The sequence below is a fragment of the Juglans microcarpa x Juglans regia genome, chromosome 5S (genome assembly GCF_004785595.1).
Source record: "Juglans microcarpa x Juglans regia isolate MS1-56 chromosome 5S, Jm3101_v1.0, whole genome shotgun sequence".
NCBI classification, from domain to species: Eukaryota; Viridiplantae; Streptophyta; class Magnoliopsida; order Fagales; family Juglandaceae; genus Juglans; species Juglans microcarpa x Juglans regia.
Window position 1 is genome coordinate 985,935 of NC_054603.1, and position 117,422 is coordinate 1,103,356.

Genomic DNA, 117,422 nt, shown 5'->3' on the forward strand with positions numbered 1-117,422 from the left:
ACTGAATGACAACATAAGGAAAAATGAACCAAACTCCCATTAATGCTTTTTGCAATTTTCACCAGCACCATAGAATCAAATATATTATATATAGCATAAAAAGTGCTATTCAGATCACTGTTTTTAATTTTGTATTGTACCAGCCGTTAGGCCGGTATAGGTACCATATACGTTTCGTACCGGCCTAAATACTAGCCGTTCCGGCCTCAATTTCGGCCTGTACCGGCCTATATTTCGATTGATACTGCCTATATTTCGATTGGTACCGGCCGATATTTCGGCCTTCAATTTTATTTTTTTTTCAAACTACAAACTTATGTTTTGACCTACAATTCAGACTAGACTATTTATAATTTATATTTATATATAATTTATTCATATATAGATTATTATTTTAGAATATAATTTTTATATATTTATATATATAATTTATTCATATAACGACTATTCCAAAACGGTACACGAAACGGTACCGGTACTGAAATATTTCGTTCCAGTGCTTGACTGGTACGACTTTCGGTACGGTATTCAAAACATTGATTCAGATCGCACTGAAACATATGCGATAACCAGTTTCCTTAATAACTACTAGAATCATATTGGAAATATTAAATATGTATGGGTGTAAATTGGTCCGGACCATCATCTTTTCTAGACCAGACCGAACATTCATAGGGATCGGACCGGACTGGACCGGTATATATTGGTCTTGTTCGTTCGGTCTGGCCTAATTATTTTTTTTCGAATAAATTAATACAAAAATTATTTAAATTACTAAATTAAAATTAAGTGAATTATTTAATGTGGATTATGTAACTAACTCATTAAAAAAATATTTTATATGATCAATGATAATAAATTAAATGAAAATTACATCATTAACTTATATAATTATTATATAAAAATAATATGTTAAATTATTAAAAATATTTTAAAAAAATATATAAGAGTTCGGTCTGGTCCAATCCAAAATTTATTGATCTCAGCACCGGATCGAATTTTTTTAATCTACAATTTATGAGATTGAGACCGATCGATTCGGAGTTCGGTCCGATCCAATAAAAACCGACCGGACCGGACTCCTTACATACACAATCTCAAGTTAATTTAAGCTGTGTTTGGATGTTGAATTGAGTTGATATGATAAAATATTATTAAAATATTATTTTTTAATATTATTATTATTTTAGAATTTGAAAAAGTTAAATAGTTTATTATATTTTGTGTTGAAATTTGAAAAAATTATAGTAATGAGTTGAGATAGGTTTATGAACCAAACAAAGCCTGAGTTCTTAATTTTATCGTACCACCAATTTTCCCACTTCGGCCTTTCTGTCTTCAAAACCCACCTCAACTCATATCATCTCATCATTACAATTTTATCAAATTTCTACACAAAAATATAATAAAAATTCAATTTTTTTCAAATCTCAAAATAATTTTTTCAAATTTCCACACAAAATATAATAAACAATTCAACTTTTATTCTACTATTCATAAACCATCTCAACTCATCTCTGAATCCAAACCACTCCTTAGACAGCTGGCATTGAATGGTGATTGGCCACTGCAAGAGGAGAGCCACAATGGGGGTTTATGAGAGAGAGAGTAGATCGGTATCCTTTTCGATAGGGTTGAAAAACCGACCTATCGGTTCGGTTTAGAGTCGAAACCGAGACCGCACCGATACGTTGAAAAAAGAATATCTCGACCAAAACCGGCCGGTGAAGGGGAAGAAAACCGTCAACGTCGGTCTAGGTTTTCTATCGATTGGTTCGTCGGCGTCGTCGGTGGCGTGAAGAGAGAGAGAGAGGAATGAGAAACATAAAAATAGATTCACAAAGTTACACGTAAACTCGAACTCCATCATCACATAATCACAAAATTACAAGATATACAACAAATATCAAATGATTCACAACAAATATCACACTATCACAACACTATCGGTACCCTCTCTGAGAAAAATGAAAGAACCCTCGTCTCCATCAACAAACCTCAACGACTCGAAGATGGGAGTTTGAAACTACACAAATAGATGAAACGACGCAAATAGATGGAGGGAGAGAGGGATGGCATCAGAGAGAGAAGGAGCTGAGAGGGAGATGAGAGAATCTAAGAGAGCTTAGACCGAACCGGAAATCTGAGAGAGAGAGAGCTGAGATAGAGAACGGCACAGACCGCAGAGAAATGAGAATGAGAAAGGGGAAAGGGGATCTTAACCTAATCATGAAACGGCGCCGTTTGCTTTATTTTATTTTTAATTATGGGGATTAAAACGACGTCGTTTCACTCATTTAAGTGAAACGGCGTCGTTTTTTATATAGGTATAAAATGAAAAAAGAATAGCAGAACCGGTTGGCTGATTCATTGGTTTTTCACTGGGTCGAACCGAAATCGAACTGGAAAACTTCTGTTTTAGCAAATATCTGCCGCACGCCGGCCGGTTCTTCATTAGTTTCGGTCAGTTCCTGACTCCGAAGGTCGGTTCCAGTCGGTTGCGATCGATTTGGTCGATTCTTGTATACCCCTATTTTTCGACACAATTTGGGTGGCTTTTGTTCTAAGAGAAGGCGGTTTGTCATAGGAGAGGGCGGTTTGGTCGAGCTGAGCTTCTGGAGACATTTTGGGTGAGCGAACGGGATACTTGATCTCGGGTAAAGTAACGTAGAAGAGAGAAGAGGAGAGAAATAAATAAAATAAATTAATAAATAAAACCACGTGGGCACTTGGATAGTAAAAGAGTAAGCAGTAAGGATATCATTACACTTTTTTCCTACTCTCCTTCCCGTCCCGGTCCACCTCCCCATACTCCCCTACTACATTCTGCGACTCTCCGCCACATCAGTTCCCCACTCCCTCTGTCCCTCTCTCTTTCTGTTACTTGGCGACTCTGTCAGACCCAATCAAAATGGAGTTCACCAGGCACCATCACCGCCGTTCACCCTCCTCCGACCGCTTCCTCGGGGTTTTCTCCCTTCCGACGCCATCATCCACTGAATCCCCCGGAGAACACGAGCTCAACGAAGCAGAAGTCTTCTGGACCGCTGATTTTACCGAACCTTACCACTCTGATTCCCACCATGATCACCATCGCCGCTTGAATTTCGGGCAATCGATGGAATCCGGAATCCTCTCCGTGCTACCCGAAGCCGATCGATTGCGCTACCAGACCCTCCGTGAGGGACCAGTCCTGTGCCGCAAACCTTCAATATCATCCAAGTCCTTGTCGTCATCGAAGGCGATTCCATCAATCCCGAGACCGCCGGAGAGGGAGTACTCGCATTCGGTGCAGGGCAGGAACTTGCACCACCATCAGTCGGCGCCGATGAAGGTGCCGGTGCACTCGAATGCCATGGCGAAGAGGAGTAACGTACTGCTTCTCGAGGTGGACGACGATGACGGAGAAGACGCCGAGATGTTACCGCCTCACGAGATCGTTGCCAGGGCTCCGGGGTGTCGCCTAAGACGACGTTTTCGGTTCTGGAAGGTGTTGGAAGGACTCTCAAGGGAAGGGATCTGCGCCAGGTTAGAAATGCTATCTGGCGCAAAACTGGCTTTCTCGATTGATTTTCCCTACTCTTTCTCGGTACAACATAACTGACTATATGGTTTGGCCACTTTTTCTTTCTTGTTTTCTCTTGAATGTGAAAAATAGAGGGGTTTTGTTCTGAGAGTTTGTTGATTGATTTGAGACTTTTTAAGTGGACGAGTCAGTGTTATTTTTAATATACATATTACATATATTATGGTATTCACAGATTTTGGGACAAGGAAAGGTAGAAGAAGATGAAACTCAAGTAAAACCATTCTTTGAGTGAGTGACTGGGTGCTTGCTGTTTTGCCATTCCATCGTTGTCATTAATTTTATAGACAAATACTCCATAGAAGTTCTGGCACTTAGCAGTTTGCTGGATGCGATGAACTTGAAAATTAGAGAAACTTAAGGGAGATAATTGGTTTAGCCTTCCACTCGATTCATTTCAACTTACTAATAATATTAAAAAATTAATATTTTATTTAACTTTCAAAACAATTCATTTCAACTTACTATTCAAATCTCTCTTGTGAGATTTCTACTTCCATGCTCTTAATTTGAAAGTTGGATGGATGTTGTGGAAATTCACTTGTATTAATTGCGAACTTCAATTCACGAGTATAAAAGTATTACAGGAGAACATTTTTTCCTCCTTTATTTTCGCTTTGCATCTTTTGGATGCTGATAAAAGACTTGTGCAGCATACATTATTACATATCGTCGGCGCATACATTCATGGATGTGCTCAAATGAATTGAAGACATTGTTTTTTTCTTCAGAAGCATGAAACTTTACACTGAAATATGAAAGTCTCCGTGATGATTAGTTTTTTACATTTGTTTCAAATGGCTCTCCGCAATTCATCTCTTTATCCTTCCGTGTTTCACAGGCAATTCAACCAAGCTTAATGGCTTAAAATTTGATCCATGTATTACGAACTTTAATCACACTCTTTCTTTTGAACCAGCGTAAAGTGAAATACAGACTCAAAAAAATAAAAACCCACATTCTACAAAATTAAGGAAGTAAATCTGCGTTCACCATTCTGGAAATGAAAGAAGCCGTTATTGTAGAAGTTAAGATATATATTACCATTAAAAGAGAAGCGAGATAATGTTATAGAGGGTATTAATTTCAGACCCATTTGTTTTTTTATTAAGAAATTTACACCCACTAGTGAAAGAACTTGCGTTTATTAGGGGACTAGTGCTTCTAGGCTCTCGTGTGGCCTAGATGTTTCGTGGAACTTACTGTTCCGACTTTCTTTGGATAAATAACAACCGTCGGATTTGTCCTAGTTGATTATTAATTTAATTAATTTATCGTTCATAAATGGATGAATTATTAATCCATCGATCCCAAAGCAAAAGTGTAAACGCCGTCGGCATACTTTCAAAAACAGTAGCCAACTTGAAAAGTTGAACAAAAAAGGGTCTAAAAGAAATAACAACTTAGCAAAATGCAATCAAGAACAACAATAATTACACCAAAAGAGTAAAAAAAATAACATTAACCGACATAAATTAAAAAAAATCTAACCACACATTATATATAATTTTTAATTTTTCTTTTTATGTATGATGAGAAAAAAATTTAATTAATTTAAAAATAATAGAATAAAAATAATTAAAAAATAAAATAAAAATAAGTATAATGTGGGCGAGAAAATAAGTAGCAGAGCTCCTTAAATAAGGCATTATCGTGCAAATTGAAAAGGTTTTATGAGAGAGCTTTTCCACACAAATCGTGCTCCACAGAAATCACATCTTCTGTACCCTAATTAAAAATATGTAATTTTATTTTTTTAATTACATATTTTTAAGTGATACGCAAAAGACTTATATTTAAAATTTTTCCTCCACACAAGACTTTTACCTCTGTAACAACCTCGCAATTCAAGTTAAGCCAAAAAGTTTATCCACCCAAATCGCAGCAAAATTATTACCCAGTATCAAGATCCTATGCACATCATACAGGTTCTTTGCAATCAAAAGTAATCGATGGAAGATTTTTATCTTTCTCGAAAACAGTTTTCGATTGGTTCATTCAAATGAACCAATTCACAGAATAGAGCATACTTCAAACGCACACGAGGATATGACGGAACCGCAAAACCCTAGAATAAAAAAGTATATTATGAATCAAAATACAAAATCAACGACACATTCAAATTCCAAAGGTGGACCGGCTAATTCAAAACACAGACAAAGAAACGCTTCCAAAAATGCAGACAGAGAAACAAACATATCGAAACAAAAAAAGCGAGCTAAGTTTTAAGATGCGAGTGGCAATAAGTCAGACAATTTAAATATGCCTCAAAAAGTGAGTTCATAAAGGAATTCTCCTTTAACACATCTAATTGAATCATCATTCGTGCCAACGCATTGTTTCTCTCTCTCTTAATGAAAAGGAAGTAGATGTTGATAACTAACAAAAAAAAAATCTTAACGGGAGGAAGAAACATTAACTTAGCTGATAATCTTTAGTAGAGCTGATAATATTGAATGAGTAGTAGTAACTGTTCCCCGCCATGGAGTGAGACACTGAAAACATACCAATGGAGCTGAAATCTTCCAATTAATCTCCAAAGAAAATTAAGGAAGTGACAGATCCAATGGCAAAGGAAAATGCCTCACAGATAATACGGCTCAGATGGGAAAAGTGGACTCAAAAGGAAAACCCTAGAGAGAACCGTACGTGATGATTTCGCGCGGCTATGACTCGACACGCTTCCATGATTGTTTCGCTGAGGAAGGCGATCTTAAGGGCCGCGCTAACATATAGTTTAACCAAAATAAAAAATAAAAAATTTAAATTTAAATTACGAGTGTAAGAAACCCTAGAGACTGCTGGGTCGGCAGCTGCTAGCCGGGGAAGGTGATAGAGGGGAATAGGGCAAATATATAGCTGTAGTATTTTACCTACATGACATATATGCCCTTGCATTTTTTCCTGAATAACGTTTTTGGATTTTCTGAGTTGGGATTTCTTAGGTGGGCTGAGCCCGGTGAGTTATGGTTGAGAACGGGCCTAATTCTCGTTGTAAATGCCGCAAAATAAAGCCTCGTGCGAAAATAATATAAGCTGTACAAAAAATAGCCCAAAAAAAAAACAAGCTATACAGACTGATAATGGTAAGCCTTTCAATCATCATTTTCTGATATAAAATGTATCACATTTGTTTTGGTCGTGTTTCATACGTATCAGGAGGACTTCTTAGACAGTTGGAAGATGGACCAAGGGACCTGCAAATATACAAATAAAGAAGGTGCTTAAGTTAGTTTTTAGGAAGTGTTTTCTTTGTCCTTAAATTTTGAATTTGATCATACTTTGAGTGGGCTTTTATACTAGGTAGTTTGGAGTGATGTTGCTTTCATTCCCGAGGAACTATCCCATTGTGCCTCATGCTTCGCGCACGTGATACCCTAAAAGAAATAATTAATACAACATTGAGCTCTGACTCACGTCTCGATGCCCCCTCAGTCAGGTCAGATGAGTCTCTCTCTCTCTCTCTCTCTCTCTCTCTCTACAGGAAGAGCCATGGTTATTCTTTCGACACACATTCCCATAGTTGCTGCTTCACGACCATCATTTTGGTTATTTCTCAACCTCTTGCAGTGGCGCTCACCTTTATTTTCTCAGTGTGTGAGTCATGATTACCCCTCCCGCATGTTTCCTAATGGTTGTTTTTTAGGGACTTGAGGAGTCTGCATCCCCTCAGCCTGTCTTGGTGGTGCCCACCTTCCTTTTCCCAAGTGAATGGTAGTTATAACTTCTCTCGCACGCTTCTTGGTAGCCATAAGCTAGTGATGATTCAAGGTGGCTGATTGGTTGGCGTATATTACCCTTGGCCACTTTTGCTTTTCACTTGGTGGGACAAGCCCATCACAAGTTGTTATATTCGCTTTGCCAAACCATTATGCCTTCTTTAGATCATGGGGTCTCAGACTCTTGGGCCGAGCCTTTTTACCCTCTCCAACATTAACATAGAAACATTTTCAATCTACATCTTTTCATCATTACAATCTTTTAAATTTTTACACAAAAGATAATAAATAATTCAACATTTTCAAATTCTAAAACAATAATAATATTAAAAAATAATATTCTAACAATATTTATTCAACTCATATAAAATCATATCATCTTATCTCACTATCCAAACAATTCCTAAAAATATGAAATACTTAAAAAATAAAACTCAGGAACTAAAGGCATGTAATTCAGACATTTAGAGTATCTTAGAATTTTGTAAATAATAGTGAAATAGTTTGAGAGAATATGTTTTATTGAATATCGATAAACGAGATAGAAAACATTGAATAAAATTATTATAAACTAAAAAGATTGTGTAAATATTATTTTTGTTTTGAAGTTTAAAAATTTTACATTTATTTTTGTATTTAAATAATGATTAAGTAATGATTCGATAAAAAATTTTTAAACTTAAAATTAATAAGTATTTTAGTGATATTTAAAAATAAAATTATGATAAATTTTGAAAACAATGGAAATTCTTATAATGTACAGATATACTCAAAGTCTGAAAGTAAGCGTAATATTCGGTTAAAGTACAGGCGCTAACGACTTGTGTCACTGTTGAATACTGTAAGCAATGACATCACTGCTTTAATTATCGTCGTACATGAGTACGAAATAATTTCCTTCGCCATGGATGGCGCTATATTAATTTGTTTTTTCTTACAAAAAGTCTTTGCAATTAAAATTATCACGTGGATGGCGTAGAATTATTTTATATATTTTTTATTTAAAAATCTTTACACTACATACTATATTCTATGTGAATAAAATATTTTTTATTTAAAAATTTTTACACTACATACTATATTCTATGTGATATAATTCAATTTAAAAAATAAATTTTAAATTTTATAAACCTCCCAATAGCATTACTATTTAACGATTTATTTAATTAATTAGCTACCAAAAGAGACGGTGAACGTCTTGGTCATTCATGAATTTGTGATTACGTATGCATGAAGTACATGATAATGTCGTGAATAATAAGAAGTAAGAACAAGAAGCGTAAGTAAGAAAAATGCCCCAAAGACGCCTATTTATTTAGTATATGGGAATAAATAAATTAAAATAGAAGTTTAAAAAAAAAACATCCTGGGCTTGGGGTACTCCACCATTAATATCACGAATTCCCATGATATGAAATTCACGTTCACAAAAAAGAGGATAAAAACAAATAATATACAAACAAATAAGTAAATTTATAAATTAATATGATTTTATATGATACGTATATCTATTTTATAATAAATATAATTTTATAATTTAATACATCACATCAAATTACATCAATTTATAAATTTAATTTTATAAAATATCTTTATGGGCACAATATAATATAAGAGTAATGATATACCTTACTCATACGTTAATGTATATATATTTAATTTCATAAAATATATGTTAATGTTTGCCTGTACCTGTTTTGCATGGCAGAATTTTCCCATAACTTTCTTTCTAATTTTGTGTTAACATATATGCATGACGATCCATCGAGGTACTTCTGCATGCAAATTAAGGGCAGGGCAGGTTATTATTATATTGAGATCATTTTCCCCCACTATTTTGTTTTCCGGTCAGCTGCATCGAAATTAATCAAATATTCATATTGAATTTCGATTCTGATCGGGATGCATATTCCGAACCAACACCGATTCAGGTGCATCCGGATTATCCGATCCGAAAATGGTTCCGGAAGAATTGGGTATTCGGATTTTTTTTTAATCAGTATACTGGAAAAAGTTTTGATTTCCATTCTATAGAAAAAAATAAAAATTCTTCTAACCAATTCTCGATAATTTCTTAGTGGCACAAAGTCGACTCGAAGTTGTACACTCGTGGACCCATCAAAATGCATAGCATTTTAATTCTTAGACTTTTTTAATCTCGCCACGTGACGACTTATGTTGATCTACATGATCACTATTCATTAATTCTACCGTCCTTTTCTCTCTCTCTCTCTCTCTCTGTTTTTGTTCCCTTCATGAAGTCCACCTTATTCAACATGACATAAATGAAGACCTTTCGTTTCTCTCAATTTTTCCTACTTCAAGCACGTTGTTCATTGTTCTCTCTGTGTTTTTTTTCCCCTTCATGAAGTCCACCTTATTCGACACGACATAAATGAAGACCTTTCGTTTCTCTCAATTTTTCCTCTTTCAAGCACGTTGTTCATTGTATTAATGTTCTTTTGAATTAAGTACCAAACAAAGTGGGGGGTAGAGGCAGAATATATAGTTTTTCTTCCACGGAAAATTGAAATGAAAGCAAGTCAAAATTCTCCAAACTTTCAGAAGCCAAGTTGTTGGTACGAACAAAAACTGTTAGATTATGGTAGAATATATAGCAATCTGCCAAAGTGTATAAGGAAATAAAGTTGCACTTCTGCTAACATCAATTACTTTTGGTCTAGCGTTAAGCGCTTGATCCTAACAAGTGGTATCAGAACAAGGGTTTTGTTGTAAGATTAACTATCTTTTGAATTAAGATCTTAATATCTTATGACTAACATTGCAACTAGGGTTGTAAATTGGTCTGGTTCAGTTTGGGGGGATCATTTACGAGCTCGACTCAATAAGCTAAACTCTCAACTTATGCTCAAGCTTATCTCACAAACGAGCTCAAGTCGAACTTGAGCTCGGCTCAAATTGTTTATTTTTTTATTTTTGAATAAGATTAAATAATTAATAAATTAGATAAATAAAAAAATAAAAATCTAATATTGAATTTGTACAACTAACAAATAGAACCTCTATTGAATTATAAGATCTTTAAAAATCTATAAATAATTCATATATAACTAGTTGATATTTATCCATAATAACAATATATTATATACCTACATATATTATTAATACATGCACATAATATGATAGTATATCTCTATTTCATATATGGTTCCCACATATTAGTATATGAAATTATTAAATCTTATCGACTAATTATTGTACAAATTAAAAAATATAGGTATGAAGTATATTCAATATATAGACATAAGTAATTAGGATACATATTATATATTTAATTATAAAAGTGATATACTTATATTATTAGCTAATACATATATATCTGTATATATACATAGGTATATGTATATATTTATCAATATGTGAATGAGTTTTAATTGAGTCAAGCTAACGAGTCGACTCGGGCATAAACAAGTGAGCCTTAACGAGCTTTAGCCGGGTCAAGTAGAGTTTTGTTGGATATGTGTCATTTACTAATCGAGCATATATCTGCTTTCATAAGAGAGATTTTTTTTTCACAAGTTGAGTTCCATTCGAGTTTAACCGGGTGAGTACCGAGCGGGCTATTAAACAGACTGGTTCATTTACAACCCTATTTCCCAAAAGGACAAGTAGTCCTTTACCATGGCTTTTGGTGTGTAATTGGATCAATATTCACATTATGTTGCACTGGAGTTCCATCAAAACCAAAAGAAATTAAGTTGCAATATCTAAGAAATAATTCTTTTGAATGGTTGATAATCCATTTCTTGGTTACAAGCAAAGTAAACTCCACAATCTGGAGATAATCCATTCTACTGGAAATCCAGTACAAACCCTAACCCTAGCACCTCACAAAATTAATCCACCTAATCAGATAAAATCACCCAGTGTTTTTCCTGACCTTTGATTATTTTTTTTCGGTGCTTGTAGAGAAAGCTTCCACAATCCGACCACCACAAAGAGTAAGCGAGAGAGACTAAGTTAGAGAGCAAGAAACAGAGAGAGAGAATAGGCTGCAAGACACAGAAACACATAGAGATGCAATAGAGAAAGCTACATCTACGAGAGAGATGCAAATAATGCAAAAGAGATAGAGAGCTGAGTCTGCGAGCTGCAAGTTTGCAAGAACCAAGAGGCGTAACGAGTTCGGGTTTGAGGGAGAGAGAAGAGGGAGGTAGACGGGTGGAAACCGTGATATATATATATATATATATATATATATATATACACACACTAGAAAAAATGACATTTTTCTATGTTAATTCAGATATCGGTTATTAACCGAGTTTGCTTGGAATGGTTTGATGTATTAGGATTAATTTTTGTTTCCGAGTTTAAGGCTGAATGGGACTGGTTGGGTCGAAAAAGGGAATGATCGGGCATCGACTTTTTTGTTCAACCCTAGCTCCAAGGACAAAGATTCCTAATTAATAAATGATGGGAGAGTTTATGGGCATGAACTTTCTTAATTCGTGAAAATCACGTCCGTGTGAAAGTTGAATCTCAATTCTCACTGGTTAGTACGTATTTTAAATTTGAAATGATTTGAATAAATCCCACACAAGTCCCGCACATGTTTTTTGTAAAAAAGTAGACCTTATCTTTAAAAAATGTTTAAAAAAAAAACTAATTTTTTAGTAGCTGGGATCCATCTTTTTTACAAAGAACTTACACGAGACTTGTCTATTTAGGGTTTTTACTTATCTTACTATTAAATTATTTATGGAGAAGTTTGAGATCAGATCAATTAGCTAGTAGGTATTATATATCTTACAACTTAGTGAGTTTTGTTTGATCCAAATTAAGACTTCTTTCTTTGGTCGTCGAGTAGTCATGAAGACCGCCCCGCAAGTTAATCTGTTCGATCTACTTTTTTGGAGCTTAGTATATACGCATAGACGTGATATCTTCAAGCTTGATGATCTGGACATGAGTTCAAGCTCCTGATATCTTCGGATCTTGCCTGCTTTAGGCTTTATTGATGCTCATACTTGACTAGGCTGTTTTGGCCTGATCCTAGCCTTATAAATTGTCATTATTTATTAGTTTTCATAATAGAAGCATATATATATATATATATATATATATATATATATATATATGCATGACTACTGTGTGACAATTCATGCCACTTTAATGATGTGCATGATTCGATAGTACCGAGCCAATCGATTGATCGATTATTCAGGCACATTGATTAGTTTAATTAATAAGTTTTGCTACATGATATAGTTATTTTTACGTATTTTTTATGCATTCTACTTATGTAATTGACCAAATCAGTTATTTTATATTAAAAAAATTGCGCAGTCAATCACATTAATAGAGTGCACAAAAGAGTACGCAAAAATAACTATATATAAAAAATTTTGTAGTTTAATTATTATGTAGTGCGCTCATATGGATACTACAATAATCAAATATTGTATCCTTAATATATATATCATGAACAAGTGATGATCAACTAGCTAGGAAACAATAATTAGATAATTATTAATTACCACCCTCAAACTCAACTTTATTCTGTCTCTAGCAATCATGAGAATTACAACATCCAACAAACTAAAAATTTGGCCTTCACCAAGATTAACATGGTCAAATTAACCTGGCAAAGTACTCCATTTCCTAAAGGCCAGGGGTTAAGCACAGCTTGGATCATGATCCATTCCATTAGAGAAGTACTGTGACGAATATTTGGACACGTACACCTAATTCAGCTGATGAAATGGTACTGTTTTCCTTCTATTAATCCATCCCATGGAACCAATTCAACTGCTCAGAATCCAACAAGTAATTAGTATCATTAATATCAACAGCCATTCCCATGTTCTCATGATCATCATGACTTTGCCCAGCTGGCTGCACAGAGCTGGGATCATGGCCGCCATGGTCTCCAGAGGATGAACTCTCGGGTGAGCTTCTAATTCTCTCCGTGATTGGACGGTAATTCAGACCCTGATGATGATGAACTTGTTGTGCTGTTGCTGGCCGCTCACCTATTACTACTCCGGACGGTCGTCTGTCAAATGCCCTTAAGCATTTTGATTTCTGGTAGACTCGACACAAACTAAATTCCTGCTGTAACTGCATAATACAAAAGCAAAAAGGAAAATTTAGTTGCAGAATAGAAAATTCTCGAGGTATTGAATCTATTGATGAACAAAATATAATGATTCTTATTATAATTAGCTAGTAATATTGCATTATCACGTTATCATTGATTAACTGCGCGCGCTGGTGATCTTGCTAATTAAACATTCTCCTGCAAATTGAAGCCTAGTCCGGTCCCGGCCCGATCGATTCATAGCAGAAGTTAATATATATTGCATGCATGAGATACAATATATATATCAATATGCATACTCTTCCAGATCATTAATTATCCATGCTATATATCTAGGGTTTCATGACGAATCACAACAAGACGTACGGAGTACTGTTGATACCAGTAGCTAGCCATGCAAATCAAAATAATTCCAACATACCGATCCGCCATGGAGATCCAAATTAAGAACATACATTCACAGGAGGTATGTTTAAAACTTATTAGGATATGCTAGAGATTCTAACTGGCTAGCCCTAATATAGAATTATACCGAAGGAATTGCAGTAGTACTGCTAGATGAGGACGCGTCTCCTTCACTGATTTTATATTCGTTCATCTTCCACTCAGTTTTTTTTCCATAAGGAGCTCTTCCCTTGTAGAAAACCATGGTCCTTTTCTCACCAATAATGCGACTAGTGTTGGAAGAGTAGACATAATTAGGAGACCCCGTAGCTTTCCAGTATCCAGTTGTCGTGAGTCGCCTTGGTCTTCCCCCGCGGGCTTCACTCTCTTGTCTGGGAACGAAGAAAAACCACTGCTCAGGGTCTCCATAGCACAGCACTCCAGAATACTCTGATTCCAACAAAGAAAATTTGAGAAATAATGGAAATAAAAAAGGCTTTTAATATACATTCACCCAAGATAAAAGAAAACAAAAAACAACATACAGGTTATGAGCTCGATCACTGTATCAAACTACCAACAGGAGGAAAGAAAATTAAGAAAACATCTAATTAGTAATTGCAAGAAATGTTAATCCGCTAGCTTAATTTGTTTTCCTGAGAAAAATATTAAGACGAGGAATAAGAATCTTGCTACTTTTTGGGCTAATTTATCTATATATGTTTCGGAGATTTTCTATATATATATTTGCATCCTCGCTCTTAATTAATGCTCCTCATTCCTCAATGGAAAAAGAAAACAAAATGTAGAGATGTTTTATCTATGTCAATGGAGAGAGAGAGAGAGAGAGAGAGAGAGATCTTAACCATCAGCTAACTTAAATTCAGTTGCAAGATGCATGGAACACTGAAAGTTAAAAAAAGAATACTGGGAATGAAAAAATGAACTTCAGCAGTACCGTAACTTTTAGAGGCTGAAAGCATCGAAAAAAGTGACATAAAACTGGTAATTAATTAAGAACAGCTTTGATCAACTTCAACCATTTGTACGATTAGCAATATGATTATTACGAAAACGAAGGATCAAAGAGACATGCATATATAAATTACAAAGAATCATGAAGAAGAGTTTTTACGTGGGAGATCCCATGGATTGGACTCATATATATCCACTACCGGTATAACCCGGTCCATAACTCGGTTCAAATCCTCTCTCTTCCCTTCGAGCTTGTTATGCAGATAAAATGAAACCAGCTCTTCCTCCGTCGGGTAGAACCGAAACCCAGGCGGCAAATCGTCCATTTACTCCTCTCTCCTTGATCTTCTCAAAGCTAGAAAATTATATATGTTTAAGAAATACCAAATGACCGGGAACTTGTAACTTCGTTATATATTGTGGTCCGTGTATATATATAATTGCTCGTGCATGTATATCTATGGAAAAAAAGCGTAGGTTGTCGAAGAAGGATGGAAGTTAGGCAAGAATCGTACTACTGCAGAATGGAGAAACGAGAAAGAGCAAACCGAGTGAAATAATAAAGAAAGCAGGGAGGGCTAGGGATCAGAGACGACAGTACTCCGGTGTTGCTTGGAAACTTCAACGCGCTTGGGGCGAAAAGATTCTCCTGCTGAATAAATTTGGTGTGCGTACTACATGATGTCCAATGATCTTTTTTTTTCTATTTATTTTTTTTGATAAAATGTCCATTGATCTTTTTTTTTTTTTTTTTGATAAAATGTCCAATGATCTTTTTGAAGTCAGTCAAACATTGTTTTCCTCTGTTCAAGGGCATGTTATCCCAAGTACCTCTTCATTTTCTGCATCCACGCAATTAACACGCGCGCGCGCGTGCATATATATATATATATATATAGCCAGCTTTCTTCCATTACAACCGTGTCGTCGTTGATTTGAGACCTTTTACATCCAATATTTACGACCCAAATTCGTATATAATTAAGGCGATAGTTCTAATTTGTTGTCAACCACACAAAATTAAGCGGATCGTTAATTAAGCAGGTGTTTATATTATGACCAAAAAAGTATGATTTCTCATGACTTAATTGGATTCGTACAAGATGATGACACAACGTTGAATAACTGCCGAGGACGAATCTGATTGCCGAACGTTACTCACTTTTATATATAGGAACGGTAATATATGACACGATCTGTTAATTCAATATGAATACGATATAAAATTAACAGGTTTGAATTTGATATTAACGGATTCAGGTCAAAACATTGACCCGTTAAGACACGACTCATTAACAAATTACTAACGAGTAAACCCGCTTAACCTGTTAGTGACCTGTTTAGACTCGTTAATTTTTTTACTCAAAATTATAATTATATCATTTTTAACCTAAAAAAAAAGATACCCTAACTCTAGCTATTTCGTATTTCCTAATTCTCTCTCAGACCCTCAATCTCTCTCAGTTCTCACAAGTCACGATTGCTTCTTACACTTCATCTAGATTGTAATTTTGGTGCTTTCATTGTTTGGATTATAACTTTAGACTTATCTAGTTAGTTTTATATCTTTTAGAGATATTGTGATTTTAACTTTTATATAACATTATGTTAATCAAGTAAAATAGATTATTTGGATCAATTCAAGCAATTTACATAAACGGGTTGAAAAGGTTGTGTCGATATATTTTTAGTTAATTCATAACGGGTTAAAATGAGTATTGTCGTGTCAATCCATTATTTTAATGAGTCGTATCAGGGTTTGAAAATCTAACCTATTAAGTTTAACGAGTCGTGTTTAGGTTGACCCATATCGTATAATATACACAACTTAACACGACACAAACACAAACCGTTAATACGATTTGCCACCCCTACCTATATATTTATATATGTGTGTATGTACATATTTAAATAAATAAGTATATATACACACACATTATAATATGTTCTGTAGTGTTTGTTCCTATATATGTGTTTGAGGTTCTCCATGCATGCTTAACAGCTAGTTTATATATTCCATCAAAAAAAAAAAAAAAAAAAAAGGTAGTTTATATATATACATATAAAGTTGCCGGCCCGTACCTATCTTGCACATATTTTGTCTCCTAGTAGTGGAATAGATCCACTTCTTATAAGCTCTTACGAAAAATGCCGAATTCTTTTGGGTCCTCTCAACTCAAAACCGTTCCAAAACCAAGGCATGCAAGTACCATATATATATATATATATATATATATAGACACACACACATATACAACCAAGGCAATATATATATATATATATATATATATATATATATATATATATATACCCTAACTCGTTTATAAAAAAGAAAAAAGAAAACCAAGATCAGCTAAAACTAATTTATAATATTTTGATAGTAAAATGTTTAGTAGTTATGATGGTCTATACATGTTATTAACACAAATTTATGCTAGATTTGCCTTCTTGTTATATTGATCATCTTCAATGCATGATAAAGTAAATAAAAGTACTGAATTTCTAGGTCAAATTAGAAATTCAAATGACTAAATAATAATCATGATGTGTGGATTCAAACTTCTAGGTGATCAACTTGGAAATTTCTCAACAGCTAATTAATTCACAAGCTAGCTGCAGGTAAATTAATAACAAAATTAACCCACTCATTGGAAACTTCCCAGTAAAAGCTTATCATAAATTAATTACTTTGATCGAGAGAAACTAATTAAGAGGCCGTATACACAAAACACATTGTACAATATATTACACAATAATATTATAAAATGAAGATATTTTTATAAGATTATGTTATTTTTATAAGATATTTTATAAAAATATTATTCATTTAGAACATAATTCATGTGTAAAATATTGTAAAAAATATTATGTGTAAATCATTTTTTATATATATATATAGCTAGATCGAGTGGGATCATGATTCATATGGGATTCTGTACTTAATTAATTGCATTACAAATTATGACTCACGCCGCGCGTCCACTTATATCGTAGTAATTCGAAACAAATTACCATATATATATGGTTTTTAGCCTTACTCGTAAATACGCAGGATGTATATATATATATATGTATATATATATATATATGTATATCTTAGAATTTTGCTTCTAAAATAGGATTAATTTCTTGCCCAAGAAATTAATTTATACAACTAGATTTTGATCGAAAAAGATTTGTTGCGTTTGAATGTTAAACTGAATTGAATTGAGATGATAAAATATTATTAGAATATTATTTTTTAATATTATTATCATTTTAAAATTTAAAAAAATTAAATTATTTATTATATTTTATATTAAAATTTGAAAAAATTGTAGCTTGAGTAAGCAAACGGAGCAGATTCGGCCAATGAGTTTGGTTTAGCTGGCTAGCATTTATTAGTTGAGTACTACGTAACAGCTAGCTAGCTAGGTTGCGTGCCACGCAATGCGTGAATTCCTTAAATTTCGGAGAAATAATATTTGTCATATTTGTCTAGTGATAAATGTGTCTCTTGAAAAAAAAAATTAATATAAGATTTATATAAAAAATTAATTTTTTAATAATAAATTTTTTACTATTTTTCAAAATAGATATGCGATATTTTTATAACTTATAACTATATTTAGTATTATTCTTTTTATAATAATATTGTGTGAAATGACTTCTTTAAATTTTTAATTAGACGGTTGTTTGAAAGATGAAATTATTTTATTTTATTTCATCTTATCTTATTTTCTTTTTAAATATCATCTAAAAATAAACATTTTTTAATTTTTAATTTTTAACTTTTTTATTTAATTATTACTTAATCATTATAATTTTTTAAATTTTTAAACAAAACACAAAAAATAATTTAACTTTTTAAATTTTTAAATAAAACTTATATTAAAAAATTAAATTAGAGCAATATTTTATTAAACTTTTTTTTTATCTCATTTTTCAAAATCATATAAAACATTATAATTTTCTTCTCTTGCAAATTATAGTCAAGCTCGGATGTATAATAACGTGGAAAAAATAAGAGAAATTATATAATCATGTTCTAGAAATAAAGAGGTGATCATGATTATCATGATCCTGATCATGTAAATTAATTTGACATTGAAAATGAGGCCTGTATGATTATATAATAATAATGGCTCCCTAAATAATTCGAGTTGAATATATATGGAAGACAGATCAGGGAGTCTCTTGGAGGCAATCGATCGATCGATTTGCAAGAAGAAGTGAAGAACCCTAATTTTTTTTTTGGGTCCACGTACATTAACGCATACAAAAGCTTCGTCAGTAGGTCATCAGAATTACATTGCAGCACGTCCATGATCAATCATTAACAATATTGAGTAAACTATGATCGATATTCCCAGTTTTATTTATAATTTTGTGAAGAGTCAAGATTACCGCGTTAAGGGATAGAAATCTTGGAGAACACAGAGACGTTGATGATCTAGTATAACTACGATCAGGAATATGTTTTCTATTCATATTATATGAAATTGAATTCGTACGTAACAAAAGGTTAGAAGAAATAATGGAGTCAAGATAAAGTCAACAAGCGCTTGACCCACCTCAAGAATACATGAATATTAATGAAGTCATCGTCCGTGCATGCGCAGGGCTTCACGCGCAGTTTGACAAGAACGGGCTTGAATCATCAGGTGTGAGCCTACGCGCAGACCACGCTGGATTGACTTCAACAATATCATCATCAGCTTGGAAGGATGATCGATATTTCATAGTAAAATGATTTTTCTATAATATTTTGTATAACATATTATATAATAATATGTTAAATAAAAGATATTTTTATAAAATTATATTATTTTTATATAATATTTTATAAAAATATCTCTCTTCTAACATATTATTATATAATATATTGTACGAAATATTATGAATATATTATTACTCTATTTCATATATAAATTGATACCCAGCAATGCTAGCTAGCTGGGTGGGTATCATTGCTTCTGCAATAAGCTAGCTTTTTGATCCAGACTTCGTAAAAAGCAAACAAGGTTACTTTTAATTAAAGAGTTTTCCATGTTTCTCGCCAAACCATGGAAGAGTAATTCAATATATGGTTATTTCAACGACCAAGACTCTCGCTATATCTTAATCACAATAAAAAAACCTTTTAAGGCAACGTCGCAGAAAAGCGAATGTAATGTGTCGTACGTTGTGATGCATGATCATGCATGCATGTGGGCCGGTTTGTCCTGTACTGTATGTGTGTCTAATTAAGGTCATTGTCATGTCTTGGAAAGAACATATATATATATATATATATATATATATATAATTAACGTGGGATAGACTATCTCTGGCCAGTCAGGTCTTATATCCTTTATATGTACTACGTTTCAATGGAACTTACATGGCATTATCCTCTCATTCATGGGTCATTAATTCCGGAGAAATTCTCGTCCTTTTGGCCTTTTCACACTGCATTCAGTACACATTTTCCTCGCGATGGACAAGAATTTGTCACGAAGCTGATCCAACATCTTCGAATTGATTAGGAGACTTAATTCTAATTTCAGGTTTTTCTTGGCCGGATCGATCGAACATCATCACGGGTGCATTTTTCTTGTTGGCTGAAAAATAAGGAGATTTCTTTAGGAATTAGCTAGGCGCGGTAAGTACTAGTCCATGACTCGTGATGTCCTGATCAAGCTAGCTGCATGGGTCAACGGTAATTCGAGTTATTGCGTCGGGTTATAAATTTGTGTCATGTTGTCACGTTAAGTAAATGTAAATAAGATTATTTGGTTCAATCTTATCAAATTCCTAAATCTCTGGCAAACATTTTTTGGGGAAAAAGATATGCGACAAAAATCTACTTTTTATGGAGAAAAAAACTCGCCGGAGAAATATATATATTTGTTGTAGGATGTGTCACGTGAATATCTCGGTACACATGTTGTTAATTAGAATGATATTAAAATCTAATAAAATCATAGCTAGCAAGCAAACAAACAAACACACAAGTAGAAGGATTTTTAAGTTGTTAGGTTAAATTGATAACAATATTATTATTTTGGTCTATACAGATAATGTGGGTTAATTACTAATTTTACGAGTTAACTCATAATATTTGACAATTATTTTATCAATTGTTTTCAGTTTTTTGAATTTTAAAGAAATATGTATTTCCTACAGCAAAAAGGAAAAGAAAATGAATAACGTTAAAAGCGATGTAGGAGCACTTTGGGCCTTCGTTAATTTCAGGACAAGGTTCAATGAATTAGTTTTATGTGCGAAATGATATTTACAATCATAGATTATATAAGTACAATATATTTCTTTTGAAAAGAGTGATTAATTATAGAATTTATATAAAAAAAATTAATTTTTTTAATGATGAACCATGCTCGTTTTTAAAAAGAATAAGTAATACTTACACAACTTATAATTATATTTAATATTATTCATTATTTATTTCTTTAAAGACATTTGCCAATAGAGAAGTAATATTTGCAATTCTAGAGGATAGTCGTTGCATACTCCTTTTGAAAAAAATAGATAAATCCAAAACCCACATAAAAAAATTATTTTTTTTAACAGTACCCCTCACTTTTTTTCAAAAGAAATATGCGAAGACTGCATATTCCAAAACTATATATAGTATTACCCTTACCAATATACCAGCCAGAGAGTTAAGAGGCAAAATTTATGACTCTCGGGTTGACTTGAAAAAAGCAATCTCATATGTAATTTACGCCTAAAATGGAAGACTTGGGCGACTGAGTTTACTTGAATTCTTCTACCGACATTCTGTTGTCGACTTCCAAATATTCAAGTAAAACAATAATTAGTTCTGGAGGTATATCACATACAAAAGCTTTACAAAAAGAACCCGAAGTTGGGGGATCGGGAATAAAGCAAAAGAAAGAGTTGATTAAACAGCCTTGTGAAGATATACATCCAACATATTTTTACATGGTGAATAATTTAGTATCTCTGCAGATTTATCGCACCGTAATTTTGATACTTGTTATAACATAAATGATCACACGAGTACACAGCCAGTTTGATGGTTATATTACCAATCGTCTTCTAAGCTAGCACGGTGGAAACACATGACAGTGCAAACGAATATGAAGAAGGAGGTGAACTCGATAAGCATAGCTCCTGTCTGAATCATTTGTGCATGCCTAAGGATAATAGGGATGGCCATGCTACCCACAGCTGATGCTCCAGTCAAAAACTTGGCAGCATCAATCCAACTGATTATCAAATAGACAAACAAACAGAGAGTAGAGCATTAAAACGGCTCGAGTGTCAGTGTGTATATCAATGTTTCACACAATTCAAATCAATATATAGTTAACATGAAGAAAACAAATTCATATGTTGAATGAGTTTAGATTAAGGAATACTAACCCCCCACCGTCTCGGCTAGTCAGAAACTGAGTGGAACCACCTCCAAAAAATAAGCAGGGCATAGGTACCAATACATACATGAGAGCTGCAGGTAAAATAAGTTTGTAAGAAGTTAATAATATTACTAACGAAAAGCTATTAGGGTCCCACCAGGTAGGATACAGGAAAATAAATTCACATCATCGCTCTTCAAAATGTGATCTAAACATATTTGATGACCAACTAATTGCAATACCCTTAACAGCAACTAACCTGATAACATTGGCCACCAATTGTTGTATACAGCACACGCCTATCAACAGGGGAAAAAAGTAATAAATAAACAAATTATCAGAGGGAATTCATTTGGCATAAAATGCTCAAGGCATTTCTCTGATTGTAGGATTTACTCTCCAGTTTGGTGATACATCATTGTTTTTTATGACGAGGAATCCTAGAGACCATGCAAATGCACTAACATCATTCTTGCAAGAATGACTTTGAATATGAGATGATATGTAACTTCAATTAAACATTTTGAATGGATCACGGGTAATGTACTCAACATTTACATCAAAATGTACATATTAACTAGTTTGTCAGAAAGACAAGGTTGAAGAACCAACAATATTCACATCCTTCAAATCTTTTCTAGTTATGGAATCCAGGCTAAAAAGGACATGGGTCTTTCACCGAATACCCAAAACAGAGAACAAAAGAAAAAGGAAATACCAAATCTAACTCGATGCCAAATCCATAGTTCCTCAAGCCATGAATAGAAATTAACAAGGATAGAAACGCCCTATATATAATTGTCATATAGGAATGCTCTATAACAAGGATAGTGAGTTTTAATATCACTAAACTTCTTGTCTTTTAACTGAATTTATATATTTTTCATATTGTACATCTAACAGAATTCAAGGATACCATTTTGCATGAACATGCATCAATTAATATCAGAATTCAACCCTGATGAAGCTCAAGAAAATAGACAAGGGAGTTTATAAGTACCTCCTACATTGTTTATATTACTCTAATCCTTTGATTTTTTTTCGTTACAATTCACAAAATCAAAATTTTATTATTACATACAGTTACATGTATTATGTCCTCCATACTGGGATAAGGGTTGCCCTTTCTGTGCCCGTATCCTATCTTCTATTAGTAAGTACTCAAGGATTTTATTGAAAAATGCAAAAGGAGTAGCCCAATTAGTGGGAAGTATGCAAGAGGAACACATAACTAGAAATAGAAAATAAAATAAGAGAATCATGAAATCTTAGCCCATTAAAATCTATAGCATATGATCAAAAGAAAAAACTATTGAAAAAGAGAGTTTAAAACTCCTCCACCGTCTGCTTGTGATCCTCTAAATTTATATTCTTTCTCCTCTAAATACACCACAGTAGATAGATAAGGATTACATACTGCTTCAATTTGTGGGCAGCCATATATCCTCTTCAATTGGCAAAAAGGTCTACTGTTGTAATGACCCAATGATAGTTTAAGCCACATATGAACTTACTCCAAAATTAGTAGTCAATATTACAACTGGAACTCCTTGAAAATCATTATATAGCCCAGTTCCTAATAAAGGAACCACGTGTAACTTCACACTCAATGAACCAGTATACTCATTCACCTCTATCATGCTTCTCTCACTCAATATGAGGCTTAGTGAGTGCGGCATCACAACTATTCTTTTGGACATAACCTATGCCAATCCAACTCAACCGGGAAAGTTATTCCAAAAGGCACTGATCATAACCTCATATTGAAATATCATACATACAAAACAAACAGGAGGAAAATATAGAGGCAATACGCTTCGCATGTCAAACAACTGTAGGGGTTATCAAACCCCATTTTATTTTATGCGATTAACAAATAAGCTATGACTATTCACCCCCAAAAAAAAAAAAACAAAAACACGATATTGTTACAAACGGTGAGTTATGAAAACATACCAGGATCTGAAGCAAGATGCTAGCGGAAAACATAAAAGCAAGCCCAGCAAGTCTGCATAGAAACAAGTGGAAAATAATAAGTTTAATTTACTTAACTGCGTACGGGGCCAAAATCACAGAATTAAGATTTCCAACTCACACTGCATAGAACAGGAACCATTCAGCAATCCAAGCGCATCCAGCACCGCAACGAGAAATGATTAGTGTCATGATAATCAATGCATATCAAGAAACTATTAGTAGCTTCAAAACTATTAATATCCGTTGCGTTAACTACCACATAGTTTCGCTCGTCCAGGTCAGAAATAATTAGTGCTTTGAAACCCTAGTCCAATCCTTTTTTGCTAAGCCCGCCCAGACCCGCGATAATTATCTTAAACAAAAATTCTATGAAGTGAGAATCGTACCTTCGATGGTCATCGCCATTGTCAGAAGAGGAAAGCACTCGAATTCGCCCAGGGAAGAGATGCGATAACGGAAACGGGTTCTGCGACCTACCTTGTATGGTTACTTTTACTGCCGGTTTGTCAAATCCAGTAACTGTTCTGTATACTTTCCTCCGTCTCATTTACAATTTATCAAAAAAAAAAAAAAAACAATTTATTTTCCAGTCAATCAATAAAATTGATATATCTCTTTCAAAAAAATAAAAAATAATGAAATTGATATGTCATTCGAAATATACTGATCAAAAAACAAATTAATATATCATATAAATAATTTCAATTTTATATAACTATCTTCTATTAAAATAAAATAAAAAATTATAGATATATCATTTTTCTTGCATAAAATTATCTCATGAAACCGTCTTTCAATGTAATATTTGACAACTTTAAAAAAAATAATAATAATATTTGACAACAAAGTTTATCCCGCCCATATTTAGTATTAAATATCATGAGACTGTATACGCAAATTATCTAAAGAGTTTTGTTATAGGAGTACGTAAAAATGATTGTACATATAAATTTTGTTTATTATATATTATCATTCAAGATTTAGGAGTTGTTTAGGAATAGGTTTTAACTCATCTCATTTTATCTTATTTTATCTTATTTTCTTTCCAAATATCACTCAAATATAAATACTTTTTAATTTTTAATTTTTAATTTTTTTATCTAATCATTACAACTTTTCTAAACTTCTAAACAAAACACAAAAAATAATTCAATTTTTTTAAATTTTAAAATAAAAATAATAGTAAAAAATAATATTGTAAGTTAATAATCTTTTTTCTCTCTCTCATTTATCGAAATTCAATAAAATATCACAATTCAAATAATTTCACTACTATTTACAGATCATTTAACTATTATTTACATATTTTTCATCTCATCTCATTCTTTAAGTATCTTTTCAAATTCTCTAAAATATTTACATGAATTCTAAGATTTAATGTAGAAAAAAAAAACATACACATAAAGTGGACTTGTTAATATTTATAACTATCAAATGAATTTATTGACTAGCTATAAATAATTGATGGATGCTACTCACCATTCTACACTACACATTTTACATATTTTAAAATTATTTTTTATTTTATTATTATTAAACTAATTGAATTATTATACTTGTCATCCATATATTATATATTTATTATAGAAAAAAAAATTATAATAAATATGATATGTGACATGTGAAAATGATAAATAGAATTATTTTTACCAATAAAAAGTGTAAAGCGCACGCGTCACGAGTGCTTTCCTCTTCACAAATTTGTCCATATTTTCTAACAACAAATCAAATATTATAAACATTCTTATCATGCAAGTTCAAGTCCAAGCTTTAATTCTTTCCAAAAAAAAAAAAAAAGTCCAAGCTTTAATAAGATGGCATCATCATTTGCAGAGGCTGAAACTTTTATTAACCCAAAAATTTGTAGAGAGAGAGTTTTCAATCCCATGAAATCTTATTGAGCTAAGCTGTTTATTTCCTTCGAAAATAAGCGAAGAAAAGCCGCACATTGCTTTATGTGGCGTCAAGGACGGTTGTAGTAGCTAAAAAGAAAAGAAAGACGCATGCTTGTTGTAAGTTTCTGGTGTAAATAGAAGTGATATGGAAATACTTGATCAGAAAAATCGAGCTGATATGAGAGAAAAATTGAGTTAATGAGAAAAATCGAATTGATGAGAGAGAGAGCTAATGAGAGCGAAAAACGACCCGAAAAGCGAGAGATAGAGAGAGTTGATGAGAGAGCGCTAATGAGAGAACTGATAAGAGAGGACGTGTGAGTTTAGAAGAAGAGTAAACATTTCATTTTAAATCTGACGTGGTATATAGACAATTGTATGCCAATTATATCTAAAGACTGTATATAGAAAAACTTAAAAAAAAATTGTATTCATTAGTCTTACACTACATATATATTGAAAAAAATAAATTATTCTACTGAGTAAGTATGTAATATAGAACTACGAAGTAGAATAACAAAAAAAAATATAGTTTTTTGAAACATACATGAATGACGTGGCAGTACTATAGTTTTTTTATTGTAAGTTTTATATGCAACTTAATTTACTAGGGATGTGAGCAGGACAAACTCTATTATTAATAGAAAAATGATAAACACACAATACTTTACATAATACTTTATATAATAATATTTTAAAAGAAAGATATTTTTATAAAATATCTTATAAAACTAACATCATTTTACAAAAATATCTTTATTTTATAATATATATTGTAAAATATGTTATAAAATGTGTTGTGTAAATATCTATACTCTTATTAATAATATGCGTTATTGTATACTTACATTTTTATTTATAATATTTATTTAGTTATTTTTTAGTAAAAAAATAAAATTTTCTTAAATACAATTACATTTTCACGTCGGTTATGATTTTTAAGCACTAGGAGTTGAAATTAGCGGAAAATAAAACTTTTAAAAATTAAAATAAAAACTACTCTTAACATCAACGAACCAAACATGACCGTAGCTTTCCTTTGTACCCGACGTTGTAAATAACGGACGGAACGTCAGGGTCCCGGACCTTCTGGGCCTCTCGGGTTTTCGGGACACATCGTAGCACTTCGTCGGAGGGAGGGTGAGGACGTCTCCACTCTCTCAGACAAACTTCACTCTCTCCGTGCCGACAAAGATAAACTTGAACCCTGCTCCGACTCTAATCATGTGCCTCCATTACTCGAAGAAGCTACCTCATCGACCTTGACTGTAAGCGCCGAATCCCTAATCTTTCGCTCAATTCTCGCTCTCCCTTTGCTCTAATTGAATCCCATTTCTTATATTTTCCTAATATTTAACCCGCTATACTAATGTGCTATCGTGCTTTTAGTGCTAGTTTGTTACTTTTATTTGTTCACTTGTGTTTTTTTAAAATTAATTTTTACTTGTTTATTTATCTTGACCAGTCTGTGTTGGAGAATTTAGCTAGCTAATAGAATGAAGCCTCTGATCCTGCTGTAGCTTAGGATTTGTACGCGTTCTAGCAATGTTACGAATGTCGATGTAGTGTTTTGATCGAACTGAATTACTTATCGAAACAGGAAAAAAGTTTGATCGAACTGAAGTGAGTGTATTGTTTTTTACTTTAAAAGTTCGAAATGTTGGGTTGCAACTTACCTATCAAAAAATACTGGGTTGTGACTTGGTTTATTTTATGAAAGATAAAATTTTCGCATTTATGGTTTGAACTAAATTGTGGAGAATAAATGTTGCTTGTGTATGATGCTTTAACTTCAGGTAAAGTGAGTTTGTTGCTGTGCTTGAATGGCGTGGCCTGAAAAAGCTGTTGGTAATGGGGGAGAGAGGGACACAATACGAGATAATGATTTCTTGAACGGATCACAGCTGTCTCCCAGTAATGGTGACTCTCCTGTAGATGCTGCTTCGGTGCACAAGAGGTTCGAAGGGAAAGATGCCATTTCTTATGCTAACATTCTTCGATCAAGGAACAAGTTCGTTGAGGCTCTTGCTCTTTACGATGGTGTGTTAGAGAAAGACAGCAGCAACGTGGAAGCACACATTGGCAAAGGGATATGCCTCCAAATGCAGAACATGCCAAAGCTTGCGTTTAACAGTTTTACTGAGGCGATCAAATTGGACCCACAGAATGCTTGCGCCCTCACATACTGCGGTATTGTGTACAAAGACGAGGGTTGTCTAGCAGAGGCTGCTGAGGTATAGTCACTTCTTTTATGGTAACGAAATAGACCCTTTTTTTCTGGGGCCAGGGGAGTAAATAACAGAGATTCTTTTTTGATCAGTGAAAGTAAAACTTTATTGGTAGGAAAATAACCTAAGTACACATGAAGTATACACTAATAATGGAGACTATTTTGCAGTATTACTATCTGTGTGCAACAAAGTTTCATTTTATGGGTGTGATGTGGTTGAATGACGTGCAACATTTTGGTTGTAGCAGATACACATGGATCCATATTTCTATCATCTCCCCCACTGTATTTTTCAACAAAGAAAAAGTTAGTTTTGCTTGAATACTATTGTAACGATCATTTGTAAATTGTTGGCTATGCATTCCTTGTGCTACATTGATGATTCTTCCTTGTTCTCTGCCTTGTGACCCTTGATAGTGTCTTATGTTATTGATGCTTGCACAAGTCGCCTCCCTAGATGTTCCAATTTTCCTGCTGTGGATCAAAAACCCACTATTTTCCTTCGATAGTCATTGTCGTTCTTCACCACATCAATGGGCCTAGAGTTTCTCTTGACTGCATCTTTCTCTGTTCATCTGCTGTTGTATGATTTATTATTAAGATCATTATCCACAGGCCATTGACATGAACTGTTGTCTATGTACATAGTAGGGGTAGATGACCATTGTGCATCAAACTTGCGCTGAACAGGGCTAGGGCTTTTAGGCATCCACATCCTGATCATCAAATTTTTATCTAAATTTTAGCTAAAAATCATCTTTCTCTATTTTAACTGCTCATCTTTTCAAAACTTCCTACATCCCACTCCCTATTCTTTCTCTATTCTATTAAAATAATCTTTCTTTATTCTTTATTTATTATTTTTACTTTTACTTTTACTTTTCTTTACAATCAACTACTCACTAATAAAATATTAATACAATTAAGTCTGGGGAGCTATAGTTGTTGAACAAATTTAGGGAACAACTGTTGAAAGCTTAAACTTATTTCTTATTTTAGGCAGCCGGATGTGGGACGATTTTACAAAGGTTACTCACTTTTCCTCATATTTTGGCAACTTGATGCTTATACAGATCTGGATACTACTGCTCTTAGGTGTCATGATTCTAGATGAGCTCAAGCCATCATCAGCTTGACCTTTTTGACCCATATATCAGTTTTTAATGTAATTTCTTGTGCATACAAGTTTTAGTGGTCATACTGATGGCCCCATAAGTAAAGGGTGGAGGGTTAAGGTTGAGGGTTTAATTTTTTATGGTCGGTAATCAGTAATCCTTTGTTTAGGTCCGGGTAAAGAGTTGAGTTTACCTATTAAAAGTAGAAAAAAAGGATTGGTGGTTACTTTATTTTGAACTAGACACACATTGCACTTTTGAGTAATCATTGAAAAAGTACACTATTAGCCATTTACTGAATTCTGTTTCTAGACTCGATCAATTTGATTTTGTGCAGTCATATCAGAAGTCTTTGAGAGCGGACCCCTCATACAAACTAGCTGCAGAATGCCTAGCCATTGTATTAACAGATCTTGGAACCAGCTTAAAGCTTGCTGGAAGTGTTCAAGAGGGGATTCAGAAGTACTATGAAGCTCTCAAAATAGATCCGCACTATGCGGTAATTTCATTTTATTATTTCTTCACACTTTCTGATGCTGTCTGCTTCTCCTTTCAACACATAACCCAAGAATATATTCTTATACACTTTGATACATACAGCCTGCATATTATAATCTTGGAGTTGTCTATTCTGAGATGATGCAATTTGATGTGGCCCTTAATTGCTATGAGAAGGCTGCATTAGAGAGGCCCATGTATGCTGAAGCATATTGCAACATGGGTGTCATTTACAAAAATCGTGGTGAATTAGAGTCAGCTATTGCTTGTTATGAGAGGTAATTTTCCAGTAACTTAAAAAAAAAGGTGTTATCATGTATATATATATATTTTTGATAAATACAATCTTATTGTGTACTTGGGTACTTGGGTGTTATCATGTATCATGTATATACTTCTTGTGTACTTGTTCTGCCTATTACTTGATCAATACAATCTTATTTTACCTATAAAAAAAACGAGGTTATTTGCCAGTAAGCTTTCTGGCTTGCTGGTTGCTGGGACTTGAATTTTATTTTTTCAGTCTTTTCAGATCTAAGTTGAACATAGCACGTGATTTCTTTATTTTCTCTACACAGGTTTTTCTGTGCTGATGTTATGTGTCCTTGCTTGCTCTCCTGTATCAGGTGTCTAGCTGTTTCACCAAACTTTGAGATTGCAAAGAACAATATGGCAATAGCCCTGACAGATTTAGGAACGAAGGTGGTTTCTCATCCCGATTTAACTTATTGACTTGTCTTTTCATGACTCATGTGCTGTGCTAGTAACCATCAGCTCTAAAAGCTTAAGCTATCACAAAGTGCGTTGCCAATGTATATTAAATTGACAGATATCCTTTTTTTTTTTAATAAGAAGAAAACTTTATTGATAGAAAACGGCATAGCCCAAGTACACAGGAAGTATAAATGGAATACAACTTGTAACCATCAAGCACTAGTGATGGTTACAAGCAAATTAGGCTTGCCTAGTCATACCAAACTCAAGGACCTTTTAGATACAGGGCTTTGATAAGTTGTTGGAAAGGATCATTCCTTAAGACTAAATTGTTAACTTTACATTGGCTGGGGTGCTATTCCTAATAGCTCTTTATTGAGGCTTATCTCAAAAGTGTGTACATGTTTTCTCCATGGCTTAGAATTTCTCAAGACTTTTCTTTGGGCTTCTGCCAGTGTTTTTAATGGAGCCAATTTTCATGTCATTTTTTTTAATTTTTAATTTTTATATATATGAGTAAACGGTAGTATTAATAAGGATATGCATAACCTAAGTACACAAGAAGGTATACAAGAGATAAGACCTATCTAGGTTGCTATAGAAGAAACAAGAAAATCATGTACATTTAGGCCATTAAAATCTACAGCTATAGCCCAAAGAATAAGTTGCGGAAAAATAAAGCTCGAAACTCCTTTAGTGTCCGCTCCTTGTCTTCGAATGTCCGCTCGTTATGCTCTTGCCATATGCACCACATAATGCAGGTAGGGACCGTCTTCCACACAGCTTTGATTTGTGGAGCACCACCCGGCATCACCCAAATGGCCAATAACTCAAGCACTGTAGCAGGCATCACCCAGTTTAACCCTATTCGATTGAACACTTCGCTCCACACGGCTCTAGCTGTCTCACAATGTAGCAAGAGGTGATCCACTGTCTCGCCAACTTTCTTGCACATACAACACTAGTTTGAGATAATTACTCGGAGCTTTCGCAAATTATCGATAGTCAAAATCTTACTCAGGGCCTCTGTCCAAAAGAAGAAGAGTGCTTTGGGAGGCGCCTTACTCGTCCACAGTCTTCTCCATACGAAATGAGTATTTGGTAGAAGTGTAAGAGACTTATAAAAGGAGCGAACCGAGAAAGTACCCTTACCTGCAGGTGTCCACCACAGCTTATTGTTGCACAATCCATTCATCTTCATAGAGTACACTAGGCTGAAAAAAGCCTTGAAACTGTTTATTTCTCAATCTTGGACTGCTCTACTAAAGTTGACATTCCATTAGACTTGGTCCCCTGAATGAACCATGAGGTTCGCCACCGAAGTTTCTTGATCACATGCCACTCGAAAACAGATGGGCAAGAGTCCTTTAAAGCCTCCTCCCACACCAAATGTCCTGCCAAAATATTATATGAGTACCCTCCCCCACCATAAATTTACTATGGCGAGTAAACACCCCCCACCCTCGTCTTATTTGCTTTCAAACCCCCACACCATAGGACCCATTCCCCTCTCTAGTACACCAACCCCCCCATAAACTGCCATGTTTGCAATCAACCACTAATTTCCAGAGGGCTTCCGATTCCATATTGTGTCTCCAAAGCCATTTCCCAAAAATTGTCCGATTAAATGTTCTCAAGTTCTTATCCCCACACCTGACGGAATTGGTATGCACACCTTATCCCAGCTGACTAGGTGAAACTTGAATTCATCCCCCATCTCACTCCATAAAAAAAACGATTAGTTTTTCAATTAGCGTCGCCACGTAAGCTGGAATTGGAAATACAGACAGAAAATAAGTTGGTAAGTTAGAGAGAGTATTCTTGATAAGAGCCACCCGGCTTCCTTTCGACAAATACATTCTGTTCTATCCTGCCAATATTCATTCTATTTTCTCAATAACTATATCCCAAATAGATAAGGCCTGTGATGCAGTCCCCAACGGTAATCCCAACTATGTCATAGGAAGAGAAGCGACCTTACAACCAAGTGTGTTGGCCAATTGTCGAGTAGTATTGACGTTCCCAACTGGCACTAACTCTGATTTATCGAAATTCACTCTCAAACCTGACGCTGCTTCGAAGTATAGAAAAAACGCTTTCAGTGCCCTAAGTTGGTCTTGCTCTGCCTTGCAAAAAATTAGTGTCATCTGCAAATAGTAAGTAGGAAACTAAGATAAGGCCCCTATTCGGATCACCCACTGAAAATCCAGCCATAAAACTGTTGCTAACCACAGCCGATAACATCCTACTCAGTGCCTCCATGATGACAAAAAAAAGAAGAGAGAACAGGGGATCTCACTGTCTTAGGCCTTGAGAGCTATTGAAAAAACCCTCAGGGCTGCCATTGATCATAAATGAGAATCTTGCCGTTGAAATGCACCATCTGATCCACATACACCATTTCTCCCCAAAGCCACATCTCTTCAATAATTAAAAGAGGAAGTCCTGGTTACATGATCATATGCCTTTTCCATATCTAGCTTACAGATAATCCCTGTAATACCAGACTTTAATCTACTATCCAGACATTCATTGGCTATTAGGATAGAATCCAGGATTTGGCGACCCCTTACAAAAGCATTTTGTGGCTTTGAAATTATCTTACCTATGACCACTCCTAGCTTGTTTGCAAGCACTTTGGAAATGATTTTGTATACCCCGTTTATGAGTCTAATGGGCCTAAAGTCCTTCACTTCCGATGCTTTGGTCTTCTTCGGGATCGAAGCAATAAAAGTAACATTCAGGCTTTTCTCGAACTTCCTAGCCAAGAATAATTCTTGGAACACATTCATAATGTCCTCTTTCACTACCTCTCAACATGTTTGAAAAAACTCCATCGAAAAGCCGTCTGGACTTGGTGCTTTATCTTTCACCATTCTTCTGACTACATCATATACCTCCTATTCTTCAAAAGATCTTTCCAACCAAGATGTTGTTTGTGGCTCAATAGAATCAAAATCGAGTCCATCTAATTTTGGCCTCCAACTCTCTCCTTCTGTAAATAAATGTTCAAAGAAACTCACCACATGTTCTCGGATCACAGGAGCCTCCGTGCAGTCTCTACCATTGATTTTCAACATCTCAATGGTATTATTTCTCCTATGAGAATTAGCCACTCTATGGAAGAATTTTGTACTTCGATCCCCTTCTTTCGACCAAAGTGCTCTTGACCTCTGTCGCCAAAAGATCTCCTCTAAAGATAATACTCTTTCCAACTCTGAGGCTAGCTCTGCCTTTCGTGAGACTTTCTCTGAGGTGAGGACTCTATCTTCAGTAATCCTTTCAAGATTCTGTAATTCCTTCATCATGGTTTTCTTTTGCTCCCCTATGTCACCAAATGTTTGAAAATTTCAAAGCTTTAAATCATTCTTTAAAGTTTTTAGTTTGCCTGCAAGAATATGAGAGGGGGTACCATGGAACTGATAAGATGACCACCAATGCCTTACCCTGTCCATGAAGCCTTCGTTTTTAAGCCACATGTTTTCAAACTTAAAATAGCGGCGACCTCCTTGAATACCGCCTCCATCTCTTTTGACATACTCCGGATAATGACTTTCCCAATTCAGCGATATTAGGAATCTGTCCTGCTGAGACCACGTCTGACTATTAGACCAGGTAAAGGGACCACCTATTAATGGGAGATCCACCAAGTTCAAGTAAAAAATGCAATCTGAAAAATCTGTCATGGCTGGGCGTAGACAACTGTCTCCAAATCTTTCGCTAGGGAACCTTATTAACTTAAAATCACCACCTATGCACTAAGGGAGGTCCCACCAACTATGTATTCCAGCAAGTTCTTCCCATAAACGACTTCTGATGTTGTCAACATTCGGTCCATATATACCTACAAAAGCCCACAAGAAATTATCCTCCACCATCTTAAAGGAACAGGCCACTGTGTATTCCCCTACAAACTTCATTTTCTACACCATCCTTTTATCCCATATTACAAGAATACCACCCGATGCTCCATTTGAAGGCAGATAAACCCAATCTACATACGGGCAACTCCACACACTTCTCACTAGTTTTCTGGTCACTAATTTCATCTTGGTTTCTTGTAAACAAACAATATCCGCCTTCCATTCCGAAGCAAATTTCTTATGTGAAGACACTTATTACCCTCATTCAGCCTGTGCACGTTCTAAGACACAATTTTCGGCTTCATAAAGAAACAACAGTACCCTTCCCTTTGGACCTATCATGGCTTGAGCTACCCTCATTCAATGACTAGTTAAGTCTTTTAAGCTCCCGTTGTTTCTTGGATCCGGCTTTCTTGGATTGAGAATGACCCACCTAAATGGCCGTGAGAAGGGCCATAAATGCTCTTCGTAACCCACACACTCCATTTCCACAACATGTTGGATGTCCTTTACCTTTTTGAGCACCTAGTCAAAGATCTCGAATTCATTTGGTAACAGACAATTTAGTGGGAATGGATCCCTTTCACCAGCATCTCGCTCCCCCCCCCCCCCTAACAGGTTACGTCCTTCCCATTCGACCACAGTACCCACGTTGATCTCCACATTATCAGAGAGATGGGTAATCGCATGGGTGTCAGGAACCAAAACTACATCATCACTAACCTCTGTGAGCCTTTGAGGTAGCCCCATGACACTGTCCTCCACGAAATCCAAACTCCTCTCGTCCCAACCTTCGATAACACCTCAAGATACTCAATAGAAGCAAATGAAGCCTCCATCTGGGAAAGTGTTGTTTCCATGTTGAATATCGACAGGTTCTGTGTGCAGAACTCTGGGAATAAAGTTGGCGGTGGCAGTATTTCTTCTTTTTCCTCACGTGTGATGGTAATATCTGCTCCACCATTGCTGTCGGAGCTGCTTGGACCACCGGCACAGGGCCCACCACTGAACGTGGTGCTTCCGGTACTTTCTTCGGCACGGTTGTAGAGTTACCGTTGGCGGTGGGTCGTGGGTCTCCCTCCTTATGGATTCTCCAAGTGGTATTATGCCTAAAGGGCTGGGGCCTTGTAATTACAGGTTGGGCCTTATAATTAACGGGCTCATTGCATTCCAAGTTTTCCGGCTTAAGCCCCATCAGCCGATTATCCCTTGAGTTCCCCACAAGCTAAGGCCTAACATTTGTGAGCTCATGCCCATTTGTCTGAGGTCTAGCACTAATTTGCTCAGCACCCCCATCCAGGCCCACACAGAGCCCATTACTGTCTAAGCCCATCTCCTTCCTTATTAACCAGTCTATTTTGTTTTGCAGGTCTTCTAGTTGAGCCTTAGCTTCCAACAAGAATTTCAGAGTCTCCCCCTCTACCACGTCACCTACTTGTCTGCTACCACCACCTTGCCACTGTACAGGACGCAACTCTCTGTCAGAGCCATGTCCTATAGTCACGCCTCTCTATCCTAGTATGTCGTCGTTCCCATTCTGAGACACGGGTCTACTCCACCATCAGTGCCTCCCTGTAGGAATGGTGTTGTGACTGAGCAGTGGCCACCTTCCTCTTCGTTTTTCCGTCGCTGTGGGTGCTTCCTTCCCGGACTGTGGTGTAAAAATCTCTTTTTTCTTCCTTTGAGCACGCTTCCATGGCCTTAGCCGGCCATTGCACCGATGAAGGTCCTAGAACCACCTTAGCCACCACCCTCCAACTCCTCTCTATAATAACCAAACTGCACCCCCCTCCCCCCCCCCCCCCCCCCCCCCTCTCTCTCTCACAAGAGTAAAATATTTAGAGTCTATGTGATACCCCATAAGATATGGATAAGGGTAGGTGGTGTATGGGATCCCACATTGCTTGGGAAGGAGAATTTCTTGCTCTTTATAAGGTTCCAATGAGACTCCAATTGTATCATTAACTAGTCCTTTTGGAGTATAGGCCATGTGGTTTGGGTCTTCCATTGGGGCGTTACTAATGGCATCAGAGACTATCCCAACTAGAAATGTGGGACTTGAGCCGTGCCACTTATAATGGATAGGCCCGACGAGAACGTCGGGAATTTAAGGGGGGTAGATTGTGATACCCCATAAAATATGGATAAGGGTAGATGGTGTATGAGATCCCACATTTCTTGGGAAGGAGAATTTCTTGCTCTTTATAAGGTTCTATTGGGGCTCCAATTGTATCATTGAGTAATCCTTTTGGAGTATAGGCCATGTGGTTTGGGCCTTCCATTGGGGCGTTACAGTCTATGACCAACTCCTTAGAGAGACCCATTTTGCTCACTCCCATAAAACTCCCATCACCTTCCATCTTGAATAGCTTTGTAAACAGAAGCAGAAAAAGGGAAAACCAAAACTGTTCGCAAGGAAATGAACTTTTTAAATGGATGAATAGAGTCCTCATGACTTTTTTTGTATCACTTTCTAGTTCCTAACTTGTAACTAGCTCTTTTTTTATGTATACTTCCTGTGTACTTGGGCTATGCCTATTTACTCGTTTCAATAAAATTTTATTTTACTTAAAAAAAGAATGTCTCAAGACAATGGGTACCATAAGTTGTGGCGTAGTGCCATCAGCATATACTTGTCAATGTTGAGATCAACATCTTGCAAGACTCTAGAACCTCTTCCATTACGAGGTCATTTCAAATTTCTTCACTTCAACATTGCATTTCGTATCACTTGCCATTTCCTTTTTCCTGCTCAAATGAGATTGTTTCGTTTTATTTAGGCAATAATGGTAAAATTATTCAAAAAGAAAAAAGTCCTTAACGGTAAGCGTTCTGATTAAGCACTCCCAAGGAGTTTTGTTTTTAGATTTATGTTCTTTTAATGTGTTATTTGACCTTCAAATAGATTATATGTTGGAAAATATTTGTTCATAGGTTTCTGTTTTCTTTTATTAGTAACTGTTAAGTTATTATCTGTATAAATTTAGCTTTGGATTGTCTTTTTAGGTTAAATTGGAGGGAGACATTAATCAAGGTGTGGCATATTACAAGAAGGCTTTGTATTATAATTGGCACTATGCTGATGCTATGTATAATCTCGGGGTTGCTTATGGGGAAATGCTTAAGTTTGATATGGTAAGTGACTCTTGGGGGTAAACTACGTTCTCTTTATCTCTACACGCAGCCTAATTGTCCATTTATTTTGTTATATTTACTGCAGTCATTGGAAAATTTGAATCCTATAATCAATTTATACTTGTGTAGGCTATTGTCTTCTATGAACTTGCTTTCCATTTCAACCCCCAATGTGCGGAGGCATGCAACAATCTAGGAGTAATATACAAAGATCGAGACAACCTTGATAAAGCTGTGGAGTGCTATCAGGCATTTTTCAATACTTGTGCAAGATGCCTCTTTTTTTCTCCCCCTCACCCTTACTCACGCCGATCTCCATGCATAAAGTGCTTGCCTTTATCATCAACATCCTTGGCATTATCCTCATTATTTATGATCATTTGCAGTTGGCTCTGTCGATCAAACCTAACTTTTCACAATCTTTGAACAATATTGGTGTGGTTTATACTGTCCAGGTTTGGTTTGAACGTTTCCATATGAATGATGTGTAAACTGTGCATAGTCTGAGATAGTCACATATCTTCTTTTCTATTTGACAGGGTAAAATGGATATTGCAGCAAGCTTGATCGAGAAAGCCATCATCGCAAATCCCACATATGCAGAGGCATATAATAATTTAGGTCTCTCTCTTTCTGTATGTCTCTCTTTTGTTTTTTATTACTGAAACCCTTTCACTTACATCTCACCCTTGAAAATGTGCTTGATTTCATAAAGTTCATTTCCCTTTGCATGAAAGTGTCAGTTAAATCATGTTAGAAATGTTGCCACTTTTAGGTTTTTGCATGCTCTCTTGTATACTTTCTACATACTTGGGTTGCACCTTTGCAGTTACATTTTATTAGTGTAAAAGATGGTTTCTACATGCTGAGAGAATGAATTTTTTAGGTCTAATGACCTGAGCGGCATATTACTTCGAAAATTTAGCTTTGGGCACTGTAATTTCTTTTTGGCTTAATTATAAGAATCACTCTACTTAATCAAATATAAATACATATATATATATATATATACACAAGAATCATTCTCAACTAAGAAATAAGGTAGTCTATGCCGGTTTGGTTACCTTAACCCATCAACAAATTCATGACGTCTTTATGATTTTGGAAGACCAAAACTGGGTAATAGCCTTTTCCCGTCAAGAATTAGTATAATATATCCTGATCCATCTATATATAGATCGAGAAGGTAAATATGAAAATGGGGATGCTTACTGAGAGCTGGAGGATCTGAGGGGCAGTAACTCGATTGTATGATGATGGACGTAAGTGCTGCTTACAGCTTCCATATAGATTCAAAAGCCTCTCCTCTGAGTATAAGGATGGTAAGAATCAAGTTAGGCCAGGCTGATGCCGTGCATAATGAACTTAAAAAATGATCAGTGTAGATTGAATTTCTTAAAAAATTGAAATGTAGAGTATGATACCAAGGTTTGTCACGGTGACTTTTAGCGTGTTGGAGTTTCTAGACACATTCGTTATTTTGGTTAGGGTACCTTGTTACCTGCCTTTTATTGTACTTATCAAAAGAAAAAAACAGCTTGTTACCTGCCTTTTTTTCTGCTTCACTTTCTTTCAGATTTTCTTTCAAGGCAGGTTTTGTTTATATCTTTTTACTAAAATCACATGGAAGCTTCTATTATAGATTCCCTCCGTTAGTATTTCTGTTGTAAGTTCATTCCTCTGCATCTTTCTATGTAGGGGTTCTTTACAGAGATGCTGGCAATATATCTCTTGCTATTGATGCATATGAGCAATGCCTTAAGATAGATCCCGACTCTCGAAATGCAGGACAGGTATGATTATTCTTGAGCTCCTGGGCATGTGAGGTACTTGTTGAGTGTTGTCAGTAATTGGGATTGTTATTGCTTTAAAATTTTCATCACATAAAAAGTATCATTTGGAGTGGTTTGATTACTAAATTCTTTAGTTAATAATTAAAAAGTATTGATGGGCACCAACAGTTCATATCAAGTATTTAATGCCTGTGGAGGGGGGAGGGGGAAGTTGTGGGACGACTCCATGTGAATGCCTTTGTGTTGTTTCTTTGTTAGATTTGTCCTCTTTTTCCCCAAATATTTTTTGGACCCCCTTGTTGAACAATGTTGTTGATATATCTATGTTTGTTTTTTCCTGACAGAATCGATTGCTTGCGATGAATTACATAAATGAAGGACATGATGATAAACTTTTTGAGGCTCACAGGTTTCAGCCATCTCTAATCAACTATCATGCATTTGCTCTTCATTATTTGATATCTAAGTCAAACTTAGATTAATGCATTTTAAATTTATGGTATTAATGAGTTGTTTTCAGGAGCACGCTAAGATAATTTATTTCCTGCATTCACAGAAATGTTTTACCAATTTATATATCATCATTCTTTGCTACAATATCTTACTTAACTTCTGGTGTTTTGGGATTTTTTTTTTTATGTTGTTTTCTGGTCTTGGGCGGATGCTCAATCGGGTGGGAAGCATCTGTTTCATGTTTTACTAATCAAACAAGTTTTGTTGGTAGTATCCTGTTCAATAGTCAAGTTGTCCTATGATATGCAAAGAAGTCTTTAGAGGGTATAAGCATTCATAAAATATGACGAACTTGTTCTAGAAGAGTGCAACTGTGTATTTTTTATGGGTTGCCAGATGCATCTTGCGTATCTATACTTCTACCTCCTTACTTTCTCTATTTAGGTGGATACAAAACAAGTGCATGGTTGGTATAATGAATTTGTTAAGCTTGGTGTGCTAATGCAGATATCTACTGGCTGTTAGAATACTTTTCTAGATCCCCTTTTGCCCCTACTTTTCTGGCAACTTGTGTAATTTTGTATTCCTCTATTGTCTCCTTTTTCTCTTTCCAATCTAGTTTTTCATTTAAAACTGATATAGAGAGGCCTGTTTTTTCCTCCTTTTGCAGAGAATTGAATCTAGAGATCCATCTCAACTGACATATTTTAGAATTGAGTTTATTTTCTTAAAAGTATTTTGTATTTCTGGAAAGTCTATTTATTTTGTTGTGTGCATGTGTCGGAGCAACTTATATTGATTTTGACTTGTGCTGTTTGGGTCAAGGTAAGTGTTCTCAAACCTAAACTTGATCTTTCCATATTTTCTTTTCACTAGTTTCAACTTTAACCAGAAGTCTAGTTTGAAATGACAAGGCAAAATATTTGTTAGTTTTCAAATTAAACCAAGGAACTTTAAAAATCTTATGTTGAATTCATCTGTTTGGACTAATACGGATGCAATTTACTGTGCAAGATGGATCATTTAACCTATATGAAAATTTCAGCTGGAGGTTTTGGAGACTTATCAATGAATGGCATAAGGGCTCACACCATCTGGTTTAGGATAAAGAACCTTACTTTAAGCTTGCAAGTGATAGTTCCTTATCTTGTTCAATTGCATATCTTTTATACTAGCTCGTGGGCATCCCACACATAGCCCCTAATCTATGTTCTGTTTCACAATTTAAGGTTGCCTGAGCATTAATGTGTTCTCTAGCACAGGATGCATTCAGAAAGTTTTAGCTTTCCCCAGTTTCATCTAGATTGAAATGTCTACATGCAGGGACTGGGGTAAGCGCTTTATGTGGTTATATTCACAGTACACATCGTGGGAGAATCTGAAGGATCCGGAAAGGCCGCTTGTGATTGGATATGTATCTCCCGATTTTTTTACTCATTCTGTGTCATACTTTATAGAAGCCCCCCTTGTCCATTATGACAATGAAAATTTCAAGTTGGTTGTTTATTCAGCAGTTGTGAAGGTATTATATTCAGACATAAAAAGCCCAAACTATTTGTAGTGCTATGCCTGCTGTTGTGATGTTTTACTATCTTTTACATTTTTGTTTGCTTTGAATTCCCATATCCACTTGGAAGCCCAAAGAAGATTTCGACTGGGTATTCAGTTGCCAAATATTGCATGAAGAATTTGTTATTTCATTTTTATTCAGAAGGTTTGCTTGTTTTCAAGCTAAAAAAAGCTTATTTTGAAAACTAGAGGCACCATCAGCAGCTGCTGCAATCTTTCCTGCAGTTGTCACCGCTACAGCAGTGCTGCCTCCATCATCATAATGTTCAACACTTGGACTAGCCATGAACTACCCCCCTTTAAAAAAAAAAAAAGATACCTTTAATTTCCTTGGTATTTTATTTATTTATTTTAGAGTGGCTTTGGAATTGCTTTTAATTATACTTGCCCTTAAGTTTCTGAATTTTTTAGTTTTCCTGTAACTTAATGTTGGTTTGACTCTATGTAAGTGAGTATGCATTTGTATACATATACATTTTTTAAAATTGAGTGGATTCTTCAATGTGTATACCGCGTACTTGTTTCCATGATTCAAATATAAGATTTTCCTCGTACTGTCTGGATTTGATTTTTAAATGATTTTACAGGCAGATGCAAAAACTATTAAGTTTAAGGAGAAAGTCATAAAAAAGGGTGGGATATGGAGAGATGTATATGGTATTGATGAAAAGAAGGTGGCAAGCATGGTTAGAGAAGATAAAGTTGACATCTTGGTAGAACTTACTGGTCATACGGCTAACAATAAATTGGGAATGATGGCTTGTCGGCCTGCACCTGTTCAGGTATGTTAGAGGCTATTGTCTCTTTTTTGTTTTCTAAATTACCTGTGATTTTTGCTGAAAATATTTTCTTATCATATACTCCAATTTAAATTAAAGCTATTTGTATATCATTATGATGTTAATTGTATTTAAGGAGCTCAATTGATTGAATTTTTTAAAGAACTCCTCTGCAGAATTGATGCCGAGTATTGCTGTCTTATCAGTATCATGCAACTCCAAATGTAGGGGCTTGCTTATTTTGACGATTGTTAAAAAGGGATTGCTTCATACTGTTTTCTGTCTGATTATTCGTGCATTATTAGTATATTACTTTAGAGAATGGCAAGCATTGACGGCCCATGGTGTCATGCCCTTCAACTTATTCAAAAGTTTTGTATCTTTACTGAGTGGAAGGATGTTGGAAGGATGTATTATGGATATGTGACCATGGTTTGCATCGGTGGTATGATGTTCTTTATATATTCTGCTGTTGCTGAGTTTGTAGGTGACTTGGATTGGCTACCCAAATACAACTGGTTTGCCTACAATTGATTACAGAATTACTGATTCATTGGCAGACCCTCCTGATACAGAGCAGAAGTACATCTTCTTTTGACATTCTGTGCATTAAGTAATGTGCTAAGGTTGATCTTAGTGGTGTATTATATTCAAACTTTTTCTATTTACGGAACTGTTATTATGGCAGGTATGTTGAGGAGTTAGTTCGATTACCAGAATGTTTCCTTTGTTATACGCCTTCCCCCGAGGCTGGGCCAGTGTCCACAACTCCTGCACTTTCCAATGGATTTATTACATTTGGTAGCTTCAATAATCTAGCTAAGGTATTTGTTAATTGAAATAAGATAACTGAATTACTTGGAACTGTGAATCAAATGAAGACCAACCGTATTTATTTCTTTTGATTTTATGCATGTCTTCCTTTTGTCCTTCATCAGATTACACCTAAGGTGTTGCAAGTTTGGGCAAGGATTCTATGTGCTGTACCAAATTCTCGCCTTGTGGTAAAATGTAAGCCTTTTTGTTGTGATAGTGTAAGAAAGAGATTTCTTCTAACACTGGAGCAACTGGGATTAGAACCTCTACGTGTTGATCTTCTGCCACTGATTCTTCTTAACCATGATCACATGCAAGCATATTCTCTGATGGACATCAGGTAAAATTCAACATGCATTCCTTGAACTTCTAAGTCTGGTGAAAGAAACTTAATTCTTATTTGTTCACATTTTGCTATCTGTAGAAACTAGAGATTTTATCTTCCATCACTAATCATTATTGCTTTTTTTCCCCAACAGTAATAATGTAACTCATGCACCTCAATAGGATTGAACTCATGACGTCACCATATACCCCTTGTTTTGGCCTGGATTGGCTTTAATTTGTTTTTATCTTAGTGACTGCATCCAATACCTGCCAAGATTTGACCAGAGTGCCTCTCCAGGATGCCTTGAATGTGAATTTTTTTTTAAGTGTGAGACAAAGTGAGTGCAGAAGGGAGTGATTTGATAGTAACAAGTATTCTAGACTTTCAGTTGGTTGTGCTTGGGGTGGATGGTGTTCTAATGAGATACATGATCATAAGAGATGGGCTTATGGGAGAATATCAAAAGAGAGTGGGGGTGTTTTATGGTCATACTAGACTTGATGTGGTTGACAGCTCTAGGACTAGATTTTGACGTGATTTATGGTGTGGTAGCAATGCCCTTAAGAAAGCTTTCTCGGAGGTGTACAGTATTGCACGTACGCATGAGGATTCTGTTGCTGATATTGGAGTTCTCTAGTGGCTCTTCTTAATGGAATCATAATTTGTTTTTCAGAGCAGTCCATGACTAAGAGGTTGATGCCTTCAAAGAGTTTTTCAACCTTTTGTATTCTACTAGATTGCGTCTTGGAGGTGCAGACAAAATGCTTTGGGCTCCTGCCAAGAAAGGGAAGTTCATTGTCTGATCTTTTTATAAGGCCCTTATACTTTAAGTCGGTAACCCATTTCCTTAGAGAAAAACTTGGTGGACCAAGGCACCCTAAGAGCAGTTTTTTCCCCTGGACAGCCACCCTAGGAAAAACCCTGACCATGGACAATAAATAGGTAGTGCATGTCTTGAATGGGAAAGCATTCAAAATGTATGAAGTCTAATACATCTGTTTCTGCTTCTCTTTCTGATTTAGTGCACTCTTATGTCTGGGGTCCTGCTTGATGGTGGAAGTACACTACATATGATATTCATTCTGGCCCTTACTAACTCTTCGCTGGGTTGTACAAGGAGCATGCCCTTGATTCTATTCTTTCTCATTCACCCGGTAGTGAAGGGTTTGGATCAAGAATTCCAGATGGATGGGGGTAGGGTATTAGTACATCTGCCACATGATTTAAATGTGGGAATTTGTTACTCTATATTCCTTATCAGTGAACTGGAAATAGTGCATAGGTATGTTCTGTGTGGGCAGGAAGAGGAATCTCTTAACCATCTCTTCTTTTCCTGTTATTGTAACAGATTAAGTGTTGCATGTGCAAAAAAGAGTGGGTAATATGTAAACGATCTTTTCCTTCATTGTGAGATTGCCATTACATTGTGTAATGATGTTTTCAATCAAGTTGGCTTGGCTTGGCTTATGGTCAGAAGTATAGTAGATCTCTTTGTCAATTGGAGAGGGTTATATGGCAGTCCACAAATTGCAATAGTGTGGAAGATGTTCCCCTTTGTCTAGTTGGTGTATTTGGAGGGAAACGGATGATAGACATTTTGAGGATCATGAGTGAAATCTCCACTTTCTTTTTGATGCTTTGCTTCTTGTATATTTAGGCTATGCCTTTTGCAATTTTTTTTTTTTTTTAGTAAAATCTCCACTTATTTATAAGGAAAAAAGTTCTTGTGGCTTCTCCTATGCATCCTGTTTATAGATTCTTACACATTCTCTGTATGCAGTTTGGATACTTTTCCCTATGCTGGAACGACTACAACATGCGAATCTTTGTACATGGGTGTCCCTTGTATCACTATGGCTGGTTCAGTGCATGCTCACAATGTTGGTGTGAGTCTTCTCGGCAAAGTTGGTGAGGAAGTTCCCTATCACACTTTGATTAATATGCATCTAGTGTCTTGTCTTTTTCGTGTTCTCAAACATTACTGTGGTATATTTAAACATCTGTGGGCAAGTTGTATGGGTAGGAAGGAGAGCACAAAGATAAAATTGTCTTTTCATTCCCTTACAGTCATCCCCAAGATTTTAAATGTAGATATCTTCTAAAGATCTAATTCTTGGTAGTCCAAAGCACAAAAATGCCACGTGTCAACTATTCAACTCATTAGTCGGGGCATAAATATCAATATTGTAATTTAATGAAAAAAGAATAACAGTGCAAGCTGGCTAGTTCAGGTTTTCAGCCTTTTGGTATTGCAATAACAGTGGTGACTGTATTTGTTGTTTCTTTCGGTATATTTTTATTCTGACCTCCCAATTAAAGTGAGCTTCTCCCTGATGTGATTTAGGTTTGGGACATCTTATTGCCAAAAATGAAGATGAATATGTCCAATTGGCACTGCAGTTGGCCTCTGACATAACAGCACTCTCAAATTTGAGGATGTCTCTCCGTGGCCTTATGTCCAAGTCTCCTGTATGTGATGGAACAAACTTTACCCATGGTCTTGAATCAGCATACCGAAACATGTGGCACAGATACTGCAAAGGTGACGTGCCATCTTTAAGGCACATGAAAATGCTAGAACAGCCAGTGGTTGCTGAAGAATCATCTATTAAAATTTCAGAACCAACAAAGAATACAAATTCAAGGGAAAGCCCTCCTGGACGTGTCAAGATCAATGGCTTTACTCCGCCTCCACCATCACTGCCTAATGTGCCCACTTCTGAAGAAAACGGTGGTCAGTTGATTCAAAACATCAAATCAGGCAAGCCAAGATGAACTTGAGTTTAATAGACGTTGCATATGATCTGTGGTATCTACCGTTTGAAACTGCATTACCCTAGTCGGGGTTGAACTCCCATGGTGTATAATTTTAGTTGGCTGCTGCTACTGAAACTGAGGCTGGTGGTAACTGTTGCGGCAACCCAGGGGCAATCCTTGCATAGGATGACATTTTTTGGGGAGAGAATTCTGGCAATAGCCCTTAATTTTTACTTTTATTTTCTCCTGTGCAAGAACTAGATATAGAGAAAGGAAAGAGGTGAAGATGCTATTAGCTTCTACTCTTATCTAGCTGAATGACATTTTTTAACCTGAACTATAGGAACTAATGTGGTGGCTTGTATATTGTGAAGAAAGTTTTTGTTTATGTTTTATGCATGGCATGCTTATCTGATTACGGATGCCATTATATATAGGTATGCATAAGTAAACTCGAGTTCACTTTCGTGAACGTGATCTGGAAAAGAAAAACACCTACCCGAATTCGATCTACCAATTGTTTTCAACGAGTCCAACTTTTATATGTACTTTTGTACTGTTGAGTAGTCTTTTTTCGTTGAAACTCAACCCAACACGAATTTGGAAAGCCCTGGAAATGCTGGTGCATGGGAGAGGTTGAGTCTTAAAGGATGAAGCAAAAACTTTACCCAAGGCATGTTATCCTTGGACCTTGCTTATCTAAAAACTCTTGAGAAGAAAAGGGCATTGTTTCCTTTTTCATTTCTTTATCTTTTTTTCCTTTCTCCATTTTTCAATAATCGTGAAGTGTGCAATTATCGTGCAGTCGTTTTGAAAAAAAATGAGATCTACTATTAAAAAATTAATATTTTTTCATGTAAATCTTATATTTTTTTATTTTTTTAAAAATGATTATACGTCGTTTATACACTCACGATTGTAACAATCATTTCTCTTTTACCAGATCATCAAATTCCTTAAAATTTATCTTATTTCTTCTAAGGTACCTATTTTAATGTCATCGTACCTTTTTATTATCTGAGTTGTGCGCCTCGGATCAGTAACTTCAAGAAAACAATAAACATTTGTACTTTCTTTCTTTCTTTTTGGGTCTATTGATCTTTGAAGGAAATCTGCCAGGGCTTAGTCATAATATCATGAAACGTATTGTTAAAATAAAAAAAAACAAAGCACTCGATTTTTGGCTGGCCTTTAGGCGTAACCTTTCATCTTATCTCATGTAATCATTACAATTTTTTTAAATTCTTACATAAAATATAATAAACAATTCAACTTTTTTAAATTTCAAAACAAAAATAATATTATAACAATATTTTATCTAAACTCCATATAACTAAATGAGAATAGTGTACGGATATTAGAATTTTTTTTTTTCCTCTTCCTTCAATAGTGTGGCTTTACCCGAAACAAATAAGAATAACGGGTGAAGTGGGTTGGGAATTAAGATCATCCGGACATTCACTGTTGGATTAGGGAGACTCTGCGTGGATTAGTTGGCTGATTGGGAGAGAATAAGAAACTTCTTAGATTCAATAGATCATTGGCAATTTTGATTTAAATAAACGAATAATGCTGCCATTTATAGTATATTTTTTCATCCCTTATCATATCGGAAAATGCAATACATTAATTTAATTTGTGATCGAAAATAAAAGAATTTAAGATAAAATAGAGGACTTAATTAAATTATATAAAAGCCAGCTAGCTTGGAAACTGTAGTCAAAAACTTATTTTATGAAGGTAGAAACGGTTGACTTGATTATTGAAGTTGGAGCAACTAATTTTATGTCCATCTGCCTGTCATGCATGATTCTCAAGTAGTACTTGCTTTCTGATTAAAAAGTCGATTTAATGAAAAAGGGTTAGCAACTCCCCTAACTAGTTTCTTAGTATCCATAAATAAAATCAGTCTTCTTCATGAGCCAATATCTTTGTGAGAGACTCTATATAATGTTCATTATTTCAGCCATTCTCATCATCAACAGTTTCTGAGTCTTCTCAATTAATCAACTATTCTCATCACCAGCTTTTACGTAGTATTTTATCTCACGTTTTCGTCACAGAAATGAGGAGCGGTGATTCAACCACAATTGATGTTCCAGAGTCGAGTGCCATTGCCAAAGGAAAAGCGCCTCTTATCGCAGTTGCCAAGCAAGAGAAAGGCGGATGGAAAAGAGGAGTCGCCATTTTCGACTTCATTTTGAGGTTAGGAGCTATAGTGGCTGCTCTGGCAGCCGTATCCACCATGGGTACTAGTGATGAGACTCTTCCCTTCTTCACACAGTTCTTCCAGTTCCAAGCCAGTTATGATGATTTACCCACTTTTCAGTACGTGATTTTCCATCTCTCCCTCTCTCTCGCTATAGCAAGTTTTGACGAACAATTGGGACCAAAATGCTCATCATGACATTCAAAACATGCAGGTTTTTCGTCATTGCAATGGCCATAGTTAGTGGCTACCTTGTACTTTCCCTTCCTTTTTCCATAGTATCCATTGTTCGTCCCCATGCAGCCGCACCAAGACTACTGCTACTCATTTTGGACACAGTAAGTTACCTCCTCAGCCATTTAAATTAGCATCATAAACAATTTTCATTTTCCATCACTTTTTTTTTTTTTTTTTTGTTTCCCTTTGGAAGTACTGAAAATCTATCCTTAATTCGATTTTAGGTGGCACTTACTCTAAACACTTCTGCTGGTGCTGCGGCCGCTGCCATAGTCTACTTGGCTCACAATGGCAATCCCAACACGAATTGGCTCGCTATTTGCCAGCAATTTGGTGATTTCTGCCAGAAAGTCAGTGGGGCTGTGGTGGCATCGTTTGTTTCGGTTGTTGTGTTCATGTTCCTTATTCTTCTGTCTGCTTTGGCCATCCGAAAGGCTTAAGAAGATCATGGGAATCGAAAGTGCTTAAATATATTTGAGTGTTGTATTGTCTGATGAAGTTATTTCGATGTTTCTTTTGAACTCTTTAGTAAGCGTTAATTAACTTGCTTCGCTGTGTGCATGGCAAGCGCTGTAATGAAAATTATTGTATTTTATTTATGCACATTTGAATATTTGAGTGCAAGTAACTTTTCCATCCCATGCTTTGTTTTTTCCTTTGATGTCTGATCTGTTTGATTGTGATCAATTTGGTGAGAATCCCTTAGGGAGTTAGGGTGTTTGTCTCCTGAGTTAGTATTTGACAGAGGATAAAAAAAAAATTGTACAATTATTGCACACCAAAGCCTCGTTTGTTTTTAGGAAACATCTCATCTTATCTCATATCATCTCACTTCATCATTACAACTTTCTCAAATCTCCACACAAAATAAAATAAACAATTCAACTTTTTCAAATTTTAAAATAAAAATAATATTAAAAAATATATTCTAACAATATTTTATTCTACTTTTTAACTTTAATCTCATCTTATCTTATCTCATCTCTGAAAACAAACGAACCCTTAGTCTCTATTTATAAAACTACTCGTAGCGACTGGCACGAGGTACAACTGTTGGATAAAACCGAACAGTATTTATCTCTTAACACTTCCTCAATTAAGACTCTCCATGAGAGACCGTCATCATGGAGAGGATGCACATTGTTTATATGGTCACCCCGTGTATCATCTTTTTTGAAATTAGAGAGAGGGGACGGGAGTATGGCAAATGTTAGATTTGATTATTTCTATTTTTTATTTAACATATTTTTTATATGTGGGTTTGATTCTCTCTCGATAAGTGGGCTCACCACGTAAGTATTTAATTAAATGGGTTCGTGTATAATAATAACTTTGGCAACGGATCAGGGATGACCCAAAAAGGTGGAGAATTCTCTTATGATCTAAAAACCAAATGAACGAATTGCGGCCAGGGATGACTTGTCCCAGACGACATGCCGTTTTGCCCAAAACCAGCTTTTAGCTTCTAAGCACCAGCTGGTGTGGATCTTGAGGAGGTATTGCGTTAACCACAAGCCTCTTTGGCAGGTCTTCTGGAAATATGGCCACTAGGCATCAATTGTTAAAGAGAGACACTACTTTGCCCGTTTATTATTATCGCTCTATTTGATCGCTTGATAAATTTTTTTTTATTTTTTACTTAATGATTAAAAAAATAATTTTAAGAGTATTGATATTTTTTTATTTTTTAAAAATATTTAAATATATTAAAAAAATATGTAAAGAAAAAAAAAATTTATACTGAATAGTACGTTCAGCATCAACATGGACATGAGCGGCATAGTAGCCGCACCTATTGCTAAAATACTAAAATCATAGCATGCAAGAGATCATTGGATCGGGTTCAACGACATTGTTCGAGCCTTTAATACGGGGATAATGAGGTGAGAATGTTTAGTTTACAATTCATTTTGATGGCAGTCTAACGTAGAGAGGATTGGAGGGTGGTGTGAATACTCTCCGTACATAAAAGAGGTGAAATTTCGAGTCGATATATAGAGTTAATCATTCAAGTTAATTTTTATTCTACACTGATTTTAACAAGATTAATCCAAGTCAAAATGTCCCGGAGTGATTGGCCTTGATAATTTGGTTGCCCTTAAGAGATAGGCATCTCTATAATGTACTGCTAGGGGTGTAAAAGAAAATCAGTAAACTGGTAGTCCGGACCGAACCGGTAGATTCGGTATCAAGTTTGGTTCGGTTTAATACTGGTTTTATTTTTTTTAATTTTTCTTTTTCTAAAATTGGATTGGACTAAACCGGACCGGTTCATATATATATTATAATTTTTTATATTGTATATAATTTTTATATATAATATATAATTATATATAAAATAATTTTTATTATATGATAAATTACTAATTAATATAATATTAAATTTTAAAATCTTATATTATTATAGTCTATTGTATTAATAGTTATACTAATACTATATCATTATATATTATAATATACTATAATATATCACTATAGTCTATAATACAATTATAATATATATTATAATATATTATTATCACTATAGTATTATAGTATATAAGAGCCTTGTTAAGTACAAGCGTACCAAACTACGTATCAACAATTACATGATTTTTTTTTTATTGAAGAGAAAAATAAAAAAAGAAAAATTTTGAGAGGAAAAAAAAGAATCCTCTGTTTCATTAAATATATGCCTTATATGTTAATATCGGTGCGCGATTTGATACACAAACTCGCTTGCAAAAAAATTTTTTCATACTACCCTGTTCTTGAGTCTCCTTATTTATCCTGATTTCTGTAAGTACAAATCTGCACTATCTTGCGCTTGTAATCACTTTGAGCTTGTTAATTTTAATAAAGTTTATATGTTTATTACAATTGATTTTGCATATGCATACATGCATATGGTCGGTTTAACCGTCTGATTATTTTGTGCTTGCATAATTTATTTAATTATTGTGCAATATATCTTGTTTCTTCCATCCCCTTCCTTCTCTTCTTCTTTATTGTGCAATATATCTTGTGCTTGCATAATTTATTTAATTATTGTGCAATATATCTTGTTTCTTCCATCCCCTTCCTTCTCTTCTTCTTCAGTCAGCTTCGGCTTTTCTTTTTTTCCGCTGTCTTGGTAATATATTATATAATATATAATATAGTATATTAAAACTGAAAAATCAGACTGAATCAGACCGGAATCGATAAAATCGAAAGTACCGATTTAGAGAGTAATTGATCCGTAATCGATTTTTAAAAATATAAAATTAGTATATACTAATTCGGTTCTAAATTTTATTCAAAATCGGACCAAACCAACTGATTACAACCTTATATATTGCCACAAAAACAAATAAAAAAACAAGAACGAGTATATATAGGAGAATAGCTAAATAAGAGTGCAGTTAAAAAATTTCTTCTCGTATATAAGTTATTCTATTTTCAAATCACCGTCCGAGATATTCAAAATTCAGTTGCGGCTAAAGCAATTATCAAAAGAAAAGAAAAGAAATGAAAAGACTGAAAATCCAACGAGATTAGGGTTATTCCGGTAATTTAATCAGCATACTACAAGGACTCAGATCTAATTTGCAAGTTCAGCAGAACTCACGTTGCTGTCTCAACTTTCCCGGGAAAGTAAATAGAAAGGAAACTCCACAAGGAAACTATAGGATTTAGGGCTTTTCTCCGTGCAGTGAAAACATGTCTCAGACCGGAAAATTGATGCCGAATCTCGACCAGCAGAGCACCAAAATGCTCAACCTCACCGTGCTCCAGAGAATGGATCCCTTCATCGAAGAGATTTTGATCACCGCGGCGCATGTCACGTTCTACGAGTTCAATATCGAGAGCAACCAATGGGTGGGCTTCTCAATTTTATTATTCCGCTCTTTCTTCTTGCTACGTAAATGTGGGAAAGTGGAAGAAAATTAAAAGTTTGGAATCTTAGATTTTTTTCGCATCTGTTGATCGAAAAAAAACCTCAACATAACTATTCCTGCTACCGTTGTTTGTCTTACTTAATGCCATTTCTTAGCTCTTATTAAAGCAATTATGCGACATATTTTTCCATTTGTTTAATTATTATTTCTAAAAAAATAAATTGGGCGGTTGCAGAGTCGCAAAGACGTTGAAGGATCTCTTTTTGTCGTCAAGAGGTGATATTTTTGTTATGTTCGGGGTGAAGATTTAATATTTATGCCGTTCATATAGTTTCGTGTTAGAGTTTATGTGATCACGTGCACAAATTTGGCTGCCTTGCTAATGCTGTTGTTGCCATTGTTATTGTTTTTAGGAACACTCAACCGCGGTTCCAATTCATTGTAATGAATCGGCGTAACACAGGTTCGGATTTTATAGTTTTATAACGTTAAAGATGATAACGTTTGTGCTGTTTAAATGGATATGAAGTATTTCAATCAATATTGATCGCAGGTGTATGAATTTTTTTTCCAATACCGTGGTAAATCTTGGTAGTTTCTTTGAATAGAATAGAAAATGAAAATGCTAGTTGAACCGATAAAAGTGACCAATTAAATTTTTAATTTTTTATTTATTTTTATTTAATAATTAAGGAAATGACTATTAGTGAATTGGTATTTTTTTTAAAAAAAAATATTTAAAGATGTATAAAAAATGAATGAAAGAAAAGGGAAAAAAATAAAAAAAGTGCATATGCACTTATCAGTCGACTTCCTCGGTTAAATATCGGTCCGAGTAGCACGGTCCAATAGAAAAATCAAGGCCCATTTGATATGAAGGGAGCATGGCGGATTATTTGATGTTGTACAATATGGTGAATAGGGCTACGCACGTATTTCCATAACCATATAAAAGAAGTCTCTTTAGCCTCTTACCTTCTCTACTACACTTGGGATCATACCATAGTGAACAAACCGAGAAATTCACCAGAAAGAAGTGCATGATCACATGATTATCCGGAGTTTTCTTCCAAGCTGATAACTTGATTTAATTGTTAAAAAGACACCGGTGGTTGGTTACCTGCTGGAAATAAAGCTACAGTAGTTTTCGTTTCCTAGTTTGATTTCTTCGAAATGCCCAGATAGATCTCAACTGGGTCTTCACACATGTTCTATCGCTTATTTTTATTTTCATTTTAACCTCTTTTTTTTTTTGGTTAACAGATAACCTAGTGGAGAATCTATTGGGAGATTTTGAGTATGAAGTTCAGGTTCCCTACCTGTTGTATCGGAATGCATCCCAAGAAGTTAATGGTATTTGGTTTTACAATCCACGGGAGTGTGAGGATGTTGCAAATCTATTTACTAGGTACATTTTTTTCCTTACCTGGCTCAGTTAGTTGTGTTGTTGCTTGTTAACTTCTTTTTTAAACATCCCAGCTTGTACTGCATATTGATGGACAGAACAATGTAGATAACTTAGATGCAAGTTTGTTTTGAAAAATACCAGAGTGCCTTGGGCTGCTTGTGTGTTTGGATTTGCATATACTTCCTATATCACTTTCTCATTTATGCTAATGTATGTTTGTATTGTATTTTCGTATTTTAAAACCAAACTTGGATGCTATACATGTTTATGTTGTATAAAGGAATTGCATTGCAATTCTGCCATTGAGATCAAGATGTTAAGTAGATGCTTTATGACCGACATTGTCGTGTTTTTTCTACAGGATTCTCAATGCATATTCGAAAGTTCCTTCAAAGTCAAAAGTATCTCCAAGCAAAAGGTGACCATATGAGTCATAAAATTGTTATTATATGTATTCCTTTTCAAAGTGATGCAGATGCTAAGATTAGGATGATTTTCATGTTGGTCCTTGGGTACTCACAATGTGTTTGCCAGATAATACTTTAGTAATAATCTTAGGTGCATTTCCTATACTCTGTGTGTAATTGGGTAACATCCTCATAACTTTTCATTGATAATATTACTAATTACTTATTAAAAGAAATTATTTAGCAATAATCGGTGCTAGTTGTATCCATAATTTGATCGTGTTGATTTTAAGCTGGCCATAATATCATGACTAATTTTCTTTCTTACTTTCTTCTTTTTGGCCCCCTCAATCTTTTCCTACACTCAGTGAGTTTGAGGAACTTGAAGCAGTCCCAACCATGTCGGTGATGGAGGGTCCTCTGGAGCCATCATCAACTGCCCCTGATGCTCCCGAAGATTCTTCCTTTCAGAGCATTTTTGGTGTAGGTTCTAGTTTACCATTGATTCTTAATATTTTCTCTTCAATTTTAACATTAGTTTGGAGCAGTGGTATTGTTCTTTTTGAGACAGTTAACTCCATTTCTGAATATTGAACTTGTAGCGAGAGTGCTAGTCTCTAATCGTTAGTTTTTCTGTTAAGGCCTAATTCTAATTATTGTCAAGGATTTTTTTTCGTGCACATTATTGTAGTCTTTTTTCTTTTTCTTTTTTTTTTTTTTTTGGGGGGGGGGAGGGGGTTGTATTGAAGATGTCAAATAAACTTGTTTTTGTTGGCCAAAAGAATTTGTTGCTTGCATCCTGAGATGAAATAAGTGTGTGTAATGATTGTGGATGGGATCTAAGATAGTCTTTCAGATTGTCCTAGAAGCTTTTACTGCTTTTGAAAATAAAAGAAAAAACCATGCATTATATGGTATAACTGTAAAATTAGTTTATCCGTCATTGGGCTTCTCCATGCATTATAAAGACACTGAATTAGCCTGAGGTGGATGTAATGCATAAATTTTTGGGAGTGATTGAAAGCTTTCTTTATTTTTTAATACCGTATTCCTCTGGACAGCCTCTGTAGACTTTAATGTGCCAGCTCTTTTTATGATTTTCTTTTATCGTTTCTTCTTCTAGATAGGTGATTTTCTTGTATACAATGTATACACACCGCATACCTAGATGTGCCTTTTGCTTCTTCTTTTTTTAATTAAGTATTATTACTTATTAAAAGAAAAATAAATTTATTGCTATAAAGATGTGTGGTTCCATAAATATATTTATTCCTTCTTGGTTTACATAAAAATCATGGCTTGGCTTGGATGTTCTGCAAGTTTTTTTTTTTTTTTTTCAATCATGATACTGTATGCTTGCATGCTAACATGAGATGCTCTTAATTTTTCCGTTCTTGCCTTTTTTCCTTTGGAATGAATATCATACTTGTTCGGTCTCGTTTCTGACAAGTTTTTTTCACTCGTACTATTGCAGGCAGCTACAAATATTGGAAGCGGTGGTTTAAACCTAGCTAACTCAAGACCTTCTTCACAGCCCATCTATCATTCTTCTGCAACTCTCCCTTTATCGTCTCACTCGCCCAGTGTTGTTTCCTCTCCTGCAGCAACTCCACAAGTACCATCACTCTCTCTTTTGGCTTCATCCAATCCAACCCCCTCCAAGACACACTTGATCCAATCAGAAGCAGCAATCAAGTCACTAATCTTCTGAAGCCCTCTTCATTTTTTTCACCCACCACTTCCTCCTCATCTGCATTGATGATCCCACCTATTTCTTCATCAGTGCCAACAGCTCCTCTGCATCCTCCCCTGCATTTGCAGCGCCCATATGGCACTCCTATGCTTCAGCCCTTTCCACCACCCACTCCACCACTGTCTCTTACTCCTAGTTCTGCGCCTCAAATTGATGGACCATTTATTAGCAGAGATAAAGTTCGTGATGCCCTTCTGATGCTTGTTCAGGTGTTTCCATTAAGCTTCTTTTTTTTTTTTTTTTTTTTTTTTTTTTTTTGTTTCCCCCATTATCTAATTTGTTCCCATGTTTACTGTATAATTTTGGCCCAATATTTAGTGGATAATTTTGCTCATATAGTAAGTGAACCATTTTGGAACGCATTGTAGATGACCATGTTATATAGGTTAATGCCAAGGCATTAATGTGCTCATGTGGTGAGGGTTATTGGTTTATGATAAGTTGCCTAGTGCATAAACTGTAGCCTGCAACTTAGCAAGTGGTTAGGCGCATGCATCTTTATTCTTGAATGTCTTCAATCCCAACATGCCAAGCCTCTTAGCTTAAAATTTCGAAATTACCAGCTGACTCATGTAACGGTTCTTTTGCCAGGACGATCAATTTATTGATCTGTTTTACAAAGCATTGGTGAAGGTGCACCATCCATGAGTACCTTCAGAGAACTGGTGAGCTTTCCTTCTGAAGATTTTGAAGGTGAACCATCCATTAGTACCATTAGAGCAGTAGTGATTTTTCCTTCTGGATGTCGATGGGCTTAAAATATCTGTAGGGTCGGTTCTGTATATAGTTTGTTTACTCGAGTTTCACAAATGAGGGAAGTATAATATCTTTCTGGACTAACATCATTAGAACTTCAGGCTTTCGGATGCTTGTAAACTTTGAGAAGTTCGTTTCCTTGCATATTGGAAGGGTGGTACTCTCTTGATTGGTTCTGTTCATGTTATTATCTTCCGTTAAATAGAATGTTTGTAACGGCTGAAATAGAGATTTGTTTTCATTTCGAAGTCGGTCCACTCTTTGGGTAAGCAAAGCTTTATTTGTTTGACGCCAGTTCTTTCGATTGTATTGGATCGTGTTAGCGGTGTCCAAAGCCTCAGGCTAAGTTATTGGGGACGAGCATTGATGAGTGAGTGGGTGAGGGAGGGGTCGTATCCTAATGGCTTGTGCGTCGTATCCCAATAGCTCGTGGGTCACGATCATGACAGTGACGCCCAATTACTTGGAACAGATGATAAAGCACCAACCTATCTTCAACCTCTAAACAACCACTCGAGGAAGTAATAATTTTTTTCAAATTTCTTTTACTTTTGCTTAAATTTTCTATGAATAAATTTTTTAAACAAATATTATTATATTAAGAAAGCCTAATTTAGTTGTAGATGAGCTGATGTTGTATCACTTCTCTAGAAGGAAGAGTAATGTTTCATTCAGTCGTAGAGTACGCAAGTGTCGTACAGTCATTTTGAAAAAGAGAGATTCATTTTTAAAAAATTTTTTTTTTTTCATGTAATCTTGTATTTTTTTACTTTTTTTAAAACGATTGTACGGCGTTTATGTATTTCACGACTGCATATAATATTACTCTTTATGTTTTCGTCCTGTTGTCTTTTTTATTTTTTATTTTTAAATAAAAGGAAATTACATGGCAATGACACAACTGCCACATCAGCACGTAACCCGCAGCGCCTTTTTCATGCATACCGAGCAGGAGTCTTTCACAACAACCAGAAGACATACAACCAGAAGACAGTCTTTCACAACAACAAAATAACTCATTTTCTTCGCATTCTACTCGTTTTTCACAATTTTAATAGATACGAGGAATCAGGAATGTTTACTTTATCTGCACAAGACATACAACCAGAAGCCGGAAAATACCAAGACCCCAAATGCCATACACAACATGTCTAATGCCCCTTCAGTCCTCAACCTTCTCTCTTTCCTCTCCTTCTTCCTCTCCAAATACTCTTGGTATCTTTTCCTTCCTTCGTCTAATTCCCTCCTTCCCCTTCTTACCTTTGCGCCCTCTAAACTCCTCTTCAATATTACCAAACTGTCCTTCCCATTCAAATGCATCGCATCCATGTCCTCCACCTGCAAGCTCACCTCCCTCACCAGCAGTTCCCCTCCCTCGGACCCACCGCATGTTACCACAATCCCGCACTGCACCAACTCCGAGGCGGTGCCTCTTTTACCGGCCAGGATTGTCACGAACCGTATGTGCACGTCTCCGCTCAGCCAGTGCCGCTCCACCGAGACCGCCTTGTGGCTCGAGAGGTTCACCGCCCGCCGTCCGTTCGGGTCGATCAGAATCCAGCTAAGCGTAAGGTCATCCGCAAGCTCACGACAGATTTCCTCACCGCCGTTGAACCTTATCGGCGTTGGGACGACGTCTTTCGGGTCCAGAAGATCGAGCCGAAAAGGCGAGCGCTGGAACCATTCGGTCACGGTCTCGGTCTCGATGACCTTGCAGAAAACAACCTTTCCTTTGTAGTAAACATCGATGGCGGAGACGAGTTCGGTCGGATGGTACTTGGGATTAAGCGAGGAATAATTAGCGGCAGGGGTGGAGTCCGAATTGGTGAGGAGAGGAAAGGAGTCGGAGAAGAAGGAGCGGGACCCGTTGGGGAACGTGGAGATGACTTGAAGGAGACGCAGCGTTTTGGTTGAAGGCCAGGTGGAGTTGCAGATATTTGTCCAAAGGTTTTCTTCGGAAGAGAGGGCATAGAGCTGGGAGGATGTGCAGGCAGCGGAGGCTAGGGTGGGCCCGTCGAGGCGAGTTAAGATATTAGTCTGAATAATATCCGGATGGACGGCGGAGAGTGTGGTGGTGCCGCAGTCATCGACGGTGGTGGTGGAGTGAATGGGTGGTGTAAAAGTGGACGAGGTAGCCATATATGCACAATACACCGTTTTCCGGACACAAGATTTGGTAGGAAATGGAAAGACAGGAGAATGGAAGGAAACATGGGTAGTGATCGTAGACATGAAGGGTTTATGTAGGAAGTTGGAACCTACGTACCTAGGAGTGAGAGACTGAAAAGACTGGTATTTTGTTGTGAACTGAATGTCTCCTCAGTTCTCATGAATCACGAGGCTGCCCCAACTTCAGTGCAGACTGCAGTTGGTCCTGTTTTGACTTTTTTAAACAAAACTATTAATTAGGTCTAAAGCATAATAGAAAGTTTGAAATCTATATTAGTGTTTCATACGACAACTTTTGACTGGGATTATTATTGTTATTGGTAAGGTTAGATACATTTTTAAGTTTTAAGCTACTACCTAAATTTTGCAAATAAGATTTCTTATTAAAAAATTACTTTTTTTTACATAGATTTTAAATTTATTTATTTTATTAAGAGAAGTTATATTTATAATTATAAAATATGTAAAAATTGCATAATTCTTTTAAATATATATATATATATAAGACGATAAAAAATTAAGTTTTTAGTAATAAATTTTGCTATTTTTTAAAATAATTGCGTAACATTACAACAGTTGATGATTGTATGTAACAAAATTTGTATACCCTTATTAGCAAAGGATTGACGTGTGGGGAAGGTATTGGCGATCGTACTGAGATGAAGGGTAGGGGACAAGTACCACTGGATCAGAAGGTCATTAACCAGATTGTGATTGATTTAATACTTTATTATGGTAATATCGTGTTATTTATGTTCTGTACTAATTTAGTGAACCTTTTCGTATGTACTCGACATGGATTGGGCAATGCGTGTATATATATATATATATATATATTCGAGTAAAGAACACGTTGTAGGAGGAAATTGGCAGTTGATCTTGGTTCAAACTTTGAATCGGAAATTCGTGGAAGAAGACATTTTACATGGTCAGAGGTCATTTTCAGCCTGCTTCATCAGTTTTCACATTTGAGAAGTTTATTTATATATAGCAGGGGTTGGTTTGTCTTCTAAACTGGTTTTTTCTTGCTGTTATTTATAATCTTTTTCTTTTTCTTTTTTAATCTTGTCAGTTTTATTAGAGCATTGGCATTGAATTATACAAATATAAATAAAATAGACAATTTAGTTAATAGAAGATAAAAATGACATGTATTGAAAAATATAAACCAAAATGACTTTCAGCTACAGTAAATCGTCTCTTGTAATTATATTTAACATTCATTGTAACTCAACCAAATCTATTAAACAATTATTTCTTCGGTCTGGACGCTCTCTCTCTTCCCAATACTGAATCGCATTTTGGTCGAGAAAATAGTCCAACACCCATGCACGTTCTGGTCCTAGTAATTTGCTGGCAAGTACTAGTTCTACCAACCACCCAAAAAAAATGTAGTTTTACGGTTCTACCTTGTGCTACAATTGAGCAGGTTTTTTTTTATGCTTATACCTTGTGCTTGTCTCAGGTGTTTTTTTTTTTTAGATGAAAATGTAATAGATGTGTTTTTTTCGATAGTATTGTATGAAATATTTAAAATGTATTCACTACACTCCAGGACCTATCCACATATTTATCCAAGTCTCATATTGTATAATATTAATATTTTCATATGGCTCTTAATTTAAAAAACAAATTAATAGAACAAAAAAATTGAAAAAAAATTATTAAATTTATAATATTTTATTATTATTTTGTTTGATAAATGGATAATCTAATAAGGGAATAAGTTTTAAGTGGAATAACCAAATGCAAAATCATGTTATATTATGTAAATTTTGTATTTGCATTTGTATAATCCAATATTAATGCTCTTAAAAGTTATTATATTTTTAAAATAGTATGTGTAGAACATATTATTTACATAATTTAAATCATAATATTTAATTTGTAAAATTTCAAACTTATTTTTCAAAATAAATTATAAATAATACTCTTATTTTAGTTCGCAATTGCAAATATAATAGATTAAAATATATTACACGCCATAATAATAATAATGAGCTAATAAAAATGAATATAGTTTTGTCATATATATCTTTCTATTAACTTAAGATCCCCGTGAGAGTGGACTATTAAATCGTGGCGGTTCATTTGATAGCGACCCGATCGATGACCAATTACAGTTCAGTGACGAAGACGTTTTCAATATTATTATTATTATTGTTTTCAATATTTGTAAGAAAGGATAGGATTAGGGCGTGGATCATGATGATATCAGGATCAGTACTATAATCGACCCAACTCCCAAGCAAAAGATCTATAGTCTCTATTATCTTTGGTATGTATTAGGTAAGGTTTGAGTCAATTGCTTACGCCCATATGGTTGTAGACTTTTAAGCTGTCATTACTTCTACTAATTAGGATGACATGCAGCTTGATCCTATATAAATACAAATTTGATAAAAAAAAAATAAAAATAAAAAGCATTAAAAATAATTTATTTTTTTCAAATATTTTTTTATCAAAATATCTTACTTGTGACTTAATGTGATCATATTCAATATTTGTGTGCATATGGAAAGTAAAATAAACATGTAAAGAATACTATATGACAAGTGCTTTGGCTATAATGAGATTGTATAAAAGTAAATTCATAAATTGACATGATTTTATATGGTATGTTAAATTATAAAATTATTTTTATTGTAACGTAAATCTAACGTATCATATGAAGTCATGATAATTTGTAAATTTGAGATCTGTTTGCAGCTGTAGCACTTCTTTATTCTCAAATCATGTTGAAGTCTTTTTTTTCTTCTGAGCAGATCGTATCAAAGTTAGCTGGATCCTTTGCTTCTGTCCTCAATCACATGAAGATGACTCTTGAACTGCCTCTAGTTTAATATAAAAATATAATAAAAGATAATCTAATATTGATAAATCCTGAAAATGATGCATGCCCACAAATGAAAGCGAAAGGAGAAAGTAATTAAAAGCAAGCGATTAACTTAAGGTCATGAGGACAGGTCTAAATTCTGTTCACGTGAGATTTTTTAATAAATACGAAATTTACATAAATATTTAATATTTTGTGTAATATATTTATATTAGACTCTAATTTAACCAGCATATTAAAAAAAAAGTGTGGAATAAAGGCATTGAATGTTATTAAAATAAGTGAATGACATGGGACGGTAGGTGAGGCGGCGAATTGTTCCAATAAAATTGGTGGAGAGAAGAAACAATCAACTTTGACTAATGCTTTGATTCAAAAAATAAAAATAAAAAAAATATAAACTTTGACTAATGCTTTGCGCAGTAGATTGAATTGGTACTTTGATTAGATTTTAGAGACGAAGATTTAGGCTTCGATTGGTTATTCAATCTGCCTCAATTCATTTCAATTTATTATTATAATTTTTTTAAATTTTAATACAAAATATAATAAATAATTTAACTTTTTCAAATATTAAAATAATAATATTATTAAAAAATAATATTCTAACAATATTTTATCATCTCATCTCAACTTAACTCAACTTAGTTCAACATCCAAACGCAACCTTAAAAATGATGGTCCCATACTATTTATAGTTTTATAAAAGCATAAATCCAAATATATTCCAACGTTCTCACAAATTTATAATTAATGATAAATATCTCAAGGATTAGATTTTATATTAATTTTTTAGATAAATGCTATTACGTAATTCTAGTTAAATCGTTAGTTTTGTTTCATTGATTTGGTATCATCATGAAGTGTCGCGTAATTTATTAAAAAAAAATTAAAAATACAAATATAAAAGGAGTAGAAGAAACTTAAGGTTTCAATTTTCTAATTTTTTTTTTTTAATCTTTTTAGAAGTCATTTTATTTTAAATATAATTTTATATTTTCAACGGGAACAAAATAGACAGTATAATTAAGATGGCATAATAGCATTCTCCAAAATTTTAAATTGTTGGTGTCGCATTCTCTGTACAGAAAAAAGAAAATATAAAAAATATTTTAATTATGAAAAGATTTTATAAAATTAATTTACAAACCGAAAGGACTCGAGAGTCGAGATAATGTATATCCATCCTAGAGACTCCCAATATTGGGCTTTGGGTTTTGGGCGGAGGGGCTATGTTTTAGAGACGAGGCCTGAAAAAATGTACTACTAATAGCATTCTCGTTAAATTTGGCCCAATACAAATTTAAATTTTAACTAATATTATCTATTTCATTTAAATCTATTATCTATTTACTTTTTTATATAACAATAAAATAGAATTAATTTAATAATTTTTTATTTAATTTATTTTTATCACATTTTGTAGTTCTACAAATTAAATGTTAATAATAATTATATTATAATTAAATTAATATGAATATTTATCACATTTATTAAATATTAAAAATAATTATATTCTAATTAAATTAATAATTAATATTAACTAATTTATTTATGTTATCACATTTTATATTTAATAATAATAAATTGAAACAAATATCTTAATTACAAAAAACACGTGAGAGGAGTGAAAAATGAATATTATAGAATTGAGCTAAGTTACTGTATATTCACATATTTGATGAGTTACTGTAATTAATATCTAAATTTATATGGACATGTCTAATTTAATATCGGGTATTTTAAATATTATATTGTTAGTTAAATTTGATTAAAGTTAGATTTTAACCCATTAGAGTGCTTAAAAAGTAACAGAAGAAGTGCATGCAAATTCCATTCCCCGAATTCGAACCCAACGTTTTTGTTTTGTGATCTTTCGATTCTCCACGTAGTAGGATAAACCCCTTTTGCCACGTCGCCCCCCTCCCCTCCTCCTTTCTTCTGGTCAAGAACACCTTCATCCCCGTATTTTCCCCAGACCTCCTCTTATTTTCGATTGTTTTGCTTTTGCTCCTGCGCAACGGAGCAGATTTGCCTTCTTATTTTCAAATATGTCGATTAAATTGCAACATGACAGCTTCCTCCATTCAAGGTGCTCAATTTTCTTTCTCTTCCTGCAGGGGTGTTTGTGTCGTTTTTATGACTCACGGAATTACAGTTCCTTTGGACTAAGTAATATAAGGAGGCTCTGGTTTTTGGTCATGTGATTTAGAATAATTAACTCACTCTTTATTTGTTTTTTAATATTTTCCAATTTGAAGTTTTATAGTTTGTTTGCTGAGAAACTGGCCGAGAGTAAAAGAGTAAAAAGGGGAGACATACAACTTCCTACTGTACTTTTGTGTCTAGGATCCCTTGAGCGAGCTAGTTTGGTTGATTTCTTTCCCTCATTATTTGGCTTGGAAATTAATTGCGCATTATTTGGCTGAGTTTTTTCGTTCGTGATTCTGTGTCCCTTATTGACCAAAGCGAAAATTGTGAATTCCAAGGTTTTTTTTCCCTTAATTTTTCCTGATTGAGTTGTCTTGGAATTAATCTGGGACTAAATTCAGATCAAACGAGATAATGTGTATTCTTAAAGCTTGGGTTGTAATGTACATTGAACGAGAGACTGGGGTTATGGGCAATCTCGAGTGACTTGATTGAACGAGAGATTGTGCTGAAACAAAACAACGTTGTATTTGTAATGCTTCCCGCATTGATATTAAAGTAATGTATCACAGGACATTCCATTTGCTATTTTGAAAAACCTATAAGAAGAAGGATTCACCTATTGTTTTCTACACAAAACTACGAAATGCTATAATGGTTTAACTGTGGGTCAAAATGCATGAGATTTGGTTGTATTGGACTCAGACCCTGTTTTGTGGGGCTTTTTGCGGCTTCTTTAGAGTGCTTTACCCTGTAGCCTGTTGGTAACCAAGTTGTGTCTTAATTTTTTTAAATTAATTTCTTCAAATGGTATCGACTTATTTGTTGGCTTTTGATAAGCACACCAAGGATAACTTCTTGAAGCAGCTGCAAGTTCTTATATTTTGAAAGCTATGTGCCCACAGCCACAGGACTAGCCATTATCCCTTTAGTTTGTATCCCATTTTATCCCCTCAAAGGTCACCTGTTGTTAAATTATTTGTGTACATTGCATCTTATTATCGTATTATGTATTTGCAGCTCTTCAGATCCGTGGCTATCGGGGAAGCCAATTAGAACCCGCACTTCCTTTAAACAAGTGGCTAACTTGGATCACCTCCTGGTAAACTGGGGTAGTTTGAGGAAGAGATACGCTATAAGGCTTACTTTGTTGGAGAGGAATAATTACAGTTTTAACCACCTGTCAGTGGGATATAGGAACAACTATTTAGCATCTCATAAATCAAGAAAAATGGGACACCTCTGTCCTCTTGCATCTGCTGATGATGGTGTAACTGTCAATGGAAGTCCCCAAGCAACTAGGAGTGGTGAGATGGATGGAATGAGGGCCAAACTAAGTCAATCACTTCAAGGTGAAGATTATAGTGATGGACTTGTCCAGTCTTTGCATGAGGCTGCCAGGATTTTTGAGTTGGCAATCAAACAACAGGATTCATTGTTAAAAATATCTTGGCTTTCAACTGCCTGGCTTGGTGTAGACAGGAATGCATGGATGAAAACACTGTCTTATCAGGTGTTGCTGTGAAACTTTCTTTGGAAGTTATGCCTTGATAAATGTTTCATTTTATGTGTGTACACTCTTGCAGTGGCTTGATATATATTTCTTCTTCATAAATTGTTATCCATATCTATGAGAACTTGTGTTTTTCCCTTTAAAATGCAATTTAAGTTTCCTATTTCCTTTGGTAGAGTTGTTACTTCTTACATTACAAAATGATTTGAAATTCCTTGTTGATATATCATGAAAGTAACCCGGTGAAATTTCTAGATTTTCGTATGTGATCAACTATAAGAGATCCCTGAACTCAGAACCCTTTGTATTAGGGTCTGATTTATCAGTTGCTACTTAATTCAAACTGATATAATATATAAGCTATCTGAAGATTCAAGAAAATTTTCAGGCTTCTGTATATTCCTTATTGCAAGCTGCAAGTGAGATTTCATCCCGAGGTGATGGCAGAGACAGAGATATAAATCGTGTTGTTCAAAGGAGGTAGCAAGTTGCTTCTGTTTCATATCATCAGTTCTTATGTTGCTCGGTAGCTATCGATTTTCAGACGCTTGCCAAACTTGGGAGTTTTTGTTGTCAGTTTAAAGCCATCATGCCTTTCACTGGCAAACTATTGATGGATATCAATGCCTGCTTTGTTAATGAAAATAGTGTTTCTTGTCACATGTTAAGGATCTGAAATTTCTTCCCCTCTTCAGATTGTAATGGCATTTACTTTATTACATCTCAACTAATCAGCGGCAAGGTTTGATTGTTGGTCTTCCACAGCCTGAGCCAATTTTGAAATCAAATGCGAAGTCTTAAAATTTCGGAGATAAGCTTCATCTACTTTCCTTTGTTTTTCCTACTCATTAAACAAAACACCTTTCCCTTCTCAAGTAACTGGCAAGTTTGACATAAGTCAATTATGAAAACTTGAATTTTGTATCCTGTTGTAGGCAGGGTCTCTAAAGGTAGGCTTCATAATGTGCGTGAGTGTTATTCTCTTAATTTTGTTGGATTTATCTTTTCTTTGAAAATATCTGATTTAAAGAGGTCATTGACTCCCATCAACATTGTAGTCTATGGCATTAAGCTACCTATATTGTCTTTCCCCCCTTTCTTTATCTATATGTTGCTTTTCAGTTTTTCTTTAGGCTTTTTTATTGTCTATTTTTTTTTTTTTGGTCAATGCAGTTTATTACGGCTATCAGCTCCACTGGAGAGCTTAATCAGGGATAAATTATCAGCCAAGCAACCTGAAGCTTTTGAATGGTTTTGGTCCAAGCAAGTTCCAGTGTCAGTGATGTCCTTTGTCAATTATTTTGAAGGGAATGTGCGCTTTACTGCTGCCACTGCTGTGTATGTTGTCATCTCCAAGTTACTGCATGTTGAGGTTTTGCATGATGAGTTTGAAGTTACTTTAGAAATGATGTTCTTTCTATTTTGCTTCCAGGTGTGGTAAAGGTGTGTCATTGGGATCAGGGAATGCAACTGATTTATCACTCCTCATGCTTGCCCTTACTTGCATTGCTGCCATTACAAAACTTGGACCGGCAAAAGTTTCTTGTCCACAATTCCTTTCCATGATTCCAGAAATAACTGGTAGATTGATGGACTTGCTGGTTGATTTTATTCCTATACGCCAGGCTTACCATTCTATGAAGGATATTGGACTATGCAGAGAATTTCTTGTCCATTTTGGTCCTCGAGCTGCAGCATGTAGGGTAAATAATGATTGGAATTCAGAAGAGGTCATTTTTTGGGTAAACCTTGTACAGAAGCAACTGCAACGGGCTATAGATAGGGAGAAAATATGGTCAAGACTGACGACATCTGAAAGTATTGAGGTTAGTGCTAGGTTATAGCTTTAGAGACAACATGCTGCCTTTCACCCGTCAAAAAGGTTTGCTTATTGATTGATAAATTTGAACTTGAGATGCATATGAAGGTAATGACCTTATTGACTAAAACCACCATTTTGAAGTAAGACACAGGTATAACTATTAATCTTTTTGGGAAGGTAATATTATTCAAGGGGCAGGGAGGCACAACCTAAGTATATATATTAATCTAAATTCCTCATATGAAGGGACATGTGGTTCAATAAGTAAGACCCCAGATTTGAGGGTCATTTTCTTCTTGTTTTACTTTCAATAAATATGAAATTCATATGTTCTAGTATGTGAGACCAATTTGTGGTTTAGCATGCCACGTCGACATTGCAAATGCTCGTTTGTAAAATAATCTTTGACATCAACTTTCTTTGCATAGTAACAGTGAGATAAAGTAAGGGTATATCAAGTATTTACAAAATTTCAAGGACTACCTTAGAACAATTGGTGGTTCAAGGATGGAATTTGAATCTAAAGCATAGTTCAGGACCATAATCATATTTTGACATAATTAATAATAGCATTGATTGGCTAAGAATCAAAGTAATAACCAATCTGCATTTAGTTTGGTAGAAATATAATGGTATAGGATGTGTAAAGGAAGGGGAATAGGGAAGAAGAATAGCACAGAAATGGGAGTTCTCAATTCCCACTTGCCTATTTTTGAGTAAATCTTAATTCATTTTTCTAATAATGTAGAAGCTGTTATTGATATTCAATGTTAATTTACAACAGATTTTGGAGAGGGATTTGGCTATATTTGGATTCTTTATTGCCTTGGGCAGAAGTACAAAGTCCTTCCTATCTGCTAGTGGTTATGATGTTATAGATGATCCTATTGAAGGCTTCATTAGGTATATCTTCTGATCTTTGAAATTTATTTATTTTTCCCTTAAGTTTGATATTGCTTCTATGGTTTGGTTATCTATTTAATTGTCCCATTCTTTCTTGTAGGTACCTTATCGGGGGCAGTGTGTTATACTATCCTCAGCTTTCATCAATAAGTTCTTATCAATTGTATGTTGAGGTTAGGATGTACGGTTATTATGATCTTAAAAATATCTTTCATGGTTCAGTTATGGAATTTGATCACACTTTGAATTCCTTAGGTAGTCTGCGAAGAGTTGGATTGGTTGCCTTTTTATCCAGGAAACATCGGCACCCAAGGACAGTTACACGGCCATAAAAGTAAAAGAGAAGGTCCTCCCAATGCTGAAGCTATCTCCCAAATAATTGATGTTTGCTCTCATTGGATGCAGAGCTTTATCAAACACAGTAAATGGCTGGAGAAACCTTCTAACGTCAAGGCAGCAAAATTCCTGTCTAGAGGGTAATTGAACTCATGTTTATGCAATATTTGAACTATGAAGTGCTGCATGTGGTTTATGCAAATATGACATGTTTTCTATTTCTCTAGGCACAACAAGTTGACGGAGTGCATGGAAGATTTGGGAATGTTGAAGTAAGCAAATGGAGGCAGATCTCTCTCTCTCTCTCTCTCTCTCTCTCTCTCTCACACACACACACACACACCTGTGTGCTTGTGCGCATGCACAGAGACACACAGGTTCACATGTACACTCATCTGTGTCAAAAATTAAAATGAAAACCTGTAAAACAAGGTATGGTGAGCACATATGGACCAAGGGATTTTGTTTAAAAATCAACAAGTCGTTGTAGATCACATTTTCTCAATTATGTGAAGCAGGAATGACTTGGTGGAAAGCAACAATAAGAGTTCTTTTGAGAGGAGTGGATCTAAGACTTATATGCCAACTAAGAAAGAGTCGGATTCTTTTGACAAGGTTGGCTTCTTCCATTCAATTCAAGTGCATTTCAATGGTCTCTGTATTTAATGGCTTTCATGCTAATGTTGAAGTCGCATCTGCCCCTTATGAATTGATGCATTACCTAGGAACACCTTTGTCACAAGGATCTATATTTGTTTTGTGTGCTTTAGCTACATTCTGAATAGTCACCATCTCGCTCTTGGGCTAAACAATAATCAGGATTCTAAACCTCCTACTCTTGCAGAGGAATGAGACATGAAATGGAATATTGATACTGTAGTATGCAACTGATTTTGCAGTTCTGAACAAATCATGGCATGGAGAAAATTGAGAACTTCTCAGTTTCTAATTAAAAGAGCTATTAAGAGGAGATCGACTATTCCTGAGCAGTGAGTTATGTGTGGAAAGTCATCGCACAAGTTTTCATGCCATTTAGGATTCTTTTAACTGAAAATTTGAGTTAATTGCATCATAAGGAGCAGAAACACGAGTTTTTTAGGGGGGTACTTTGGCTCGTCTGGGACTTCATCACTTAATCTGCATTTACTGTCTTGCTTTTCCATTTTCTTTCGATTGAATTGTTTCAATGGTAATATTTTCTATTAACGTGAACTTTATTTCACTCTGGAATCCACACTTTTGCTTATGGGTCTTAGTTACAGTATCAATTGACCTAGGTTAACTTAGTGTTGGCATTCTGACTTATTCTTGGTATCCTATTACACCATTCAAGTATATGAAAAGCCAATTAAATCATGAAAAAATGTATAGCATAGAAAAAGATTTAACACAACAAAAAAGTGAACACTTTATGAATTTAATTTTTAACATGATATACAGAAAGTTCACTATATGTGCCAATGCATTGTTTTTTAGTGGACCTCAATCTTTGCATTATGGTAAATTTCAATATACATTTAGTTAATCTCACCCTTGGTGTTTCACCTTTCTATTGATGGGCCCAATAAATGGATTTGTAAATTCCATTAGTGTCCCAGTTCGAAAAGTTCTTTTGCTATGTCCTTGTATTTGGATTTGGTCAAAGGCTTTTTTGATATGGTGAAATTGACTTCTTGTTTCAGGCATTGGAGAGTGTGGAAGAAGCTCTTATAAGACTAGAAAAGTTGCTTCAAGAGTTGCATGTATCAAGTTCCAGTTCTGGAAAAGAGCATCTAAAAGCTGCTTGTTCTGACCTTGAGAAAATAAGGAAGCTAAAAAAAGAGGCTGAGTTTTTTGAGGCATCCTTCAGAGCGAAAGCAGCTTCCCTTCAGCAGGTTTTCTTCTGGTTATCTGATATTTGTTCAAGAATGACTGAAACCAGTGACTGCACTTCACTTGACTTTCTCACTGTCTTGAAGATTCGTTTGAGAGTAAAATGATGTAATTTTTGGATGGCTAGTGATATTAATTTTGTATCTTTATCACCAATAAATCTGTTAGTTAGTCATAAGATTTTATCGAACATAAAATAAACTCTTAAATGTAGCAAATGATCACATTATACTTCACTAAATTTCAATGAAGTCTGAAAAAAGAGAATAATGTTTTACTTGAAAATGAAAACCACCAATTCAGCATGTGTCTTTCTTTGCATGTTCAGATTGCGATCCTTGCTTTCTGCCAAGCTTACATGGGTCTTTCTTTTTTTAAAACGTTTTTTTATGTCTTTTTTAAAACGTTCAGTATAAATCCTTTCTGTTTGATCTTGTCAGTCACATTCTTCATCAGTTAGGATCATGTCTGTACAGCTGTTGTGTGATATCACCCATCCTTGTTGAAATTTGTATATTTTCTCAGTTTCTTTGCTGTACTTATTATCCAGGGAGATGGAGACCGTAATTCCCAGACAAGTTTGGGTGGGAAGCAACCGTACTTGAAAGGAAAAAACAGGAATAGTACTAATGTTGTGCTGGGCAAGAGCAACAGGTATGGAACTACTACTCTAGGTTTGGCTCTTTCACATGCTCCAAGCTTGGAATTTAATCCCCACCTTTGATTTTTCCGAGGTGACCTGATATACTGTATTTTCTTCTTCAATTGGGTTAAACTTATTCAATAAGATATTTTGTTCCAGACTTTTCAATAAATCTGATGGATTGTGGAGCTCATTTTTTATGCGCCCTCCAGCCATGAAGCCTGGTCCAGAGTCAACTATGGACGGATCCGTATGTCCCACTTTTAACATGAGTATATGATGTGAATTACTTGTGCATATATCACATAACATTGTGGGGGAATCATAGCCAAATGCATTATTTACATTTGAGGAATTCTTGTATACGAAAGCACTATGGTTGCTGTTTGGTAGATATGTTTCGCATATTTAAAAAGTCTATTCTTTCTGGTCAGGGGCAGGTTGTACGTCATTAGCTCAACTAAATTGTAATGACTGCCATTCCTATAATGTGTTTGGGTGCATGATTACATTGTATTTATTTATTTATGCATAGATTATTGACTGACTTATCAAAGAGAAAGGATAGCTAACAGGGTTCTTTTCACACTCAGTAGTCTCAGCTGAGCAATGAAGAATACTAAAAGGGCTATGACATGAATTCAGCTTTCAAGTTATTTTAACCCAGCATCCCAACAATTTGTTCACTTGGTTTTTGACATAACATTGCCTTAGGTAGTTAATATAATACGCTTAATATGGTTCCTAAAAAAATACGCTTAATATGGTACCTAAAAAAAGTATTATGCTTAAGATGGTGTGCTTTATTGAAGTGGAAATCATCTGATTTTATTTTTCTTCTGCATGCAGGAAAATGAATGTGTGGGGCAGACTTCTTCCAATATTGATGTTCCGGACTCAGAATCTAATGAAATGTGGCGTTTTGAACTTCTAAGGAATGAGTTAATAGAACTGGAAAAACGTGTCCAAAGAAGTACTGATCAATCAGATAATGAGGAGGTATGTCTCAAACTCTTAAATAAGATACTCAGATGCACAGAACAAATATAGCCAAATCTGCCATTACGAGGTAGAGTTCCTTGGTTTGGCGAATGTTGGATGGGCCTAGGTTAAAGGTGACTCAGTCCCAGTAAATTATGTTGACTTTTTGAGCTTCTGATGGCAAATGGGCCATGCGTTGGTGTCGATGTCTTTCATTTCAATGCAGGATTTTACATTTGATAGCAAATTGGACTGCTCTTCTTCCTATAAATTCCAAAAGGCTGACTCCTGAAAAACTTTGCCTTGCCTTCTCCCAAAAATTTTCAGAATAATACGACGGTTGGTGGGACTATGTGTTATAGTAATTTAAGGTTGGTCAGCTGTTGGTCCATGACGTTGCCAAAAGTCCTTGGCTTTGCTTACATGAGATGAAGATGAATAATTATCTCGGACTCTCTGAGAAATTGTTGCTTTGCAGTAAATATATGGTTGTTTTGAGTCATGATGCACGGGCACTGCTAGTTTTGATGAAGACACAAGTGCATCTAAAGTGCATACCTAATCTTTTTTTTTTTATATAAGTAAAAGTGCATACCTAATCTAACCCTTATTTTATAATGTATTTATGTTGGTGGGTGCAAGAGAGTGAGAGGTAGATGCTTTGGTGTTGTTTGAGGCTATAGTTTCCTAATTAGATATGTTTGCTGCTGTTTGACATTTGGTGTGGTGAGCAGGCTCTCAACAGTATGTTTCCGGTTATTTTTAGATTGGCTTCAGATAAGTTTGCTGCTGTTTCAGATCTGTTTTCTTGCTCTAATGGTGTGATTCAGTGGGGTATTTGTTTAACTCAAGCAGTTCAAGATTGGGAGATTGATGAAGTTTCAACTTTTTTTAGCTTTTTATACTCATTGAGGATTAATGGTAATGTCATGGATAGGATCTTGTGGACTTTGAAGGGGAGTAAAAAATTCACTGTTTGTTCGTATTATAAGCTATTGTCTTTTCAGGACAGTCCTTCCTTTCCTTGGAAGAGAATTTGGAGGTCACATGTGCCATCTAAGGTGGCTTTTTTCATTTGGATAGCTTCTCTTGGGAAAATCTTGACGTTGGACAATTTAAGGAAGTGAGGTATTATTGTTATGGAGTGGTGTTGCATGTGCAAAAAGAATGGGGAAATAGTGGGTCATCTCCTTTTGCATTGTGAGGTGGCAAGGACTTTGCGGAACGGTGTTTTTTGCAAAATTGGCTTGGATTGGGTGATGCTGACGAGAGTGGTCGAACTACTTGCTTGCTGGAATGGGATTCATGGCTGTTCTCAAGTGGGCGCGGCGTGGAAGATGATCCCCCTGTGTCTTATGTGGTGTGTTTGGATGGAAAGGAATGAACAGTGTTTTAATGATAAAGAGCGTTCTTTAGAACAAATCTGGAATTTCTTTATTCATTCCTTACTGTCATGGTTTTCAGTTTTAGGGAACAATGGTCTTTCCATTCATGGTTTTCTGATGTCACTTTCCGTTTTCTAGAATGTATTTAGGTGTTTTCTTTTGCATACTTCATGTGTAAATGGGCTTCACCTATACATTTGTTTCAATAAAATCTTTTATTACTCATAAAAGAAGTTTCCTAATTAGATATGATTTTTTTTCAGGAGTATAACGTTACAGATGATGGTGATAAGTATCATGCTGATGCAAGAGATTCTCAATTGGTTCAGGTCCAGAGGAAAGATAGTATCATCGAAAAATCATTTGTCAAGCTGAAAGAAACCAGCACGGTACGGATATCTTATGGTTTTTCATCAGTTGAAATATGGTTCATGGTCTAACCAGTATACATTACTTACTACCACTATTTTTTAGTCATTTGCATTATGCGTTCTTGCAGTTTCAAGTGCCACCCCCCCCCCCCCCCCCCCTTTAAAAGAATGTGGATTTTAAAATTTTGATGTTACTTTTACTTTGATAGCCTAGACCTGCACTACGTTACTTTTACTTTGATAGCCTAGACCTGCACTACCTCTCGATTCCCTGTTGCTACCAGGGCCACTGAATTTTGATTATTGGAATTAGTAGCATTAGTTGTAATTTAAGAACTAGACTGTTTTCTCCTTGCCTGTTTGTATGAGAATGTCTCAGCTTTAACGCATCATAATCAACTATTACTGAGCAGGATGTCTGGCAAGGAACCCAGCTTCTAGCTATCGATGTTGCTGCTTCTATGGGGTTGCTCAGACGTGTCCTAGTAGGAGATGAATTGACTGGAAAGGAAAAGAAAGCTTTCAGAAGAACGATGACCGACTTAGCATCAGTTGTTCCAATTGGCGTTTTGATGCTTCTTCCTGTGAGTTTAAAATGAAATATTTCCCTCATGATTGCATTGGAAAAAAAAACATTGCATTCTTATTTTTCACTTTCCAGGTTTTTTATAATATCTTATTCACTATATAGCTCAAAATTCTTGCTGTAGGTTTTAACTTCTAGTCTCACTTCTTTGGACTAGCATGCCTCTTTTTTCCTTCCATTTCGTGTGAGTGGGACCATTTTTTGGTCCCACAAACTTGAGTAGTCTTGTTGCCACATCATTTCAGATGAGTTGGGATTCTACGATCATGAGAAAATAGTTCTTTGTTAATGTTTTTGCGAAGTTTATAGTCATGTTTTTTACAGATTGTGTATGTGTACATTCTAAATGAAGGAATACACATGTAATTTCTGCTTTAGAAAAAAGGAATCTATTGGTGGTTTCATATGTACTATCAAAGCTTCTAGTGCCTTCTTTATGCATAATCACAATTTTAGGTTCCCCCCTCCCTTCTCTCTTGGCTATTGATTCCTTTCTGACCTAATGTAGCGAACATGTTTATAGGTTACTGCAGTTGGACATGCGGCCATGTTGGCTGCCATTCAGAGATACGTACCGGCACTGGTGTGTGGCTTGACCCTAAGTAATTTTTTTTTTTTTAAATCTTCGTGAGATTAAAATCCTGTATTTGTCCCAGTCAACTGTTTTGTTTTTTGGCAGATACCATCTACTTATGGTCCTGAAAGATTGTATCTATTGAGGCAACTTGAGAAAGTCAAAGAGATGGAAACCAGTGAAGAAAATCCAAATGAAAATTCGGAGGAACTAGCCTGACTAGAACCCAATGTAAATTATGTACAGCCAATGTTATAGATTATGGAGTCGCATGATTTTTTTAAATGTTAATCTCAGTTGGTTCTGAATTCTTTTGACAAGAGATGAGCATATAGAAGTTCATTCCATGTGTCTGGCACTCCAGGCAGACACCAATGGCTGCAGTCTTGTGAAGCTAGAGCTGGAGTCCCTGGCGCTTGATTCTTTGAAGGATGACCATCTTTCCTAGGTGATGTTTAAGTAATGGATCGTCCTGTTACCATTATCCATTACCATTATCCATCTGTTTAATTACATTGAAGATGAATACATTATTCAGTGGTTCAGCTTGCAGCATCGTGTAGTTTTTGTTTCCGGTTTCATAATTTTATCGCATCAACCCCTGCCATCCCACGTGTCATTCCTGCAATTTTACACGCCAAAACATTTGAGTCGGAGCTCATGATTCATTGCGTAATCAAGGGCGCCTCCAGGGTTTGAAACTGGTGATGAATTAGTCTACACAGATAGTCTGCTGCCTACAGATACCATGAATGAAGATGTGCCCTAGTTGGGATTATACATCTATTTGCTTTACGAGACTTGCCTGTAATGTACAGGGGAATGGCTACGGAAGAATTTGACTCCTTTCTAGATCAAGATTTCGTAATGCCCAGGACTTCCATGTTTGTAGAGACTTCCGGAATGCTTCCATCATGCTCATTATCATATTTATTTTTGCCTCCTTCCTGGAAATAGCAGCCCCTGAAACGCAGAAGAACAGTCGTAAACATTTACCATTAATTATCTCAGCTTTATGTATGACTGTCACTTATCAACAAAATGATCACAAGGGTGTCATGTTCTGGGTCATCAAAAGATTAAGCAAGAGCAAATTCGGCCGTGGATGTCGAATATTTGATCACGGGTAGCAGAAAATATTGGAAACTCTTTACGTACATGATCTCAATCTTCGTTCCACCAATGCCCGGCATGAAAAACCAGAACAACCGTTTTGAGTACCAGTACAACTCATCAACCCAAATGGTGATTCGAACTTGACTTGAGGAGTTCCGAGGTGGTAACCAGAAAAAGGTGCCCTGTTATATTCAACGGCAAGGCTGTAATGATGGAACCGCATGGAGAGGAAGCCCTTCTGTTTGGTTATGGGATTTCCATTAACTTCATATATTCTGGACTTGTTGGAGACTGCTTGTGCAAGCATGCATAGCAAAGACTCCCACTGGTTTCTTCCAATAGAATCACCGGCAAACACCATACGTCCATTTCGGCTTCTTTCCAAGAGCTCGCTTGCATTGAATCTGAGATGCTTAGACACAACATTTTACCAAAATGGTCTTGTGCATAGCATTTTGCAATTAAAAGGATTAGAAAAGGATCCCTCTCTCTCTCTCTCTCTCTCTCTCCCCCTCAAATTTTATAGACTAAAAAATAACGTACATATGCAGAGTCACCTGGTTATAAGTGGCCAGTTAACGGGACGCACGCCATTCACAAAACAAAATGATTTAAAAACACTTAATTTCTAGTCCTAACATTTTAAGGATTGAGCTAACAAATACATTTTTGAACTTGAATATCTCCCAGACAATGGCATTCAAAAATTCTTGGAGTCTTGCTAGCTAGTTCTAGGTTTTTAGAGTTTGAGCATACGGAAAGAGGACCCGACCCAACAGGGATAAGAAAAAGAAGAAGAAAAGGGCAACCATCCATGCAATATGCATGGCATGCATGAACAGGCATTCAGAAACTCCATTCTCAAATCATTACCTTGGAAGATCACAGCCCGCCTGTTGCCATCTCCATTTTCGGTATTCTTCATCTTTTCGTCCATTTTGACTGCACCCGAAGCCGGGATCAAGAAACGGGCAGTTCTCAGTGTAAGATACTAAGAATGAAGAGGGTGGCTTTCATCCCGAACCCACCTGCGCGCCCTTCGAATAATCAGAAGCTTCTAGAGACGGATTTTGTCAGTTCTGAAGAAATTGCGATCAGAAACCGATACGATCGAAGAATGGACTGAGGGTCCAGAGGGCTTAATTACGAGACTGGAAATAACGACGGAAGAGATTAGGAGAATGAGAAAAAAGAGTACAAATTTTAGTTCTCTTTTGATTAAGATATTGGGGAAGAGGAGAAGCTGGAGCTTTTGTGCAATGGGTAATTTCCGCTGAGAGCTGGGACATTCAAGATCCATAAGAAGAGGAAGAAGGGGTTGAAGAGGTTACAGAGTGACGACGTGTTGCGTTTTTTCTCGCTAGCTAATTATATTGAGGGTGACGATGATACCTAAAAACTCTTTTACACGATTATTTTATAATTTATTTTAAGTTAATCAATATAATTATGACACTTTATTAAAAGATAATTTTAATTTTACTTAATTATCTTTTTAGGTAAATTAGTTATAGACTAATTATAAGTTTATGATTTTTCATAAAATAAAATTTAGAATAATGAGTATAAAAGTCGGTTCAATATAAGAAAAATGATAAACTTACACAATGTCTACAATTAATTTACCACTCTATTTAAAATAAAAAATAATTAAATTAAATATTATCTTTTCATTGAAGTGTTACAATTACGCACATGATGTCACAACTGGCCTAGCCAATTGCTAGTATCTAGTCAAAATTTGGCTAGGTAGCTAAAAAGTGGCTGCATTGGACTAGGCAAACATCCAAAGCTACATTTTTAAACTATAGTAAATCTATATCTTTCTCCAAATTTGTTTAGTCACCAAACTATTATTTTATTGATCTACAATTATTCCCACCAAACCCATAAGCACCATAATCCTCAATGGTTGTGAAACAACAATTTTAAGTAAAAATTAAATTATTAATCAATATATAGAGTGTATTTACAAAATATAAAAATTAAAAAAAAATAAAAAATTATTTTATTTTATTATTATGATTTTAAAATAACTAATCCAATATAGATTACCCTCTCCAAAAATTTTAGCTTTAGCCAAAACCTCAAGCTTTAATCAAAATTTAGACTTGTCAATGGTTAAGGCCATTGCATACTAGGATAATTTAATCAAGCTAACTTATTACTATGACTCATCCAGTTAACCGATGGTAAATACTCTTTTGTCCATTAATCGCCAACTTCTAATTTGAACGTTATAAGAAAGAAACGAAATTTCCTTCCAAAATCAAATTGTTGTCATGTAACTTTTTTCATGTATAGATTGAATACATTAGAAACACATTTTTTGTTAAATGACAAATGATTCATACAATAAATGAATTTTACAAATTAATGTGATTTGATAACTTAATTTGATATTTACATCAGATTGCAAAATATTTTTTATGGGTTTAACACTTCTTTTTTCTGTATAATAAATTTTCACGAAAGTGTTCATTAAGGGTGTTCTTCGAAAAAAATAATAATAATAAAAATTCATCAAGATCACATAAAATAATAATACAATTCCGAAATTTCAAGCGAGGAAAAATGATCATTTTAATAAAAGACGTGATATATTTTTTGTATCATTTTGTTTAGAATAGACAATATTAACTATTTTAATTATTTGTTGTGTTAATTCAAAGTTCAAAACTTCAAATTGCAATGACTCTAAAAATTATTCTTTATAAATTGAAATGGACGGATCGGGAACGCGTGTAAAACGGTTTGAGGTCCTTGAGCCGAAAAACAGCGGGCCATTTTGCTGGAGCCTGGAACACTGTTGTGGAAACTAAACGACTCGCCGTTGAAGGAAAAAAGGCCTGCGATAGAGAAATCGACAATACGCTATCAAGGTGCTCAGCATGCGAATCGACAGGCGGGTAACGGATTAGGCCAAGTTCAGTGCTAATTAATGGAAGAAGAGAACGGAAAATTTAGACGGCGATGCGATGGTGGCTCGTGGTGGTAATTTTACTCACCTTTGTCTTTTAGTTTTTTTTTTTCCCATTTGCATTGTGAAATGCGGTATTTAATTTGGTGGATTTTGCTTATAATTTGGTGAATTAGTCAATGATCTTGCGTTGTTTGGTTGGGCTTTTGTTTGATTCCTAGTATGTAATGTCCCGATTCTGGAGGTTCAAGTTAGCTCCTCTCACTTAAAAATCATGTCACAATTATATATATTCCAATAACTCCACAAATATAATTTAACTTGTTCAAACTAAATATATATATTCCTTCACAAGGATATTAGATATAGACCTCAACATAATAAAGTAAAACCTCCATAAGGCTTAAAAAATATTCACGTCTCAAATTACCAAAATCATCATAAAATAATAAACCTACTAAATAAGACTATCCAATAATTACTTGTACCATTTAGTATTTATTCATCTACGATCATCTAATTTTGTTCATTCTTCCTACTCTTAATTTCTATTTGAATCGTTAAAATTAACTGAAAAATTTTGTGGAGATAAAAAGGGTGAGTTTGATATTACAACCTGTCCCATAAATTTTTTCAGCCTATAACTAAATAAAAAAATTCCACCTGATCTATAAAAATATTAAATGATTTTAATTTAATTATCAGGCCAGTAAAAATTCATATCCTATCAAAAATAAAATTTTAAATCTGTAGTCCATTTCAAAAATTACTGGTTAATTCAAGCAGCTTTTCATACGTATAAATCCAAAAAAATTTAGCACGCGGACTTGGTGCTGTCCCGAGTGTTGCATGGTACATTTGTTCGATATGGTTTTTGATTTGAGTGTTGATGCAGCTGTCGTTGGAAACTGTTACAATAATGAGGGTGAATTCGTTCTTAACGATTGGTCTGGGCTGGTGGAGCCCGATTCCGCTCCAAGGCTTAACATGACAGCTGCTGGGTGACTCGGCACTCCCACTGGCAGTTGCCGTTTGCATGGCAAATGTTAATGGATTTTGAGTTTTGGAAACTGGTTTCGATATTTTCTTTCGGGTATACATGATCTCTTTACCCTCACCATAACAGGTTTGTCAATGTCAAAAATAACAAGTTCAATTCAGCAATGATGAACGATAAATCTTTGCACAGTGCGTCACAAAGACGTTAGCCATTTCTGGCCATGACCTTTCCTTAATTAGAAGCAAACAAAGGAGCAAGCTTTACAGAAAGAAGTTGTTTCGCCGTCATTTTTACTTTAATGTAAAGCAGAAGTACTCGAGAGCCACTGATATAGTACTGGACAGTCTTGATCTGTATGAACAATCGTCCATAGTAATGCTGGAATCTATTTTTCCACTTGAGTTGGATGAAAATTGCTGTTAGGATCTGCATGCTTCATACTGGTAAGGATTTGTTTTTTTTCCAGCCAATGGAATGGTAATGGCATTATCTTGCTTGTACAACTATATATGATGAATATGAAATATCTAGTATTTATGTGAAACACTGCCAGCTAAAGTTTCAGGTGACAAGGTGGGTGAAGAAGGATCTGCTCAGTTAAAGCTCTCAACTGTTTCCCGAATAATGACAGATGCAACCATTAGTGGTGTGAGAATTCTTGATCCTTCTCTGCTTAATATATAACTCATGCTTTTGTGTTTTATATATATATATATATATATATATTTTGATGTTTTGGTTAGGTTATGAGTAAGATATCTTGCTTCAGCGAGGATTGTTTCCCAACTTCTTTTTTTTTTTTTTTTTTTTTTTTGCTGCTGCTACCATGCGGGGATCGTTTTCAGCCTTTCAAAGGATCGTGAACGATTCATGAGATGAATTCTCAGTGAAAGTTCTGTTTAAGATTGAAGAAGATACAATGGGACACCATTTTTGACTTTAGAGAGAATACATGTGGCAGACAAATCGGGCCATGAGTGGTGAGGGTGAATACTTCTCAAGTACACGCATTGTGGAGATTTTAGAATACTGAAAATGACTTCGCGTGATATGGATGATTGAATGGAAATCAAGGCCCCACAATTAGAAATTTCCTCATGCTTTGGCTTATATGCTTGCTTTCTATGTACTGCATGGTGGTACCTAACCCACCATTCATTCCGAGAAATTATTTTGAGGTGGAAATTGCTCTTTCTGTGTCAGGAGTGAGTTATGTCACTGTGGGACCGTAACATCCCGCTCTTTACTGTTAATAATAAAATCATTTTTAAAAATTTTCGAGAGTTAAAACGTTATTACTTAATCTTGACTTAAAAATATTTTTTTTTATTATAAAAGAAGCATTAGGTACAAAGATTTTATAAATAATAATTCTATATTAAAATACTGAGATCATAAAAGAGTCGTTGAAATATTTATTAAAATTTCTCAAAATTCAAACCATAAAAATTATAACTTAAAATCTCTATATATGATCTAGGCGATTGTCATGCCTTCCTGAACTAAGTCTTATCCTGCAACTATATCGTCATAATTATCCTGACCTGGGGTGGTTTAAAAATATAAAAACGAACTAAAATGAGTTAATGACTCAGTAAAAAAACTTATCATAACGTAAACATACTTAACATAATATTTTTCAAAAAATATTTTATGCTGAAAACTTAAAAATCATAATCATTCATAAGTATGCTTATGTCATGCATATATTGTCTTTAATTAACCAACTTATCATACTTATCTTACTGACCCACACACTTAATCTTGTGTGCAAGATTGTGCACTGACCCCACAACCTGCGGTTGCTTAAGGAGCTGCTAATAGTATTCTCGCATACTATGGTGGACCACACTTAGCTTCGTGGCTTGCAAGTCCATTCATAAATCATATTGGTACCATGCATCTGAATGATCATCTGATTAACTGTTATGAGCTTATCTTATACTTGATTTTGTAAAAGTTTATGTATCTTATACAACGTGAGATGCATAATATATACATAACTATAATATACGGAATGAAACATGATGAATGATGTGCTTGCAACTATCATGATATGCGTGATACGTAAATACTGGCTTTGAAAGATATGGCTTCAATAATAATATATATAACTAGTTAACGTATGATAATCCTAATTTATGATCAAGCTACTTATATTGTAGTGTTGCTTCCTAAAAGTTCCGACATAAAATTGATCACGATGGTGGATTAAGTGGTTTATGATTTTTTTCCAAATAATACACGAAAAAAAGATATTTATAGAGAGATTTGGGAGAGGGTGACGACCAGTTTGAATTGGACTCGGTTAAAGAGTTTTAACGTAAAGATGACTTGTAGAGTTGTATCCTTGTTGGAATAGGATGCCAACAAGTTTGGGTTCGAGTTGGACTTGATCACGATTATTCAAGAAAAGAGTTTGAATTTAAAAACATGATCGAGTAGTTCATTTGATATAGGATTTGTAGTGACTGAGATTGCGTAGGAGATTTCAATCAGTGATGATTTTAAATTGAAATAAATTTCTAATAGTCAAATCTTTAAATTCTAAAATGAGTCTAACCCATTCAATAAATAATAAATAAGATTTAACCTAGTTATTAAACCTAATTAAAATTCTTAATCAACCTCAATAATTTATCGCTCATGGGCTTATCCAATATAGTCCATTAAATATAATTTAGGTCCAATAAAAGTTATTACTATATCGACTTTAGATTATTGGGCCGGATCGCTACAGAGACTGTTTTGTGGGCTTCTTGTTAAGTGATGTGGCTTGTGGGGTTGACGCATCTCAGATTCTCAGTTCCTTCCTGATTCGCGGCTGGGTTTTGCTTCAAGTCTTTTCAAGCACATAGCTCTTGCTTTTAAATCCTCTCACGAAGTTATTATGGGAATTCATGATCAATGGCCAATAGCCTACACCTTTTACAAATCAGTAATGGATCCTAATTGGGCAGCACGAATATATCAAGATTAATTTTTCCCAAAGAGATAATCCGACTCTTTTTTTTTTTTTTTTTTTGGTATTAAACCATAGTTACGTAGTATTGAAAATTATAAGGGTTTTTTGGTTTCTTTAATCTTTAATTTATTTTTTTCTTATACACAATATGGGGGGTGGTTTGTGCTTTCTTGGGACTACGGATGGCGTCTATGCTGATACCACCGACATCATGGATTGTTTTTATTCCTAAGGAGAATTAAGACACAAAAGGATGCTCCTTTTTCTTTCCTACTGTTGTTTGATTTCTTCAATGTTTATTAGTTTTTTCTAAGAAATTTCCTGGGCAAAAAAAGTTACTGCTAATAAGTTAAAAAGTTCTTTAGCATGGTTTTTTTTGCTTTCTTGGGATTACTGATGGTGTCTATCCTGATATCAACATCATTGCTTGATTTTAATTCTCTGGGGAATTAGAATTAAGTCACAAAAGGACGCTCTTTTTTCCTGCTGTATGTACAAAGGGAGGTGAACGTGATGTCGACCCAAGAGCCCAAAAGCAATAAAGTATCAGATGAAGAAAAGCCAAGTGGGATGAAGAAATACTCACAAGGTGCTTTTTATATTTGTACCGTACTGAGTCATGCAAGATTCAATGAGTCTGGCAGGACAACCCCATTATACAGGAAGCGTCCCCTCATTCCTTTGATTGGCCACTGCCTATAGGCCAATGATAACAACGCATATCTGGGGACCCTTCCATTTGCAGAGCAATAGAGCCACTAAACATTGGACACAATCGCCGTCTAAGGTCAATTGGAATCTCCCTTGTCTGAATCTTATGGGCTCTGGTAATCACAAGACACAGTTATTCAAACAGGTATTCTGCACTTTGTAGCTTTCATATGCTTAGCATGTTTGCAAGATGAATCAGGATTCAGAACACATGCACACAAACTAAAAGCTTGTATTCAGCACTTGGTAACCCGTAGTCAAGCTATTTAACTGGCAAAAAAGATTGGTGTAATCAGCAGACTATATCAGCGATCAAATCCAAGCTGATGTGCTCAATCTTTGATTGGCTGCTGACCGACAATTGTCATTTAGGACAAGCATTATATTGTTCTGCACGAGCAATATTCTTGAGGGCTATTGCATCCAACCATTTTTTAAGTTTCTTGTATTTTATTCATGTAAGTTAAAAACCTGTAGTCAAGGTGTTTAAACATCAATTGCCTAAATAGTCTTTGAAGCGGGTAAATTCAGTCAAAGTTAAGGTAGCCATGAGTCCGGAAGTGATGGAATTTTTCAGTTTGTGAGGTAAAGGCGTTTTGACAAGTAGAATCATACACCATGGAAGTCTGACAGATATATATTCTAATTAGATGTAGAGATACTCTGGCGAGTCACAATCTTGGAAGATTAATGAAACGTGGTCAAGCAGTTACTAATATTCATTCCAGATGCTATTATGGAATTCGAGAACTTAGGATTTTTTAGTGTCCGGAATCAACTGTCCTCCAAATTTCCTCTATTTAATCGGATATTAGTACTTTCAAGACAATCTCAGGCTCTTCATTTGCATGTCTGGAGTTTGATTTTAATGGCTAGAAATGCCTATCTTCTTTTCAGAACAGTAAGCTAAATTCCAGTAACATTAGTGTCATTTATGGGGTGGTTTATTATCTGCATTTTGCCAGTTTCTCACCTGATTTCTCATTCGTCCCCGAGATGTTTTATCATTAGATTTCCCATAATTATGTTGGTTCTGCTGCCTCACTTGAGCTTTGCCTTCTTTGTAACCACTTTCCAAGTGATAGAAACAATATGCTCAGAGGTTTGTTTTATCAAGTTAAGGACAAAAGGCCAGCTTGGCTGGTGCTAGTTTCTAGCCATGATTGGTGGAACATCCTGTTTGTTCCTATTACCATGAAGACAGTTTCGTTGGGGTCTGCACTTGAAATTTCTTTGTTCCCTACTCTCTCTCTCTCTCTCTCTCTCACACACACACATGCACACACGTACACCCCTTGTTACCTTATCGCTTACCAGTTACTTTTCCGGATTCATTTGTTCAAATTTAACAGTGAAACTATCAACAAAATGCAATGGAATTTCCATGGGGACCACGGTCAATTGGCATGTATGAGCCGGATTTTATGCACTTTGTTATTTCATTACATAAATTTGTTTCCTTATCATTTCGATCTCATCCCTTTTCATCCACATATTTGAATGCAGAAGACAATATTGGAGATTACCAAACCCCATCAACATCATTCCCACACCGTGTTCAGAAAAATTTAGCCAGTCTTCTGTCCTTGCAAGTTGCGACAAGAATTTTCAACAACGAAAAAAAATATGCTCTCAGCTTGTCACTGTTCAAATTCCAGTTAGAGCACCCAAGACAGCCTAGTTTACGTACACTTGGAGATGGAGATAACAAAAAACAGATATACAGAGAAGGAGAGGAGTGGGCTAGTACAACCGGGCTGTCGCCAATCTATTCAAGTCCACCCACCCACCCACGAGCACCACCATCACCACCACCATAACCTTCCATTATTATGATGAGACCCTCTGAAAAATCTCAGGCAGAATCTCGACAGTAGCAAGTAGATTCCACATTCCCTGATTTTCAACGTACCCAAATTTCCCATTTGGCAATGGGTGACGTCAGCACTCCCAGCTTTTTTTGGTGGGTCCCAAATTCCCCCATCCCTCCTTCCCTATCTGCATTCCTGCAGTCTCTTTCCCATCACTCCCACCGCCTTGGTTCCTCCCTTACCCTTTGCCTTTGGATGGATGGCCTGAAAATCTGGGATTTCCAACTTTTATGTATCTGTATATAGTTTTTTTTTTCTTTTTTTCTTGGGACCCTTCAAGTAGGTTAGATAAATCAATCCAACTCCAGAGCGTCACATCCACAGATCTTTATCCTCGGCGATTTCTCATCTGGTTGACATCTTGGGAGAAAGTGATATCCTGTTACAATATTCCCACACATTACCTGATCATAATTATACTTTATTGACAAAGAAAATGTGCAGGATATCTATCATCCATCGGGAATTAGCTTGCCTGCAAAGCTATCATGACCCATCCAGTTGGCCATCAATTATTTGGTCAGCTGTGGCTTGGTTATTGTTTCTATATACAAGTAATCTGGAAGGTTGAATGGTGACCTGAATTATCATCACTTTCAACTTTCCAAATTGTAACCAGCCGAAAGCAAAAGCTACCAGATTAACCAAACCAACCTCAACTAGTAAAAGTAAAGTTTGGTTTGGGAACCTGCAACTTGTGATTACACTCTGTTAAAAAGGACGTGTTTTTTTTTTTTTTTTTTTCTTAAATCATGGATAGATAGATATATAATATCTATCTATCTTTGATCCTATATTATTCAACATGAGCCACTGTAAGCAATCATATAAAGTGGCATTTTATAGGGCCCTCAATTCATAGATCCAATACTCTAGTCACCAAAATATATATGTTTTAATTAGCTAGCTAATTACGAACAACATTGTTTGTTGGGAAGAAACAAGACCGTTTTAGTTTTGTAGATGTAATATATATATAAATATATATATATATATATATATATATAAAATTACCCACCCACCCGATAATTCGATCTTCTCAAAATGTTTCACCAACTCAACAATATAATTTCCTGAAGACAGATTATCCGAAACTCGCAAGTGCTTGAGACAAAAGGTGTCAAACATTCTATGAACGGGTTTAATTTGTACTCAAGTATTCTTTATTATTGTTGATGTTTAATCTGTCTGATTAGTGGAAACAACGAAAGCCTGGCAGGGAAATATTAACGTCTTACGTCTGTCTAGTCATGGCTACATGGCAATTTTAATTAATATCGCATTAAAATGATTGGCGTACGTACGTACATACCATGTGAGTGTCAGGATGTGAATGAGAATAATTAGCAGCTGGTTGATGATAGTGATTATAAAAATGATGCTGGTAGGCTGGACCCTGGCTCGACGAAGACGAGCCGTCAGGTGTGCTTGGCTCGGACTTCTCGGGCTCGCACTCCAAGTTCACTCCGAACAGCCTCAGCACCCTCGACCTCCCCGCCGGCGTCCTTTGGCTCTGATTAGGCGACCCTGTAATAATATAGAAATATTAATATGTAACCGAACCGCATGTACGTGCATGTAATGCCTCCATTTCTTGTCTGTAAAACACACTCAGCTAGTATTATATAATCTTATTCGAATTAACGTTGTTTTTACTAGCAATCTTTAAGTAAAATACATCTGAAGATAACTGTAACGCGTGTGTAACACGCGTCACTGGAACTTTTACTAGTTTACACGACCACCTTCGTCCGATGTACTTGGAAGGTGTCCTCCACGCACTTTCATGTGCTCGTATAATGCTCTTTTTCTTTACAAATATGATAATTAAGTAAATGGTTTTATGTTTTTCCAAAAATCTTTGAAATATATAGTTAATTTTTATTTATTTATTTATTTTTTGGGATGTTTGTGGGCGCTAGTAAAGAGATAGGGTTAGAAAAGAATGTGAAAGACATGACACCTGCATGAAGACACTCAGGTTGGTATGGGAGAGGATGATGATGATGATGATGAGGCGTAGGATAAGGGTGCGCAGAATAGAACACTCTGGTCCACCCCGGCCCACTTCCACTAGTGTTACTGTGCTGTGCGGCCACCAACGTCCCATTGTCACCACCACTATCGTGCGCAGCGGCCCCTCGGCGCCTCCACCCTATAAACAAACGCTCGCCGTTACTCCGGTGTCGTTCAAACAAAACGACGTCGCCTGCGTCGAGGCGCTTCTCCTTCACGTAGCGGCTCCACCCTTTTGTCAGTACGTAGCTCTGGCTACTGTTCCAATACGAGTACCGGAAGCGCCAGCACTTTCCCGACTCGTCCTCGAAGCTCAGCAACAAGCCCGAGTCGCCACCGAGTGGGAAATACCTTTCGGCGTGTTGTTTCGGGATGACGAGGCGGTTGAGCTTTCCGACGTCGCTAGGGGTCAATGGCTTTTCAAACAGGGGTTCTTTTTCGGATTCATCGGCTGGTTGTGGTTCTTCTTCTTGCTCTAAGATTGTTTTTTGGTGGGCAGGGATTTCCGGAATTTGGTCATCGAAATCGTCATCGTTGTCGTCGTGGTTGAGGTTGAAGTCGATGGGGCTATTAATTGGGTGGCGGAACATGGACGTGGGTTCTTGGAAGTTGTGGGAGTTAAGCCAGGCCCGTTGTTGCTGATAGAGTTCGGGGCTCCAAGAAGGGTCGGTTTTCGAAGAAGATGGAACATGATTTGGGACTGGCTCCATGAGCGGGTGTTGCTGTTGAGTCACCAGAGTGTTTCTGGAAGATCCGTAGACTAGTGGTTTATAGACATTTTTGAGAGAGACAGAGAGAGAGGGGGGGCGGGGGGGTATGTCTTGGAGAGGCGTGATGCGTATGGGTTTGATGTGGAAACTGTGGGAACTATTTGATGCAGCAGCAAAGACAAGACAAGCAGAGAGAGAGAGAGAGAGAGAGAGAGAGAGAGAGAGAGAGAAGTAGGGGGGGGGGGGGGGGGGGGGGAATGCAAGTACGAGACAACTTTAAGGTTTTTTGAGTAGTAATGAAAAATATTCAACCATTCTTTTCTGTGTAATTTTGACATGGCTTTTCTTGAATTCTTCCATCGGTGTCTTCTTTTTTCACCCCAGGAACTTGAACAGACAAATATAATAAAAGGATTTTTTTTTTTTTTTTTGTTTGCTCTAAGCTATAATAATAGGAACTACTGAATTCGGTAGAACACACCCCATGTTACTACATTTGCAAACAAATCAGATGGTGGGACCGCCCTGACATTACAGTCCGTCTAGCTGCCACTTTTTGTTTTGCAGATAGATCATAGATCATAGCCTTATCTATGGGGCTCATGCTATGATTATTTACTAATTCATCTCTCGATAAAGGATCGATGTTCCTTAATTATTTATTTATTTCTTGATCTCTTGGTACGTACTGTAATAGTACATATTCGAGTTCGAATGGTCAATAAGCTGATAAAATCGAGTACTCAGACCTAATAATCCCTCATAATCTTGTCTTGGAGATTATGATAGCTTGCTTGCTTTTGTAACAAGCTGTAATTCATCTTGTCTCTATATTTTCTTTAAAAAAATTATTTTTATCATTCACTATTTATTATCTCACACTTCACATTCTATGAAAAATACTTCCACACTTTATGAAAAAATTAAAGTGTGAAAATGTGAGAATGAATAGTAACTGATCATGAATAATAAATCTCTTTTCTTTAAAGCATTTTTCTTCCCTAACTTATGATTCATCTGGTAAAAACTTTTACTCCTCTCCTGTATGGGGAGTACTATATATAATTTGGTGAAAAAGAAAACTTGCATGGTTATTAGGGTCACTGTTCCGATCGAAGTGGTCCTTGTGTAGGGGTGGGTGATATTTTTGGATCACCCATCTCTGTGTTAATTGTATATTTGTCACGTGCATGACAGCATTATGTTTGGCCATTCCTATATATAATTTTTTTTTAGAAAAAGAAAGAAAGGGAAGAGCAAAGAAATTAAATATATATTAAAATCTACAGATCCCTTACCTTTCCAATAATTAGCAGAGTGATGAGATAAGATTTGTCCAATGGGAGAAAGCTGACAACATCCTTTGAGGTCGTCGTGTTTGAATCCTCTCCTCAAACTCCAATCTCTCTCTCTCTCTCACCAACGGTTGTCACATACGTCTGACTGTCTGTGCGTTTTTCCCTCCTGCATGCTAATATTTGTATTCTATCATTACAAGAGAGATTATATGTATCTTTTTATGAGTTGCAGACAAAACCCACCTCAATTTCGAGGTAGATCCAGACACTCTTTTCATCCCTACAAAAGGCTGGACTGGCTGTTGTAAACTTGTAATTTAAGTACGTACATGTTGGAATCACATTTATATAATTGAGGTTGTAGAGGTTGTGTTCCTTTTTATTCTCATGTTATTGTCATCATCTTGGCCATAACTTTACAATTTCTGCATCATGCAATTTCTCTCAGTAATGAGCCATGACAACTACAAGTCGTCGCGGTCTTCAATTTCGGTCGGTCCAAAGTTCCAAACATGAGCTACGTACGTACCAAACATTATCATGTTTACTGGACGTAATTAATTAGGGTTCATTCGATTATGCAGTTTAGATAAAATGAAATTAGATATTTTGTTAAAAGTTGAATAAAATATTATTATAATATAATTTTTTAATATAATTTTTATTTTAAAATTTAAAAAAGTTAAATTATTTATTATATTTTATATTAAAATTTAAAAAAATTATAATAATTATAGAAATAAAACGAAAGTTTGATTTTATGTAACGACTTAATAAAATAGTTTTACCAGCTATATATAACCTCATAAAAAATAAAGCTGCAAATGATGACGCTACTTAATTTTCATATTAATGTACGGAAACCTAAAATTTTACTTCAAACTTTCTCAAAGATATTGTTTGGCCGAGAGCAGGAATCCTTTGACTACTTAAGAAATCCACACAAGTTGGGTGAGGAATCTGCCATGCAATTTGGGGAGGGTTTCTCTCATCTGGGAAAATATTGTAGTAATTTATTCAGAGATCACTGGGGAACAAGACATGCAGGCCATGCCCATGAGATTTCTAAGGAAAGTACTAGTAGTGACGACGGATCGATGAAGCTGGGACGATATATATTGTCATAGAATTGAAAGAGCATTTATTATTTCCATTGACGTACAGTACTATTCCTCAATTCCCCAGTACGTAAAAACTCTCTGCCTGCAGCCTGGCTAGCTAGCTAGCTCGTAAGATGAATCTGTCCATGAGACCTTGCTTAGCTTCCACCTCATTAATTAATTAAAGTCCATGATCGATTGGTCTCTCTCTGAAGTTGAATCTCCCATTTATACATACATACACGCGCGTACAGTACTAGTACTTCTCCTTGAAAAAAGAAATGAAATATTTTTAAAGTACGTACGCCTGACGATCGTTCGGTTAAATACGTGAACTTATTCATGTTGTGAGAAATGCTATTCAAGTGAGTTAAAGGCAGCTTCCGGCTGCATGTATCAGTTCATTGCCTAGCAATATTACAGTCCAAACTTGCACTGAAAGGCCGCCAAGTACTACAACGTATCATATAAATCTAAAGAAGAGTACTACTGATGCGCATGCATCTTAATTAATTTCAAGAATAATCGATTATCTATGACACCTGGGTGATTAATCAAGGTAATTAAACATTGGAATTTTCTCACAAATATCACCTACACTTCCCTTGATACAAATCGATCGTAGCGAGTCAAGCCGGCCAACAACCTGAATTTAGGAACTCAGCAATCCAAGAGGCCGCCAACAACCTGATGTGATCCATTCGATGTCGACCAAGCATGTAAATGAATACCAATTCTAAATTTTTATACCCCTAAGTGTTTTTTTTCGCCTAACCTGAACAAATTAATATATCATGTCAAGCGTAGTACTCATTATACTGTCCTAGATACTCACGTTTTCAACTCTATAACGTCAGGAACTTAGTCCCTAGATAGATAGGGATCACGTACGTACGTGTCATGAGTTGGTCCATACATGACTCTCAAACAGTTGAGGCGTACTAGAGATCAACATGGAGCCGCTATCTTAGACTTTCATATATACTAATTTCAGGTGCATGGTGGCCGAAACATTTGCAGCACCTTTTCATTTCCATTAACTACATGATTAATTTCAGGAGACCTTGACTTATATAGTCATGAGATAGGATACTATTTTAGTGTTATTTATTGTATTATATATATATATATACATAAATATATATGTATTAGATATATATACATAAATATATATATATATATATATATGATGATAATGTTAGGGTAATTTTAACATGGTCGGGAGCTAGACCTCATGATTCAGTGAAGATCGTGATCATCAGTTAAATTTCTAGTGATCAATTTCTTTTCCACTTTCCATAGTTTCAGCACAAAATAACTTACTTTCCAATATCATATTAGATTAGATCAGTACTTTTTCTCTTGATCATCAGCTTTAAGAGATTGAGTTTGATTTCTCATTGTAATATGCGACAGGAAAAAAAAAAAAGAAAGAAGAAGAACAAATTAGCTGACATAGTATCTTTGAATTTTGAAGAGAAATTCATTCAATGTGTGATTTGAAACTGATAGCTAGCTAGACTTTTCAACCAATATTAATACATTGTTTTAATATAAGAAATATTTTAATTCTAAAATGATTATATAAAAGAAATCCTATAAATTAGTGTATCTTGATATAATCTGTCATATTATAAAATTATTTAATGCAGATTTGACGGTTCACATTAAATCACGTCAATTTATAAAATTATTTTTATATAATATCTTTATAACTAGCGCTCACTTTTAATATTGGTCAATTATTCTCAACAATAATACAATAATAATAATTAAAAAAAAAAAGATGTTTGCGTTTGTAGTGCGGCCCTTATTTCTGGAAAGATTATGTTGATAAATAATACTTTTGTCTTTAAAATTGCAACATATGTCCAGAACCCCCATCAAGATATCTGGCATGCATATCAGACAAGCAATGAATTTCCCCAAGAAATTATTAGGTGGTCTTGAAGTGCAAAGTCACCTTCTTTTATTATTAATTATTATTATTATTATTATTATAATATTTCAAGAGCCCTAACACCGCCCTATGTACGTGGCCCACTCTAAAATCGGCGTTCAAGCAGGCAAAATATCTATGTGGCACACTGGATACACCCCAAATGCAGCTAGCTGATCATAGATCACCAACTGGCTAACTTCCAATACAATAAAATATATTAATTATCAATGAAAAAGAAAAACAAAGTAACTATTTCCTAGGCTAACTTTCAAGGAATTTAGACCGTTAGTTTAATATATATATATATATATATATATTTTTTTTTTTTTCAAAAAGAAAAGGTTGCAACCAAAAATATATTGAAGAGGCCACGTCTCCTCTTTTCCTGGTGTTCTGGCCTGGCCCTAAATGGCTGATGAAGTCAATTCCAGTCCATCAGAATGCATGCGGGGCATGGGGCCCACAATATCAATTTTATTTTTTTTAGGGAAAAGTGGGTCCTTTCTATAGTGATGGATCGCACTGAAAAATAGATTTGAATATATAAAGTAATCCCATAATATTTATTATGAAAGTTTTATTCAAACAGCTATAAATAATATGGAATCCAAATCGAGTGGGCCCAAACCAATATGTTGTATTCCATCTCGACTGTTGTTGTTGGTAATTAAGAGCATAATAATTAAGATGGTGATGTAATTGGGTAATTGGCACGTGGCATGTGATGCTGCATGTAGGAATTGTAGGTGTAGGGGTGAGGAGGAGGAGTAGTAGTAGAATGGTCCCTTAATTTGGTAAGAAGGTAGTGCAAGTGCTGGCCCTTTTTGTTGCGAAAGGAGCTCAATTGACAGCAAGGCGGAAGGAAGGGAAGGGTAATGCATCATGAGCATGCGTTATAGGACATTTCTTTCTTTCTATCTGTGGAGGCTCTCAAGCATGCGCTATCTAACAAATATTCTAAGCTCATGCTTTCTCTCTCATCCCTCTCCTGCCCTTACCACCGACCCAGGCCGCACCCGTACCTTGGCTTGCCAGACTTTAAGGGGTTTTCTTTGATCTTTTGAAAAAAATAAACATGTTTTAATAGTTTTTTTTTTATTCCTGCCCCCACCCAACCCTGTGTTTGTCATTCATTGAGAAGACGTGTAAAAGAAAAAAAGGAAAAACAGGCAAAAGACACACATATCATAAAGATGTAATATTGTTGTTCACGTGAGGTGCCATGCGGCACGCACTCTCAAAGTCTCGAGCAACCAGCAATAGCTCTTATTCACAACCCTTTGTTCTGCATACTGTGGTATATTGAATCGTGTTCAAGTCCACTCCAACAAAAGAGTGAGTTGTCATATTTTGCATCAAATCCCAGCTTATGGCAATAAGCTTTTTTTTTTAAAAAAAAGATGATGATATTCTAATTTTATTAATTAGTCATCACTTATGATAAAAAAAAAGTCTAATAAAAAAGGAGTTATAATTAGAATAAAGAGATAAATAAAATTAACGACACAGTCACAACATGAGAATTTCTTAACGATCTAACAAATAGATACTAATTGTATTGTAAGGGATAAATATAACAGATTCATAGTATTTACTAGGCCCAGCCTAATGGAGAGAACTCATCAGGAGGGAAGAATAAGAAGAGAGAGGGAAACGATAAAAGAATGAGAAAGTGCAGAGTGTCAAGAGGAAGATGGGAGAAGTGACATAAAGTAAAGGAAAAGTGACATAAGAATGGATGAAAGGACGTAAAGCAAGGGGACAGAAGATAAAAGTGGAAAGAACCAGATGACTTGAGGGGACTTTTGGCTAGGCTTACGGGAGACTTCACCTTCTTCAACCTCACCACAAAGACTCTACTGAGAGAAGGAACACCAGATCTCCATTGTATAGTGAGAATGATAGACCATAAGAAATTGTTAACAAGCATATTATAATGAATTCTCTCCTTCTCGAATTCTCATAGACTTAGGCCCAGTGCGGAACCATGTAAATTTGTGTATCTCCCTCTATTTATTTTATCTATATTTAAATGATGGTCACCGCCATGGATATACGTACAGACATTGTATAGCCGCATCAGATTACTATCAGGGGGTTCCACACAACACTAGTCGAGGCCCAGAACAATCTTAATGGGGCTGAAAATGGATTTTTTTCCCTTTTCGAACTGTTGCACTATTTTTAGGTTTAGGTAATTCATGGCAGGAGGAAAAACTTTCCATTTTGCCCATTGCGAATTCCAGGCAATAAGTTCAATAATGTTGTTGAACAATACTCATAAAGTGAGTTGTTGATATCATACATGTGGGTCTAAATTAAAAAAGATGTGATAACACTGCATAAAACATATCTAAAATTGAGAATTCTGCCGACCATGAAAATATATGGTAACGAATATTGAGGAGGTCGACACGAAATGGAAAATGACCAATTAAACAGAATGGACTCAAGACTCAAGAGATAGATCTACCAATTAATTAGGTGTTTTTGTTTTGTTAGGGATTTTTTGTTTTTGGGTGAACAACCTGCAAATAAATGTTCCATAAAGTTGCGCTTAGGAATAAGTGACTAAAGTGACAAATCAAGAACCCCCCTTTTTCCCCGAACGTTGAATAATGCACCGACCTGTCTTAATCGTGGCCTAACTTTAGCAAACTGAAGAAAACCGAGGGTCTCATGATCTGGTTCCATCCTAATTATGAGCCAAACACGACTCATATTGCCCAGGGTTTCCAATTTCCATTTTTCTTCATGTATATGCATATAATATTATAAATTCCTTGTCCTAGCCTCCTTGTGTAGCTTATAAAGATTTCAAACTAATTGGACCAAGTTTAATAAATACAGAGCGGACATTTTTTGGAAATGTCAAAGTAAACTCTGATATGTCACTGATTAGCAAGTCTGAAAAAAAATACAAATAAATGCAGTAATATCTTCTTTTTTTTTGTTTTTTCCCTAGATAGACAACATCAAAGACACGTGGATAACAAGTGCAATTTAGTCATGTTCTAGAACCAAATTTCATTTCCTACTTTATTTTGTCCATGGATATGAATAACACAACAGATTGCACAATAATATTATAAAATAAAAATATTTTTATAAAATGATGTTATTTTGATAAGTTATTTTATAAAAATATCATTTATTTAAAATATAGTTATAAAAAGTGTTATAAAAAATATTGTGTATAAATCATTTTCCTATGAATAAGGCTCTCTCTCTTGAGTTTTAAATAAAGTGGTTCATTTGGTGGGTGCAGCCATCTAAACCATACTTGAAAAGTGCATAATACACTTGAGACAGATGGGGTCAAAGTCGGAAAAAGATGGTAGATTTTCAGATAATGCAACTCTAAACGCTCGTTGATTGCTGTCGTAACATTCCAAATGGACCGCTCTCCATCTGAAAAAGAAAACAGGGAAATTGCTCGTCTTTCAAATAGGATCACACACGTGTTGCATAAAGGAATCAAAATAGACAAGAAAGAAATCACGTAAACATGATGAGCCACAGCATTCTTCCAGTTCCGGGCAAACGAATAAAATTACGATTACTTGGGGGAAATCTCAAATTAGAAGTTTGGACCAGATTGGCTTTTACATTAGCTATCAAAGTGATGGAACAAGAGCTCGAGTACAACAGCAGTGGACAGTTAGTTGTATGCAAATCTGGAAAGATAATCAAACTAGAACACTTGATATCTACAAACATAGCCCCATGCGAGTGGGCATAGGAGCATTCGCTATATATATCGCAGCCTGCTGTTGATCTTCCTTTCAAGGTTCACCAACCGCTCGTCCGAACTTCAGGAATTACTATTCTCTAGGTTCCGGAAAAGCTCTGGTAGATGGGCATTGGTCAGCTTTGTCCTCTTAGTGATCTGGTGCTTCTTCTTCTTTGGCTTCTGCTTTGAGGAAATGCCATGAACCTCTGACCGAGCCCTCCTTTGAGCAGTGTTGGTGGCAGGTTTCATCCCGTTCTTCTGTAGATCCCTCTCGATATCTATCATATCACGAGGCAGTTCAATTCCCCGAAACAGCTGTTTGAGGTCATCATCCACCTTAAGGGGTACCCTGGGATCATTTGGGTAAGCAATGTCTTCCTGTGAATCGAAGTTTGATAGCAGCCAAATCTGACCCGCAGCTTTTAAAGCCTAAAAAGGATGAAAAAAAATTCAACAAATTTTATTGCCTAAAGGACGAGAGATAGGTAATGGTACCAACGTGTAAATAATGTTTCACGTTATAGGCAACTAGTCCATTACTACCACCATGACGTTTTTTTGTTGAAAATTGAAGATGCTTTTGCTTTTAAGATAAATGGAAAATCAATAAAAGAAAAAATTTCCTCAGAGCTGAAACAAAGATCAAGCAAGATAGACAATAAATGAAATAGAAAAAAAAAACAACTCTCCTTTTTTTAAAAGACAAGCAGAATAAGTGGACATACAAAAACCAAAAGAAAATAAACGAGGAATCGCCTCAATCCCAAAATATACCTCCAAAGCCACACTAATCTATTTGTGAAACTAATCTGTTTTTGTAAGGAAAATCTATTTGTGAAACTAATCTAATCTTACATTTAAAGGTATAAAACATATAGATTTTTCAATGGCTTCTTTCAAAAGCAAGAATACTTTGTGATATTCCGGATTGTTGTAGATATGTGTTGAGTCCCACCTTGGGCATGCAACTTTTAGGATATAACGCCAATGTAGTAAGCTTTTCCAGGATGATGACATACTCTTGACTTGATCTCCAAGGCTATTCATCACCCCTTTTTTTTTCCTGATATGTTCTAAGGCCATTTAACACATTAATATTACAGAATTTGCTCCTTTTTTATTGATGACAATTCAAAAACTAGAACCTTTTGCTTCATCATACTAAGCAAAAGAGTTCTCAGTTCCACCTTGTTAGCGACTCTGACGTTAAGGGAATGCAGGAAATCACTAATTGATGGGATTTTCAAATCCCACCATTAAACTGTTACCAGCCACCTTTGAACCAAATTGGTGACTTGTATACAGAGAATCAAATCAATAGAACTCAAAGGTTTGTTCAGCAGCTGTCCATGCAATATGAGACTCTTTCCTTGCAACCTTTCTTTATCAATCAGTTTTTTATAGGCTAGGGATAACCATTCACCTCCCAAGTTCCTCCTCTCCCATGTGTTAGATGCAAAACTGCCCCTTACAGAAATGGGAGGCTCAAGGCACACCCCTAGGTTAAAAGAAACCCTGGTTTTCCAGAGACTACTATAAACAAAATTCTGTCGGTATTCTCAAAATGTGAATATTAAGAAGTAGAAATTCATAAAACAAAATGAGACATAAACGTATTGCATGTACCTGCAAGTCTTCCATCACCGTTGGATATGCATCTTTAAGATCAATGACTGCTATGCCCTCCAGGAATTTCCTTATTAAGTGAAGAAGTTGAGTCTTGTCCTTCAGATCGTGCTTGGACTGCATATGAAATAAGAAAAGTCAAAATGCCATCTACCATGAAAGAGATATAAAGAAAAGGATTATCTACAGCTTGAATGGTAAAGCCAAAAAGGTATCAGTTTATAAAAGTCTGCGGCAACAACGTAAGTTTATCAGTTTACCTTGTAAGAGAAACGCTTCCCATCATAGTTCACTTTCGGGTTATTCCTCAAACTGTCAAAGACAGCTTTGTTGGCATTCGTGTCAACATAGCAGGTTTCATTTATTTGCTCAGGTGTGAAGGCTTGCCTAGTCTGCAAACATGAACAGGATTAAATTGTTTGTTAATAGCTTTACCTAGTCCTGAAAGGCCATTATAACAGTATAACTAGTATAACTCATGTTGACATTTAATGATCTCATAAATCAGAAGGGGGAGGGCTGATGCAGTTGGATTGACAGATGCTGAGATATCTCGACGACTCAGCATCTATCGATCCTCCTCCTGCATCAAGGGGTGACACACCCTATAAGTATTTTAAACTAAACCATAACCAAGATTACCCACAAATATATAGACTTTACAATTACCTTCAATTGGGAGTAAGACTGTCTATCAAGTATTATCAGTTTTTCCCATAATATCAAGGCCATACGAACAAGGCTTTAAGGCGGCCCAATTATTTGAGGAAAAGGGTACTGTTTGACTTGTGTGAAGAATGACACAACCACCCTCAAAGAGACCAGTAGAGTCACAGATAATAACACAATTCTGAACTGAGCCATCTTGTTTTTTTTATCAAACATGACTTTAGCCTGAATTTCTTCAAAAAAGGAGCTATGAAGGCCTAATATCCCCAATTCAGGTCACTGGTACACAAAATAATTGTAACATTGCCATAAGAGAAATACCACTTCTTATCAACAAAAGAAAAAAAAAACAGAGAAAGAGATATATCAATAATAGTGTAACAATGCAATGAAAGGCTAGGCCACATATTGGCTAATACTCCAAGTGGACTGGTAAAAATTGAAACTTGCTGGAACATCAACTCCAAGAACTTCTCCCTCCCATTCACAAGCCATCGTCACCCTTTCATAAATGTTGAGTATTGGAGTCTCCTCCAACTCCTCATTGGCCACTAATTCCATTGTAGCATGGCTCAAGATTTAGCAAAGCTCAAATCCCACAACTTGCATTTTTTATTATAAAATAAAGTTACACAAATCTAAGTTCGATTAAAAAATATCTAACTTTGAAGAAAAATCAATGAAAAAACTTATAGACTGTCTTCTAGAGGAAACTCACAGCCTTTCAATCATCGCAGCCATGAGAAACACAAATACATATGGAATAAATATTTGCATCAGGTAACAATACATATGGATATATAAAGGATGGAAAAGTTGGGTTTAAACCTCTAGCAGTAGATCTATAACACGCTTAATCTGAGCTCCTACAGGGGCTTTCCGAATGCTGTTGATATGTTGAAGTCTCTCTGTGTCATTAGAAAATTTGACAGCAGGAGCAGGGGTTCTTGCATTAGCTGACGGTGCTGCAGGTACAAACGTGGATTTTTTGTTTGTGGCCTTATTAGATGCTGCAATGCTTGTGAGGGTTGACTGGCATTTCTCTTGCTGCTTCTTGAATTTATCTAATTGTTCTTGCAATGCCATATAAACCTAAAAAAGTTCACTTTTAGTATGTGCCGCTACAACCCACCATTAACATGCAAAACTATGAACTAAAAGAAAAAAAGCTTTTACGCGCAATATGGTAAAATTGGCAAGAATTAAAATGTAACTGAGTAAATGGCTTGAATGAAACTTGTGTCATAACATGGAAAATTCAAGAAAGACTAGACGGTATTAATAATTGAAAGAAACTCAGGAAGCGTACTGTACTCTTCCTATAGCTCAGGGCCAGAAAGTCCTCTCGAGTCCTCCGGTGGATACAGCGATAAGACTTAAGTGCATCTGAGAGAAGTCCCTTCAGGAAATTTTTTACTCGTCTCAAAAAGAGAAGACCGGTCTGGGTGAGGGAGAAGACCGGAGGTTGAGTAGATTAATTGTAAAAAAATAAACTTACGTTTCGTGGGTATCCGGATTTTCGTATGCGGCAGGTCAAATTAGGGGTCAACTAGCAGAGCCGAAAGCCCGAAACAGGACCGTTGGGATGTTCTAGCTATCAGCGTGAAGCCTTTGAGGTCCTTGTGGATCTCCGACTTCGAGAGTTGAGAGAGAGAGAGAGAGTTTATTTTAAGAAAATTCTAATTAATTACGTTTTCAAGTGAGATGATTTTGGATAATTTGTAGATTTTAATAAAAATTAATAAAAAATATTAAATAATAGTAAATAATAATAATAAATAATAAATAATTATGTAAAAATAATAATAATATTAATAATAATAATAAATATATATTGGGCCATATTAGTCATGGGCTTTGGGTTCATTAGTCGAAACCACAGGCCCACAAATGAGTTCATAGGCTTTGAGGCTATGTATGGAGTCAGATTCAATTTCTTGGAGGACCATGAAATGAGATTACAGAGAGAGAGGAGAGTGAAATTGAATGGATGTGGGTGAGGGCCCGACTCCTGAGGCGGCGGCCGGCGTTTTGGTGTGGGGTTTGGGGGGGGGGGGGGGGGATTATTATTAATTAAATGTTATCACTTATCATAGATTATATAATACTTTTAACATTTTTTATATTATAGTGTCTAATTATATGTTATCGACTTATCATTTTATTAATTGGTATTAAACATAGACTATAAGTCCATAATGTTATTATTGTTAGTATGTATACCTGTACTGTAGGATTGATTATTGAAAATTATATATTATTATACCATAGTATTACATATTATTAACAATTACATGTTATAGTCTATAGACTTGTATTATAGTGATTAATTACATGTTATCATCTATAGACTTGTACTATAGTTTTTATAAATAGTGTTTAATTACATGTTATTAACTCATTATACTTTTACTATAACTAGTGCCTAACTTATTCCTATTAATAGCTAAAGTATAATTTGTATTATATATTAGAATAGTAGCATTACATGTTTATCCATTAGTAGTTAGTTACATATTGTTCTACTAAAGTATTACATATTATTATATTAGTTTTTAACTTAATTATAGACTAGACTTAGTATTCTATATTTAATTTATTATACTAGTCACTAGTGCTTATATATTATATATTGGAACATTGGTTGTTATACATTACTATTATTATATTATATGTTTTTATACTCTAGTTATTCTGCATTACCATTACATGTTATTATACTTTAGTTATTATACATTAGTATTACATGTTATTATAACGTTATATATTAGTCAATAGTGTTTATCCATTTGTATTACATATTATTATACATTAGTAACTTAGTTGATTAGTATTACATGTTATTATATTTATATATTAGTAATTTATTGTTACAGGATAGTAATATTTTCATAGTATGATATTTACATATAAACTATTATTAGTCAATTTAGTCTATATATATTATAGTATAAATATATTATTTAATAAATGATCTCATGCTATTATAGTATGGAGTTTAACTAACTATATAAAATATAATTAAATACAATATTTTTATGATTAATATATTAAAAAAACACATATTTATAAAATATATATAATATCGAAGTTGGAGGGTAAAGTCGGAGTCGGAGTCGGAATCAGCATATTGGAGTCGGATCAGAGCAAAGCTGGAGTCGGTTCAGATCCACCTCCAACTCTAACTCCGACTTCTCAGAGAAAAAAACCTTTGACTCCGACTCCGACCAGAGTCGGAACGGAGGCAGAGTCGGATTTTCGAATTTTTGATCAGCCCTAACTTAATTCTCCTAATATATTCACATTTGCAAATTTATTTATTAGCATATTAAACCCATTATCAATATATATAAAAGCAACCAAATTAACTAGTACGAAGAAAGTGTTCTCGTTGAGTGGATCGTTTATAGATATAGAATTTTTTATTTTATTTTTAATTATAAGTGTAATGAATCCCACCATAAATAATGTGTTTAGTATTTACACGTTGTTGAGTTATATAATTCTACATATAATTGTGAAGTGTATAAATGTCGCGTAATTATTTTGAAAAATAATAGAGTACACTATTAAAAAATTAATTTTTTTCATATGAGTCTCATAATTTATTCACTTTTTTCAAAATAATTATGGGACGGTTGCAGTTACAAATATCTTTTCTCTAATTCTATTTGTAAAAGATGTTCTGCAACCTTCTAACCCTGCATCCATTCCAAATTGCTTTTTAAAAGAAAAAAAAAAAAAAATAGTAAAATGGACCATACTGTCCAGTCAACTTTGAATTATTTAAATTTGCCTCGCATGGACCTTCGATCTCTGAGAAAACGCATTGGTCTGGAGTCTTGACCTCTAGGAAGGGAAATATTCCGAGTCACTGTAATATTGAGAGATCCATGTTTTAATGATATTCACTTCTTGTTTCCTCACATCTTTGAGCCATTCTGGATCTTCTTTACTTGAGAACCTCAGGTCCACATGATGAGCCCCTGTTGCCATTTGTTTTTTTCAAAGCCAACAATGAAAAATCATGTCATGAGTACGCACGCGTGAGTGCTAAATCCTACATGATCAGATGTTAGGTCTGAACTAGTGGAATTGAGTATGTGAGAGTTTTAGGCCGGCTGACCTTCATTTGCAACAATAGCAACTATGCTTTTGGATATATTCTTCAACACCCTGAAAAAAAAAAAAAGTGAATAGAATTAAAGCTGTAGTAAGATATATGAAAAAATCTATTTACAAACTTGTTTATTGACCCATGCATCAATACATTGCTGATGTGGAAATCTTCTACATTATTAATACAAAATGATATTTATGTTTTAACTTTTATTATAAGTGTAATGGATTCCATATATAATAAGTGGTGTGTTTAATTATATATCACGAGTTTGTAAATAGGAAAAGAGATTTTGAGAGATATATATCGTACCCTCCACCGCTCCAAGGATCCCTTAAGCCATTGAAGAAGATAATGTTGCTCCCAAACCTTTTCAAAGCCCTGTAGATATCCTGCTCAGCATAACATGATGACCAAGGGGCAGATTATAAGTGTTTCAAACATGGAACATATATGATGAGTGATGCTAAAAAAAATTCGTGTTTTAAATGATATAACCCCTGTCATGCACCTTGCCACCAAACTCGGTAGTAATCCAATTGGGTCTAGGCTCGATCTCGAACATATTTTTGCAGTAAGAAGCTCGAATTTCGTAATCCCACTCTGAAGCTGGGAATATGCTCTCCTCAGTGTTTCCACCTGTTGGCATTATCATCTCTGTACACGCCTGCACAGAATCCCTAATTAACTCTTATATAATATAAGTGACATGTTAAACTACTGTTACTCTTGATAGGACACAAAGCATAGGACAAAGCATGCAGTGGGCAATGCCTGTCTTCAACAGTAGAATAGCCTAAACATGCGTTTATCTATGGCTTTTCTTCCTCTATCTTTACCTACCATGTGCGTGACTTTAGAATATGAAAAATGGAAATTGCTTAAATTCTGCAGGCAAAATAATTGTTATATAAAACAGTATGATATATATATATATATATGAATAATATCAACTTTCCTTGCTTGGCAAACACACATCCTCTTATAAGTTGCGTTGGATACCAAAACTTTTGTCGGGGGGCCATGAAAGAGCTAGCTAGCTTATTATTAAAACTTGTGGGGAAAGGAATTTCCACGCTATGCATGGCTTTGGCCTTGGGCTCCAGCGTTCAAAGATATAATGTTGATAATTACTAATTATTAACAATTCAAATTAGATCAACTTTTGCATGTGATATTGCACATGCTTTTCTCAGATTCTCCACCTGCTCTCTTTATCGATGAAGATTTGTTTATTCATACTTATGGATGTGTTTTACATCGTTCATAGAATATCTACTTTACAATATTATTTGCTATTTTTTCTTTTTTGGGAATTCTCTGATTCACGGGATTGAATGGGTTTTGATGATTGTTACTCACATTCATAGGTTGTTACTTGTACATAGTAGGCATAAGTTTCACTTTTGGGTAGTGAGAATATTTGAGAATTGTTGTGAATATTTTTGAATAGTAGTGAAAAAGTAATAAAAAAGTAATAATAAAATATTGAATAGTAGTAAAAAGTAAGTAAAAAGTAATGAATAATAAAAAAGTAAATGAAAAGTAATAATAAAGTAAAGAATAGTAATGAGAGTATTTGAGATACTCTCACTTGCCAAACAAGGGAAAGCAAATTTTGTACACTTTTTTTTAAAAAAAAGTATATAAATATAAAATTTAAGTGAAATTTTTTATTTTTTTAATAATATATTTTATTTATTTTCAAAAGAAAAAGAAAAAATAGAACCACCGCTTAGAGTTAGTCAAATACCAATGCATCTTCATATTTTGGCTATGCATAAATAAAATCTTCTATATTGGACCAGCCAAACCACTAAAACTCAACATATGAGCTAGGTAAATTAAACTTTCTAGTAATCTTTAGCTAGACACTATTCACTCACCAAAGTAATATTTTAATCATTTCCAACAACCACTATATTATCTAATTATTTTAAAGTCTATATTATCCATTTCAATTTTGATAAATAATTCGTTATTTTCTACCTTATTCTATTTCATTAATAATAATTAAAATATAAAGTGTATTTACAAAATATTTATAATTTTTTTAAATATTATTAAAATATATAATATAATATTATTATTTTAATTTAAAAATAACTAGTCTAATATGAAATGAATTTAACTAACCAAAAATTAATACTATAGTAAAAACTTAAAATTCTACCCAAAATTCAGACTCGGGTTAATGCTCTTATTAATGCTCTTAGCAAGCGCAACAGCCCGGTTGGAGGTCGGAGCAAGGAAGCACTGAGCAACATCCAACGACGACACCAGTTTTTGAACGTCTTAAAAATGTACCTTAAAGGCTTAAACATGGAATTGATGTGAAGGAATATCCCGTACCTGCCAGGCCCATCCACTGAGGCCATGGGGATCAGAATCATCGTCAAGATCGAAGCACGTGGCAGATCCACTGGAGTTATAGTAGATGTTAGCTGCACCATACAACTTTGCGAACGTGTCATTTCCAGTCGATGGATCATCAATCGCCTTACACATCTGCACAACCATAAAGCACAAGAGAAAAATAATAAAGAGTTCCCTGTTATTTTAATCTATCACGTTTTAAGGAATTTTATAAATTTAATAATTAAATAAAAAAAAACTTATTTAAAATGTAATACATGAGTATAATCCAAAAATTATAGTACCTGTTTCACTGGATAGGCTGGCAAGGGGTTCAAGAAATTCGAAGGAGTTGGATAATCGGTCATGGCCGTGTAAGCTAATGCGGTGCGAAGCCAACTCTCTAAATATATAATATCAACCTTTCTATAAAAGGGAAAAAGAATATATAAAAAGAAATTAATAATGAAGATAAAAAAGAATAGACAGAAGTATTAATGGATTCACATGATCATTACTTGCATATTCTAAATGATTTACGGAGAACGTCGAGACCCCCTTGTTGATTTGCCCTATCTTCAATTTGTTGCCATGAACCTTTGATCACTTTGTAACAGCTCTCACTCTCGCTCTGATCATTAAGATTTCACATGGAAAGAAAATTATATTATATATCTTTATTATTTATAATAAATTAATTGTTCATTTTAATTCCAGGAAATTTTTTATTTTTGTGATTATAAACTTCTCTTTGTATAAGTTCGATGTGGCTTAGGGAGAGAGAGAGAGAGAGAGAGAGAGAGTGTGTTTATATATATATATATATACCCTGAAGTCATGACTGATGATGTTGTTAAAGCTGTATTGGGATGTAACGTTCAGAAAATGGAGAATGGGCGAAGAAGAGGCCAAGGCTCCAATGGTGATGTGCGGGTACTTCAGTCTAAACCAGGCTGCCAGCACTGCAAAAACCAACGAACCAATTAAATTATCACAAATCCCAAAACCAGAAATTAAAAAATATTGGGACAAAACTACAAAAGTTTTTTATTTTGGTGGGTAGGGCTGGGGTTAAACGAAAACAAATCACAAGGATAGATGATTGGATTGGCAGTTGGCTTACTTCCTCCGTAGGAACCTCCGAACACGATCACAGGAGACTCAGTTGCTGTCAAATTTCTCTTTAGATCAGTGATCAAAGTGGCATAATCTGCCAGAGCCTGCGTCGAGCTCAGATATCCAAGTGTACTTGCATTTGTATAAGCAATATCTTTGTTGCCCCCAAATGGCATGGATTTCCCATAGAACCTATGCTGCAATTGATCAACAATATGCAAGGCACTCTCACATATATCTATCTATCTATCTCAAAGTCAAAGGGCTATTGCTGAATCTGGTTTCTTACCAACAGCATAGACGAGAATGATCAAAGCTTGCATAAATAGCAGCAACCAATTTTGATCGTAAGTAATGAAATGTTTCAATGACTTTTAAGCATATATTCAGTTTAGATCACAATTACCTCTATGAAAACAAGAAGGGCTTTGAAATCGGGTGCCGTTTCGAACATGAAACCTGTGTTTTGAGCGAACCATTCTATATCTCCTTCATTTCCCGTGTAGACGAAAATTGGAGCATTCTTATGAGCACCACCCCAGTAGGAGTCGTTGATCAGATACCTTTGTTGAAAGGTATGATAGCTTTGGGGATTGAAATTGAAGTGGTCAAGTATTTGCGTGAAGTACTTTATTTCGTAAAGCTGGTTTTTGGTTGCAAGCTGAGAGAGCTGCTCCGGCCGAATGAGTGAAGAAGGAAAGGCAGGACCAATTTTGGCAATTGAGACGGAACAAGACAACAGAGTGAAGAAAGAAAACCAGAGAAATGCAAACACAATTGCCATTTTCCCTTGGGTCTTTACGACTTTATCTATGTTGTGCAGAGAAACCAGAGATAGAAATTGAGAGAGTTTTATGAATCCATTCGTAAAGAGGAAGGAGAATGGGTGGACGAAGACATCAAAAGTCTACAGAAACATCAATGGGAGGAGGAAAGAGTCGTGGAGGTTGGGTGTTATTGTGGATAACTTGCTCAGTGGATTTAGGTGGAACTGGGATAGAAAAACGACAACCAAAAATAATAGAAAAGGTAGGCCAGCTCCTGCCTCTCTTAAAGAGGGTATGTTTTCGTATATATACATTTCATTGCTGTACATGATTGGTTTATATACGAAAACTGAGTAAGCCAGTGAGGAAAGTTTCAACGTATTTAATAATAAAATTTACGAAAAAACCGAAACTGTTCCTTGAACCAAGCTTTGCACAAAATCTGGGTGAGATTTATTATTTCCGTTGAATCTGAGTTGGCAAATTAATATTTACAGTATCTTCCTTGATAATCTTATCATCTATAAGTTAATAAACGTAATTTATTATCTCTTTTTTTTTTCTAAAATAATTAATTAGCTCATTTGATCAATGTACATAGCTATAGAGAGCAGAGACAGAATGTAACATACAATATTTTTATGCATTATTTCTAAGTTGGATCTATATTATACTATAGGGCATGTGGTTAGATCCCGATACAGCGCATCATAAAAGTATATATTTATTTTAACATCGATTATATATAGGAATTTTTATTTACACAAAAAAAAATATGTATATATATATAAAATAATTTTATGTATAATCGTGAAGTACATAAATATTATGTAATTATTTTTAAAAAAAATAAAATTTAATATCAAAAATTAATTTATTTTTTATATAAATTTTATATTTTATTTTATTTTTTTAAAACGGTTATACGACGATAGATGATTATAAATATATTTTTTTGAGGTAGTAATTTTCTTGGACTTTCAGCCTTGCCACTGTAGCATGCACTTTGACTAGTATACATTCGGTCTAGAGGACAGGACAGGACCTCGATATGTGCATTAATTGTTTTGAACGGGAAAGCAGCTGCCTGCATGCCTTTACTTTTTTTGTCTCTCTCTGTAGACGCATATGTCCCCATGTTCTTCCACGCTTCACTCTGTCCTGCGTTCCCTTGGTTGCGACCTTCAAACTGATCAAAATTTTGTGGTAGTCTCTGTTCGGTGCAGTACACAGCTTTGGTCCCTCGTTTTGTGCTTTCTCTGAAGAAAAAGGTTTTGACCGCCCAAATGTATCGTTTAGTGAATTTTTTTTATTTATATAGTGATTAAAGAAATAATTTTAAATATATTAATATATATATATATTTAAAAATATTTAAATCTATTATATGAATAGAAAATTAAAAATTAAAAATTAAAAAACAATAAGCGGTAAAGTAGAGCGGATTACTCTAGGCGACAGTCGGCAAAGTAGCCCGACTCTTCTCGAAATTATTATTTGGCCATTTCTTTTGCGTACAAAATGTTATTATTACAAAAATAAATTTATAAATAGACGTGATTTAATATAGTGCGTAAATTATAAATTATTTTTATTACAAAATAAATTTAATATATCACATAAAAATCATATTAGTTTGTAAATTTATTTATAAAATCTCTTTACTTTAGCACTTAAGCACTCATCCTTTATACAATATTTTTCTTTAAAATATAAAGAAATGATCTAAAAAATACCCTCCATTAGATCTTATATTTTAAAGATATTTATAGTAAACCTCTAAATGTAGATAACACTATTCATCATTGTAAACATTTTTAATTAATTTCTCTTCTCTCCTCTTGCTAAGTTTCTCATTTCTAACTCTCTTTATTCACATTATATAATCATTGAGAATGAATATTCTTATAATATATTTTGAGAATATTTTCATTCTATAATCTTTTTTTTTATTTTTTGAATTAATTTATATTTTAATTTAGCTTATAAATTTGGATTAATTTAAAATGGGACATAATTATATGAAATTGTATATGAGGAGATATTGTAAATATCAAAAGATATGAAGATATCATTAGTAGTTAGAGAAAATATTTGAAATGAATAAAAAAGATTGAAAAGTATAGTATTTAAATGATACGAAAAAAAAATAGATAAGCTAATGTATGACATATTGTAAAGTTAGGGTGTGTGTGGATGTTAAAGTGAATTGAGTTGAGTTGAATTGAGTTGTGATGATAAAATATTGTTATAATATTATTTTTTAATATTATTATTATTTTAAAATTTGAAAAAATTGAATTGTTTATTATATTTTGTATTGGAATTTGAAAAAATTATAATGATTAGTTGATGTGAGTTTGGTAACCAAACGTACCTTTAATATGTAAAATAGAAAAAGTGAATTTTAATGATATATTTTAAAAAATAAGATGAGAAATCCATTGGAAGTACTCTAAAATGAAAGTTATACTTGGACGATACTTGTGGAAAACCACGTGGAATAAATACAATCAAATAAATACTCTAGAATTAATGTTTGTTTTGAATGCCCAGTATTCCATCTCATAAGACTCTTTTGATGTATATTCTCCACTAACTTGCTGATAGTTGGTCGGTAGAGAAAGAACATAATTTTGTGTTCACTTCTGTTTGAGGTGATATATCTAAAAGTAATTAGTTATACTGGAATTAAGATGACAAAATGAGGTAAACATCGTTGCATTATTCGTATGAGTCTTGTTGTGTTTAAAATATTACGCTCTTTTTTATTTGTGAATATTTATTTTCGGTTACATTTATTGAACAATATTTTATCATTTTTATTAAAATAAATTAGGCGAGATTAAGGAAAAATAAAAGGAAAGTTATCGATATATCTTTGTGAATGTTCACCGGACGAAGCTTTCGAAGAGTCAGTTAAAGGAAAATGATTAAAATAATTACAATGTAAAAAAAAAAAAAATGTGGAATTGGATATTCTGAGTTAAAACTTTAAGACTAGAACAATAAATTTATTAAATATTTAATATTGAATAAAGATTCTATGCTGATAATTATAAATACGATTATATATTTATTTTTCTCCTATTTTAAACACTGATTTTTTTTTATTGAAAATCTAATGTGATGGGGTCGGGTCTAGATCGAATACAATTTTGTTGATGTCGTGTTTTGCTGCTTGAGCAACACCATGGGGACCCGATTCGCTCACTTACAACTATGACGAAATGAGAGCTTCGGACTGGTGGGGGCACACTGTTGATGCCAAAGTCAGTATGAGATTTCCTTATATGGATTGTGAAAAAATGAAGTATATAAATCTCCAAACGCCTCCCCTTGCTAAGGGAAGGGGTATACATACTTGGTCAGGGCGATCCTTAGGAAGGAGATGGTGGGTGTGTCGCTCCGTATTTGAGCCGTGTGTCCCTGCCACCTTCATGTAGTGCAACAGACCTGCCAGGCTCGATTGTGGTGGTGTGCCTAGCCTCGGGAAACTTTAAATGCAGCATGGCTCCTTGTCGTGGCGTGCCCATTTCCGTCCTTCATTAAATGCGATATGACCCCCAGTCAGATGCATCCACTCCTTAGGTTTGTCCACACCAGGATTCAGGGATAGGGACTATCCTTGGATGTTGGCCAGTTGTAGTATTAGACAATTCTTCCTTCCATCCTTTGGCCGGCGCATGTCGCCCGATCATTTCTCCTCTTGGATCGACTTGACTCGGCCCATCACTTATCCTCGGGCTCTGTGGGCCGAGCTTGCTCCTCGCTTTAGCTAAAAGCAATTCTATCAGCAATATCGGCTGGTGTTATTTACTGAAGCTGATATAATCATCAGAATTAATTCGAGAAGTGTATGCAAAGGAAGACAGTCATGCAAGTTCAAGCTCGTTTATGGTAAATCGAGACCTGCCAGGCTCGATTGTGGTGGCGTGCCTAGCTTCGGGAAACATTAAATGCAGCATGGCTCCTTGTCGTGGCGTGCCCATTTCCGTCCTTCATTAAATACGGCATGACCCCTAGTCAGATGCATCCACTCCTTAGGTCTGTCCACACCAAGGTTCAGGGATAGGGACTATCCTTGGATGTTGGCCAGTTGTAGTATTAGACAATTCTTCCTTCCATCCTTTGGCCGGCGCGTGTCGCCCGATCATTTCTCCTCTTGGGTCAATTTGACTCGGCCCATCACTTATCCTCGGGCTCTGTGGGCCGAGCTTGCTCCTCGCTTTAGCTAAAAGCAATTCTATCAGCAATATCGGCTGGTGTTATTTACTGAAGCTGATATATAGCTGAGCTTAACTTGGCCCATGATTATATAAACATCAGAATTAATTCGAGAAGTGTATGCAAAGGAAGACAGTCATGCAAGTTCAAGCTCGTTTATGGTAAATCGAGACCTGCCAGGCTCGATTGTGGTGGCTTGCCTAGCCCGGGAAACATTAAATGCAGCATGGCTCCTTGTCGTGGCGTGCCCATTTCCGTCCTTCATTAAATGCGGCATGACCCCCAGTCAGATGCATCCACTCCTTAGGTTTGTCCACACCAGGGTTCAGGGATAGGGACTATCCTTGGATGTTGGCCAGTTGTAGTATTAGACAATTCTTCCTTCCATCCTTTGGCCGGCGCGTGTCGCCCGATCATTTCTCCTCTTGGGTTGACTTGACTCGGCCCATCACTTATCCTCGGGCTCTGTGGGCCGAGCTTGCTCCTCGCTTTAGCTAAAAGCAATTCTATCAGTAATATCGGCTGGTGTTATTTACTGAAGCTGATATATAGCTGAGCTTAACTTGGCCCATGATTATATAAACATCAGAATTAATTCGAGAAGTGTATGCAAAGGAAGACAGTCATGCAAGTTCAAGCTCGTTTATGGTAAATCGAGACCTGCCAGGCTCGATTGTGGTGGCGTGCCTAGCCTCGGGAAACATTAAATGCAGCATGGCTCCTTGTCGTGGCGTGCCCATTTCCGTCCTTCATTAAATGAGGCATGACCCATAGTCAGATGCATCCACTCCTTAGGTCTGTCCACACCAGGGTTCAGGGATAGGGACTATCCTTGGATGTTGGCCAATTGTAGTATTAGACAATTCTTCCTTCCATCCTTTGGCCGGTGCGTGTCGCCCGATCATTTCTCCTCTTAGGTCGACTTGACTCGGCCCATCACTTATCCTCGGGTTCTGTGGGCAGAGCTTGCTCCTCGCTTTAGCTAAAAGCAATTCTATCAGCAATATCGGCTGGTGTTATTTACTGAAGCTGATATATAGCTGAGCTTAACTTGGCCCATGATTATATAAACATCAGAATTAATTCGAGAAGTGTATGCAAAGGAAGACAGGCATGCAAGTTCAAGCTCGTTTATGGTAAATTAATAGCATATTTTAATTATTACACACTTCATTCTAATCATTTTAAAAAGCATAATTATCATGAAAATAATTTTATTTGAAGGTCTTTACATTACACATCATTCACTGACATAATTTGATTAAAATTTGAATTTTATAAACCAAATTATGCTATGTGGATGATACGTGATATAAAAACCTTCAAATAATACTACTTTTATGAGAATTATCTCATCTTTTGAACAAATGATGTTCTCCTTCATAGGTTTTGCTATCCCAGGTTACACAAATTGTTGTGAAAGAACTTAATTTTAAGTATTTTATATCCTTAGCTACTCATACAGGGTTATTGCAAATTCAGGGTGGTGTAATGCCTTTCTGAATTTGACGGTTTAACATGGAATGACCTCTTATTCCATGTTAGTTAGAAGGGGTGGGGACAAACCTTTTAGGTTTAAGGCTATGTGGCTAGGTGAAAAGGATTGTTCTAACATAATTGAAAGGGTGTGGACTGGTGGGGAGGGAACTGCTTCTCTTAATCAAGTGATGGGGTGTATTTCGAAATGTGCAGCTGATTTGAGAAGATGGAATATAAGTTCTTTTGGTCATGTTCAAAAGGAGATTCCTAGTGCCAAGTTGAGACTGCAAAGTATTCAAGAAACTGATCCAACTTGTCAGTCTATGTTACTTCATAAAAGTACACGAGGGGATGTTCAAAAGTGGCTGGAGAGGGATGAGATAATGTAGAAACAAAGATCTCGAGTTTTGTGGCTAAAAGAAGGAGATAGAAATTCAAGATATTTTCATACAAAAGCTACAACAAGGAGGAAGAACATAATTTTACAGCTACAAGATGGGAGGGGTATTTGGAAGAATGGGAAACAGATGGACGACTTGATTGTGGGGTATTTTCAGAATCTTTTTACGGCTGCAGATCATGTTGATGTAGTTGATATTTTGTCAGAGGTGGATTGCAAAGTTAATGAGCAAATGAATGAGGATTTAACTAGACCTTATGTAGCCGAAGAAGTAGAAGCTGCTATCAAGCAAATGCATACTTCAAAAGCTCCGGGGCCTGATGGAATGTCTCCAATCTTCTTCCAAAAATACTGGGAATGACAGGTAAATTAGTTATTGATTCTGTGTTGCATGCTTTGAATTCTGGAGTCTTTCTAAGGGATTTAAATCATACTTTTATTACTTTAATCCCAAAGATGCCTAACCCTGTTAAAGTAGCTGATTTTCAACATATTAGTTTTTGCAATGTACTTTACAAGATCATGTCTAAAGTTATTGCACATAGACTAAAGCAAGTTCTACCTTTGGTCATATCGAATACCCAGTGTACTTTTATTTCAGGGAGGCAAATTATTAATAATGTTTTAGTTGCTTATGAACTTTTACATTATCTTAGAAATAAGATATATGGGAAAAAGAGTTTATGTCTCTAAAACTCAATACGAGCAAGGCGTATGATAGGGTTGAATGTGGCTTTTTAGAAAAAATGGCGGAGGCTCTAGGCTTTGCACAAAAGGTGATTGATATTGTTATGAAGTGTGTCTCTACTGTTATATTTTCAGTTCTTGTGAATGGGAGTCCAAAAGTGCCTATTATTCCTAGTAGAGGCCTACGACAAAGAGATCCACTGTCTCTATCTATTTCTTCTCTGTACTGAAGGTTTGATCAGTTTATTGAAGAGGAATGAAGGTCTTGGTATGGTACAAGGTGTTAGAATTTGTAGAGGTGCACCAAGAGTTAATTATTTGTTATTTGCGGATGATAGTGTGATTTTTTGTAGAGCAGATGTTGTTACAAATGAGAAGATTCAGTTACTCTTGAATAATTATGAGAAGGCCTCGGGTCAATGTATTAACAAAGGGAAGACCTCAATGGTCTTTAGTAGAAATGTCAAATAGGACTTGAAAGTATAAATTATGTAACTTTGGGGTAGAAGTACTACACAACAATATGAGAAATATTTGGAGTTACCACCAATGGTTGGGAGATCAAAACAGAGGGCCTTTGGTATTAAACATCGTTTGTGGCAAAACCTACAAGTTTGGAAATGTAATATGATTTCACAAGGAGGTAGAGAAGTTTTATTAAAAGTTGTAGCTATGTCTATTCTAACATATGCTATGAGTTGCTTTTTATTTCCAAAAAGTTTGTGTCGTGAGTTAGAAATGATGATGGCCCAATTTTGGTGAGGAAATCAAGCTCAGGGGAAGAAAATTCATTGGGTTAGTTGGGATAAACTTTGTGACTCTAAGTTTCATGGAGGTTTGGGTTTCAAGAAACTTAGTTATTTTAACTTGGCACTTCTTACAAAACAGGGTTGGAGACTTCTAACAAATCGGGATTCTCTTCTCTATCGGATTTTTAAAGCAAGGTACTTTCCAAACTGTAATTTGTTTAATTCCAAAAGTGGTATTAATGCTTCTTATGTATGGAAATGAATTTACAGTGCTCTTCCTTTATTAAAATCTAGTTGTATGTGGAGAGTGGGGAATGGGAGGAGTGTAAGGGTCTTGCAAGATCCTTGGATACATGGTTGTCGGGTAGAAGAGATTCAGCAAGCAGTAGGGCATACAATAGATGATAATCTGATGGTTCATGATTTAGTTGATGATAGTACATGTTGGTGGAATATGGATGTTGTTAGAGCTTTCTTTAATCCAATGTTGGCAAATCAGATTATGAAACTTAATATTTGTTTATCTCAAGAAGACTCATGGTGTTGGACTCAAGAAAGATGTGGTAATTACTCTGTTAAGAGTGGTTATAAATTTTTGCAGCTGGCTAATCTTCAGAATATGGGTGAGGGTTCAAGAGGTGGACAGATTTCAAGTTTTTGGAAGTGTGAAAATGAATTTTTTTGCTTAGAGGGCTTGTCAAGAAAATTTTCCTACTTTTCAAAATTTGAGAATAAGGATTATGGTTGATGATAAATGTTGTTTCTATAATCTGGTTACTGAAGATGCAGTCCGTGCCTTATTTTCTTGTTCAGTAATAAATGATGTTTTTTCTACAATATTTCCCTTCTATGAGAAGTGTTCAACCTGGTTTATCTTTATGGGAATTGGCTATCATGTTAAAGATAAGGGTGGTGATGAAGCTTTAGCAACTTTTTTTGTTATTTGTTGGGCTTTGTGGTATTGCAGAAATTAGATTTTGTATGAGCATGTTGAGCATTAATGTTTTATGGTGATTAATAATGCTTTCTCCATGCAGTTTGCATATAAATAGATCCAAGTCTTTGATGGGTTTAGCAAGGAAGTTACAAAAGTGATTTGTTGGTCACCACCTCTATCTATTTTTTGAATTAAATGTGGATGGTGCAATTTTCTTTGATCATCACAAGGCAGGAATTAGGCTTATTCTTAGAGATCATCAAGGTAGTGTGGTTGCCGCTTACAGTAAATTAGAAAGAGAAGTTGCTTCTTCGGAGTTTATTGAGGCTAGTGCAATGTTGAGGGATTAAAATTTTGTGTTAAAAAATTGATGTGGAAACTGATTGTTTAATTCTTGTAAATGCTCTGAACTCCCAAACTGAGTATTTAACAGATTTTGCTTTTTTATTCAATACATTTGTCGCATGCTAAGGGGCTTTCAACAGGTTCAGATTTTACATGGCAGCAAGTAGGGGTGTAAATTTAAACCGGAAAACCAGTTCGGACCGAATCGGTTTTATTGGTTTTGAACCGGTCCGGTCCGGGATTGGTTTTTAGAATATGAAAACCCGCCGGTTTCGGTCCGGTTACAGTTTTAGGATTTTTCGGACCGGACCGGTTGATAAAAAAAAAAATATATAAAATAATATTTGTATTATTGTATATATAAGTTTTATCCAAAATATTATATATATATATTAATATATATAAGTTTTATATATTATGTGTAATTATAAATTTTTATATATAATATATCTAATTATATATATTCATATATGAAATAATTTCTTATTATAATTTATAAACTATTACATAAAATGTTAATACTAAATCACTAAAAGTTTATAACTAATACTAATAGTAAATATATAGTTTATAACTAATACTAATATATAACTTATAACTATACCAATAGTCTAATATTAATACTATTATATAGTCTAATATATTAATAAAACTATAAAATAGATATTTTTAAATCAGTTATTTTTTTTTTATAAACAAATTTTTAATGACAAATTATGAAACTTACATTTTAAAAAAAATCAAAAAATCAGACCGGACCGGACCGGAAACGGGTAAAACTGGAAGTACTGATTTAGGAGGGTAACTGGTGCGTAATCGGTTTTGAAAAATACAAAATCGATACATACCGGTTCGGTCCTAGATTTTGTTCAAAACCGGACCAAACCGGACCGGTTACAACCCTAGCAGCAAGCTAGGCAATGTGGCAGTGCATCAATTAGCAATACATGGAATGTTGAGGATATTGATATGTGGTAGGGATCTTGTTCTTCTTTTGTATCACAAGTTGTATGGCTTGATAGATACAATATCATGTAAGGACATTTTATTATTGAAATGAATGATTCAATGGCTATAAAATTAAAAAAATAAAAAACAAAACTCATACAATCATATTGCACTATATTAATTGGTGTAGTAAAATGATAAATTTAGGGCTCGTTTGAATTCGAAACCCACCTCAACTCATCCTATCTTATAATTACAACTTTCTCAAATTCACATACAAAATATAATAAACAACTCAATTTTTTCAAATTCTAAAACAACTTTCTCAAATTCCCACACAAAATATAATAAACAACTCAATTTTTTCAAATTTCAAAACAACTTTCTCAAATTCTCATACAAAATATAAGTGAAAAATAAAGAGGATCATTCTCTTTAAAACCAGAATTTTTATAAGTTTATAGTTAATTTTCACAATTATTCTTACTTATCAAAAAAAGTTTTCACAAACATTCTTATTTTATCTAATTATTATAATTTTCTCAAATTTCTACAAAAAATAAAATAAAAAATTCAATTTTTTAAATTATAAAATAAAAATAATATTAAATATCTTATAATAATATTTTTTTTTAATTTTTAATTTTTATCTCAACTCTTCTCATTTCCAAAAACAAACAAATTTTTGCTGCAGTTTTAACCATTTATTGTTATCTAAAATATATACCAACAGCAGTAAATACTGTAAGACTCGCCCATTTATCGTTTAATTTAAAATGATAAATTTAAAAATATAAACAAAATTAACTTTATATAAAAGTATAAATAT

The 117,422-nt window shown here is 35.0% G+C and overlaps 10 protein-coding genes, 1 non-coding gene and 1 pseudogene across 19 annotated transcripts; 4 read left to right on the forward strand and 8 right to left on the reverse strand.

Annotated features, from left to right (window-relative positions):
* Nucleotides 1-5,823: 5,823 nt before the first annotated feature.
* Nucleotides 5,824-5,917, reverse strand: LOC121268747. The gene has a single exon (XR_005941256.1). It is a non-coding gene; the product is annotated as a small nucleolar RNA Z266 (small nucleolar RNA).
* A 6,793-nt stretch (nt 5,918-12,710) lies between these two features.
* Nucleotides 12,711-15,257, reverse strand: LOC121266860 (NAC domain-containing protein 90-like). The gene is made up of 4 exons (XM_041170703.1): nt 14,889-15,257; nt 13,902-14,203; nt 12,917-13,389; nt 12,711-12,869 (listed from the first exon to the last, which is right to left on the reverse strand). Exons 1-3 carry the CDS (start codon nt 15,052-15,054, stop codon nt 13,051-13,053), a joined length of 807 nt encoding a protein of 268 aa, XP_041026637.1. The 5' UTR covers nt 15,055-15,257; the 3' UTR covers nt 12,711-12,869; nt 12,917-13,050.
* Nucleotides 15,258-21,593: 6,336 nt separating this feature from the next.
* On the reverse strand, nt 21,594-24,612 carry LOC121268318 (vacuolar protein sorting-associated protein 55 homolog). Of its 2 annotated transcripts, none has more exons than XM_041172534.1 (5): nt 24,456-24,612; nt 24,049-24,100; nt 22,352-22,391; nt 22,100-22,184; nt 21,594-21,942 (listed from the first exon to the last, which is right to left on the reverse strand). In XM_041172534.1, exons 2-5 carry the CDS (start codon nt 24,079-24,081, stop codon nt 21,759-21,761), a joined length of 342 nt encoding a protein of 113 aa, XP_041028468.1. In that variant the 5' UTR covers nt 24,082-24,100; nt 24,456-24,612; the 3' UTR covers nt 21,594-21,758. The 2 variants fall into 2 exon arrangements, with proteins under 2 accessions (XP_041028468.1, XP_041028469.1); XM_041172535.1 differs by having other exon boundaries at nt 24,188-24,565.
* A 2,360-nt stretch (nt 24,613-26,972) lies between these two features.
* Nucleotides 26,973-46,429, forward strand: LOC121267466 (probable UDP-N-acetylglucosamine--peptide N-acetylglucosaminyltransferase SPINDLY). 4 transcript variants are annotated; one of them, XR_005941009.1, is made up of 19 exons: nt 26,973-27,232; nt 27,761-28,198; nt 29,647-29,808; nt 29,910-30,085; nt 30,434-30,509; nt 37,391-37,519; nt 37,649-37,768; nt 37,906-37,974; nt 38,059-38,140; nt 39,218-39,312; nt 39,657-39,721; nt 41,089-41,287; nt 41,922-42,116; nt 42,601-42,695; nt 42,802-42,937; nt 43,052-43,269; nt 45,038-45,161; nt 45,602-45,799; nt 45,878-46,002. XR_005941009.1 is itself a non-coding variant. In XM_041171331.1 (19 exons), the coding sequence occupies exons 2-19, from the start codon at nt 27,788-27,790 to the stop codon at nt 46,030-46,032; spliced, it is 2,709 nt and encodes a 902-aa protein (XP_041027265.1). In that variant the 5' UTR covers nt 26,973-27,232; nt 27,761-27,787; the 3' UTR covers nt 46,033-46,429. The 4 variants fall into 4 exon arrangements, 3 of the variants coding, with proteins under 3 accessions (XP_041027265.1, XP_041027266.1, XP_041027264.1); XM_041171331.1 differs by having other exon boundaries at nt 45,038-45,165; nt 45,878-46,429; XM_041171332.1 differs by having other exon boundaries at nt 45,602-45,892.
* A 1,650-nt stretch (nt 46,430-48,079) lies between these two features.
* On the forward strand, nt 48,080-48,900 carry LOC121268472 (casparian strip membrane protein 1-like). Its single transcript, XM_041172770.1, has 3 exons — nt 48,080-48,342; nt 48,438-48,561; nt 48,685-48,900. The coding sequence occupies exons 1-3, from the start codon at nt 48,080-48,082 to the stop codon at nt 48,898-48,900; spliced, it is 603 nt and encodes a 200-aa protein (XP_041028704.1).
* Nucleotides 48,901-52,020: 3,120 nt separating this feature from the next.
* Nucleotides 52,021-56,892, forward strand: LOC121268598 (annotated as a pseudogene).
* A 748-nt stretch (nt 56,893-57,640) lies between these two features.
* On the reverse strand, nt 57,641-59,008 carry LOC121268597 (probable F-box protein At2g36090). The gene has a single exon (XM_041172921.1). The coding sequence runs from the start codon at nt 58,874-58,876 to the stop codon at nt 57,728-57,730; it is 1,149 nt and encodes a 382-aa protein (XP_041028855.1). The 5' UTR covers nt 58,877-59,008; the 3' UTR covers nt 57,641-57,727.
* A 4,504-nt stretch (nt 59,009-63,512) lies between these two features.
* Nucleotides 63,513-75,335, forward strand: LOC121268596. The gene is made up of 18 exons (XM_041172920.1): nt 63,513-63,741; nt 64,821-65,313; nt 65,702-65,793; nt 66,487-66,651; nt 66,746-67,139; nt 67,920-68,038; nt 68,139-68,211; nt 68,294-68,514; nt 68,602-68,646; nt 68,893-68,989; nt 70,057-70,248; nt 70,797-70,900; nt 71,049-71,139; nt 71,739-71,888; nt 73,519-73,644; nt 74,040-74,210; nt 74,736-74,795; nt 74,892-75,335. Exons 1-18 carry the CDS (start codon nt 63,701-63,703, stop codon nt 75,003-75,005), a joined length of 2,748 nt encoding a protein of 915 aa, XP_041028854.1. The 5' UTR covers nt 63,513-63,700; the 3' UTR covers nt 75,006-75,335.
* Nucleotides 75,336-75,479: 144 nt separating this feature from the next.
* On the reverse strand, nt 75,480-77,360 carry LOC121268599 (protein trichome birefringence-like 8). Its single transcript, XM_041172923.1, has 3 exons — nt 76,776-77,360; nt 75,945-76,306; nt 75,480-75,749 (listed from the first exon to the last, which is right to left on the reverse strand). The coding sequence occupies exons 2-3, from the start codon at nt 76,261-76,263 to the stop codon at nt 75,613-75,615; spliced, it is 456 nt and encodes a 151-aa protein (XP_041028857.1). The 5' UTR covers nt 76,264-76,306; nt 76,776-77,360; the 3' UTR covers nt 75,480-75,612.
* A 7,693-nt stretch (nt 77,361-85,053) lies between these two features.
* On the reverse strand, nt 85,054-105,740 carry LOC121267585 (B3 domain-containing protein At2g36080-like). Its single transcript, XM_041171521.1, has 4 exons — nt 105,715-105,740; nt 87,333-88,175; nt 86,682-86,896; nt 85,054-85,748 (listed from the first exon to the last, which is right to left on the reverse strand). The coding sequence occupies exons 2-4, from the start codon at nt 88,093-88,095 to the stop codon at nt 85,698-85,700; spliced, it is 1,029 nt and encodes a 342-aa protein (XP_041027455.1). The 5' UTR covers nt 88,096-88,175; nt 105,715-105,740; the 3' UTR covers nt 85,054-85,697.
* Nucleotides 95,969-100,128, reverse strand: LOC121267586 (transcription initiation factor IIE subunit beta-like). 2 transcript variants are annotated; one of them, XM_041171523.1, is made up of 6 exons: nt 99,962-100,128; nt 99,773-99,849; nt 99,292-99,555; nt 98,055-98,186; nt 97,795-97,911; nt 95,969-96,597 (listed from the first exon to the last, which is right to left on the reverse strand). In XM_041171523.1, the coding sequence occupies exons 3-6, from the start codon at nt 99,547-99,549 to the stop codon at nt 96,250-96,252; spliced, it is 855 nt and encodes a 284-aa protein (XP_041027457.1). In that variant the 5' UTR covers nt 99,550-99,555; nt 99,773-99,849; nt 99,962-100,128; the 3' UTR covers nt 95,969-96,249. The 2 variants fall into 2 exon arrangements, with proteins under 2 accessions (XP_041027457.1, XP_041027456.1); XM_041171522.1 differs by lacking the exon at nt 99,773-99,849.
* Nucleotides 102,147-107,016, reverse strand: LOC121267584 (lysosomal Pro-X carboxypeptidase-like). Of its 4 annotated transcripts, none has more exons than XM_041171520.1 (10): nt 106,461-107,016; nt 106,062-106,251; nt 105,767-105,900; nt 105,457-105,569; nt 105,244-105,364; nt 104,936-105,091; nt 103,095-103,250; nt 102,896-102,964; nt 102,624-102,639; nt 102,147-102,557 (listed from the first exon to the last, which is right to left on the reverse strand). In XM_041171520.1, the coding sequence occupies exons 1-10, from the start codon at nt 106,836-106,838 to the stop codon at nt 102,550-102,552; spliced, it is 1,341 nt and encodes a 446-aa protein (XP_041027454.1). In that variant the 5' UTR covers nt 106,839-107,016; the 3' UTR covers nt 102,147-102,549. The 4 variants fall into 4 exon arrangements, with proteins under 4 accessions (XP_041027454.1, XP_041027451.1, XP_041027450.1 ...); XM_041171517.1 differs by having other exon boundaries at nt 102,896-102,975; nt 106,461-107,015; XM_041171516.1 differs by having other exon boundaries at nt 102,147-102,449; nt 102,590-102,639; nt 102,896-102,975; nt 106,461-107,014.
* Between the last annotated feature and the right edge of the window lie 10,406 nt (nt 107,017-117,422).

Bases quoted from the DNA above. Each gene is read 5' to 3' on its own strand.
- LOC121267466 (XM_041171330.1), top strand. From the start codon at position 27,788: ATGGCGTGGCCTGAAAAAGCTGTTGGTAATGGGGGAGAGAGGGACACA. The intron at 39,313-39,656 runs GTATGATTATTC...TTTTCCTGACAG, and splicing joins ACTCTCGAAATGCAGGACAG to AATCGATTGCTTGCGATGAA. The intron at 42,696-42,801 runs GTACATCTTCTT...TTATTATGGCAG, and splicing joins CCTCCTGATACAGAGCAGAA to GTATGTTGAGGAGTTAGTTC.
- LOC121267586 (XM_041171522.1), bottom strand. From the start codon at position 99,549: ATGGCATTGCAAGAACAATTAGATAAATTCAAGAAGCAGCAAGAGAAA. The intron at 98,187-99,291 runs GTTTAAACCCAA...TCATGTTTGCAG, and splicing joins TTATAGATCTACTGCTAGAG to ACTAGGCAAGCCTTCACACC. The intron at 96,598-97,794 runs GTACATGCAATA...CATCCTTTTTAG, and splicing joins CGGTGATGGAAGACTTGCAG to GCTTTAAAAGCTGCGGGTCA.
- LOC121268318 (XM_041172535.1), bottom strand. From the start codon at position 24,258: ATGACACTAATCATTTCTCGTTGCGGTGCTGGATGCGCTTGGATTGCT. The intron at 24,101-24,187 runs GTGAGTTGGAAA...GTTTCTATGCAG, and splicing joins TGGTTCCTGTTCTATGCAGT to ACTTGCTGGGCTTGCTTTTA. The intron at 22,392-24,048 runs GTATGTTTTCAT...CCCTGTTGATAG, and splicing joins GCATCTTGCTTCAGATCCTG to GCGTGTGCTGTATACAACAA.
- LOC121268597 (XM_041172921.1), bottom strand. From the start codon at position 58,876: ATGTCTACGATCACTACCCATGTTTCCTTCCATTCTCCTGTCTTTCCA.
- LOC121267585 (XM_041171521.1), bottom strand. From the start codon at position 88,095: ATGGAGCCAGTCCCAAATCATGTTCCATCTTCTTCGAAAACCGACCCT. The intron at 86,897-87,332 runs GTGTCATGTCTT...ATATTATTACAG, and splicing joins ACCTGAGTGTCTTCATGCAG to GGTCGCCTAATCAGAGCCAA. The intron at 85,749-86,681 runs GTATGTACGTAC...ATATTGTAACAG, and splicing joins CACATCCTGACACTCACATG to GATATCACTTTCTCCCAAGA.
- LOC121268599 (XM_041172923.1), bottom strand. From the start codon at position 76,263: ATGGTGTTTGCCGGTGATTCTATTGGAAGAAACCAGTGGGAGTCTTTG. The intron at 75,750-75,944 runs GTACGTAAAGAG...TCTGCGTTTCAG, and splicing joins GGAACGAAGATTGAGATCAT to GGGCTGCTATTTCCAGGAAG.
- LOC121268596 (XM_041172920.1), top strand. From the start codon at position 63,701: ATGTCGATTAAATTGCAACATGACAGCTTCCTCCATTCAAG. The intron at 68,039-68,138 runs GTATATCTTCTG...TCTTTCTTGTAG, and splicing joins CCTATTGAAGGCTTCATTAG to GTACCTTATCGGGGGCAGTG. The intron at 71,140-71,738 runs GTATGTCCCACT...TTCTGCATGCAG, and splicing joins AGTCAACTATGGACGGATCC to GAAAATGAATGTGTGGGGCA.
- LOC121268472 (XM_041172770.1), top strand. From the start codon at position 48,080: ATGAGGAGCGGTGATTCAACCACAATTGATGTTCCAGAGTCGAGTGCC. The intron at 48,343-48,437 runs GTACGTGATTTT...CAAAACATGCAG, and splicing joins GATGATTTACCCACTTTTCA to GTTTTTCGTCATTGCAATGG. The intron at 48,562-48,684 runs GTAAGTTACCTC...ATTCGATTTTAG, and splicing joins TGCTACTCATTTTGGACACA to GTGGCACTTACTCTAAACAC.
- LOC121266860 (XM_041170703.1), bottom strand. From the start codon at position 15,054: ATGGACGATTTGCCGCCTGGGTTTCGGTTCTACCCGACGGAGGAAGAG. The intron at 14,204-14,888 runs GTAAAAACTCTT...TGTTGGAATCAG, and splicing joins CAATCCATGGGATCTCCCAC to AGTATTCTGGAGTGCTGTGC. The intron at 13,390-13,901 runs GTATAATTCTAT...TGTATTATGCAG, and splicing joins GTACTACTGCAATTCCTTCG to TTACAGCAGGAATTTAGTTT.
- LOC121267584 (XM_041171516.1), bottom strand. From the start codon at position 106,838: ATGGCAATTGTGTTTGCATTTCTCTGGTTTTCTTTCTTCACTCTGTTG. The intron at 106,252-106,460 runs GTAATTGTGATC...GATCAATTGCAG, and splicing joins CCCTTCTTGTTTTCATAGAG to CATAGGTTCTATGGGAAATC. The intron at 102,976-103,094 runs GTGCATGACAGG...TATGCTGAGCAG, and splicing joins CTACCGAGTTTGGTGGCAAG to GATATCTACAGGGCTTTGAA.